This window comes from Grampus griseus, assembly GCF_964374135.1.
Source record: "Grampus griseus genome assembly, chromosome: 3".
Classification (NCBI taxonomy): domain Eukaryota; kingdom Metazoa; phylum Chordata; class Mammalia; order Artiodactyla; family Delphinidae; genus Grampus; species Grampus griseus.
This window is the reverse complement of record NC_139019.1, coordinates 108,060,658-108,204,836: the sequence shown is the minus strand read 5'-3', so window position 1 is coordinate 108,204,836 and position 144,179 is coordinate 108,060,658. Positions and strand designations below refer to the sequence as shown.

General features: G+C 38.7%; 1 protein-coding gene across 5 annotated transcripts; it reads right to left on the bottom strand.

Annotated features, from left to right (window-relative positions):
* Window positions 1-29,301: 29,301 nt before the first annotated feature.
* On the bottom strand, window positions 29,302-141,216 carry CDC42SE2 (CDC42 small effector 2). 5 transcript variants are annotated; one of them, XM_082651799.1, is made up of 7 exons: window positions 141,078-141,216; window positions 124,888-124,986; window positions 106,165-106,328; window positions 75,212-75,551; window positions 48,176-48,277; window positions 30,028-30,144; window positions 29,302-29,440 (listed from the first exon to the last, which is right to left on the bottom strand). In XM_082651799.1, the coding sequence occupies exons 4-6, from the start codon at window positions 75,263-75,265 to the stop codon at window positions 30,046-30,048; spliced, it is 255 nt and encodes an 84-aa protein (XP_082507925.1). In that variant the 5' UTR covers window positions 75,266-75,551; window positions 106,165-106,328; window positions 124,888-124,986; window positions 141,078-141,216; the 3' UTR covers window positions 29,302-29,440; window positions 30,028-30,045. The 5 variants fall into 5 exon arrangements, with proteins under 5 accessions (XP_082507925.1, XP_082507926.1, XP_082507928.1 ...); XM_082651800.1 differs by having other exon boundaries at window positions 106,242-106,328; XM_082651802.1 differs by lacking the exon at window positions 106,165-106,328.
* Between the last annotated feature and the right edge of the window lie 2,963 nt (window positions 141,217-144,179).

Here is a 144,179-nt window from a genome sequence, read left to right as displayed (position 1 = left end):
CTCTGTACCCAGAGAATATTACTCCCCTGCTAGGTAAGGCTTCTACCTCCTCCCAGTTTACGCCCTCCCAACACACACACACCAAGGTTTCCTCAGGGCCACTCCTTCCCCTGATCTCTCCACAGTTACTAGTTTATTCCTTTATTTCGAAAATACTAAACACAAGTGTAGTAGGTTGAATAGTAACTACTTAAAAATATCAAGCTCTAATCCCTGGAACTTTAAAGGTTACTGAAAAGGGTCTTTGCAGATTTAATTAAAGTTAAGCATTCTGAGATGAGGCAATTACTTTGGATTCTCTGGGTGGGCCCTAAATGCTATCACAAGTGTCCTTAGAGAGGCAAAGGACGATAACAGAGGAGAAGGCACTGTGAAGCTGGCAGAGAGTTGTAGCTGTGGGCAGCAGAATACTAACAGCCACCAGGAACTAGAAGATACAAGGAAGAGCTCCTTCCTTAGAGCCTCCAGAGGAAGTGCCACCCTGCCAACATCTTGATTTTGGTCTTCTCACCTGTTGTTTCAACCAACCCATTTTTGGTAATGTATTAATAGCAGCCCTAGGAAACTTAATACACGCTACTGTTTCTGTCTGACTTTGAGGACCCAGAACCTTCAATTAAAGGATATAGTGGTCCATAAGTACACCACAGGAACTGTGAGCCCTGTCTCACTACCTTCAAGAAGAATTTGTTAAACCAAGATGAGAGAGGCCCAGAGGCCTCCTCTCCAGCAGCCTGGTCAGCCTATTGTTTTTCCAAGTGTTCACAGAAGGGACATTGCTATCATCCTTGCCACACACGATATTTTTCATTTTTCTCATTCCAGGCATTCTGGTGAGTATGTACTGGTATCTTTATGTGGTTTTAATTTTAATTTCTATAATTACTAATAATGCTAAGCATCTTTTCAAATGCTTACTGGCCATTTGGATACTGTCTTTTATGAAGTGTGTTTTTAGGTCTTTTGTTTTTTATTTGTTGCTAGAGTATTGAAATACAATTGTTTTATAATGACTTGTATATAACAACCTTGCTCAATTCATTTATTAATCCCAACAGGTTTTAGAATCTTCTGAATTTTCTATATTCTCCTGGAAATTTTCTCCAGGCAGTGAGCTGGGGCCATGGTGTAGGGCTCACCCTTTTGTTTCTTATGCTCTCAAGGATTACTGTCCTTCAGTGCCTGGTGTCCAGGGTATTAAGTGGCCTTGTTTTATACATTTTGTCCAGTTTTTCAGTTGTTTCAGACAGGAGGGTAAAATGGTAGCTTCTCCATCTTGACCAGAAGCAGAAATCCACATATAAAATTTTAATACAACTCTCTCAGTAAATGAGAGCATACACCCACATTCTCCCTGCCCCACCCCCAAATCAGTAAGGATATAGAAGATTGGAACAACACAACCAACACACTTAATCTAATGAACCTGTATAAAACACTGAATTAACAACAACTGCAAGATACACATTACTTCTAGGTGATCATGGAGCATTTATCAAAGTTAACTATATATTGGGCCATAAAGAAACTATTAACAAATTTCAAAGGGTTGGACTCATATAGAGAAGGCTGTCTGCAACAGAATTAAATGAGAAATTAGTAACAAAAATTACAAAATTTGGAAGTTAAAGAATGTACCTCCCAGTAACCTGTTGGAAGGTAGAGATTATTTTGAACTGAATGAAAATAGGAATATCAAAACCTTTTGGATTTGATTAAAAGGAATTGTATAGCCTTAAGTGCATATATTAGAAAAGTAGAAAGGCTAAAAATGAATTAGCTAAACATGCTTCTTGAGAAACCAGAATAATAGCAAATTAAATTCAAATAGATGGAAGAAAATAATAGCAGAAATATGTAACACGTAAAAAAAAGAAGAATTAGCAAAGCAGTATATATTCTTTTAAAAGACTAATGCTAAACTCTTGGTGAGGATGATCAAGGAAAAAGAAAAATGGCAAAACTAACCAATGTTAGAAACATAAAACAGTCATTATTATTATAGTCATTAAAAAGAAAGACACTTTGAATAATTAAAATGTGGATGAAATAAACATAGAAAAACAAAACTTACCAAAACTGTAATAAGAAGGAAAATTTAGTTGTTTTATAACTGTTAAAGAAGTTGAGTCTGTCATTTAAAAACCTTTCCATAAAGAAAACTTGTCCTGGATGGCCTTATCTGTGTTATACCAAAACTTTATAGAAGTAATAACACTAATACTATGTAACAAAATCTCAGCAGTAGTAGAGATTTGTTAAGTAAGATCCTCATAAGAAAACACTAAAAATAAAGGAAATTATTGGTATATTCAACTGTCTTAAAATTAAAAACATGTTCATCCAAAAACTACAGTTTAAAAGAACACAAGCCCATAGAGTTGTAAAATATATTGTAATTTATATACCCTTCAAAGCACAGGTATCCAGAATATACAAAGTACTTCTTTCCATCAAAAGAAAAAGAGCACCTAGGGCTTCCCTGGTGGCGCAGTGGTTAAGAATCTGCCTGCCAATGGAGGGGACATGGGTTCGAGCCCCGGTCTGGGAAGATCCCACATGCCGAGGAGCGATTAAGCCCGTGCGCCACAACTACTGAACCTGCGCTCTAGAGCCCGCAAACCACAACTACTGAGTCCCCGTGCTACAACTACTGAAGCCTGCACGCCTAGAGACGATGCTCTGCAACAAGAGAAGCCACTGCAGTGAGAAGCCTGTTCATTGCCACGAAGCATAGCCCCCCACTCGCTGCAACTAGAGAAAGCCTGCATGCAGCAACAAAGACCCAATGCGCCCAAAAATAAATAAATTAAATAAATTAAAAAAATAAAAAAGGAAAAAGAGCACCCAATAGAAAAATGGGTAAAAGTATTAAAGAAGCACTTCATAAAAGAGGGGAAACTGTCCAATAAACATGAAAAGGTGCCTAATCTCATTATTAAAAACCTCTACATAAGTTCAGATTTGATGATGAGGGATGTGTTAGCTGTGCTGCCTTCTATTTGGAGTGTGGTGGCAGATGATCAAGGGTCAAAAACTATCTTTTGGAAGAAACAAGAACAGGGCTAAATTGGAACTGGAACTGCCAGATGGTGCCACACTACAGTGTGAATTCCTGGGATCTTTGTCTTTTTTTTTTTTTTTTTTAAATCTTTTTTGGAGTATAATTGCTTCACAATACTGTTAGTTTCTGTTGCACAACAAAGTGAATCAGCCATATGCGTACACATGTCTTCATATGCCCTCCCTCTTGAGCCTCCCTCCCATCCTTCCTATCCCACCCCTCTAGGTCACAAAGCACCGAGCCTATCTCCCTGTTGTATGCTGCTGCTACCCACCAGCCAACTATTTTACATTCTGTAGTGTATATATGTCAACAGTTCTCTCACTTTGCCCCAGCTTCCCCCTCCCACCCCATGTCCTCAAGTCCATTCTCTATGTCTGCCTCTTTATTCTTGCCCTGCCTCTAGGTTCATCAGTACCATTTTTTTTTTAAGATTCCATATATATGCGTTAGCATATGGATATGTTTTTGTCTTTCTGACTTCACTCTGCGACAGACTCTAGGTCCATCCACCTCACTACGAATAACTCAGTTTCGTTTCTTTTTATGGCTAATATTTCACTGTATCTATGTGCTACATCTTCTTTATCCATTCATCTGTTGATGGACATTTAGGTTGGTTCTGTGTCCTGGCTATTGTAAATAGTACTGCAGTGAACATTATGGTACATGTCTCTTTTTGAATTATGGTTTTCTCAGGGTATATGCCCAGTAGTGGGATTGCTGGGTCATATGGTAATTCTATTTTTAGTTTTTTTTAAGGAACCTCCATACTGTTGTCCATAGTGGTTGTACCAATCTACATTCCCACCAACAGTGCAAGAGGGTTCCCTTTTCTCCGCACCCTCTACAGCATTTATTGTTTGTAGATTTTTTGATGATAGCCATTCTCACTGGTGTGAGGTGATACCTCAGTGTAGTTTTGATTTGCATTTCTCTAATGATTAGTGATGTTGAGCATCTTTTCATGTGTTTGTTGGTAATCTGTATATCTTTTTTGGAGACATGTCTATTTAGGGCTTCTACCCATTTTTGGATTGGGTTGTTTGTTTTTTTGATATTGAGCTGCATGAGCTGCTTGTATATTTTGGAGATTAATCCTTTGTCAGTTGCTTTGTTTGCAGATATTTTCTCCCATTCTGAGAGTTGTTTTTTCGTCTTGTTTATGGTTTCGTTTGCTGTGCAATTAGGTCCCATTTGTTTATTTTGGTTTTTATTTCTGTTACTCTAGGAGGTGGGTCAGAAAAGATCTTGCTGTGGTTTATGTCAAAGAGTGTTTTTCCAATGTTTTCCTCTAAAAGTTTTTTAGTGTCTAGTCTTACATTTAAGTCTTTTATCCATTTGGATATTTTATTTTTGTGTATTTTTGTATATGGTGTTTGGTAGTGTTCTAATTTCATTCTTTTACATGTAGCTGTCCAGTTTTCCCAGCACCACTTATTGAAGAGGCTGTCTTTTCTCCATTGTATGTTCTTGCCTCCTTTGTCATAAATTAGGTGCCCATATATGTGTGGGTTTATCTCTGGGCATTCTGTCCTGTACCATTGCTCTATATTTCTGTTTTTGTGCCAGTACCATACTGTCTTGATTACTGTAACTTTGTGGTGCAGTTTGAAGTCAGGGAGCCTGATTCCTCCAACTCCGTTTTTCTTTCTCAAGGTTGCTTTGGCTATTCTGGGTCTTTTGTGTTTCCATACGAATTGTAAGATTTTTTTTTTTTTTTTTTTTTTTTTACTAATTCTGTGAAGAATGCCATGGGTAGTTTGATAGGGATTGCATGGAATCTGTAGATTGCTTTGGGTAGTATAGTCATTTTCACAATATTGATTCTTCCAATCTAAGAACATGGTATATTTCGAGTACAAGTCTTTCGCCTTCTTAGGCAGGTTTTTTCCTAGGTATTTTATTCTTTTTGTTACAGTGGTAAATGGGAGTGTTTCCTTAATTTCTCTTTCTGATTTTTCATTGTTGGTGTATAGGAATGCCAGCGATTTCTGTGCATTAATTTTGTATCCTGCAACCTTACCAAATTCATTGATTAGTTCTACTGGTTTTCTGGTGGCATCTTTAGGATTTTCTATATGTAGTATCCTGTCATTGACAAACAGTGACAGTTTTACTTCTTCTTTCCAATTTGTATTCCTTTTCTTTTTCTTCTCTAATTGCTGTGGCTAGGACTTCCAAAACTATGTTGAATAATAGTGGTGAGACTGGACATCCTTGTCTTGTTCCTGATCTTAGTGGAAATGCTTTCAGTTTTTCACCATTGAGTATGATGCTTGCTGTGGATTTGTCATATATGGCCTTTATTATGTTGAGGTAGGTTCCCTCTATGCCCATTTTCTGGAGACTTTTTATCATAAATGGGTGTTGAATTTTGTCAAAAGCTTTTTCTGCATCTATTGAGACGATCATATGGATTTTATTCCTTAATTTGTTAATGTGGTGTATCATATTGTTTGATTTGTGTATATTAAAGAATCTTTGCATACCTGGGATAAATCCCACTTGATCATGGTGTATGATCCTTTTAATGTGCTGTTGGATTCTGTTTGCTAGTATTTTGTTCAGGATTTTTGCATCTATGTTCATCAGTGATATTGGTCTATAATTTTCTTTTTTGATATCTTTTTCTGGTTTTGGTATCAGGGTGACAGTGGCTTCGTAGAATGAATTTGGGAGTGTTTCTCCCTCTGCAATTTTTTGGAGGAGTTTGAGAAGGATCAGTGTTAGCTCTTCTCTAAATGTTTGATGGAATTCGCCTGTGAACTCATCTGGTCCTGGACTTTTGTTTGTTGGAAGATTTTTAATTACCGTTTCAATTTCATTACTTGTGATAGGTCTGTTTATATTTTCTAATTCTTCCTGGTTCAGTCTTAGAAAATGGTACTTTTCCAAGAATTTGTCCATTTCTTCATGGCTGTCCATTTTATTGGCATACAGTATTTGTAGTAGGCTCTTATAATCCTTTGTATTTCTGCAGTGTCAGTTGTGATTTCTCCTTTTTCATTTCTAATTTTATTGATTAGCGTCCTCTCCCTTTTTTTCTTGGTGAGTCTGGGTAAGGGTTTATCAATTTTGTTTATCTTCTCAAAGAAACAGCTTTTAATTTTATTGATCTTTGCTATTGTTTTCTTCATTCCTAGTTCATTTATTTCTGCTCTGATCTTTATGATTTCTTTCTTTCTACTGACTTTGGGTTTTCTTTGCTCTTCTTTCTCTAGTTGTTTTAAGTGTAAGGTTACATTGTTTATTTGAGATTTTTCTTGTTTCTTGAGGTGACATTGAATTGCTATGAACTTCATTCTTAGAACTGCTTTTGCTGCATCCCATAGGTTTTGGTTCATTGTGTTTTCATTGTCATTTGTTTCTGTGTATTTTTTTATTCTTTGATTTCTTCAGTGATATCTTGCTTATTTAGTAGCGCACTGTTTAGCCTCCATGTATTTGTGTTTTTTACAGTTTTTTTCCTGTAATTGATTTCTAATCTCAGCGTTGTGCTCAGTAAAGATGCTAGATATGATTTAAATTTTCTGACACTTGATTTGTAATCAATCGAGGCTTGATTTGTACATCTTGATTTGACCCAAGATGTAATCTATCCTGGAGAATGTTCCGTGTGCACTTGAGAAGAAAGTGTAGTGTATTCTGCCTTTTTGGATGGAATGTTCTATAAATATCAATTAATATCTGATCTATTGTGTCATTTAAAGCTTGTGTTTCCTTATTTATTTTCTGTTTGGATGATCTGTCTGTTGGTGTAAGTGGGGTGTTAAAATCCCCTATATAATTGTGTTACAGTCTGTTTCTCCTTTCATGATTGTTAGCATTTGCCTTATGTTATTGAGGTGCTCCTATGTTGGGTGCATAAACATTTATAATTGTTATATCTTTTTCTTGGATTGATCCTTTGATCATTATGTAGTATCCCTCCTTATCTCTTGTAACAATCTTTATTTTAAAGTCTATTTTATCTGATATAAGATTGCTACTCCAGCTTTCTTTTGATTTCCGTTTGCGTGGAATATCTTTTTCCATCCCTTCACTTTCAGTCTGTATGTGTCCCTAGGTCTGAAGTGGGTCTCCTGTAGACAGCATATATATGGGTCTTGTTTTTGTATCCATTCAGCCAGTCTGTGTCTTTTGGTTGGGACATTTAATCCATTTACATTCAAGGTTATTATCAATATGTATGTTCCTATTACTATTTTCTTAATTGTTTGGGGTTTGTTTTTGTGTGTCTTCTTCTCTTGTGTTTCCCACTTAGAGAAGTTTCTTTAGCATTTGTTGTAAAGCTGGTTTGGTGGTGCTGAATTCTCTTAGCTTTTGCTTGTTTGAAAAGCTTTTGATTTCTCCATTGAATCTGAATGAGATCCTTGCTGGGTAATCTTGGTTGTAGGTTTTTGTCTTTCATCACATTAAGTATTTCCTGACACTCCCTTCTGGCCTGAAGAGTTTCTGCTGAAAAATCAGCTGATAACTTTATGGGAATTCCTTTGTATGTTATCTTTTGTTTTTCCCTTGCTGCTTTTAATATTTTTTCTTTGACTTTAATTTTTGTGTGTTTGATTAATATGTGTTTTGGTTTGTTTTTCCTAGGGTTTATCCTGTATGGGACTCTCTGTGCTTCCTGGACTCAGGTGACTATTTCCTTTCCCATGTTAGGGAATTTTTGACTATAATCTCTTCAGATATTTTCTCAGACCCTTTCTTTTTTTCTTCTTCTTCTGAGACCCCTATAATTCGAAAGTTGGTGTGTTTAGTGTTGTCCCAGAGGTCTCTGAGATTGTCTTCAGTTCTTTTCATTCTTTTTTCTTTATTCTGCTCCTCAGCAATTATTTCCACTATTTTGTCTTCCAGCTCACTTATTCATTCTTCTGCCACAGTTATTCTGTTATTGATTCCTTCTAGTGTATTTTTCATATCAGTTATTGTGTTGTTCATCTCTGTTTGTTCTTTAGTTCTTCTAGATCTTTGTTAAACATTTCTCGTATTTTTTCATTCCGTGCCTCCATTCTATTTCCAAGATTCTGGATCATCTCTACTATCATTACTCTGAATTCTTTTCAGGTAGATTGCCTATTTCCTCTTCATTTATTTGGTCTTGTCGGTTTTTACCTTGCTCCTTCATCTGTGACATATTTTTTTGCTGTCTCTTTTTTTTTTTTTTTTTCTGTATGAGGGGGATTGTGTTCCTGTCTTACTGATGGTTTGGCCTGAGGCTTCCAACACTGGAGTTTGTAGGTTATTCAGTAGAGCTGGGTCTTGGTGCTGAGATGAGGAACTCGGTGAGTCTTCACTCTCATGAAGGTCTGAGGTTCTCTCTTAGTCCAGTGGTTCGGACTCAGAACTCCTACTGCAGCAGCTTCAGCCCAATCCCAGCTCATGACCCAAGATCCTGCAAGCTGCATGGGGCAGCAAAAAAAAAAAAAAAATAACAAAGCAAAAAATAAAACTAGACTAGGAAACTAACAGATACGTTAGAAAGAGTATAAAAATAAAAATATACATGAATCAACAACCGAAAGGTACATCAGTACCACAATAGTAAAAAAAAAGAGGGTAAAGAAGAAAAAAAAAAGCATGGAGGAAAGGCCTTGGCTGTGGAGGGTGGGGCCTAAGTAAGGGCAAGGTTTGGGCAGTGGGTGGGGCAAATGCTCAGGATCCACAGGGCTGGAAAAGGCCTTGGGGGCTCTGGGGGGTGGGGCTTAGGGTCAAGGAACAGAAGGGGCCCAGGCATGCCCCCCATCCCTGGTCTCAGAGGGCAGAAGACTTCACTTGGGAGCCCAGCAGTCTTCCTGGGCTCGAGTGGGTGGGGCAAACGCCCTCCTCTCCTGCTCCTCAGGTCTGGGAGGCCTCCTCCTGCCTGCTTCTCCTGATCTCCTGGCCTCCCTCCTATGCCCCCATGACCAATGCAGCCAGTGGGGGAAAGGGGAGACTTGGAGGGCAGGGGACCAGCCTGGGAGCTCAGCAGGCTCCCGGGGCCCAAGTGGTCAGGGCAATTGCCCTCTGCTCCTCTCCCACTCCTCAGGATGGCTCTTCCCACCTGCCTCACCTGATCTCCCCGGCCTCCGTCTTATGACCCCAGGACCCACGCATCCTGGAGGGGGATTTGGAGTGGGGGTACCAGCCTGGGAGCTCAGCAGTCTCCCTGGTCTAAGTGGGCCAGGCGACGCCCTCCACTCCTCTCCCACTCTTCCCAGAAAGTCCCTCCCGCCTGCCTCTCCTGATCTCTCCGGCCTCAGGAGCACTGATCCTGTCTGGCCTCCGCTTCTCCTCCCTTCTCAGTCTCCCCACGTCCTACCAGTTCACTTTGGGGTTCCTCCCATCTTCTTGGGCATCAGAGTCCCCCACCAGTGGCCGGCAGGTGCCCTAGTTGTGAGGAGACGCTAACTCTGCATCTTCCCACACTGCCATCTTGACTCCACCTCAGGATCTTTGTCTTTAAAAAAGGTGAGAGCAAGACCTACTGCCATATATATATATATATATATATATATATATATAAATTAAATAAAGTTATATATTTTTGGTCACGTTGGGTCTTCATTGCTGTATGCAGTCTTTCTCTAGTTGCAGCAAGCGGGGGCTACTCTTTGTTGCAGTGCGCGGGCGTCTTGTTGCAGTGCCTTCTCTTTGCGGAGCACAGGCTCTAGGCATGTGGGCTCAGTAGTTGTGGCACTTGTGGCACACAGGCTCCTCAGTAGTGGCTCGTGGGTTCTAGATCACAGGCTCAGTAGTTTTGGCACATGGGCTTAGTTGCTCTGTGACATGTGAGATCTTCCTGGACCAGGGATCAAACCCGTTTCCCCTGCATTGGCAGGCGGATTCTTAGCCACTCAGCCACCAGGGAAGTCCCTTTTTTTTTTTATAATTTATTTTAGTTTGTGCAATGTGAGTTGTTAAAGTTTATACTGTGGTAATTTTATATACATACACATTGTGAAATGATAATCACAGTTAATGCACTCATCATTTCACATAGTTACCTTTTTTTGTAGTGAGAACACTTAAGATCTACTCTCTTAACACATTTCAAGTTTACAATTATGGAAAACAGTATGGAAGTTCCTCAAAAAATTAAAAATAGAACTGCCATATGACCAAACAACCCCATCTCTGGGTATATATCCAATGGAAAGGAAATCATTTTTTCAAAGAGATACCTGCCCTCTCATGTTCATTGCAGCATTATTCACAGTAGCAAGATATGCAAACAAGCTAAGTGTCCATTGATGGGTGAATGGATAAAGAAAATGTATGTGTGTGTACATATACATATATTTTTTTAGTTTCTTTTGCAAGCTCACCTTCCTCAAATTTCTTGCTAAATGATGTAATTCCTCAAAAACAAAAAAAAAATGTAGAACAAGGTAATTTCTTAACGATGTTTCCAGATATATCTGCAGCATAGTGAAATATTTCAGAAGACACCTCCTTCACAGAGGTAATGAAATGGAAGCATTTCCAAACAGAAAACATGGAATTTTAGACAGATTCTGTTTGGATAATCTTCAGATGATAATGGTCAGTGTGGATACAGCTATTTCCTAATACAGTGTTTGTACATCTGGACATAGGATTTGGAATACTTGATGAGTGGTGTTTTTTTCCAGGGCTCCCAAAGGAAATCTTCCAGAAAATACAAATGGCCCAACTCTGAACAGGAATGGAAAGCAGGTAATATATATAAAAGCCAATTAAAGCCAATTAAACTTCTACAGTCTACACTGAACAACATACTCCAAAGACTCCTGGCAGCTGCTCATCCTTTCTGACTACTTGGTATTTTTGATCTTCCTAACTTTGACCATTTTCATGGGTATATAATGGTGTTTTTCTGTGGTTTTGGTTTTCATTTCCCTTATTGTTAATGGGGTTGAGCTTTGCAGATTTGTATGAGCCATTGAATTTGCACTGTTATGAAATGTTTTTGAGTTTATTTTTTCTTAGCAATTTGTAAATATTCTCTAATATATTCTAGATATGACTCCTTCATCTATTATATCTATGGCAGATATTCTCTCTCCCTCTGTGGCTTGCTTTGTCATAGCCTTAGTGGTGTCTCTTGATGAAGGGAAGTTCTTAATTTTGAACTAGAGAAATTTATTCTTTTCCTTTATGGTTAGTGCTTTGTTTGTGCTCTATTTAAGAAGTCTTTCTGTACAACAACATATTTATGTTATCTTTTAGATACTTGGATGTTTTGCCTTTTAAATTTAGCTCTGAAGTATATCTGGAATAGGTTTTTGTATATAGTGTGAGGTAGATGTCAGGTTTTACTCTCAGATCTACAGACTGTTCCTGCACCATTTATTGAAAAGATAAGTCCTTTTTCCACTGCACTTCAGTGATATCAGCTGTCCTTATGTTTATAAGTGTATCTGGGGTCTGTGTTCTCTTTTATCAGCCTATTTGTTCTTCCATTCCCCAGTACCGCATTGTCTTAATTACTCTCTTATTATAATACATATTAATATCTGGTAGAGAAAGTTTTTTGACACTGTTCTTTTTCAAAAACATGTTAACTATTCTTATATCATTGCATTTCCAAATGAGTTTTACAACCAGCTTATCAATTTATATGCACACATACAAACACACACGCACACGCAAACAATTGTGGTTTTGAATGGAATTTTCTTACCAACTTGAAGAAAATTAACACCTTCATAAAATTTAGTCTCCCTATCTGTGAACTCAGTATATGCCTCCATTTATTTCGATTTTCTGTTGCTCTCACTATTTTATTGTTGTGTGTTTAAGTGCTTTCATATTTCTCATATAAGGTTTATTTTTAAGTGTTTTAAGTATTTTTTATTTTTTTCTCTTGCTTTATTTTTTAATTAATTAATTTGGCTGCATTGGGTCTTCATTGCTGCTCACGGGCTTTCTCTAGTTGCAGCAAGCAGGGGCTATTCTTGGTTGTGGTGCGTGGGCTTCTCATTGCGGTGGCTTCTCTTGTTGCGGAGCATGGTCTCTAGGTGCACGGACTTCAGTAGTTGTGGCACGTGGGCTCAATAGTTGTGGCTCACGGGCTTAGTTGCTCCATGGCACGTGGGATCTTCCTGGACCAGGGCTTGAACCCGTGTCCCCTGCATTGGCAGGCAGATTCTTAACCACTATGCCACCAGGGAAGTCCCTCTCTTGCTTTACTGAGTTATATACTTGGCAAATAAAAATTGTGTATGTTTTATTTTTATTTATTTAATCCCCTTTCTTTCTCAACCAGATGCATACAGGGGTTATCTCAAGCAGTGACTACATTTTAAAAAAATATTTATTTATTTGGCTGCATCAGGTCTTAGGTGCGGCATGCTGGCTCTTTATTGCGGTGCGCAGCTTCTCTCTAGTTGTGGTGTGTGTGCTCCAAAGCATGCGGGCTCAGTAGTTGCTGCACGTGGGCTACAGAACGCGTGGGCTCAATAGTTGCGGCACACGGGCTTCTCTCTAGTTGTGGGGCTCTCTAGTTGTGGTGCACGGGCTCTCTAATTGTGGCACCCAGGCTCCAGAGCATGCAGGCTCTCTAGTTGTGGTGCACGGGCTTAGTTGCCCCGTGGCATGTGGGATCTTAGTTCCCCGACCAGGGATCGAACCTGTGTCCCCTGCATTGGAAGGTGGAGTCTTAACCACTGGACCACCAGGGAAGTCCCTGTGTATATTTTAGATGTATATCTTAGTTCATTTGGGCTGGTGTAACAAAATGTCGTAGACTGGGTGGCTTATAAACAACAGAAATTTCTTTGTCACAGTTCTGAAGGCTGAGAAGTCCAAGACCAAGATGCTGGCAGGCTTGGTGTCTGGTGAGAACTTTTTTCTTGGTTCATAAATGGTGTGTCCTCACAGAACAGAAGGGGCGAGGGATCTCTCTGGGGCTTCACCCTCATGACCTAATCACCTCCAAAGGCCCTACCTTTTTTTTTTTTTTTTTTTTGCGGTACACGGGCCTCTCACTGTTGTGGCCTCTCCCGTTGCAGAGCACAGGCTCCGGACGCGCAGGCTCAGCGGCCATGGCTCACGGGCCCAGCCGCTCCGCAGCATGTGGGATCCTCCCAGACCGGGGCACGAACCCGTGTCCCCTGCATTGGCAGGCAGACTCTCAACCACTGTGCCACCAGGGAAGCCCAGCCCTACCTTTTAATATCACCTCTAGAGATTAGGATTTCAACATACAGAATTGGGGGTGGGGGTCATAAACATTTAGTGTATAGTGTACACTATACAATGTGATGATTTGATACATGTATACATTGTGAAATGATTACCACAAGTAAGCTAATTAACATATCCATCACCTCACATAGTTACAATTTATGTGTGTGGTGAGAACACTTAAGATCAACTCTTTTAGCAAATTTCAAGTATACAATACAGTATTACTAACTATAGTCACCATGGTATACAATACCACTCCAGAACTTACTCATCCCACATAACTGAATCTTTGTACCCTTTGACCAACATCTCCTCTCTTCCCCCCACCCCATCAAACCCTGGCAACCACCAGATTCCACATGTAAGTGAGATCATGCAATATTTTTCTATGCTTGGCTTATTTCACTCAGCATAAGGTTCATGCATGTTGTCACAAATAGCAGATTTTTTTCTTTTGTAAGGCTGAATAATATTACCCTGTGTGTGCGTGCAGGAAAAGTATGTGTATGTGCACATGCCCCATAGTTTTTATGCGTTCATCTGTCGATGGACACTTAGGTTGTTTTCAGATCTTGGCAGTTTTGTCAGTAATGCTGCAATGAACATGGAGGCGCAGATACCTCTTCAGCCAACAGTCCACAAGAAGCTGGAGTCCTCAGTTCTACAAGTTAATGAATTCTGCCAACAACCTGAATGAGCTTAAGTGGCTTTTTCCCTAGTTAAGCCTCCAGATTCAAGCACAGCCCAGTTGACACCTTGACTACCCAGCCAAGCTGACCCACTGAATTTCAGACTCCTGATGCACTGAAACTGTGCTAGTTTAAGCTGTTGAATTTGTGGTAATTTACTGTATAGCAAAAGATAACTAATATATCGTTTGTTAGCTGTATGACCTTGGGGAGGCTGTGTATATTCCCTGTGCCTTAGTTCTCTCATCCTCAAATCAGGTTAACAACAATAACCTATCCCATAGGCTATGAGGATAAAATGAGTTAATGCAAGCCCAGCCCTCTGGCAATGCCCAGCCCCCTAGTTTTCTCAGTAATTATGAGCTGTTTATCACTGCCTTTCTCTCTCTCCCTCCCTCCCTCTTTTCCCTCTTCATACCTCAATAGTTTTTTACCCTGATTCTTCATCTCATCTCCTTTTCTAGAATTTCATTTCTGTGCCTAATATAGTCTTGGCTGGCCAATACCTCCTTTATCTAATTGTCATTTATCGGACAACCTCAACTATTCTAAATATAATCAAGATACTCCAGGGCTTTCCTCGTGGCGCAGTGGTTGAGAGTCCGCCTGCCGATGTAGGGGACGCGGGTTCGTGCCCCGGTCCGGGAAGGTCCCACATGCTGCGGAGCGGCTGGGCCCGTGAGCCATGGCCGCTGAGCCTGCGCGTCTGGAGCCTGTGCTCCACAACGGGAGAGGCCACAACGGTGAGAGGCCCGCGTACCGCAAAACAAACAAACAAAGATATTCCAAAACCAAAATGATTCCATGTAGAAAACACATTAAATTTATATTCTTGACTTGTTAATGAGACTCAGAGCTTTCTTGTTCCCTAAACTAAAGCACACTGGAAGTCAGAACTTAAAACTGTGAGTGGAAAATTTGAGGGAAGCATATTCATAGAGATAAGAATGTGGTTAAGACAACCTGAGAGGGGAGGAACCTGAAAACTCTAAAAGGCAGAGAACTCACAAAGCAGTTGGGGGCAGCAACAGGCTGCAGCTCAGGGATCGCTGAGGGTTATCACTGAACAAATGCTGGACAAGACACTCATTCTCTCTTAAATTTTGATTTCCAAATTTGTTTATAATGACAGTATTGTCATTAAAAGAGCCTCAGATTCCATTCTACACTAATGAGAACAGAGTGTGAATTTTATATTTTCATGCTTGTGATATGTATAATATTAGAAATATGTAATACTTCAAAAAGATTTAAAGTTGTTAAAAGATATCTTGTTCAACAACAACAAAATGAAAACCCACAATTTTAAAATGCGCAAAGGACTTGAATAGAAATTTTTCAAGGAAGAGAGAAAAATGGCCAGTAAGCACATGAAAAGATGCTCAACATCACTACTCAAGAAGGAAATGCAAAAAACTACAATATACCTCACATCCATTAAGATGGCTATGCTCAAAAACAACACAAAAACTAGAAAATTACAAGTGTTGAGAAGGATGTGGAGAAACTGGAACCCTGTGCACTCTTGGTGGGAATGTAAAATGTGGTTCCATCCCTGATGGAAAACAATATGGAGGTTCCTGAAAAAGTTGATAACAATACAACCTCTAAAAGAACTGAGAGCAGAATCTCAAAGAAAGATTTGTACACATGCATTATTCACAATAGCTAAGAAGTGAAAGCAACCCAAATGTTCGTCGATGGATAAATACATAAAATGTGGTATATATGTAAATGGAATATTATTCAACTTTAAAAAGGAAGGAAATTCTGATACATGCTACGACATAGATGAACCTTGAAAACAGATGTTAGGTTAAGTGAAATAAGCCAGTAACAAAAAGGCAAATAGTGCTATGATTCTGCTTGTGTGAGGTGTCTAGAGTAGTCACATACATAGACACAGAAAATAGAACTGTTATTGCCAAAGGCTGGGGAGAGAAAAATAGGGAGTTGTTCGGTGTTTTACAAGATGAAAATGTTCTGGAAGTTGGTTGCACAATAATGTAAACGTATGTAACACTAATGAAATGTGCACTCAAAAATGGTTACAATGGTAAATTTATGTTTGTGTATTTTACCACAGTTTTTTTTTTAAATGCCCTGCAGAAATCTAACCCAAGAAAGATTAACAAATGAAATAGTTGTGGTGGCTGCAGCTAGAGAGGGAGAGGGAAACTCATAGGCAGTAATAGAGGGTTTCAACTCCTTTGAGACCAGAAGTATGTTGAGGGCAGTTGCACATACCTAATAAACCCAAACTCCAAATGCTCTCTCCTCCTGTGTCTCATCCATAAAACCCCCTAGGGCACTAGAGATCAAGTTGCTAGTCAGCACTGAGATTTACACCAAGGGCAAAAACTCACAGGGAAACTTACCCTTGGGTTTTAACTCCAGCTTGTCAAGCACTCATTTCACTAAAACCCTGGGGCTTCATCATGCTGAGGAGCTAACAAACTTGAAAGCAGTTATTTTTCTGTCATCACCAAGGTTAGATATTTAAATCCTATTTGAGCTCATGGCTTCCTTTGAGAGGCAGAGTAATAAACAAGATGGACCAAAGAACTCTTTCTGTTCCAGGAAGCGCATGCAGGGGACAGATGCTGGGTTGTGGTCTGGAGATCTGCTGAGGACCCGGGTGCTCAGGATGGCAGGAGGTTGGGAATCCTGTGTGGACTCACTGCTTGGAGCTTAACACTGAACCTGCTTTCTGGCTTCTGACCTCCCCAAAGCCCGCAAGCCCACTGCAGCCTGGACCTCAGGGTAGGTTCTGCTGCTAGGCTGTTCCTGGCATTCTGGGTTACTGCTTATTTTCTTTTCAGTATTTTTAATTTTCCAATTTAAAAAATATTTTGTGTTGGGTCATCCTGAACCCTGTCCTGCCGACACCTTTTGGCTTAAAGAGTATGGCGGCTTCCCAGGTCTCCAGGGTCTGGAATGCAGTGTTGGGTCTGGGCTTCTGAGGAGCAGAAGGTTTGAGGCTTCAGAGCCAGTTATTCTCTCTCCATTCAGGTGACAGTGGAAGAGAGCCGGAAGTCCAGCAGAGTGGCTTAGAATCCTCTCTTTTCTGCCCTTTGTCTGTTTTCTCATCTGTAAACCTCATCTCCTTTGAGATAGGCACTGGCAAGCAGCTGAAGGATGCGGACTTAACCCCTGTTCTTAACCCCACTCCTGCATTTTGCCCTACAAGCCTTCCTGACTTTCCTTGTCTTAAAACAACTCTTCATTCCCTTTTTATTTTTTACTTATTTTTTTAAATAATTTATTTTATATTTTATTTTTGGCTATGTGTGGTCTTCGTTGCTGTGCGCGGGCTTCTCATTATGGTGGATTCTCTTGTTGCGGAGCATGGGCTCTAGGCACGTGGGCTCAGTAGTTGTGGCTTGTGGGCTCTAGAGCGCAGGCTCAGTAGTTGTGGCACATGGGCTTAGTTGCTGCACGGCATGTGGGATCTTCCTGGACCAGGGCTTCTTAACCACTGCGCCACCGAGGAATTGCCCCATTCCCTTTTTAAAGGCAACTGTTCCTTTCCCAATCCATGGGGTTTGTGTGGGACTGCAAGTCGCCTCATACACGTGTGTACGTGTTTACATGACTGCACGCGGGCCAGTGTGAGGCATTCCTTGGAATTCCTAGCATGTAGGTCAAGGCCAGCTCCTGTATGACCCCGTGACATTCATCATAAACTGTAAGACTACTATGCCCAGTTACTGGCTATTTGACCTTGAGCAGGTTATTTACCCTCTAATCATCTGTCCCATCATCTATGACATTGGGAGAGTAAAAGCTCTTATTAAATAGGATGGTTTTGAGAATGAGCCAAGCCCACGCCTAGCAGGTGACTGGTGTTTACTAAATGTCTCCTCACCTTCTCCCTCCGGTGTCCCATCTTCTCACGTAGCCCCACAGCCAGGCCCTCCTCCCTCCCATGAGGCAAGGCCTGCAGTGTTTTGGCAATCTGGAACGGAAGTCTAATGAATAAGCCAATAATTGAACCTGTACTGGAAGTTCCATCTTCTGTGTTTCTTAAAATTGGAAAGAAAATAGAGATCATACTTTTGTTAGTATTTTTACCACCTATTTCACCAGAAGCCTATGCTGCTGATTTTCTCTGTACAGTCCTTGTAAGTCCTTCATTTTATGAACCACCAAGGGTGTCGTTGAGCTAGACTGACATACCTGCTGTTCTCTGGTTGTTCATTGTACCTGAGAGCTGCAGACACTGCGAGGCAGGAGAGAGCTCTCCACAGAGGTCCCCACTACTGAGCAGAGAAAGGAGGGTGCCAGAATCAGGGAAGAGTAAGCACAGCCTGCATTCTAAAATCCAAGTCAAGCAGGTCTGTCTAATCCTAGAACACGTTGTGTTTGACACTCACTGATTTCCTAGAGTAACTGGCTGGGCTGCACTGGGGTCTCCCGTTCCTTAGTGCCAGCACGCTAGGAAAGGCCCACGTCCACGTCACAGAAATTTTTTTTGCACATGGTGTTTTTCACATGGGACACTACGTCAACATCTATGTCCAATCCTGTGTGTGGTATGAGGCTTTAATGGAAAACATCAAATGGTTTTTCCGTAGATATGCATGATGCGTTTTTCCATTAAGTCCCTGCTATGTGCCAGGCACGGTGAGGGTGCTCTGTATGAAGCATTAGGCATCACCTTATTAGTGGCATCTAGCAAACAAAGACCTCGTATGTAATGGCTTTTACAACCTGCGTGGAACTCCTACAGCACCTTAGTCCTGAGGTATTGGGCAGTTGCTGACATGGCCTCTTTTGGGGTCTTTGGTTCTTGTGATGGTCATGTTCCCATGAACCTTTTTAGTAAGATGTCAATCCTGAAAGCATCATTTCTGGTGGCACAGCATGTTGGGCACAAGTGATCTCAATTAGAGTTGATCCCAAGTTTGCACTTAGGAGGACTAGAGAAAAGGATGTCAGGTGGTTGATTTGCATTTCTCAGCTGTATGTCCAAGTCTACTTGGAGGCAGTTCTCAGTGGACACTTGATTAAAATGTAAATGTCATACTTTTCTTAATGTTTCCCTTCTCTTTATTTTCCCACTCTGCTGTTGCCTTTGATCAAGTTCACCTAATCTGTTCTTTGACTTTCTAAGAATTTGACTACCCGATACACCTCACAGAAGTGGAATTGTTACCGACCCAGGCCCTTGGACTCTTTAATCAATAGACATTCATAAGAAGCCAGAGAATTTCAGGCAAGGCATTACTGGGGCTCATGTTGCAGCACGAGGGAGTCAAAGCAAGAAACAGACATCCTTGCCCACTCCCCAGGAGGAAATGCTTGGGTCCTTAAATGGGATAACGGGCAGGTCCATGGGTTGGGCAGGAGGCAGAGCTTAGGTGGCCTGTTCCCCTTGGTGGTGCCGTGTGCAGGGATCATGTGCAGTACCCTGCTTTTGCTCCCGGCACCCCCAAAATGGCGGACTTGCTCACTACTGCCTCCCCACAAAGCTCGTATAGTGGTCATGATGCCCCAACTGCTCCTGCATGCAGTTATTTTTAGTCACTTATAGTTTCTTTGTATCCTACTGCTCAAGGAGATGTTTGTCCAGGTGCAAGCACTCCAGTAGAGGATCCCAGGTCCCAGCCTATCTCAGCATCACATCCTCAAAGTTCATTCACATTGTTGGATGTGTCAGAATTTTTTTTTTTTTTTTTTGCGGTATGCAGGCCTCTCACTGTTGTGGCCTCTCCTCTCCCATTGCAGAGCACAGGCTCCGAACGTGCAGGCTCAGTGGCCATGGCTCATGGGCCCAGCCGCTCCACGGCATGTGGGATCTTCCCGGATCGGGGCACGAACCCGTGTCCCCTGCATCGGCATAGTTTCTTTTTTAAGGCTGAATAATACTCCATTGTTAAGTATATACCGCATTTTATTTTTCCATTCAGCTGTCGATGAACACTTGAGTTACCTCTACATCTTGGCTGTTGTGAATAATGTTGCTGTAATCATGTGTACAAATATCTCTTTGAAACTCTGCTCTCAATTCTTTTTGATATATACCCAAAAGTAAGACCATATGGTAGTATTTTCAATTTTTTGAGGACCCTCCATAGTTTTCCATGGTATTTGCACCATTTTACATTCCCACCAACATGCACAGGGTTCCAATTTCTCCATATCCTAACACATTATTTTGTTTCTTTTGTTTTTGTTTTTACCAAAGCCATCTTATTATGAGATGCTATCTCATGGTTTTGATTTGCATTTCCCTCATGATTAGTGACGTTAAGCATCTTTTTATGTGCTGATTGGCCATTTGTCTATCTTCTTTGGAGAAATGTCTATTCAAGTCCTTTGCCCACTTTTTAACTGAGCTGTTTGTTCTCTGTAATTGAGTGGTAGGAGTTCTTTGTATATGCTGGATATAACCTTTTATCAGATATAGGATACATAAATAATGTTCTCCCATTCTATAGGTTTCCTTTTTATTCTGTTGATTGTATTTTTTTGATGCACACAAGTTTTTAATTTTGAAGGAGTCCAGTTTTTCTGTTTACTTTCGTTGCCTCTGCTTTTGGTGTCTTATCCAAAAAAAATGATTGCCATATGCACTGTCATGAAGCTTTTCCTGTTTCATAGTTTTAGGTCTTATGTTTATGTCTTTGATCCAATTTTTGTATATCATTTAAGGTAATGGTCTGCTAGTCTGAATGCCTGTGTCCCCCCAAAATTGATATGTTGAAATCCTAATGCCCTATGTGATGGTGTTAGTAGGTTGGCCTTTGGAAAGTGCTTAGGTCATGGAGGCTCTGCCCTGAATGGAACTGGTGCTCTTATAAAAGAGGCTCCAGAGATATCCCTTGCCTCTTGCACCATGTGAGGACACAGCAAGGTGGCACTGGCTATGAGCTAGGAAGTAGGGCCCTCACCAGAAGGCAACCATGCTGGCACCTTGATCTTTGACTTCCCAGCCTCCAGAATTATAAGAAATAAATTTCTGTTGTTTATAAGATACCCAGTCTGTGGTATTTTGTTGTAGTAGCCTAAATATACTATGACATGGTTCATCTTTATTCTTTTGTATGTGGATATCCAATTTTCCCAGCACTGTTTGTTGAAAAGATTGGCTTTAATCCATTGAGTGGTCTTAGCATCCTTGTTGAAAGTCATTTGACCAGACATAGGAAAGTTTATTTCTGGGCTTCCTATTTTAGTGGTCTACATGTCTCTTTATGACAGTACTACACTGTTTTAATTACTGTAGATTTATATTGTTTTAAAATCAAGTGTGGTACCTCCAACTTTTGTTTCTTCAACATTATTTTGACTCTTCAGGGTCCCTTGAGAGTCCATATGAATGTTAGGATGGATTTTTCTATTTCTGGGGAAAAAATGCCACTGGGATTTTGATAGAGTGCATTAAATCTGTAGATCATTTTGGATACTGCTGACATCTTAACAGTATTAAGTCTTTCAATCCATAATCAGAGGATGTCTTTTATTTGTGTCTAATTTCTTTCACTAATGTTCTGTAGTTTTCAGCACAGAAGTCTTTTGCCTCCTTGGTTAAATTTATTCCTAAGTGTTTTATTCTTCTTGATTCTATTGTAAATGGAATCATTTTCTTAATTTCCTTGATTGTTCATTGTTAGGGTACAAAAACAACTGATTTTTGTGTGTTGATTTTGTATCTTGCCACTTTGTTAATTGTTCTAACAGGTGTGTGTGTGAGCTGTAATTTTTAGGGCTTTCTACATATCAGATCATGTTGTGTGTGAAGCAAGGTAACTGCCTTTTAATTATTTTTCTTGTTTAACTGCTCTGGCTAGGACTTCCAGTTATTTTGTTCAGTCAAAGTGGTGAAAGCAGACATCTGTGTCTTGTTCCTGATCTTAAAAGAAAAGCTTTCAGTCGTTCATCATTGAATATGAATACCATCTGTGGGCTTTTCATATATGGTCTTCATTTTGTTTATTTCCTTCTACTCCTAGGTTGTTCAGTGTTTTTATTGCAAAAGGGTATTGAGTTTTGTCACACTGAGATGATCAAATGGGTTTTTATTCACTGTCACTCTGCAAATGTGGTATATTACATTGATTGACTTTATTATATTGAGCCATTCTTGCATTCCTGGAATAAATCCCACTTGGTCATCATGTGTAATCCTTTTGTCATCATGTATAATCTTTTAATGTGCTGTTGAATTCTGGTTGCTATTATTTTGTTGAGGATTTTTGTATTGCTTTCCTCTTGGTGCTTTTAAGATTGTCTTTGACTTTTGATGGTTTGATTAAATCTTGGTGTGGGCCTCTTTGGATGTATCCCGCTTTGAGTTGTTGATCCTCTTGTGTTTATATTCCCATTTTTCCCCTCAAATTTAGGATGTCTACAGCCACTCACTCCCTGTACCTTTTGTGCTATGTTCTGAATGGTAGTGTGCCCCCTGGAGTTCATGTTGAAATTCTAACTCCCAAAGGTGACGGTATTACAAGGTGCAGCCTTTGGGAAGTGCTTCAGTCACAAGGGTGTAACTAAAGAATGGGATTAGCGCTGGATACAGGAGACTCCAGAGAGCTCCCCAGCACTCCCACCAGGTGAAGATATGAAGTCTGCATCTGGCAGAGGGCCCTCACCTGACTGTTGCTGGCACCCTGATCTCAGAATTTAAGCCTCCAGAACTGTGAGAAGTAACTTTGTTGTTTATAAGCCACCCAAATCTGAGGTATTTTGTCATAACATCCCTAACAGACTAAGCTTTTATTCACTATTTCTGAAAAGTAAAATATTGTGGGTGTTGTTTTTGGTTTTCTTTAAAAACAATATTTCCTGACACTGCCTGAACATGCTGCAGCCAACAAAGTGGTCCATGCACCTCATCAAAGGTGGACGGGCCCTGGGGAGCTCAAAGCACAGAGCTAGGGTCTAGGGTAAAGGATTCAGTCAGCTCAGACATTTGAAAGGCACACAGATTTTTTTTTTTTAACATCTTTATTGGAGTATAATTGCTTTACAATGGTGTGTTAGTTTCTGCTTTATAACAAAGTGAATCAGTTATACATATGTTCCCATATCTCTTCCCTCTTGCGTCTCCCTTCCACCCTCCCTATCCCACCCCTCTAGGTGGTCACAAAGCACAGAGCTGATCTCCCGGTGCTATGCGGTTGCTTCCCACCAGCTATCTATTTTACATTTGGTAGTGTATATATGTCCATGCCACTCTCTCACTTTGCAGCTATCTGTTTTACGTTTGGTAGTGTATATATGTCCATGCCACTCTCTCACTTTGTCACAGCTTACCCTCCCCCCTCCCCATATCCTCAAGTCCATTCTCTAGTAGGTCTGTGTCTTATTCCCGTCTTGCCCCTAGATTCTTCATGACCTTTTTTTCTTTCTTAGATTCCATATATATGTGTTAGCATATGGTATTTTGTTTTTCTCTTTCTGACTTACTTCACTCTGTATGACAGACTCTAGGTCCATCCACCTCACTCCAAATAACTCAATTTCGTTTCTTTTTATGGCTGAGTAATATTCCATTGTATATATGTGCCACATCTTCATTATCCATTCATCTGTTGATGGACACTTAGGTTGCTTCCATGTCCTGGCTATTGTAAATAGAGCTGCAATGAACATTTTGGTACATGACTCTTTGAATTATGGTTTTCTTAGGGTATATGCCCAGTAGTGGGATTGCTAGGTTGTATGGTAGTTCTATTTTTAGTTTTTTAAGGAACCTCCATACTGTTCTCTATAGTGGCTGTATCAATTTACATTCCCACCAGCAGTGCAAGAGTGTTCCCTTTTCTCCACACCCTCTCCAGCATTTATTGTTTCTAGATTTTTTGATGATGGCCATTCTCACTGGTGTGAGGTGATATACCTCACTGTAGTTTTGATTTGCATTTCTCTAATGATTAGTGATGTTGAGCATTCTTTCATGTGTTTGTTGACAATCTGTATATCTTCCTTTGAGAAATGTCTATTTAGGATTTCTGCCCATTTTTGGATTGGGTTGTTTGTTATTTTGATATTGAGCTGCATGAGCTGCTTGTAAATTTTGGAGATTAATCCTTTGTCATTTGCAAATATTTTCTCCCATTCTGAGGGTTGTCTTTTTGTCTTGTTTATGGTTTCCTTTGCTGTACAAAAAGCTTTTAAGTTTCATTAGGTCCCACTTGTTTATTTCCATTTCTCTAGGATTTATGTCAGTGTTCTGCCTATGTTTTCCTCTAAGAGTTTGATAGTGTCTGGCCTTACATCCATTTTGAGTTTATTTTTGTGTGTGGTGTTAGGGAGTGTTCTAATTTCATACTTTTACATATACCTGTCCAGTTTTCCCAGCACCACTTATTGAAGAGGCTGTCTTTTCTCCACTGTATATTCTTGCCTCCTTTATCAAAGATAAGATGACCATATGTGCGTGGGTTTATCTCTGGGCTTTCTATCCTGTGCCATTGATCTATATTTCTGTTTTTGTGCCAGTACCATACTGTCTTGATTACTGTAGCTTTGTACTATTGTCTGAAGTCAGGGAGCCGGATTCCTCCAGCTTCGTTTTTCGTTCTCAAGATTGCTTTGGTTCTTTGGGGTCTTTTGCATTTCCATACAAATTGTGAAATTTTTTGTTCTAGTTCTGTAAAAAATGCCAGTGGTAGTTTGGTAGGGATTGCAGTGAATCTGTAGATTGCCTTGGGGAGTAGAGTCATTTTCACAGTGTTGATTCTTCCTAGCCAAGAACATGGTGTATCTCTCCATCTATTTGTATCATCTTTAATTTCTTTCATCAGTGTCTTACAATTTTCTGCAGGTCTTTTGTCTCCTTAGGTAGGTTTATTCCTAGATATTTTATTCTTTTTGTTGCAATGGTAAATGGGAGTGTTTTCTTGATTTCACTTTCAGATTTTTCATCATTAGTGTATAGGAATGCCAGAGATTTCTGGCACACAAAGATGGATGTGTTTACACGGCTTCAATTAGGAACATTAAGAAAAAGGTAACTAGGGGCTTCCTTAGTGGTTCAGTGGTTAAGAATCCACCTGCCAATGCAGGGGACACAGGTTTGAGCCCTGGTCCAGGAAGATCCCACATGCTGCAGAGCAGCTAAGCCTGTGCACCACAACTACTGAGCCTGTGCTCTAGGGCCCGTGAGCTACAACTACTGAGACTGCATGCTACAACTACTGAAGCCTGTGCACCTAAAGCCCATGCTCTGCAATAAGAGAAGCCACTGTGATAAGAGGCCTGTGCACTGCAACTAGAGAAAGCCCGTGCCCAGCAATGAAGACCGAACACAGCCAAAAATAAAAAAAGAAATAAAAAAGAAAAAGGTAACTAACTAGGTCAAGCTCTGAAGATTTTGAAAGAAGTATCTTACTTGCTGCTGCTGTAAAGGAGCAAAAACAAAAGTAAAAACCAGTGCCTAGGAGTTCAGTGTATTCACCTATCTAAAGCTGGTGAACTGAGGAGGTTTAGTGAGGAGTAAAAGCTCTAGTTGTTAACAACTCTGGAGCTTGGATTTAGAGGAGAAAATTTGGGGTTAGAATTGACACTGTTTTTACTCTCTTGCTTTTATCTTTCAGTGAGACTAAAATCATCCTTTCTTTGGTACCAAAATCACCACTCTTACAGTAATTGTGAAGTCCCAGATCAAACATTTGGATCTTCTTACTTGGGAAGTATCTTTTGGACATCAAAGGCAGATCAGCTAGAACACTATCAAGATGATGCAATTGAGAGGTAAGGGTACGGTCAAAAGGAGCCCAGAGGTTGGTTGTATCTGTTAAAAGCATTTAAAAAACAACAGAAAACCCCACAACAAAACCCTCAACTCAGAAACATCCTGAATACTCAATGTTTAGGTGCTAAAATATTAAAAGATTAATAACATGAGTCATTTAATGGTTTAAGTTCTCTTATTGGACCAGTCTAGATAGAAGACAGTAGTAAGCTGAAGGTAAAAATTTCAATTGCTTTCTTACTAGTCTGCTAAAAGTATCTTTTAAAAGCACAGGGTATATATGAATTTTGTAGACTTTTGCATTTTCACAATTTTAGCAAATTCCAGTCTATGTCTCTGACAGTTTTTTTATAGATTTGTCCTACTTTTTTGTGCATTTTATGCATATCCTTTAAAAACATATACTCGAAATAGAGCTCCTAATTAATATACAACATGAGTTTCTTCACATACTTTCATCTTAACCCAATTTCCCTTTAGAGCCCTTGGCCATGAGCTGAGGACAAAGGTTACTGTAACTTTTTGAGATATTGTTTCCTGATACTTTGCTCATTTATTTTTCTATTTTAGAATACTGTGTGGCAATTCTCATGATACAGCCAAACCTAACTGTGACCTATTCTCAGTACCTGACCAATGCATTAAAGAAGGATTCTCAAACAAGATTTGGTGAGTACATAGATCTTTGTTCTACATCAGTGTTTCCCAGCTGTAGCACTGTGACTGACAGCTCTCTCTTGTGGGGGCTATTTAGTGGCCTCCCAGGGGTGTCAAACAGCACCCCTTCCTTAGTTTCTGACACCAAAAATAGTATCTTCAGACATTTTCAAATGTTCCCTGGGGAACAAAACTGCCCCTGATGGGAACGGAGCAAACTGCCCATACATTCTGTGATGATGGACATAAATTCTTACTTTATTTTTACTTATTTAAAGCCTACATACAGTGTGAGGACAAATTGCTTCAGCATGGAAAATTGAAAACTGAGGGGGTTGGATACCTTTGTTTAAAAAAATGGGGGATATTTGTATTTTTAGTTTCTTCCTACTTTTTTAAATGTTTGTTTGGAAGTAGGAGTTTTTAGGTTAATTCTATTAAATTATATAAGATGATATTACAAGTTTAGAAAATTTCAAAACACATAGTTGCCATAACTCTAAGAAAGGCTAAAAAGGTGATATTTATTAAATATCTCCTTGAAAGAAAAGAATTAACCAAACCAGGATTGAAAAACATTTATTGAAACAAAATCAAATACTTACTTTCTTTTTATTATCTACAAGCCAACACTGAACTTACTTTATTCAAGAATGAACACAATGTACAAAAAAAGTATGCTTATATTATAAAAATATGTCAATTTTATCTCCTGGGTGCTGAGCAGAAGTCATTTTAAACAAAATCAAATCAAGGCAAACTTGCTCTCTATAATAGAACTGCTATAATTTAATAACAAAAGTGAAAGCTAATATATACTCACAAAGTATCTTTAAAGGCCCACTGATAATGCTGCATTGGAAATGCTGAATCCAGTCACCACAGTTCACATTTCCAACCTATGCTCACTGGCACCACTTCAGGCCTACATCACGGGAAAGCACCTCTTTTTTACAGAATGCATGTCATTAGTTAACAGTTGTTAGCATGTATTTCAGCAAAGTATTAACAGTCAATCATATTTAGTTAGCTTCAATTTTCACACATTGTTATGCGGAGCAAATGACCTCCCAAGATTAACAAACCCATTTATCCAGGTGGGACCTGCTAACAACTCCCTAAAAACTCTGTGTCCAAGGTTAGTATCTTAAAATTGTTGGTAATTTTCTTATAATTACTGGCACCTTTCTGGGCATGTGTTCTTGCACACAGTGTGGCTACCTGTGCCTGTCAAGTCAGTGGCAGCTGCAAAACAGAGGCTGAAGAGTGCAGCCTTTGGCTTACCATGGAGACATGCTCCAGTGCTCACTAGAGTATTTGGCCCTTGGAGAATCAGGAAAGTGAGTGAGTGGGAAAAAGAATCAAATCATGAATTGGGGAAAAGGGACCATGCCTCCCTGTATTGTTCTAAGAGTTATAAAATCTGTAAAGTCAAAGTCAGAATAGAAGTAGACTACATAGCATCCAGCACTGACAGGGCCTTAAAGAGCTTTCCCACTGCAGTGCTCTGTCTGGCTGAACAGAATGACAGTGGTACTCAGGCAAAATCCAGAATGCAGTAGCAACACAACTAATGACATAAGATGAATTCAAGTTCAGAAGTTATTTATTAAACTGCAAAATACCTATTTTGACTGCTAAGCATCTAAGCATATATGTTTTTCCTTGACAGAGTCTCTGGGATTGACACCTATGAAGACTCAAAATTGAAGAACTATAAGGACTGAGTATTCTAGTGCCTGCTCTACTGGGTAAATTAAATCCAAAAGAACTGGGGGAAGAAATGCTTCCATGTTTTGCCTATATAAACCCAATATTTAGTTAGTTACTTTGCCTATATAAACCCAATATTTAGTTAGTTACCTGTTTCACAAGAACCTGTGACTAAGGTGAAGAGAAATGATCTCTTCCTTTATACAATTACCTAATTCCTTATAGCTTTCTAAGTCAGTTTTCAATTAAGCACCATTTCCTACATGAACTGTTACTCCTACCAAATGCAACTGTTACATAGGGCTGAACTGGACATAATTTAAACATTTTCATGAAAAAAACCACTAATTGGCTTAGCACTACACCCTTACGGGGAAGGAGAAGCATTTACAGAAATACAATTTGTGAAGAATAAACGTATTTTGGAACCTGAGCCAAAGGTTTCTCACCAATACCTTAATAAGTCACCATGCAGGTTGTTTTCACAGGCAACAACACAGCCAGGTCAACTGTTTGTTGCTCCTGGCAACTTCCATTGTCCCAAAATATGTGGAAGATGGAGAAGCCAATGACTGAAATCCACAGTTAGTTAGGAATACAGGCCAAACCTCAACAAACTGCTACTGGAAGCAACTGGATACCATAATATTAAACATAGACATGTGAAAACAGAATGAGCACACAAAGAAATGAACAGCTGCTAAGATCACAATGCTCAGAGTCAGACCCAATGAGGGTATTACCACACACACACACACAGATACATCTCACCATACCTGTTTACAATCCCAGGCCCTTGCTCTCAAATAAATATATTGAACATTTACAACAGAATGAATGCCTTATGAATGCAAGCTTTTATTATAACTCTAAATAAAAGTCATACTTCTAAAATAAGCTACAAATTGCTTTTTTTTTGTGAAACTGATGTGACTTGGTGCCACAGCTAACCTTTCTCTCATAGCAGCAGTATCATCAGCCCGTGGCAGCAAGGAAATGTTCATTTCTGGCATCCCATGGGCTCCCATACAGGCAACTTCATAAAGCATGCAGATACTACTCTGCTGAAGTTTCAAATGAATAGAAGTGATCATTGTGCTTATGGATCTCATACCTTCCAAAATATACATAAATGGTGACAAATTAAAATAGCAGTTCTTTGCTTACCAATAAAATCATAAGGCAGAGGGGATGGAGGTGGAAAGAGAAATTGTTAAAAATGCGGGAAAAAATGCAAAACAGTGCTAGCATTCACAAAAAAGATCATGCTAAAATCAGATCCATATTCATAAAAATCAATCATTAAGCCACAATCCAAAGAACTCTGTCCGTGAGTCCAAAGGCATGCATGCCAGCTGAAGGAAATGCAGGATTCTTCTGACAATAGTTTCTTCAGAGCAGAATAGTAACGTGTCACTGGAGTAATCACAACAGGGTGAACAAGACGCCATCACACTTTTTTGCAATTGAAAAGGAAAGAAAAGTAATTACAATAAAAAAAATTAAACAACAGTGGAAACAAAACATAGAAATTCACAGTGACCTATAAAACCAAAGCATAATCCAAATGATTTTTACCCTTTAGGGGTTCATGCCTCTTAATAGTTGTCTTTTTAATTTGAAAACTTCTTTATAATGAAAGATTTATCTGTAATGGTATTAAATATAAAATCACTACACACGGGATTTCATGCAGTATTAATACTCAGTAACTTCACTCATGTTTAAAGGACACATAAGAGACATCTTGTCACTAGAATCTCAAAGCCTCCCCCCAAACAAGATGTCTTAAAGCATTTAAAGTTTCTCATAAGGAAAACAACCACCTGAAACTAATATTCAAAATGCAGTAACTGCCTAAGGTCATCACTTGGCCAACTAAAGTATTTTTACCTTTTCTAGGAAGTTCACAGTTTTTAAAAAATAAGAACAAGATATTTATTTTTTAACCCCAAGATTGAACTAAGGCTGTTTATGTCATCAGCTGTTAGTGAGTGGCCATGTATGATCTGAACTTCCAGCCTGTGCTCTGAGGTACTCACTGGAGGAGGGGTCCAGGGCTATCCTGCCTTCATGTCCACGAGCTGCATCTGCACGTTGGCAGCCATGCCACCCCCGTAGCCTCCCTTGGACTGCATCTGGTTCTGAATGGAGCTAACCTGCAACAAGACAAGAACAGAACCAGTCAGGAACTAGGGCCACTGCAAGTAAGCAATTCTTGCCTAATATTTTAGCTGGGCTGCTTTTCCCAAAAGGGTACCTTTTATAGACTTAAACTTGTTCTCATTAAAGGCAAAATGCTGAAGCTAGTGACTGAAGCATTTTTTTTGCCACAACTCCCTCTTCACCCATCCCCCCACTCCTGCAACTTTCTCCACTTGGCAATTACAAAAACGTTTTGTAATTCACAAGGCACATTTCAAAAGCAGTTAAAAAGATACAGATGAACTCAACTTTGTCCCTCAAACACCTTAATTTACAAACACCTCACATATATGATCACCTCAATTACCTGGATTAGAATCAGATTCAAAAATAAATATGAATGAAACTAAACCAGAGGTAAACTTTAAAAGTCCATGTGGGACTTCCCTGGTGGCACAGTGGTTAAGAATCCGCCTGCCAGTGCAGGGGACACAGGTTCGAGCCCTGGTACAGGAAGATCCCACATGTCACGGAGCAACAAAGCCTGTGAGCCACAACTACTGAGCCTGTGTGCCGCAATTACTGGAGCCCACGCGACTAGAGCCCATGCTCTGCAACAAGAGAAGCCACCGCGATGAGAAGCCTGCGCACTGCAATGAAAAGTAGCCCCCGCTCGCCACAACTAGAGAAAGCCCGTGTGCAGCAACGAAGACCCAATGCAGCCAAAAATACATAAATGAATAAATTTTTTAAAGTCCATATGGTAAAATTTACATACTTAATACAGTCTTAGTATAGTCTGATAAAGTGAAAAGGAGTATAAGAATCCAAAGACTTGGAACATTCAAAGCAAGTTTAGCCAGAGGCCACACCCCAGGAGACATATGAGCCCAGGGTGGAATCATCATTCTCTCCAGCTTTTATCACGTGGTTAGAGCCCCTGAACTTTTGACTCATCCTCTGCCTGAGCCTGCAAACAACATCCCCTTAACAGCCCTCAGGGAACAGGCTGGTCTCAGGTTTACAAGGATGGCTTCAAAATATGACATCATGTAACCCTCACAACAACACCAGGAAGAAGCACTAGACAGTGAACCTGTGAAACCCTAGGCATCCTATCCTCAACCCTGATAAAGGCAGAACTCCAGGCCTGTGCACTCATTTTCTCTACCTGCAACCTTGCTGAGTGGCCCCAGGAGTGCCATATACCCTCCAGGACTTCATTAACCAACCTTCTAAAAATAAAAATACAAAAACCATAATTTTATATGTACCAATGAAGTTTCCTTGGAATAGGACATAAAACTGGTGCAGTTAAAAGCAAGCAATTGCCAAACCACCAGCAAGAGAGAAACACAGATCCACCCGTCAGCAGACAGGGTGCCTAAAGTCATACTGAGCTCACAACCACCTATAAACACACCCCTTGACACAGCACTGGCCACCAGAGGGATAAGACCCAGCTCCACCCACCAGCAAGAAGGCACCAGTCCCTCCCACCAGGAAACCTCCAGAAGCCTGAGGACCACTCTCACCCACCAGAGGGCAGACACCAGAAGAGGAGCTATGATACTCCAGCCTGCATAAAGGAGTCCACAAAGAAGGTGAGACAAAATGAGATGGCAGAGAAATATGTTTCAGACGAAACAACAAGATAAAGACCCACAAGAACTAAATGAAGAGGAGATAGGCAACCTACCTGAAAAAGAATTTAGAGTAATGATAGTAAAGATGATACAAAATCGTGGGAAAAGAATGGAGGCACAGATTGAGAAGTTACAAGAAATGTTTAACAAAGAGCTAGAGGATGTAATGAACAAATAAAGATGAACAATAACTGCAATGAAAAATACACTAGAAGGAATCAACAGCAGAATGACTGAGGGAGAAAAATAAGTGAGCTAGAAGACAATGTTGGAAATCACTGCCACAGAACAAAGAAAAAAGAATGAAATGAGGACAGTCTCCGAGACCTCTGGGAAACATTAAAACATACCAACCTTTGCATTTTAAGGGTGCAAGAAGAGAGAAAGGGCCCAAGATAATAATATCTGAAGAGATCATAGCCGAAAACTTCCCTAACATGAGAAAGGAAACACTGAAGTCCAGGAAGCGCAGAGTCCCATAAAACATGACCCCAAGTGGGAACGCACCAACATGCATATTAATCGAACTGATAAAAATTAAAGACAAAGAAAAAAATATTAAAAACACCAAGGGAAAAGCAACAAATAACATACAAGGGAAACCCCATAAGATTTATCAGGTGATTTTTCAGTATAAACTCTGCAGGCCAGAAGGAAGTGGCACAATATATTTAAAGTGATTAAAGGGAAAAACCTACAACCAAGAATACTCTACGCAGCAAGGCTCTCATTTAGATTTGATGGAGAAATCAAAAGCTTTACAGGGGCCTCCCTGGTGGCACAGTTGTTAAGAATCTGCCTGCCAATGCAGGGGTTCGATCCCACATGCCGCGGAGCAACTAAGCCTGTGTGCCACAACTACTGAAGCCCACATGCCTAGAGCCTGTGCTCCACAACAAGAGAAGCCACTGCAACGAGAAGCCCACACTGCATCCAAGAGTAGCCCCTGCTTGCCGCAACTAGAGAAAGCCAGCACGTGGCAACGAAGACCCAACACAGCCAAAAAATAAAAAGGCTTTACACACAAGCAAAAGATAAGAGAATTTAGTACCACCAAACCAGCATTACAACAAATCTGAAAGGAACATCTCTAGGTGGAAAAGAAGAGACCACAACTAGACTCAAGAAAGTACGAATGGGGAAGTTCACTGGCAGAAGCAAACATAAAGTAAAGGTAGGAAATCTTCCACACACAAACAGAATATCAAAACCAGCAATCATGAGGAAAGTACAGATGCAGGATATTGGAAATGCATTTGAAATAAAGATATCAACCATTTAAAACAATCTTGTACATACACAGACTACTATAGCAAAACCTCATGGGAACCACAAACCAAAAATCTAGAATAGCTACACACACAAAAAAGAAAAAAGCAATCCAAACACATCACTAAAGATAAGACATCAAGGGACTTCCCTGGTGGACCAGTGGTTAAGACTCTGCACTTCCATTGCAGGGGCCACAAATTCAATCCCTGATCTGGGAACTAAGATCCTGCATGTCACTCAGCATGCCCCCCCACCCCAAAAAAAAGACAAAAGAGAGAAAGAGAAAAAAGTAGACATTAAATCACAAGAGAATAAAAGAGGAAGGGAAGAAACATGACCTTAAGAAACAAATCCAAAACAATTAAAAAAATAGCAAGTACGTACATATCAATAATTACCTTAATGTTAATGGATTAAATGCTCCAACCAAAAGACATAGACTGGCTGAAACAAAAACAGGACCTATATATATGCTGTCTACAAGAGACACACTTCAGATCAAAGGACACATGCAGACTAAAAGTGAGAGGATGGAAAAAGGTATTCCATACAAATGGAAATCAAAAGAAAACTGCAGTACCAATACTCATATCAGACAAAATAAACTTTAAAATAAAAATAAAGACTGTTACAAGACAAAGAAGGACATTACATAATGGTAAAGGGATCAATCCAAGAAGATATAACGATTACAAATATATATACACCCAACAAAGGAGCACCTCAATACATAAGGAAAATGCTAACAGCTATAAAAGAAGAAATCGACAGTAGCACAACAATAGTGGGGAACTTTAACACCTCACTTACGCCAATGGACAGATCATCTAGACAGAAAATAAGGAAACAAAAGCTTTAAATGACAGAATAGGCCTGATAGATTTCATTGATATTTACAGGACATTCCATCCAAAAACAGCAGATATAGTTTCTTCTCAAAGGCACACAGAGCATTCTACAGGATAGATCACATCTTGAGTCACAAATCAAGCCTTGGTAAATTTCAGAAAATTGAAATCATACCAAGCATCATTTCTGACCACAGCGCTATGGGATTAGAAACTACAGGGAAAAAAAATGTAAAACAAAAACAAAAAAACACATGGAGGCTAAACAATGGTACTAAACAACCAATGGATCATTGAAAAACTCAAAGAAGAAATGAGAAAATACCTCGAGACAAATGTCAATGAAAACACAATGGTCCAAAGTTTTGGGGGTGCAGCAAAAGCAGTTCCAAGAGGAAAGTTTATAGAACTACAATCGTACCTCAGGAAGCAAGAAAAATCTCAAATAAACAACCTAACCTTACACCTAAAACAACTAGAGAAAGAACAACAAACAAAACCCAAGGTTAGTAGAAAGAAAGAAATCATAAAGATCAGAGCAGAAATAAATGAAACAGACAGACAAAACAATAGCAAAGATCAATAAAACTAAAAGCTGGTTCTTGGAAAGATAAACAAAATTAATAAACCTTTAGCCAGACCCACCAAGAAAAAAGGGAAAGGACTCAAATCAATAAAATTAGAAATGAAAAAGGAGAGTTACAACAGACACCACAGAAATACAAAGGACCATAAGTTGACTACAAACAACTATATGCCAATAAAATGGACAAGCCAGAAGAAATGGACAAACTCTTACAAAGATACAATCTTCCAAGACTGAACCAGGAAGAAAAAGAAAATATGAACAGACCAATCACAAGTAGTGAAATTATAGGGCTTCCCTGGTGGCACAGGGGTTGAGAATCCGCCTGCTGATGCAGGGGACACAGGTTCGTGCCCCAGTCCGGGAAGATCCCACATGCCACAGAGCGGCTAGGCCTGTGAACCATGGCCACTGAGCCTGCACGTCCAGAGCCTGTGCTCCGCAAGGGGAGAGGCCACAACAGTGAGAGGCCCGCATACTGCAAAAAAAAAATGTGGAACAAGTACTGAAATTGAAACAGTGATTAAAAAAATTCCAACAAGCAAAAGTCCAGGACCAGATGGCTTCACAGGCAAATGCTATCAAACATTTAGAGAAGAGTTAACACCTACCCTCCTGAAACCCTTCCAAAAGATTACGGAGAAAAGACACTCCCAAGCTCATTCTATGAGGCCAACACTACCCTGATACTGAAACTAGACAAAGACACCACACACAAAAAAGAAAATTACAGGCCAGTATCACCAATGAACGGAGACACAAAAATACTCAAAGTACTAGCAAACTGAATCCAACAATATATTAAAAGGATCGTACATTATGATCAAGTGGGATTTATCCCAGGGATGCAAGAATTCTTCAATATCTTCAAATCAATCAGTGTGCTACATACACCACAGTAATAAACTGAATGAAAACCATGTGATCATCTCAATAGATACAGAAAAAGCTTCTGAGAAAATTCAACACCGATTTATGATAAAAGCTCTTCAGCAAGTGGGAATAGAGGGAACCTACCTCAACATAATAGAGGCCATATATGACACACCCACAGCTAACATCATTCTCAATGATGAAAACCTGAAAGCGTTCCCTCTAAGATCAGGAACAAGACAAGGATGTCCACTGTCACCACTTTCATTCAAAACACTTTTGCAAGTCCTAGACCCAGCAATCAGAGAAGAAAAAGAAATAAAAGGAATACAAACTGGAAAAGAAGAAGTAAAACTGTCACTGTTTGCAGATGACATGATACTATACATAGAGAATCCTAAAGATGCCACCAGAAAACTATAATCAATGAATTTGGTAAAGTAGCAGGGTACGAAATTAATGCATAGAAATATCTTGGATTCCTATATACTAATGATAAAAAATCTGGAAAAGAAATTAAGGAAACACTCCCATTTACCATTGGAACAAAAAGAATAAAATACCTAGGAATAAACCTACCTAGGGAGACAAAAGACCTGTATGCAGAAAAGTATAAGACACTGATGAAAGAAAGTAAAGATGATACAAACAGATGGAGAGATACCATGTGCCTGGATTCGAAGAATCAATATTGTGAAAATGACCATACTACCCAAGGCAATCTACAGATTCTACGCAATCCCTATCAAATTACCAATGACGTTTTCCAGAGAACTAGAACAAAAAATTATTAAAGACACAGAAGACTCCAAGTAATCAAAGCAATCCTGAGAAAGAAAAATGGAGCTGGAGAAATCAGGCTCCCTGACTTGAGACTAACTACAAACTAACAGTAATCAAAATAGTATGGTAAAGGCACAGAAACAGAAATAGAGATCAGTGGAACAGGATAGAAAGCCCAGAAATAAACTCACAAATCTATGGTCACCTAATCTATAACAAAGGAGGCAAGAAAGCTACAGTAATCAAGACAGTATGGTACTGGCACAAAAGCCAGTACAGATCAATGATACAGGATAGAATGCCCAGAAATAAACCCAAGCACATATGGTCACTTAATTTACGACAACAGAGGCAAGAAATACAATGGAGAAAGGACAGCCTCTTCAATAAGTGGTGCTGCGAAAACTGGACAGCTACATGGAAAAGAATGAAATTAGAACACTCCCTAACACCATACACAAAAATAAACTCAAAATGGATTAAAGACCTAAATGTTAGACCAGACACTATAAAACTCTTAGAGGAAAACTAGCAAAAACACTCTTTGATATAAACCACAGCAAGATCTTTTTTGACCCACCTCCTAGAATTAACAGAAATAAAAACCAAAACAAACAAATGGGAGTTAATTAAACTTAAAAGCTTTTGCACAGCAAAGGAAACGATAATCAAGATGAAAAGCCAACCCTCAGAATGGGAGAAAATATTTGCAAATGAAACAACAAAGGATTAATTTCCAAAGTATACAAACAGCTCATAGAGCTCAGTATCAAAAAAACAATCCAGTTAAATAATTGGTGGAAGACCTAAAAAGACATTTCACCAAGGAAGACATACAGATGGCCAAAGAGGAGCATGAAAAGATGCTCAACATCACTAATTATTAGAGAAATGCACATAAAAACTACAATGAGGTATCACCTCACACCAGTCAGAATGGCAATTATGAAATAAGTAAGAAGGAATGGTGGTGAAAAGGGAACCCTCCTGCACTGTTGGTGGGAATGTAAATTGATACAACCACTATGGAAAACAGTACGGAGGTTCCTTAAAAAACTAAAAATAGAACTACCATATGACCCAGGAATCCCACTACTGGGCATATACCCTGAGAAAACCATAATTCAAAAAGAGACATGTACCACAATGTTCACTGAAGCACTATTTACAATAGCCAGGATATGGAAACAACCTAAGTGTCCATCATCAGATGAATGCATAAAGAAGATGTGGCACATATATACAATGGAATATTACTCAGCCATAAAAAGAAACAAAATTGAGCTATTTGTAATGAGGTGGATAGACCTAGAGTCTGTCATACAGAGTGAAGTAAGTCAGAAAGAGAAAGACAAATACCGTATGCTAACACATATATATGGAATTTAAGGAAAAAAAAATGTCATGAAGAACCTAGGGGTAAGACAGGAATAAAGACACAGACCTACTAGAGAACGGACTTGAGGATATGGGGAGGGGGAAGGGTGAGCTGTGAAAAAGCGAGAGAGAGGCATGGACATATATACACTACCAAACGTAAGGTAGATAGCTACTGGGAAGCAGCCGCATAGCACAGGGAGATCAGCTCGGTGCTTTGTAACCGCCTGGAGGGGTGGGATAGGGAGGGTGGGAGGGAGGGAGATGCAAGAGGGAAAAGATACGGGAACATATGTATATGTATAACTGATTCACTTTGTTATAAAGCAGAAACTAACACACCATTCTAAAGCAATTATATCCCAATAAAGATATTAAAAAAAACTGGAATTTTGGAGAAAAAAATAATAAAAAAAAATACACAATGGAGAAAAGACAGTCTCTTCAATAAGCGGTGCTGGGAAAAACAGAGAGCTACACGTAAAAGAAATAAATTAGAACACTCTCTAACACCATACACGAAATTCAACTCAAAATGGATCAAAGACCTAAATGAAAGGCCAGACACTATAAAACTCTTAGAAGAAAACATAGGCAGAACATGCTCTGACATAAATTGCAACAATATCTTTTGGGATCTACCTCCTAGAGTAATGATAATTAAAACAAAAATAAACAAATGGGACCTAATGAAACTTAAAAGCTTCTGCACAGCAAAAGAAACCATAAGCAATACAAAAAGACAACGCACACAATGAGAGAAAATATTTGCAAATGAAGCAACCGACAAGGGATTAATGTACAAAATATACAAATGGCTCATACAGCTGAATATCAAAAAACCAAAAAAACAATTCCAAAAATGGGCAAGGAAGAAGAACTACAATCCTGCAGCCTGTGGAACAAAAAACCACATGCACAGAAAGACAAGATAAAAAGGCAGAGGGCTATGTACCAGATGAAGGAACAAGATACAACCCCAGAAAAACAACTAAATGAAGTGGAGATAGGCAACCTTCTAGAAAAAGATTTCAGAATGATAGTAAAGATGATCCAGGACCTTGGGAAAACGATGGAGGCAAAGATGGAGAAGATGCAAGAAATGTTTAACAAAGACCTAGAAGAATTAAAGAAGAAACAAACAGAGATGAACAATACAATAACTGAAATGAAAACTACACTAGAAGGAATAAATAGCAGAATAACTGAGGCAGAAGAATGGATAAGTGACCTGGAAGACAGAATGGTGGAATTCATTGCTGCGGAACAGAATAAAGAAAAAAGAATGAAAAGAAATGAAGACGGCCTAAGAGATCTCGGGGATAATATTAAATGCAACAACATTCGCATTATAGGAGTCCCGGAAGGAGAAGAGACAGAGAAAGGACCAGAGAAAATATCTGAAGAGATTACAGTCGAAAACTTCCCTAACATGGGAAAGGAAACAGCCACCCAAGTCCAGGAAGTGCAGCGAGTCCCATACAGGATAAAGCCAAGGAGAAACACGCCAAGACACACAGTAATCAAATTGGCAAAAATTAAACACAAAGAAAAATTATTGAAAGCAGCAAGGGAAAAACGACAAATAACATACAAGGGAACTCCCATAAGGTTAACCGGTGATTTCTCAGCAGAAACTCTACAAGCCAGAAGGGAGTGGCATGATATAATTAAAGTGATGAAAGGGAAGAAGCTACAACCAAAATTACTCTACCCTGCAAGGATCTCAATCAGATTCGATGCAAAAATCAAAAGCTCTACAGACAAGCAAAAGCTAAGAGAATTCAGCACCACCAAACCAGCTCTACAACAAATGCTAAAGGAACTTCTCTAAGTGGGAAACACAAGAGAAGAAAAGGATCTACAAAAACAAACCCATAACAATTAAGAAAATGGTCATAGGAACATACATATCAATAATTACCTTAAACGTGAACGGATTAAATGCTCCAACCAAAAGACACAGGCTTCCTGAATGGATACAAAAACAAGACCCATCTATATGATATCTACAAGAGACCCACTTCAGACCTAGGGACACATACAGACTGAAAGTGAGGGGATGGAAAAAGATATTCCATGCAAATGGAAATCAAAAGAAAGCTGGAGTAGCTAGACTCATATCAGATAAAATAGACTTTAAAATAAAGAATGTTACAAGAGACAAGGAAGGACACTACAAAATGATCAAGGGATCAATCCAAGAAGAAGATATAACAGTTATAAATATATACACATCCGACACAGGAGCACCTCAATACATAAGGCAACTGCTAAGAGCTATTAAAAAAAAAAAATCGACAGTAACACAATAATAGTAGGGGATTTTAACACCTCACTTACACCAATGGACAGATCATCCAAAATGAAAATAAATAAGGAAACAGAAGCTTTAAATGACACAATAGACCAGATAGATTTCATTGATATCTATAGGACATTCCGTCCAAAAACAGCAGTTTACACTTTCTTCTCAAGAGCACATGGAACATTCTCCAGGATAGATCACATATTGGGTCACAAATCAAGCCTCAGTAAATTTAAGAAAACTGAAATCATATCAAGCACCTTTTCTGACAACAGTGCTATGAGATTAGAAATGAATTACAGGGAAAAAACCGTAAAAAACACAAACACACGGAGGCTAAACAATACGTTACTAAATAACCAAGAGATCACTGAAGAAATCAAAGAGGAAATCAAAAAATACCTAGAGACAAATGACAATGAAAACACGATGATCCAAAATATATGGGATGCAGCAAAAGGAATTCTAAGAGGGAAGTTTACAGCTATACAAGCCTACCTCAAGAAACAAGAAAAATCTCAAGTAAACAATCTAACCTTACACCTAAAGGAACTAGAGAAAGAACAACAAACAAAACCCAAAGTTAGCAGAAGGAAAGAAATCATAGAGATACGAGCAGAAATAAATGAAATAGAAACAAAGAAAACAATAGCAAAGATCAATAAAACTAAAAACTGATTCTTTGAGAAGATCAACAAAATTGATAAACCATTAGCCAGACTCATCAAGAAAAAGGGAGAGGACTCAAATCAACAGAAGTTACAAAAGACACCACAGAAATACAAAGCATCCTAAGAGACTACTACAAGCAACTCTATGCCAATAAAATGGACAACCTGGAAGAAATGGACAATTCTTAGAAAGGTATAACCTTCCAAGATTGAACCAGGAAGAAACAGAAAATATGAACAGACCAATCACAAGCACTGAAATTGAAAATGTGATTAAAAATCTTCCAGCAAACAAAAGTCCAGGACCAGATGGCTTCACAGATGAATTCTATCAAACATGTAGAGAAGAGCTAACACCTATCCTCAAACTCTTCCAAAAAATTGCAGAGGAAGGAACACTCTTAAACTCATTCTATGAGGCCACCATCACCCTGATACCAAAACCAGACAAAGACACTACAAAAAAGGAAATGACAGACCAATATCACCGATGAAAATAGATGCAAAAATCCTCAACAAAATATTAGCAAACAGAATCCAACAACACATTAAAAGGATCATACACCATGATTAAGTGGGATTTATTCCAGAGATGCAAGGATTCTTCAATATACACCAATCAATCAATGTCATACACCATATCAACAAATTGAAGAGTAAAAACCATATGATCATCTCAATAGATGCAGAAAAAAGCTTTTGACAAAATTCAACACCCATTTATGATAAAAACTCTCCAGAAAGTGGGCATAGAGGGAAGCTACCTCAACATAATAAAGGCCATATATGACAAACCCACAGCAAACATCATTCTCAATGGTAAAAAACTGAAAGAATTTCCTCTAAGATCAGGAATGAGACAAGGATGTCCACTCTCACCACTATTATTCAACATAGTTTTGGAAGTCCTAGCCACGGCAATCAGAGAAGAAAAAGAAATAAAAGGAATACAAATTGGAAAAGAAGAAGTAAAACTGTCAATGTTTGCACATGACACGATACTATACATAGAGAATCCTAAAAATGCCACCAGAAAACTACTAGAGCTAATTTATGAATTTGGTAAAGTTACAGGATACAAAATTAATGCAGAGAAATCTCTTGCATTCCTATACACTAATGATGAAAAATCTGAAAGACAAATTATGGAAACACTCCCATTTACCACTGCAACAAAAAGAATAAAATACCTAGGAATAAACCTACCTAGGGAAACAAAAGACCTGTATGCAGAAAACTATAAGACACTGATGAAAAAGATTAATGATGATACCAACAGATGGAAAGATATACCATGCTCTTGGATTGGAAGAATCAATACTGGGAAAAATGACTATACTACCCAAAGCAATCTACAGATTCAATGAAATCCCTATCAAATTACCAAAGGCGTTTTTTGTTTTTGTTTTTGTTTTGCGGTATGCGGGCCTCTCACTGTTGGGGCCTCTCTCGTTGCGGAGCACAGGCTCCGGACGCGCAGGCTCAGCGGCCATGGCTCATGGGCCCAGCCGCTCCGCGGCATGTGGGATCTTCCCAGACTGGGGCACGAACCGGTGTCCCCTGCATCGGCAGGCAGACTCTCAACCACTGTGCCACCAGGGAAGCCCACCAATGGCATTTTTTATGGAACTAGAACCAATCATCTTAAAATCTGTATGGAGACACAAAAGACCCCGAATAGCCAAAGCAGTCTTGAGGGAAAAAAACGGAGCTGGAGGAATCAGACTCCCTGACTTCAGACTATACTACAGAGCTACAGTAATCAAGACAATATGGTACTGGCACAAAAACAGAAACATAGATCAATGGAACAAGATAGAAAGCCCAGAGATAAACCCACGCACCTATGGTCAACTAATCTAGGACAAAGGAGGCAAGGATGTACAACGGAGAAAAGACAGTCTCTTCAATAAGTGGTGCTGGGAAAAGTGGACAGCTACATATAAAAGAATGAAATTAGAACACTCCCTACCACCATACAGAAAAATAAACTCAAAATGGATTAGGGACCTAAATGTAAGACCGGACACTATAAAACTCTTGGAGGAAAACATAGGAAGAACACTCTTTGACATAAATCACAGCAAGATCTTTTTTGATCCACCTCCTAGAGTAATGGAAATAAAAACAAAAATAAACAAATGGGAACTAATGAAACTTCAAAGCTTTTGTACAGCAAAGGAAACCATAAACAAGACGAAAAGACAACCCTCAGAATGGGAGAAAATATTTGCAAAGGAATCAACGGATAAAGGATTAATCTCCAACATATATAAACAGCCCATCCAGGTCAATATGAAATAAACAAACAACCCAATCCAAAATTGGGCAGAAGACCTAAATAGACATTTCTCCAAAGAAAACATACAGATGGCCAAGAAGCACATGAAAAGCTGCTCAACCTAATTATTAGAGAAATGCAAGTCAAAAGTACAATGAGGTATCACCTCACACCAGTTAGAATGGGCATCATCAGAAAATCTACAAAGAACAAATGCTGGAGAGGATGTGGAGAAAAGGGAACCGTCTTGCACTGTTGGTGGGAATGTAAATTGATACAGCCACTATAGAGAACAGTATGGAGGTTCCTTAAAAAACTACAAATAGAATTACCATATGATCCAGCAATCCCACTACTGGGCATATACCCAGAGAAAACCATAATTCAAAAAGACACATGCACCCCAGTGTTCAGTGCAGCACTATTTACAATAGCCAGGTCATGGAAGCAACCTAAATGCCCACTGACAGACGAATGGATAACGAAGTTGTGGTACGTATATACAATGGAATATTACTCAGCCATAAAAAGGAATGAAATTTGTTGAGACATGGATGGATCTAGAGACTGTCATACAGAGTGAAGTAAGTCAGTAAGAGAAAATCAAGTATCGTATATTAATGCATGTATGTGGAACCTAGAAAAATGGTACAGACACCAAGGGGGAAAACCGCATTGGGGTGGGGATGGTGGTGTGCTGAATTGGGCGACTGGGATTGACATGTATACACTGATGTGTATAAAATTGATGACTAATAAGAACATGCAGTATAAAAAAACAAAAAAAAAACAACTAATACTGAACTTTCTTTGGGTTATTTGTATGGAAATATGTTAATATAAATGTTTCAGACATTACAGGAAACTTCTAAAAATCTTATACGTTCTGGTTTAATGTTGTAAGTCATAATTCTAGTTATTACTTTAAAATGTATATCTTCTCAGAAATAACTAAATTTCCTTGTCAATTGCATTATTATGAACTTTCATCAAATCTTTATCCGTGGTCATTTTTAAGTCTTTTGTCATTTACAGACAGTTCTGGGTGTACTCTGATGCTTTTGCAAAAGTGTTCCTGATAAAAGGGTTTCATCTTCAAGGAATTCATGGAAAAGACTCTGACAAGTACAGGTTTCTGGTAACTGACAATACTGCTGAACTGAATAAGCATTTTCAGAACTCTAATGGAAAACTGATGAATTCGTCAAAGTGCTAACAAAAGATCAAGATGACAAAAAAAATTAATTACATGGGACTGAGTGAACTGATGAGGATGATTATAATTTTTGTGACTTTGTTTGAATTTTAAAAAAAATGGGCAAAAGATCTAAATAGACATTTCTCCAAAGAAGACATACAGATGGCCAAAAAGCAAAAGAAAGATGCTCAACATCACTAATTATCAGAGAAAAGCAAATCAAAATTACAATGAGGTATCACCTCACACTGGTCAGAATGGCCATCATCAAACATTCTACAAACAGTAAATGCTGGACAGGGTGTGGGAAAAAGATACCCTCCTGCACTGTTGGTCGAATGTAAATGGTACAACCACTATGGAGAACAGTATGAGGTTCCTTAAAAAACTAAAAACAGAACTACCATATCCAGCAATCCCACTCCTGGGCATACATCTGAAGAAAACTATAATATTTACGAAAGGATACATGCATCCCTATGTTCATAGTAGCACTATTTACAATAGCCAAGACATGGAAGCAACCTAAATGTCATCCCAAATTATTTACAAAACAGAAAGAGTCACAGATGTAGAAAACAATCTTATGATTACCAGGGAGGATGGGATCTTGGGAGGGATAAATTGGGAGACTGGGCTCGACATATACACTAGTATATATAAAATAGATAACTAATAAGGACCTACTGCATAGCACAGAGAACTCTACTCAATACTCTGTAATGGCCAATACGGGAACAGAAGCTAAAAGAGTGGATATATGTATATATATAACTGATTCATTTTGCTGTACACCTGAAACTAACACCACATTGTAAATCAACTATGTTCCAACAACAACAAAAGAATCCAAAGACTTGGACTGTAATCCAAACTTCTTTATTAATATTTTAACTCTGGGTGAACTATCTATCCTCTGTGCATATCAGGCTTCTTATCTGTAAAATGATTAAAGATGATAACCTTTCCTAACCACATTACAGGGCTACTTTCTAGTAGACTGTGAGATATATAAATGCTCGGGTATTTTCTCTTTTTTCCTGGCCATGATGCACGGCATGTGGAATCTTAGTTCCCGGATCAGGGATCGAACCTGTGACCCCTGTGGTGGAAGCGCCGAGTGTTAACCACTGGACCGCCAGGGAAGTCCCGCTGGGATGTTTTCTTACTTTGCCAAAACAAAGTCACAAAGTTACGTGCGAACTGCAAAGAGTTCTTAGTGTATCCTATCTTAGTTCATAGCAATTAGAAGCATTTTGGAAGCAGAGAACGAGCGAATCAAGCTAGACTTCTAGAAAAAGGGGCAACAGGAAGGTTTGGGATATGACGGCCTAACAGTCAACGGTGAGAGCACTGGCAGTCTGGTCTAATGCACAGAAACAGCTCAAAGGGCCCTTCACATTTCTAGGACCCAGGGAGGTGAGAAGGGGGTGGGAGCACCACCCACTCGTTAATCTACTTATCAAATACTTAATCACAAAAAACATGATGTATCGATACAAGGTGTCTTTTCATTGATGATCCTCAGTCAGTTTGTTTAAAGAAAGTAATAAGACTGTTCTAAGTTATTTTTGGAGTAAGACAGGTTTAAATATATTCTAACTGAAGAGAATAGCAAAATATAAAATGCATGGCTATTTAGGTCCAATATGGTTAAAGTGAGAACATGTGATTGGCTCTTAAATGGGTAAATTTTTACTCATTTACTGAAAAATTCACATATGTGGAACTAACTCCAATGATATCACATAGTGATGTACTGTAACATCTATATTCACATTACTCAAATGACTACTTTAGGTAAGAATATATTAAAAAAAAGAGGGACTTCCCTGGTGGCGCAGTGGTTAAGAATCCGCCTGCCAATGCAGGTGTGCTCCGCAACGAGAAGCCACCGCAATGAGAAGCCTGTGCACCGCAAGGAAGAGTAGCCCCCGCTCGCCACAACTAGAGAAAGCCCTCACGCAGCAACAAACACCCAATGCAGCCAAAAATAAATAAATAAATTTTTTAAATTTTAATAAATAAAATTAAAATCTATAGGTCTATTTAAGTGAACTTGCTCAGTCTGCGAAGCTTATGGCCATAGGCTATCGGTTAATTTTCTGCTCCTCTGTGGTAACACTGTTTTGTGGCACAAACTTGATTTTACCCTAGTACCAAATAATTTCCCACCTAACATGACAAGTTAGGTTTTATAGGTATCTTAGGCCTATTTACAACATCTTTATATTTTTACACGGTACTTTCATAACGCCATGCAAATTCTAAGGAAAAAAAAAATCTGTTTTTCTTCCAGAAGTCAATTCTTCAATTTCAAACAAAAGGACTTGGATTTTCTAGTAAGTAACCCTCAGTATTGAGATGATATGTATTATTGTGACTGTGGCTATGCATTATTTTAACACAATAAAGTTATATTATTAAAAGAGTCATAGAAACCTTTTCTAGCAATAAGTTAGTATGAAAAGTAGTCTTGGGAAGAACAGTGTATTTAGGGGAAAAAAACCAGTCATCTGGCCATTCAATAATCCAGCGTGGCCTGCCTCTTTCATATGCATCGAGCCATGTTCCTATTAGTGTTGCTCAATTCTCAGAATAGATGAACTTAAAAGAAACTATTTCTTTGTAGAGACAACAAACTAATACGTAAACATAGGCAATGAGTACAAACAGCCTTCGGAAGACAGGTTTGGTTCTGAAGAGCTAGAACACCTCATAAGAAATATACTTCAGTAACCAAAGGAGGCTGTCTGGAGACTGCAGGGCAGAACCTCTACAACAGCTGAGGGCCCATCTTGATGCTGCAGCTCAGTCAGCCCTGCAGAGGACAGTCCTCAAACTTTACCTAACTTGATGGCAAGCAAGAATCATGTACATCAATGACAGGCTTTTCATAGAGACAAATTACCAGATAGGAATCTTGAAGGAAATTCTGAAATATGCATAAACGAGATTTTAAAAGTTAACTAAGTACTACGAACTAAGAACTTAATTTGTCCTATACAGTTAAATTTTTAAGAACAGAAGTGGGGAAGAAGACATGTCGATGAGAAAGAAATTAATCAGATATAAAAAATTTGAAACCGTTCATTTTATTTATATATGCCACAATGACCTTAGTATTAACAAAAGTCATAGGGTCCCATTTGGTCTCTTCACTCCACATTAATCCAGGAAACGAAGCTACTGAGTTGTATTTTAACAGCAATCTGACACCTCTTACATTTCCACAAAAGCAGTTCAGTGTACTTTTCCTACAGATTTAAAACAAACAAGCTGTTTCCTTTCCAGGAAGCTACAAATGTCATCCCTTTGCTTACCTAGTAACTGTAGGGACAAACTTGTTTGCTGTATCCAGGATACTCACCTACCTACCTTATAAGTCTCTGTTCTTTTGTTAAGTCTTTTGTTAACGCTATCCAGTAAGTGAGCATACAATGCAGCATAATTTTGTGTTTATAAAAGCCTTATTGACTTTCTGGTTCTAAACACTTGAGGGATCATTTAGACAACTCAGTGTACTTTAGATATGGGGGATAGCAATAGTGGCAGAGCCCTGATAAAAACCCTCTATTGGTTTCTATTATACTGCTCTCTATTTTCCCTTAGATGAAAAATTAAGGAGTAAGAGTTCAGCTGAGTAAATTTAAAGCGTCTTCTGAAATTTACCGAAAACTCTATAAAAGACAGCAAATACATACAAATTCTAATCCTCTGCTAAGTGCATGAGAACTTATGTTACAGTAATAAATAAATAACAAGCATTCTAATATCAGGTAAAGCCTAATATTTTATAAGGGAAATGCAATAAATACGTCTGCAAAAGGCAACTAACTGAACTTAAGAGATTAAATATTACTAAAAAGCTGACCTCCAAGTTGCTTTGGCAGCAGGGGGCATGAGAATCCATGGGAGAGTACCTTCCTTTCTGAATTCAAATCCTTTAAAAGTTTTAAAGTATTTATTCGGAAGAAAGGTAGCTACAAAGAGTTTAGAAAAACAGATGACTTGGCAAACTACGTAAGAGATTAATTTTTCATTGTTCATTTTCTTCTCTTTGATGCTCACATTAAGTATGTATGCTCAATGTCTATAATACACTGGGAACAGTGCCATCATTAAGAATGTATGTACCTGTTACACAGGTACACATGACTATGCCTGGAGGCCCCACCTGTATGTTCCACCCACATACTTACGGAATTCATCCCACTGAACAGGTCTCCTGACCCCACGTGAGCCGTGTGCACAAAGTTTGTGGGCTCTCCAATCATACTTCGGTCAATCCGCCGGCGCCTTTTCTAAAATATAAGGAGTAACGTGTTGAGAAAATGATCTTGTTAACAAAAACTTATTCTGATAGATTTATATACTATGCACAAATGACTTCGTATAATAATATTTTTGCCCAGGACACAAAAATACCTAAATCTTGGTATCACCACAATCACCTCTTATGATGAGATCCCCCAGAGAAATATATGCACAAAAAAATGATTGGTAAAGTAAAATAATAGGTTATTATTTAGAACTTAAAATAGATTATTTGGTCTGACTTTGGCCATCCATATATTTGTATAGCAACCATTTAAGTTTTATTCTTTTAAAAAATGAGACAAATGTAAAATTATCATCTGTAACCATCATTCTTAGCAAAGACGACAGTGTGACTTAAGTGCAGCATTCCGATTTTAAACAAAACATTCTAGCTTGCATCATTAACAGACTGATGCTACTTTGATGGTTGTTACTGAGATTATACCCAACTACCCTTCACCCGGAAGGAATCTGTCAGCTATCTGTGCAGGGGAGGTTTGGCTCTAGCCCATTCACTGATTTCTGGCCTATTCTGGCTGCAAACGAAACCCTGTCCAAGCAGCCACCCAGGCTGCAGCTTACTGCCTCTTCCTCATTTCTGACCCCACTTCCCAGCAGCTTCCCAGGAACTTCAGCCACAGGCTGCAATCCTTGTTCTACCAATGTGCCCTCCGCCTCACAAGACACTTCCCCACCCTGCTGCTGTGTTAAACTGACCATCCGAGATTTTTCCACAGAAGAAGGTTATCATCAGACCCGAGTGTTCCGTGGCTCCTTAGATACTGTGATCAACTGAGAGGGGCCACGGGCACAGCTGGCTTACTGTCCTAATACCATCTCTGCGTATCCCCATTTTCTTCCCTTTCAACAGAATACGTCTCCTGAAAATGCCATCTGCATCAAAACTAAGGCAAGTTACAAAGTTGTTGGATTAGGTTAGGTTGCCTCTGAACATAGTATTTTAAGTCTTCATCTACTGAAATGTTGCTATGCTCTTGATAAATCCTAAAAACTTACCCAGATAGACAGACACAGGTGACAGCTCCTCAGGATTAGAACATAATTTTCTACAAAGCCACAGAAGTGGAGAGTTCATACATTAATCTTAGAAGCTAGTATATATTGTTTTACTGCCCTCTAGCTTTTATTGCCACAGATTAGAATCCCAAAAGCCTGTTGTTTTCCCTTGAAGTTATGTTCATCCTCAGAGTTGAACAGTGACTCTGGACTATCTCCAGGTTTGCTGGTTTTCCCTTCCAGTGTTCTGTATGGCATATGGAAGTCCCTCTCTATCTGAACATGGGTTTTCCTATAGCTTAGTAAAGTTTTCTTGTATTATTTCTTTGATATTGCTCCTTGTGTTCTTTTTTGCTATTTCCAGAGCTTCTGTTATGTGGACATCTGAATGTGTGTTTGTGTGTCTAAGGGGGGGTCGGGGGGAGGAGGGACGGAGGGAGGGAGAGCGTGTGTGTGTATAATCTTCCTAGTTTCTTCCATTATTTGTTTCCTCTTTATAGTTTCACTGCATTAGAAAATAATGCCACTTGATCCTCTTTAGGAATCCACAACTGTTTTCGTACAGTCCAGAGAGAAAAAAAAAATTTTTTAATGATTTAAATTTATTTATTTATGGCTGCGTTGGGTCTTCGTTTCTGTGCGAGGGCCTTCACCAGTTGTGGCAAGCGGGGTCCATTCTTCATCACAGTGCACGGTCCTCTCACTATCGCGGCCTCTCTTGTTGCGGAGCACAGGCTCCAGACGCGCAGGCTCAGTAATTGTGGCTCACGGGTCCAGTTGCTCCGCGGCATGTGGGATATTCCCAGACCAGGGCTCAAACCCGTGTCCCCTGCATTGGCAGGCAGATTCTCAACCACTGCGCCACCAGGGAAGCCCCAGAGAGGAAATATTTTAAGCCTGCAGGTCATACAGTCTCTGTCAAAGCTCTGGCTCTACTCTGTCATCACAGTGTGTAAGCAGCCACAGACAATGTGAGAACAAATGAGTATAGCTGTGTTCCAGTAAACATTTATGCACAAAAAAGGGTGGCAGGTGACATAATGGCCCATAAGTTCTGGCTTGCTGACCCCAGCTCTAGATCAGTAATTTTTTTTCAGTGGTAGATACATTATTATTTTTCTCCAATTATGATTATGTTTTGGAAGCTCTTTGCTATGCAATATTTTTAATCTCTTTGAGAATTTGTATTACATGTTTTCCTTTTTTCCTATCAAAGACGCCTGACTGAATGAATTATAGTCTATAACACCCGGGAGTAAAATATTCATTCCTGTACTTCTCCAAATTTAGTTACTTCAAGCCCCTTTTTGAAGGGTTAAGAAATTCAATCGGTCCTTTGGGGCAGTGTCCCATAGGGCTGTATAAAAATTTCAGGTTAAAATGGTGTCAGTAAGCCAAGGAAGGGTCTAGATCCCTTGTCTATGCTCTTCAATTTTCTGTTTCTTAGCACAGCACACCAATTTCCTGCTCTCTTTTCCTTACATGGTGCTACTTAAGGAGGCTCACACAGATTCCCTGCCCCTAACCACAGACTTGTCACCCGCAGCCATCCTTTGATGTGGGAGGCCAAGTGCCACCAATGCAGGATAGTCTCTTCCACCCTGTTTCCCATTTTTTTCTACAAACTCTTAAGTTTGTCTATTTTTACCCACCCCATTCAACATACTTCCCCTTCATACTATTCTCTTCTGAGATGATACAGCACAAATCCCTAAATGAGCCTTGAGAAGCAATGCTACCTTCTCTTTTCTAGGATTGAGGTAGGGAAAAGACGATGTTAACAGTAGTTTTGTGTCTGTTTTCTTCTTGGTAACATACTGTTACATTACCATTAAATTTGTCTTGTTAGAAAACTATGTTTCTCAAAGCACATCCAAGTGCATCTTCACCAGCAGAGGACATGAGTTTTCTTGATACCTGAGTAGGACAAATTGTTGGGGTTTCTTCCACAGTACGCCCCCTGACGTACTGAAAGAGAAGGAGGCTTCCAGGGTCTCGGCACACCCCAGACTGAGCAGAAAAGGCTAGACGTCTACAGATGAAGACAAAGGATGGCGGTTATGTTCCATGGGCTCATGGCGTCTGCCAGACTGAAGACTTCCCCGAAGGCCTTGTGAGGCTAGCCTGCAGGGGCAACAGCTCCCGAGGTACAGATGGTGCCACCTGGCTCAGCCAGAGGGTCTGCTGAAGCAGGTGATGGGCTGGCCTATTTCAGAGAATAAGATCTCTTCCAGATCGTCCCTTGCCCTGTGAACACATAGGACTTCTAACAGTTCTGAATCCACATCATTTCCTCTGGAAGGGTGTGTCTGGGCCTGAGCAGATGGCTACACCTGGCCCACGAATCCACAATAAGGGATTTATTCTAACAGTCGAATTATTGCAAGAAGATGCTGGGAGAGAGGAGTCACCATGGAGCACTCAGGCCACCAGCCATCTCACCCAGAAATGTTTCTTGAAAGATTAATGAATGGATGTGCTTCTAGGTCGATATGCTTCTGAAAGAGGCATATTAATATACACTTATAAGCATAATATGACACTCTGAATAATGAGGGAGGATGTTCAAAAGGAGACAACTAAACTGGTTCAAAAGAGACTACTCTTGGGGCTTCCCTGGTGGCGCAGTGGTTCAGAGTCCACCTGCCGATGCAGGGGACGTGGGTTCGTGCCCCGGTCCGGGAAGATCCCACATGCCACGGAGCGGCTGGGCCCGTGAGTCATGGCCGCTGAGCCTGCGTGTCCGGAGCCTGTGCTCCACAACAGGAGAGGCCACAACAGAGAGAGGCCTGTGTACCGCAAAAAAAAAAAAAAAAAAAAAAAAAAAGAGACTACTCTCACAGTGAAAAGCAAAGGACAGGAAGACACCGACTTCTTTCTGTCACAGCAATTATGTTAGGTAATTAATTTATAATCTGAAAATAATGACTACTTTTCAACTTGAACTTTACTGAGTTGGGAATGAGACTTTTCCTTTAGTACTGAAAGGGTTCTTCATGCCATCTACTCTAACCTGGATTGTAGGGTTAGAAGTAGAAGTTTTCTGTCTTTCCTTCTTTAAGGCTAGAAGGAGCACAACTTTTAAAGCAGGGGAATAACATGATCAAAATGGTTTTAAAAGGCATAATAGCTACAGATGGAAAGCAGGTTGGAGGGGTCCAAAAGAAAAATTATTAGAGTAATGTTGGTGAAAGGAGATTACTTGCATTCAACTAACAGCAGCATAAATGGAACATGTACAGATTCAAGCTGTGTTCAGTGGGTAAAATCAAAAGCATCTGGTTGTTGACTGGATTTGAGAATTGAGACGTAACAGTTAAGAAAGATGGATAGATTTCAGATCTGAATAGAGTGTACTCGATTTAATGGATTACATAATACTGGAAGAGGGTCAGTCTTTAGGAAGAAGATGAAAGATTCTGTTTAAGACACACCGAATTTGAGACATCTATGAGACATTCAAGTGAGGTTATCAAGAGGGCAAGTTGAATACACAGATATAGGATTCTGAAAAGGGCTAAACTAGAGATAGGAAATTGAGAGTCACCAGAATAAAGCTGTCCAAGTTAATGAGACTTCCTAGGAAGAAAAGTGCACAGAGGAACTCTATATAATGTTGGTCAGGAAAATAAGCCATTAAAGGAGGCCAAAAAGGAACAGCCTAAAAGTTAGGAGGAAAGTCAGATGTGACTTCTTCAAAGTGTGAAGGAGGGGTTAGGCAATACTCTGCAAGCTGGTGGGAGGTCAGGTGAAGAGAAACATGTTTCCAGGATTCAGCAACATGAAGTGAGCACCTTGGTGATGCTGTGCCAGCACAGTGACAGGAGCTCCAGACATCAGCGGGGGAGTGAGGGGCATCCAGGAGGCGGGGAAATGGAGAACTCCAACACAGACAAGTGGACAAAGTCTGGTCTCTGAACAGGAGAAGACAGACAGCTGTAGCTCAAGGGAGAAGAGGTAATGAGGACAGATTGAATTTTTTCCCTTAAATATGAGAAAGACTTGACTATGCTTAATTTCTGATGAGGCAAATCAGAAAAGACAGAGACAGAAGGTAAAGAAAAATAAAGATTATCAATATTACAAGCCTTCCAGAGAAGGTAGGAGGGATAGGATCCAGACACAGGCTGAGGTGTTCTTTAGACTTCTGTTATAACTTTCTTAATCAAAAACCTGGATTCTAAGTATAATTAAATATTTTAAGATACAAAAACATAATATTCTTCAGCCACAAGGTAGACATTTAAAGAACAGCCCACTTTTCTGGTGTGCTATATTGAGAGCACAGGGTACAGACTAGATTTAAATCGTGGGCAAACAAGGGGAATTCCAGAGTCAGGCCTCTGCAGAGAAAAACAGGAAATGGTGCACTCCACTCTGATATGTATTAACTGCTGTCAGTAGCCCAGTCACAGTTTTTCCTGGAAACATACTTTATTCTTCTTGATTCCTTATAGGGAACTTTACTAAAACTTTCGACCATGTGAATAATTCTTGCCATCCTTAAAATATTAACTGTTATTCTGCATAAGGCCAAAGACTAGAGGTACACAAAAACGAGTAGTTGTATTACAGTGAAGGGGATTAGGGAAAATGTCTCTTCCCATTTAATGTATGTCAATTATGCCTCACTGAAGCTGTTTAAATCTTAGAGTTACATACTAAAAACTTGTTCAATGAAATGTGATATCCAGAATTTGCTTTTAATTATCCAGTGGAGGGGGGTTAATAGGTGAAACAAGATGGTCCCCCCATCAATAACTACTGAAGTTGGGGACTACACACACGGGCAGGTGGCGGGCCGAGGTGTAAGGGGGTCCTCTTCTTTCCCTAATAAGTTTTTAAAAATAAGTTTTTTAAAAGATATGCTAATTCATTTATTTTCCTCCTAGTCTTACAACTTTACATAAAAACGTATGCACTGTGTACTAGTAAAAATGCTGTGACACAAGTACGAATAAACATTTACTTTCATGTCTGATTTCTATCAGAACGTAATCTTGTCCTCATTCTTTCAGATGCTTCACAATTCTAAAATTCTCTACCCACTTCCTGTCTTCCTCCCCAAACTATAGAAGATATATGTGAAGTTTTTCAGAAATACACTGCAGAGCTACCTCATCAATATAAGGCTAGCTACAGTATCCATTTAGTTTAACACTGCTCATTATATGCTTCATTCATGCACTCCCATCACATGTTCCTTCTTTGAAAATAAAAATTACTTGGCAAATATTTATTTTAAAAACCTGGAATGTAAAATTTACAGAAAAGATTATTCTGAGATTATTCTACCAAAAGACCCCTCTTCTCTGGTTTCACACTCATATCTGGCTACCACCTCCATCCCTCTCCTTCTGTGTATATCGCGTATGGTGGCCTTCTCCAATACATCCTAGGTCCCCTTTCTTTCCTCTCCCATGTCTTCACCTTATTAGCTCTATGCTGATGACTAGTAAGTCTATTTTCTCTTTTCTGGGCATTAGGCTACACATCCAAGTGCTTACCGGACATGTCCATGTGAACGTTGAGAGGATACTCAAATTTCCTATGTCCACAACTGAACATATATAATCTTATTTCTGTAATCTATTCTTTCTCTTCGTGCCCCATTTTGGTGAACACTTCCACCAGTACTTCAAGCCAGGTGTGAAGACTGTCCCTCACTCCTCCTCCTTCCTCATACTATCACATCACATCAGCATCACATCCTGTGGATTCTACCCTTTCACTCTCTCCATCCCCATGTCACTGCCACAGCCTTACTGCAGTCCATACCGCCTTCCACCTACATCACTATAGTAGCCTCCAAACTAATTTGCTTCAAACTTTACAACATTCCTTCCCCTCCCAATATTCTTTGCGCTGGATTTAGATAGACCTTTCTAAAGTACAAAACTGATGCTACTCACCACTTTAAAATCCCTCAATGGCTTTCCAAAACTTGCAGGCTAAATTCAAAATCCCAAAGCCTATGAAATCCTGTTTCTCTCTCTAGCCTCCTCCTTTTTTTTTTTTTTCGTGGTACGCAGGCCTCTCACTGTTGTGGCCTCTCCCGTTGCGGAGCACAGGCTCCAGACGCACAGGCTCAGCGGCCATGGCTCATGGGCCCAGCCGCTCCGCGGCATGTGGGATCCTCCCGGACCGGGGCACAAACCCGTGTCCCCTGCATCGGCAGCCGGACTCTCAACCACTGTGCCACCAGGGAAGCCCTAGCCTCCTCTTTTAATACTTTCTTGCATTCTAAGCTTTCATCTGCTACTTGAAATTCCCTAAATATGCTATGATCTCGCTCTCTCTCACTTCTCTGCCCTTGACCTGAAAGGATCCTTCCTACTGCTCCTTGACTAACTCAGGCCTCATACCCTCTGCTCTGAGGTTAGATGCTCCTCTCTGCTCCCAGAGAACCTTGTGTTCACCTCCACCAAAGTAAAATTTACATCTCGCACCAAACTGAAACTGTCCACTGGATGGCACATGTGCTCCTATATGGAGAGGGCATATAAAATGTTAGCTCACAAGGACCAGCGCCATACAGAGCACAAAGCAATTCATCAACACACGTTTTTTAAATGAATGCATTTATGAATATATAAACATTACAATCACATTGTTTTTAAGGCTTAACGTTTTAAACATTTTTTGTAGCAATATAAATGTTCCATCTCCCTCACATTTCTACAATATTGATCAAATATAGCTTCTAGGAAAACAGTGATTACTCAATCACTTAAAAGTTGAAACTTCCTCTAAGACTTTCTCTGGGCAGCTTCGTGTGCAAACACATGCCACCGAGGAGCAATTTAAGGCCAGATCCCAGAGGGTAACAGGAGGCCTAAGGTAAAAGCACAGGTGGAACAACCTCAGGTCCTTCTAGAAATGGAGATAAAATGTAAATAAAGAACAAAATGGTCTGCCATCTGGAGCAGGGGAAAAAAGCTAGGGCTTTCGGGCTACAAGATAGCAATCACTTATGCCAATGTGGACTAAATATTTGAAAGGTTGAAAGAGAGTGATATACTACTGACTTAACTCTGCGACCTGGAGAGAGAAAGCTGAGAGAGTATAACCACATCCCCTACCTATGAATATATCAAATAAACCCACGATTCCCAGACTGTGTCAAGTAGCTGGCAAACATCAAGGGACCCCATGTGGTATTTTCAATTTGAGGGAAACACAATGATACTCAACATGAAGCAGCCTGGGACCTGGGCCCCTTTGCTGCAGTGCTTGCACCTGGACACACCTCTCCTCGAGCAACAGAATACAAAGAAACTGTAGGAGACTAAAAATAACTGCCTGCATGCCCAGTTGGGGCAAATTCCGAACAGAAGATAAAAAGAGACCAAAACACCCAAATGCCACCACTTTCGAAGAGCCCAGAGCAAAAGCAGGGGGTCAGGACTTCCCTGGTGGCACAGCCTGCCAATGCAGGGGACACAGGTTTGATCCCCGGTCCAGGAAGATCCCACATGCCACGGAGCAACTAAGCCCGTGCGCCACAATTCCTGAGCCTGCGCTCTAGAGCCCATGAGCCACGACTGCTGAGGCCCACTCGCCTGGAGCCCATGCTCTGCAACGGGAGAGGCCACCACGATGAGAAGCCCACGCACTGCAGTGAATAGTAGCCCCCACTCGCCACAACTAGAGAAAGCCCGTGTGCAGAAACACAGACCCAATGCAGCCACACATACATACATAAGTTAATTAATTTATAAAAAAGCAGGGGGTCAGGAGCAAAAGCAGGGCACTGCACATGCCCCCTGCACACACCACCACAAAGGGGTGGGCAAACCACCTAAGCCGGCCCTCCAGCCCGACTCCTACCTTCATCCCATATAAGGAACAAACTTGCCCTGCCTCAGGGAGTGAGCAAGCAAGGGTAACTGTTGTTTGTTCCCCCTCACCTCCCCACTATAGCAGGGGTTCCAATAAAGCCTTGCCTGAATTTCTTGTCTGGCTTCTGGTCAACTTCCATTGATTAAGAAGGCCAAGAACCCTGGTCGGTAACAAACATACGTACAATACTGTGTGAACTAACTCAAGATAATTCAAAATTTCAATCTTAGAGAACACACTCTTTTCAACAACACATCTTTGCAAAGCACAGTTTTTCAGTGCCTGCTGTGTAAAAAGCCCAAGTATTGTACAAAAGTCAGTATAGAACTGGAAAAGAGGCTGGTGGTGTTCAGTCTGATCCTACAGTTTGAGGAGTTGTGTAAAGCCTAATAGGCACACATATCCCATAGGTAATCAAGGTTATTTGGGAAAGAAATAAAAATTTAGTTTTTCTTTCTATATATGTGTATTATTTTTTCAAATGGTGACTCAGTTTTTAGAACATAAGTACTAAGTTGTTTAGACCAAACTAGTTAATAAATAAATCCATAAAGCATTTCTCTTGGCCTGGGAACACCATGAAAAAAATTACTGATGTGTTAAGGGCAACAAACACAGAAGTTTGGGAGCCTCTGAAATAAGCTAACTTTTTGAAATATTGAGAGTATAACTAGGCACTGGGCATTTCTTAAAAAAACAGTAACTTTTTATACTATTCTACTGACAGTGTTCCCCTAAATACATGAGCTGCTTTCAAATTGCATCCTATTATCCATCCAGTTCATACAACAGTGGGGAAAAAATGACTAACAAAAGCTAAAATAACATAAAAATAGATTTGATTTTTTTTTATAGTAAAGGAAAAGGATTTTCCTAGTGAGTCTTACACAAAAATGAAAGCAATAGTTACGGCTGCAATGTCAACAAACTACGTGAAATGCCCTCACCCAAACCCATTCCCACGTGGCACTGCCTATTCATCCCTTAAGACTCAGCTCAAACATAACCTTCTGAGTTGAGGCTGCTGGGTATTCCTTGGTTTAAGTATTTAGAGTACAAGGCTCATTATTTCAATTATAATACTTAAAAATACTGTATTACAATTTATCTGCCCACAGTTTGATTTTCCTACCGTGCTAAGAGTTCTTCTATGACCACAGCTGTGCCTGATACATTGGAAAATTAATGGCTGCTGAATGAATAAAAGGATTTTAAAGAAACAATGTCAGCTCAGTTCTCTAAAAACTGTTTGTCTTATCCAATATTATGACCAAATATTTCTCAAGGACCTATTACATATGAAGATGTAAAAAAAAAAAGAAAAATATATATATATATATGATGTCAATTCTAATGGATTTCATAGTTCTGCAAAAAAAAAAAATTACTCACCTGTTTTATTTTTCTGCTTTACAGTAATGCTATCTACCATAGAGTAGTTCTACTGTCATCACTGTTCTAGCTTTTATACGGGGTGACACCTCAAGAGCAAGCTTTACTGTATATCAGAATCACTGCAGGGGTTTGTTAGAACACAGGCTGCTGACCTTGCAGAATTTCAAATCCACCAGGTTTGGGGCAGGTCCAGGAACGTTCATGGCTAACAGGACACCAGCTCAATGGTTTAGAAACACTGGTGCTGAAGATTTACAGCTAAATATTTTAAAACAATGGGTAATTCTTAAGAGTCTTACTACATGCCAGGCATATTTCCAATCACTTTAAATACAGGAACGCATTTGATAATACCTTGAAAAGCAGTGTGTGATGTTTTAATATTCCCTTCAAATCCAAGAAACTCTGGCAAACTCTCACTTGGAATCTCTTGACTATTGCTCACATTCCTACCTTATATTCACATTTGTTAATCTCTTGAACTCCCTGAATAATATTTTACAATTTTTGTGTGTGTTTTTAAATTATTTAGAGAGCCATTAGGCTGAATGGTTTTTCTCATTAAGAACAAACAACTCAACAAAACCAAGCCACCAAAGAATGTTTTTTAATCAATAGTTTTCATCAAAAAGAAGAGCCTATTCACTGTAGCAAACAAAGAAATACTTCTCAACCAGCTATCACCCCAGAGCTCGGTGCACAGACAGTAGTCAGACATGCCTATCTCCCCTAGTCTTTCCCTGGAAGAGGTCTATTTGCATATTTTAAAAGCTACTACCTGAGGGTCAAGCTTCTAATTTAGCACACAGAGATAGACTAAGATACTGCCCAGAAAGGAGGCCACTGGGCACCATCTCCACGTTTTTCCTCTTGCCCATTCCAGGTTACCCAGAGTACTGCTTTTGCAGCTGCCTCCCAGGGGTGACACTTTTTGATTGCCTGGCTTTGGTGGCCAGCAGGGCTTCAGGTCACAGGTCCCACAGCACAAAAATAATCAACCAGTTCTTAACTAGCTATCCCCCCAAAGGCTCAGTGCAGAGGGAACAGACATAAATACCTAGCTCCCAGAATTTCCGTGAAAGGGGTCTACTTGCATAGTTTGAAAGATGCTGCCTGAGGGTCTGACTTCCAGTCAGCCTGCATCTAGGTACTAACTGAGATCCTCCCCCTTTGGACACTGAAAGGTTTAGGCACACCCTCAATGACAAAGAGGTGGCTTTGGACAATCACAAGGTTTGAGAGACAACCAAGACCTTGGGCCAGGCTGAATGATAAGGTTCAACTCCTACACATGACCAGTATGTCACACCTGGCAGAGGTGGCTGTTTTATATAATGCACAGAAACCAGCACAGAGAGCCCAGGAAAATGAAGAAACAGAGGAACATGTTCCAAACAAAAGAACAAAATAAAACTCCAAAAATAGACCTTAATAAAATGGAGGACAGATCATATGTTAAGCTACAGTTTAAGTCTTAATAAATTTAAAAAGACTGAGGTCATATCAAGCATCTTTTCTGACCACAATAGTATGAAATGAGAAATCAATTACAAGAAAAAAAGTGGAAAACCCACTTTAAAAACATACTACTAAATAACCAATAGGTAACAGAAGAAATTACAAGGGAAATCAAAAAACATTTTGAGAAAAGTAAAAATAGATATATTACATACCATTCTTATGGGATGCAGCAAAGGCAGTACTAACAGGGAAGTTCATAGCAATAACCAACTATGTTAACAACAACAAAGAGCTCAAATAAATAATGTAACTTTTTACCTCAAGGAATTTAGAAAAAGAGCGAACTAAACCCAAAGTTAGTAGAAGGAAGAAAATAACAAAGATCCAAGTGTAAATAAATGAAAAACAAACTAAAAGACAACAGAAAAGATTAACAAAACAGAGAACTACTTTTTTAAAAGATAAAATAGAAAAACCTTTAGACTTACAAAAAAAAGAGAATTCAAATTAAATTAGAAAAGAGGAGACATTACAACTGATACTACAGAAATACAAAGAATCATAAAGACTACTATGAACAATTACATGCCAAAAAACTGGACAACCTAGAAGAAACAGATAACTTCCTAGGAACATACAAACCTACCAAGACTAAACCATGAAGAAATAGAAAATCTAAACAGACCAATAACAAGTAAGGAGACTGAATCAGTGATCAAAAACCTCTCAACAAACTATAGGACCACATGGCTTCACTGGTGAATTCTACCAAACATTTAAGAAGAATCAATACCAATCCTTCTCACATTCTTCCAAAACAATCAAAGACTACACTTCCAAATTCATTTTATGAGGCCAGCATAACCCTAATACCAGAACCATACAAGGTCAGTAAAGAAATTACAGGCCAATAATCCTGATGAACAAAGATGCAAAAATTCTCAAGAAAATCTAAAGAAATTGAATTCAACAGCACAATGAAAGGATCATACACCATGATCAAGTGGGATTTATTACAGAGATAGAAGGATGGTATACCACATTAACAAAATGAAGGATAAAAGTCACATGATCTCAAAGAAGCAGAAAAAGCATTTGGCAAAATTCAACATCCTCAATAAAGTGGGTATAGGGAGATCATACCTCAACATAAAAAAGACTGCACAGATATGTCTCATTTCATTGCACTTTGCTTTATTGTACCCCACAGATACTGCGTTTTTTTACAAATTGAAGGTTTGTGGCAACTGTGCATTGAGCAAATCCATTGGCACCATTTTGCCAACAATATTTGCTCACTTTGTGTTTCTGTATCATATTTTGGTAATTCTCACAATATTTCATTTTTTTCACTATTATCATACTTGTTATGGTGATCTTTGATATGACTATTGCAAAAACATCATGACTTGCTGAAGGCTCAAATGATGGTTAGCATTTTTTATCAGTAAATCATTTTTTAATTAAGATACATAGTTTTCCTTAGAAATAATGCTATCGCACACTTAACAGACTACAGTATAATATTAATATAACTTTTATATATATTGGGAAACCATAAAATTCACTTGACTCTCTACTGCAATATTTGCTTTAGTGTGGTGGTCTGTAACTTGATCCACAATATCTCCAAGGTATGCCTGTATGTAACAAGTCCACAGCTAACATGAACTCAATGGTGATAAGCTGAAAGCTTTTCCTCAGAAACAAGATCAGAAACAAGACAAACATGGCCACTCTCACCACTTTTTTTCCATATATTGAAAATCCTAGACAGAGCAATCAGGCAAGAAAAAAAAAAAAAAAAAGGCATCCAAACTGGAAAGGAAAAAGTAAAATGGTCTTTATTTGCAGATGACATGATACTACATATAGAAAATCCTAAAGACTCCACCAAAAAACTGTTAGAACTAATAAGCAAATTGAAATTCAAGAATGAAACTGAATGGTGGAACGGAACAATGGAAAAGATAGTCTCTTCAATAAATGGTGTTGGGAAAACTGAATAGCCACATGCAAAAGAATGCAACTGGACCAAAATCTTACACCATACCCCAAAATCAATTCAAAATGGATTAAAGACTTGAATGCAAGACTTGAAGCCATAAAACTCTAGAAGAAAACACAGGGATAAGCTCCTTGATATCACTCTTCGCAATGCTTTTTTGGATTTGATACCAAAAGCAAAGGCACAGCAAAAATCAGTAAGTCGGACTACATGAAATTAAAATTTTTTGCACAGCAAAGAAAACTAATGCAGTGAAAAGGCAACCTACAGCTACAGAATGGGAGAAAATATTTGCAAATAATATATGTGATAAGGAGTTAATGTCCAAAATATATAAAGAACTTGTACAACTCAGCAGTTAAAAGCAAAAACAAAACCAACCCAGTTAAAAATGGGCACAACTGAATATTTTCCCAAAGATGACATACGGATGACCAACAAGTACATGAAAAGATACTCGATATCACTAATTAGCAGAGAAATGTAAAACAAAACCAAAATGAGATACCACCTCAGACCTGTTAGAATGGCTATTATCAAAAAGACAAAAGATAGCAAATGTTGGTGAGAACTGTGGAGAAAAAGAAACCCTTGTGCACTGCTGGTGGGAATATAAATTGGTGCAGTTGTTATGAAAAACAGTACAGAGGTCCCTCAAAAAATTAAAAACAGAACTACCTTATGATCTAGCAATTCCTCTTCTGGGTATACAGTCGAAGGAAATGAAATTGCTATCTCAGAGAAACATGCATCTTCCTGTTCTTGCAGCACATTTACGATAGCCAAGACATGGAAACCACCTAAGTGTCCATCAATGGCTGAATAATGAAAATGTGATGTGTGTGTCCACATAAGTATATATAGACAGCTATATGCATATACGGATAGATATGTGTGTATCTATATACACACAATGGAATTTTATTCAGCCATAAAAAAAAGATGGAAATACTGCCATCCGTGACAACACTGATGAACGTGGAGGGCATTATGCTAAGTGAAATAAGTTAGAAAGAAAAAATAAATACTATACCATCTCACTTTTATCTGAAATCTGAAAAAACTTAACTCACAGAAACAGAGAACAGACTAGTGGCAGCCAGAGGCAGGGGGTGAGGCATAGGGGGTGAAGGTGGTAGAAATGGGTAAAGGGGATCAAAAGGTACATACTTCCAATTATAAGATAAGTAAGTTCTGGGGATATAAGGTACAGCACGGTGACTACAGTTAGCAATACTGTCGTGTATATTTGATTATTGCCAAGAGTAAATCTTAAAAGTTGTCATGAGAAGAAAAAAATTGTTTAATCATATGAGGTGATAAGTTAACTAACTTACTGTGGTAAGCATTTCACAGTATATTCATTTATCAGATCATTACGTTGTACTCCTTAAACTAACACAATGCTATATGTTAATTATATCTCAATAAAACTGAGGTGGGAGGGAAAACCTACTCCTACTTATAGAATGGAGGTAGTGAAATAAATTTCAGGTCCACCATTCCCTCATATGATCTACTTCTCACCATTTTCATTCCTTACCTCTGGGCTCTACCAAGATTTCTATTCAATATAACAAATCACAAGTGTGAGTCATGGTTTTATTCCAATAATGATTGGATAAATCCTAAGCATACCAGGATGATTACAAAGAGGTCATATATCTATTTACAGATTATCAGTGATGATTTGAGCTACTAAATTCACTATCTCCTATCTGTGTCCATGAACTCCTTTACTGCTGAGTCTGACCAACTTTGGAGGTAATATTATATAAATTACATTATCTTATACTCTACAAATAGTAAGCAAAACATTAATAGAGCAACAAAACTTAAAAAAAAACCATTACACATAATAAGGTAACTGTGGGAAAAAGATATTACCATGACTTTATACAAAAATGATTCAGAGGATTTTATGACCTGTTAATATTTAATGAGTTATGATACAGTGCTCAAAATGATACATAGCACTTATAATTTGGGGGTAGGATGAAAACCATATGAATAAACTGCATAATACAGAGGCCTCTACCTTTTGCTCACTATCTTTATACAAAGTTTACTTACTATGGCACAAGTCAAAAGATAACTGAAGCTAACTGCTTATAGACTCTAGCTTCACTGGAATTCTGCTAAAGGTGTATATAACTAGCATTAAGTCTTTAGCCTCCTTTCATTTTTTTCACTTTGGTTATTCTATCAATGCTTACTTCAGCATTTGCTAAAGAGATTCAAGTTTCTGACATTCAAAACTTATCATTTCCCAAAAGGTAAAGCTGTTTGTGTAATTCACATATCCTTAGTTTTCAATTTATTTTTACTGATTTGGATTAACTTTTTTTTTTTAACACCTAAACAGTAGCTTAGGATATTCTAGACCGACAACAAGTAATCTTTTTAAATTGTTCTTAAAGGATTTGAAGCAGCTTTATATAACATTTTTACCAGAGTAGTTAATAGATATTCAGGCTAAGTGACATTTTATTTCTATCCTTCTGTATAAATAGGCATAAATCTTTATTGTGGACATACACCACTTCTTTCTACATACTTTGTTCTAGAAGTAGCAACCCACTTCCTTTCCTTTTGGGAAATCATCGCTTCCTGACCCCAACCATATGATTTTGATAGGTTGCCAACCACAGTAGTCGACAACCCTGACCACGGGGTGTGCACATGACACAAACTGGGCCCAGAATCCTTCCCTGGGAAGGACTAAGGGAGATGTCCTTTCTTCCTCATGGTGGTTAAACTGAGATGATGAACCTGGAGCTGAGGGCAATCATGGAAAAAACACCCATCTCTAGTCAGAAAGTGCAAAGAATCAAGAAAGAGACAGAGTTGAGAATCTTAACAGTGTCCCAGGTCCTGGATACAGATGTTTAAGAAGCCAGATCCAGCTTTCCCATGGGTAGTAATATGAGCTGATAATACGACCTATGGCAGTCTGGTTTCTAAGATCTTAACTAAAAATCGATGATTAATATGTCAAGATTAATATTAATCTTTGATTAGTAAGACAAATGGAAGAGAAACAAGGAGCAGACTGCAAAGATTAAGGAAAAAAAATCTGCCCTTCAATAACTGAGTAGCTTACTTTGGATTCCAAATTCTCATATTTAGGTCAAACTTCAGAAAATAATAAACGTTTTCAGTATGCCAACTTGTACTGTATGAAGATACACTCTGGGAACAATAAGTGATAATTCTACTTCTCTGGTTTCTAGAGTGTGGTGCACTCACTGGAATGCCAGCAGTGGCCCTCAGGTTAAAAGGCTTATATAAGGAGGCAATTCTATAAAAGACGAGAGCCACATCACCACAGAGAAATCCAAACACCCAAGTAGAGTTACAAGCAGGGACTTCGATCTAAGTCAAAGTACAGAAAGGCAAGGCATTTCATACTGGAAATATTTATAAATAGGTGGGTTGCTGGTAACACACTTAAAATTCAATCCTAAGTGCAGTACTGTCTTTACTTTGCCCTTTAGAGTTTAGTAGGTAAGTAGCCTTTTCCCACTTAGTATAAGTTTCAAAGTTGGTAACAGATGAGAAGTTCACAGGAGGCCCCAACATTTGTTTTTTATAAGGAATCTCTAAGCAAGTTTATAGTGATCTTTTCAAGGGCAAAATTGCTAAATGCAAAACTGAAGGAACTAGACGTTCTCCTCTCTCAGTGAGAAACCTGAAGCGAACATAGGGATTCCCTTTTCTCTTTCTATTTAAGGTTAGTATCTTGTTTAAGTCACACATTGCAAGTATGAAAACTGAAATACAAAATAGGCTTAAAACTAACAACCTGAAATAGCTTCTCTAAGTACTAATGATATATTTTTCAATGCTTTTGCATGTTAAACCCTTTACACTAGAGATTTCTGCTACCACAGGGCCACTTGAGATTGTTTCTGTACCCTGTATATACATGCATATGTGTGTGTATAGTAGAGCTAACTTCAGGAAATCACTGTATACTGAACATAGAAAATGTGGTATAATACAATGGTCTACCACTGATATTATTGCAGTGAGACCTAAATTGGACTTCTCACCTCTGGAACTAAAGACAATAAATTTGTGTTGTTTAAGCCACTAAACTTGGATAATCTGTCACTGACAGCCACAGGACACTAATGTACCTAGGGAAAGCATATTACTTGCCAAGATTCCACAGCTAACTAAAGCAGGTCTGGGAGTCTCCCTTGTCCACTGTCTTTCCTTTACACCACCATATATACAGTTATTCTAAAATAAATACCTTTGTGTTTCAAAAAAAGTTATGTAATTCCCCCAAACACTTAATACGTAAAATAGAGAAAAATCAAATGCTTATATTAACTTTTTGTAAATATTGTTCACAATCAAGCCAAGCAATGTTCTACAATTAATTTTTCTTGTACTATGTTTGTGTTGAACTGCTTTTTGTTTGCTTAACTTCCTATGAAACTAACATTAATTGTTGCAATACCATCCACAAATTTCTTGCAGTACAACTGGTTAAACAGCTAAACAACTAATCCATATAGTCTGAAATGTCACTAAATGGAATGGGTATTTTTCATTCAACTGGCCTTCAACCAAAACACTTACACTGTTTTTTAGTTCAGGGAAATGTTCTTGTATTATTATTGGGTTGTCCAAAAAGTTTGTTTGGGTTTTTCTGCAAGATGTTACAAAACCCCCAAACTTTTTGGCAAACACTTTGATAATTTATTCTCCTCCAATGCCCCTTTCTTCTACTTTGTGAAACTAATTAGGCAGATTTTGAACCTTCAGGATTGATCATCTAATTTTCTTAGCTTTTCCCTTCTACTTTCCATCTCTCTTTGTTTTACTTTGTTTTTACTCTCTATTTCTTTGTTTTATTTTGTTTACAGATTCCTTTATCTTCCAGCCCTTCCACTGGACCTCTTTATCTCAGCTATATCATTTCCAAACACTATTTCTTCTCAATTTGTTCTTTCTGTCCCCATTCCTGTGTAGGCACACTGTTCTTATTTAATGGGTCCAATATCCTAATCATCTGAGGAATATTCACAGTTTTTATTGCTTTATTTTAGTTCTTTTCTATTCCCTGTATCATCTATTTCCTCTGAGTTCTTTCATTCGGTTAATTTCTTTTAACTTTCCTCATGCCTGATGATCACCGACCGTCCAAATGAGGCTTAGTACACATGGGTCAGGCATGCTGAATGGTGGGTTCAAGGACAGGTGAGAAGATGGTGAAACTGGCTTTTTCCTTGGGGAGCCCACAACCACAGAAATCACCAGGTCTCTGCAGAGCCGGTCAGTTATCTAAAGAACGATCTGCTGCAGGCCAGCCTGAGCAGTTCAAGCCTAGTTGCAGGCCTTCCAAGAGCAAGGCAGTTAAGACTCTGGTTTGCTTCTGGTCAGTATCCCCCTGTGCAGGCAACTGGGTGTGGCTATGTTCTGCAAATTCCAAATCTATCATCTGTGTTTTATTATCTTTCATCCATGCTTATGTTTTGTCTGCATTCTTTTCCTTTGTGGGTTTTACCCCTTTTTGTTTTTTAAACTCCTTTAATGTCATGCAAAGTGGGGTTTCAGGAGAGAGGAGACTGTACGTGTGTGTTCAGTCCAACATCCTCTCTATGTTACACACCTGGATCTCTCTTCCTGGTAATTGAAAACCAAACCAAACCAAAATACTTCTGGTAAGAGACCAATTTTTCAAGCTTTAAAGGTCCAGTTCATTTCAAATAGAATGTGCTTGAAAATAACCAACAGAGATTTAAAACACAACAAAACAAAATAAAATCAACCATTATTTAAAATGAGAGGAGGGCTTCCCTGGTGGCGCAGTGGTTGGGAGTCCGCCTGCCGATGCAGGGGACACGGGTTTGTGCCCCGGTCCAGGAAGATCCCACATGCCGTGGAGCAGCTGGGCCCGTGAGCCATGGCCACTGAGCCTGCGCGTCTGGAGCCTGTGCTCCGCAGCGGAAGAGGCCACAGCCCTGAGAGGCCCGCGTACCGCAAAAAATAAATAAATAAAATAAAATGAGAGGAAACTGCAATTTGTCAACTAAACATTCATAAGAGCGCTTACTGCATGCCAGGCACTATGCTAAGCGCTTAACATAAATTACCTTATTTAATATACTTTATTATCTACTTTAATATATTTAAGACTATTAGATAGGTGTCATTATTCCTATTTGCAGAGGTCACACAGTATTCCTATCTGCTCAAGGTCACACAGTAAATAAGCATTGGGATTGCAATTCAAACCCTTATTTGAACAACTCTTAAGCTCATAGAAAACCAGATCTCCTATGAAGAGGGTAGAAAAAAGGGAAAAACTTGTTTGGTTTTTCATAACTACCCATAACTTTGGGGCTCATAAAAATGAGATCAATTTCTGACAGCTAAGCACTACTGAAAGCACACTTGTCTTATGTTTCTTAGTAACTATATCTGCTATTTTTTTTAACATCTTTATTGGAGTATAATTGCTTTACAATGGTGTGCTAGTTTCTGCTTTATAACAAAGTGAATCAGCTATACATACTTTATCTGTTCTTAAGGTCAGTGAGAAATGACATCTAGTAACTCCTTTATTTAATGTATGGAAGATTCTGTTTATCCTATATGCATGACTGACAGCTAATACTATTTCCAGTATCTTAATGATTTTTGAATCCATGCATATGTGCATAACGGAGACATGCAGAAGGATTTGTGCATGTTAAGACTCCAGTGAGGACATCACCCAACTGCTACTCAGGTAGACACTCAGGTAGACACTCAGGTAGACACTCCAAGAACAAATAAAACAAAATCAAAACCACAAAAAACAGAGTGATGGGTGTGTGTGTGTGTGTTAGAATGGCAGGCACTTATATCATTAAGTTAATATGTATGAAAGCATCATTAAGTTAATATGTATGAAAGCATTCAAACTAAGATCTGTAAAAATGGCAGATAATAATTAACATTTACTGGCAAGAATTTTTTTTTTTTTTTTTTAATTTGGCTGTGCCTCACAGCTTGTAGGATCTTAGTTCCCTGAGCAGTGAAGGCGCCAAGTTCTAACCACTGGACCGCCAGGGAATTCCCAAGAACCTTTTAAAATGTTGAAACACTGCTGGTTTCACCATAACTTATCAAAACTAGTGATGTATTTTTGCAGAGTCTTATAATTCAATTGCATATCCAATGTGTGTATACATGTCCATTTGGGTAAAATTTATTGAAACACATACTAGAGAAAACTAGTTTTAAAATGCCAAGGCTTTGCCATTAACTCACTAGGCTTAACTTAGTTTACTAGTTCACTTAATAGTTTCCAAATTTGTGTGTGAGTGATGCATCTGACTAGATGTTTGCTTAGATGCCTTTAAGACTATAATTTTATGATTGTATGAAAATTATTTTCAATTCACAAATGAAAACAGCTAACAAATGACAAACCAAAACGAAAAAGAACAAATGATGTCTCACCTGCTAAAACAGAGGAGTATAAGCATAAAAAGTAGCTCTTCAAGGAACTAAAAGAAAGGTCAATCTACAAAAGTAATTGGAACATGAGCACTAGAAATATCTAAAAAATTAGAAGAATTTTTACTATGTACAGAGATGATAAGAGACCAACCTTTACTCAGTACTTAAAGGAGATAGAGCTGAGCTCTTAGAAGCTGTCTTGCATATGCGAGCTACCAAAATTGATCTGTAATATGTTCTACCCATTATAAGCATGTTTAAGGCAGAGAAAGATGGAAGAACAGAATGGTTTTTATCATGTGTTTATATCACAGATGAACAGATTCTGAAGTGCTTCTAAAAATGTCCTATATAGTACTGACTTCATAATTATCAAAATACTATTATAGTATTAGGCCCCAGATATTATCTAAATTCTAACTGCCCTTTAATCACAAATTACATCAAGTTTACATAAACATTTTATTCTTCTACAACCGTGAATAGTTTATTAACTAGACTTTACCTGCCTGGTACTGATTTCCTTTCTTTCTTTTGCCTTTTGATTTTTAAAATAATAAAATTGAGATCCTTAACTTTCCCTCCTATTTGTATATACCAAGGCCATGTGAGAATCAGGACCCAAACCACTAACTCTGGACAAATAAAGGCTTAATCCTCTGTATCCTTGCTGTTTCTATGTTTATAAAACCCAAGAATCGTAAAACAAAACAATGCAAAGGTTCATGCTATTGGTATTTCAGAAGCACCTTAATTTTAGCCATTTTAAGAATTCAATGCCTTATGAAAAGATGCAGACTTTCACATCATTTACACAAATAACAGAACATGTAAATGAAGAAAGTGTTTTCTAAATAAACATGACAATCTCCCAGATGCGGTAGGTGAGATGACTTGAAAACAATAGCTCTTTTAAGAGATGTTTCAGGATTCATGTAAGCTGTCAGTTAATAGGAGCTCACACTGGCTACTTAACATGACCTCATAAATAAAAAACATTTTCTTTATGAAGATATAGATAGTATTTTCTAATGAGCATATAGAAAAAAATTAGGACTTATTTGCCATATAAATATATATTTTTAAAAACTATTTGACCACAATGTTTCTTTCTCTTCCTGTTCATCAAAAACAATTTTCCCTGCGTTTCTTTCCCTTTTTTTTTTCCAGTGGTAATTATTTTTATCACAGTGAAGATAAGATAATCCTGTTTCTCAACTCTAGAGCTCCATGCTCTGACTTGTTCTGTATTCAATGGTCTCCAATGTGGGAAATGCTCACCTGGGGGGTGTTCAAAATGATCTGCTGCAATGTGAGAGGAAAATACTAGACCTTCTATTTTTACTTTTCATCTTTTCTTAAATTAAGTTCTAATATTTTGTGTATAGGATGACATAGATGCCTGGTGGCTTCTGAAAGCATTTATTTCTGTAATAGTTACTAGAAACAGAGTAAACAAAAAGCACTGAATTAGATTAATGCTTCATCATACTTGAAACTAAATACAAGAATGAAAGCTGCTATAGTATAATGTCTTTAACTTCATGGACTTCAATTTATCTAAATGCGTTTTTCTGTACTCTCAAAGAACTCGTCTTATGGTATAATACAAACGGAATGAGCTGATGAACAAAAGTGTGGAGGAGCTGAATTGGAGAATTTTATTTCAAGAAATCTCTGATTTGCGTACAGTCCTGAAGCTCACAACCTAGAAGTTTAAAAAAATCAGGTTACTTTTCACTCTCATTAAATTAAAATGCAAGATAATGCAAGGGTTAAACATTTCCTCTCGGACTGATAAAAAATGAGTCGGAAAACATCATGCTGGTAGGAACACAAATTGATAACACCAAATTTAAAACAATGTTGTCTTGCATGGTAAAAGCTAACTAATGTCCTTAGACTTCAGAACCAATAATTTCACTCCTAGGTATATACCGTAGAGAACCTCAAGCACGTGTTCACCGGGCAACACATACACAAAGGCACAAAAGAGCATCATTCGTAACAGTCCCATACTGTGAACAACTCAGAATTTCAAAAGGACTATATGGATGTACATGGTGTAGTCATACAACAAAACGTTCAAGAAAAGTGGAAATGAAGTTCAGTTACCTGCCTCAATACGGATTAATCTTATAAATTTAGCATTGAATTAAAGAAGAAAACACAATTATATCCACTGGAACTCCACTCAAAGTTAAAACAGGTAAATTAACCTATACTGCTCAGGGCATATACAAATGGTAAAATCATAAAACACAATAAGGAAGTGATCACCATAAAAAAAGCAGCAGGGCAGTGGCTCCTCCAGGTGTTGGAGCAGGGATGTAAATGAAAAGAACACTAGGGGGCTTCTGGGGTGTTGGCAATGCTCCATGTCTTAACTTGGGTAATATGTGCTTCATATTATGTTTCATAACTATTTATTATATATATATTTATATATAAAACAAACTTTTAAAGTACTTTTTTGGTATGATAATGGTATTGTGGTTATGTTAAATATGAATCATCTCTTAGAGATAAATACTGCCATATTTATGTATAAAGTGAAATAATGCTTGGAATTTGGCTTCAAAATAATACAGAAAAGAGCAAAGTAGATGCACTGAGACGAACAACATCAGATAAGAACTGATATTGTTGAAGCTGAGTGTATGAGGTTCGGTATACAACTGTCTACTTTTGAATTATTATTTTTGCTGATGTCACTTTTTAAATAACTATAAATGGCAGCCACCACATGGCTTGCTAAGAAATAGCTTGTTTTACCTTGACGTATATATTTAAAAAACTCCAATCTAAACTGAATAAAGATCAATTTAATAAAAGCATTAAAGAAAACCATTTCCTCTCTGACATTTACAAACTTACAAAAGCATTCTAGTTTCTGAAGATAAATGGCTTTCTACTACCATCTCACCCCCTCTCCCAGCTTGAACTCATCCGGAATGCTATGGACACTAACTTACCAGCACTTCTCGACTGTGCTATCAGCACAAAACAGGGTAGGAACACCAAAATCCTTATGCCAAGAGCCTTTCTAGTTTGTCTTCAAGCTCATGTATACAAATTGAAACTTTCTCCTCAGGTATAAGCAGCTTATTGTCTCTATGAAGAAATCCAGTAGCCACTCCTGAGGCAGGACAGGCAGTTCCAGTGAATAAGATAATCTTGGTAATTTCTAGGTTTAGCAATACAGTTAAGACATTTGAATCAGTCCTCTACACTGCCTTTCTACAAAGTAGGGATATTTTTCACTTCTCCACTGATAAGTGTAATTTTCCATTTCTATTACATAAATTCATCTACTAAATGTTTTGAGATGATTGTGGTTACATAATGTGATTTTCTGTGTAATTAAACAAATCAAGAGCATGCACATTTACGTTTCCAGAAAAAGGAAAAATGACAACGTATCTATCATACTCATACCTCATTTAGGGTGTTTGGAAATGTGATTCCTAAAAAAGGAAGTTCTACATGAATCTATGCCATCTCAGGTCCTTATCTCATAGTACTGGTGGAAATGCACCACACTTGAGCAAACACTCTTGTTTGACATAAATCCCCTGAAATTATAGAATGCCTTCACCTAGAGTTTCCTCTAGCCACCTTTCATAGAACTGTTGGTTCATACTCTCAGGCTGCAGTAACAGCTTTCATGCTTTTCATGTCTAAGGTCTAAGGTTTTCTAGCAACCCCTGTCTACTGACCCATTCCATCCCCTTCCAATTCTTCACCCATTTCCCTCGAAGAAACCTTAGACTCTCTAAAATATGGAGCACAGTGCCCTTCCTTTGTTTTTTTTTATATGGCAGTTACCACATCATCACTTAAAGACACACACCCCTACTATTATGGATTAGAACTGCACATCAGAACAACAACAAAAATGAAGAAAAGTCACTGTAGGAAATGAATCTTATTGCAGAACACACTACACACATGATTGCAGACTGCTGAGGAGGACTCACTGGCTGGGAGTACAGGAAGGAGAAGGTAACTCACTGGCCTACAGGATGCAGTCTGGTCAGGCAGTGCTAACTCTCCATCTGGACATACAGTAACATTAAACATTCAAACTACTGGGAAAAGGATATGTTCTTCACTTGAAAGAACAAAACCATTCAATGATTTCCTATTTCACAAAGTGTAAAAATCAGTCTTTCCCCAGCCTGGAAGGCCATACATGACCCGGCCCTTAACTATCTCTGACCTCATTTCCCACCACTGCAGCCCTGGCTCACAGCCACTCTGCCCTCTTTGACATTCCTCGTACACATACAACCCTTGCACTTCCAGAACTCTTGTACTCGCAAGTCCTTCTACATAAGCATGTGCCTTACTGCCTTAACCTTAGCTTAAATATCACTTCATCAGAGAGGCGTTTCCTGTACACTCTTAATATCCCCATTTCTCCTCCTCTTTTTTCTACTTTCTTTTTCCTTAGAGCAGTTACCATCACCTGGTATCACAGACACCTATTTATTCACTAAATATCTCCTCCACTAGAATGAGAGCCACGAAGCAGAAACTGTCTGTTTTGCTCTCTGTTATTTCATCAGTACCTGGCTCACTGTGGAAATACCAGAGTATTAATACATGACAACTGGGCATAGGTGTCTAATTAAAATAACACATTTCAGAGACAAAGAGCATTACAAAACATCAGTACCATGTGGGGAAACACTATATGGGGAAAGTATGTAATATGACTAGAAAAGGGGGAGGTTGTAAATCAATATGCATTGTTTTTGAGGATACCTTAGAAGATTATTACCTTAATTGTGGTGATGGCAATGAGTGTATATGTATGTCCAAACTCACCAGTTTGTATACATTAATTATGTGCAATTTTTTGGTATACCAATTATAACTCAATAAAGCTGGGGGGAAAAAAGTCCACCAGCATGCCAATGCACAACAGTAAGTAGGTAAAGAATTCACTACAGTCCTGTAAACAGCTGACATGGTGGGAAACACTATAGAACAGTTAAGTTACTATGCAAGAAGTTCCATCCTACCATAGAAAAATGAACTAAAAGAGCTGGTGGAAATACACGAGGTATTATCTAAGTCAGGGGAAAGCTGGCAAAGATTTCATAGCGTTGACATTAGATCTAGGCATCTTAAAGGATGAAGAGAAAATTGGACGTGGATGGCAGAATTTCCGTAGAGGTAATAAAATGTGCACAGGTTAGAAGGGATAAAAGTGGGGCAGGTACCAAGAAGAAGTCAGCCAAGACTACTTACTATCCACATGACTTTGCGCAAAAAACTGAACCTATTTCAACTGAAAAATAAGGATAATGGTATCTTCCTCAGAGAGCTGCTGTGAGGAAAATGAGATGATAAATCAAGAAGGATGTGAGGCAACCTAGCTATGACATCTTCCACCACTGATTTCCAAAGCCGACTTGGCTGTTCTATCTCAGATTGTCTCCCTTTCCTCTCATGGCTCCTCCAGAAGCTGGTCTACTTGGTAGAAGAGCATAACCTTCTCAATCATATACAATGGTCTAGCACAGTTCCTCACACATGGCATTTACTCAAAACACATTTACTTTTTTTTTTTCTCCTTTCTTTAACCAGATGTTCAGAATTCCACTGACAGGCCTTAGAACTGCCCTGCAATCACTGCTGGGGTCCTAATTCTCAACTTGAGAACCAGCATTAGTTTAATAAGCACCCCACCCAATCTGTACATGTATTACTTCATACTTACAGGTTGAGGCTGTTCTGCAATACAGCAGTTGAAACACAACCAGAATTCACTCATGCTTACAGTCCAAGTTATAAATGAGCACCAATGAAGTTTCCAAATCTCAATTCAGGAAGCTTCACAAAGCAGGCTTCTCAATATGGTAGATGTCCAAAGATGCCAAAATAATTTTATTACTTCTCTGTGTTTTTGTTCCTGGAAGTCAAGTATCTTATATAGTCAATCTAACAAACAAAAGGTCAGATTGTTTCCTTTCTTTGCTTTTGATTCTACAGGGACTTGTTTCTGAACCACAGGAAAGGTATAAAAATTGTTGTCTTGACTCAGGGCCTTAACAGGTAGTCTACAAAAAAAGAAGAAAAGAAAAGAAGTTACTTTACTTATCTTACTCTTAGAAGCTTTTATTTCTTAAATCTGTGATAAAATTAAGACTATTTCCCCAAAAAGTAAACATTGAAAAAAAATCAAGATTTTAATAAACTGATATTCATTCAATAAAAAAATATTTGAGTACTTTTTCAGTGTCAGGTATTAGGAATATAGCAGTTGAAACGAGAGAGTAATCCTTGCCTTCATAGAGCATTCTATTTTATGACTGTAAACGCTTTCCCCAAAGCCATGACTCTAAACCTTGTAAGACATAAATGACAGTTATTTTTATATTTGTATAGAAGATCTTCAATGAAGATTAATGCATATATGTTCAATGTCACAAATATGGGTAATAAGGCATGAATTTAGGACCCTGATTCTACACAGTCCAGAGGACATGTCCTCCAACATACTAGAGGACAATGACATGTTAAGATCTAAACATATGTTCAAAGAGAAAGATAAGAAGGAAGAAAATGTACATTCTTGCCACAGTAAAATTCAGAACCTGGAATGCTTATTTTCAAGGAGAGGTGAACATTCCTTATGTCACCCAAACTCCTAAACAAAGAAGTAGCAGTCTTGCAACTGGCTCTGTCCAATAAAGTGGGTAAATACTATGAAGGTTTATAAGCTCAAAAGAATTGTATGTTTCATTTACTTCCTTAGCGAGAATGTAAGAGCAAAGGGTTAAATTCACAACATCATGAATATTATTTCAGGGCTATTTACTTAACAAGCTTAATTCCTCCCTGAATCAAAGACCATGGCCATTAAAATATCATTGTGAAATCTCTTTTAACCAATTTTATGAAAACAAATATGCCTTTGTTTGAAACTGAAAATTCCTTATGCTCATCACTGCTGATGTAGCACATACAAACATGAATTACTGTTTCAAATCTACTGGATTTGAAATCTGAGGTTTTAAAATCTATTGTTTGATTTATTCCATCATCATATTTTCTCATCTACATATAGAACTACACAATTTCCTTTTTATTTGTAATTTACCTTTGCCAGAAACCACCTTCAAATACTAATTTTACATTGCACGGTGTTTTATTTTCTTCTATTTTTAACTGAGTATACATTCCTTTTGTTTAACACTTAAAAGTAATAGATGACTTCCGAATTTACAATCAACATTTTAGCAAATTCAGATTTCCTTCCTATTTAGAGTAAAGCTGTTCCTTATTTTGCAAATTTCAAAATATACATTTTCCCATTCCCATGTACTACTTTGAAAATGACATTCACAATATTTCCTCTTTCTTAATATTTAGTTGAAGAATGACTGTTTAAAGTACAATAATTTGTGCTTCTATTTTTGGAGATTAGACAGAAAGGATACTTAAGAATAATGACCTAGATAACAGATATGATGAAATACATTTTCAAACCAAGGGGATGTTTGCAACTCCACAGGTTTTTATTTGTTAAGTAAACATATAAATCTAAAAATGTTTCAAACATGCCTTGGAATATCATACCAATACACTTTTTCCATTTTCTTGCTTTTCTAAACAAAATTCCTTTTTAGAATCTTTTTCAAATGTATATATACTTTAAGCACATTTATACATAAACACCTTGTAGAGAAGTAGTGAATCTGTCACAAAAAATTTCAACATTACCACTAATAATAAATATATTAACAGGTACTTTCACTTCTTGAGCTCAAAGTTGCTTAAATCATGTCCATTTTGAAAACCTTACTTTAAAAAAAAATCTTAAGATAACAAAAGAAGAGTCACTTTGCAACAACATCAACAACTAAACTTGGCTCTAAACACAGCTCAGCACATTCCACACATAAATGAAGGGTCAAACTGGGCTACAGCACCAGAGAGTATTTCACAAACTCATAATTTCATTAGACATAAGATTTTAGAAAAGCTTCAGTGAACTGTCAGGCCACTTAGTGACTGGCAGAGATTTCTTGCATTAAAAGTTCAGTCTCTTGACTTTTAAAGAGATTGGCATGAGTAAAAAAGTGTAGTAGTATTCTCTGGTCAAAAATATAACCTCCTCCATCCCCTCCCCACCTCCTCACTTTCCACACCTACAAATGCTGCAGATATAAGCTTTATACTTGTAGGAACAGTTTCGCTGCTGACAATATGAAAAATTTATGTCCCAACATCGTACCCACAAATTAATAAAATTGTTTAGGTCAACTTCCAAAGAAACGACAATAAAGCCATGATTTGAAAAACAAGGCAATGAGGCATACCTTTTAAGACAAACAATTTATTCCCTTTTTTTTTAATGTGGAATACTTTAACTCAGTTGAGGTATTGAGCATGCTCAGTTTGTGTGAAACAGAATCAGATGTTTAGAATTTAGACTTTGATATAAGAGATGTGTGGCAGTTGTTAGTACTACACTAATTTTTAGCAATGTTAACTTGGGCAAGTGACAAGCTCTATCATTAGCTATAAAAAATGGAATGCTTCACTGCCAATGTCACAGGTCTGAAATGAGGGCTAAATTACGATGTACATAAGGGCACTGCATATATCATAAAGAGCTATACTGATACAAGATGCTCTGTTATTTGTTATCAAAATTAAAATAGCTAATAGCAGAATGAAGTAGTAAAAATAATTAATTTGTAATAGCTGTAAATTTTTAGGAAACAGCCTAAAAGTCTATTCAAAAAAAAAAAGAATAAAAATTTTTTTAAATGAACTGAGAGACAATCTACGGAATGGGAGAAAATATTTGCAAACACTGCAACCCACAAGGGCTTAACTGCCAAAATATACAAACAGCTCATACAACGAAAAAAAAATCAAACAACCCAATTGAAAAAAGGGCAGAAGACCTAAAGAGACATTTCTCCAAAGAAGAAATACAGGTGGTCAATAAGCACATGAAAAGATGCTCAACATCGCTCATTATTAGAGAAATGCAAATCAAAACTACAATGAGATACCACCTCACACCGGTCAGAATGGTCTACAAAGAACTAAAAAGTTTACAAAGAACGAATGCTGGAGAGGGTGTGGAGAAAAGGGAACCCTCCTATACTGTGGGTGGGAATGTAAACTGGTACAGCCGCTATGGAAAACAGTATGGAGGGTCCTCAGAAAACTAAAAATACAATTACCATATGATCCAGCAATCCCACTCCTGGGCATATACCCAGACAAAACTATAATTCAAAAAGATACATGCACCCTTATGTTCACAGCAGCACTATTTACAATAGCCAACACTTGGAAACAACCTAAATGTCCATCAACAAATGAATGGATAAAGTAGATGTGGTATATACATACAATGGAATACTACTCAGCCATAAAAAAGAACAAAATAATGCCATCTGCAACAACATGGATGCAATTAAAGATTATTATACTAAGTGAAGTCAGAAAGAGCAAGACAGGGGCTTCCCTGGTGGCGCAGTGGTTGAGAATCTGCCTGCCAACGCAGGGGACATAGGTTCGAGCCCTGGTCTGGGAATATCTCACATGCCGCGGAGCGGCTGGGCCCGTGAGCCATGGCCGCTGAGCCTGCACGTCTGGAGCCTGTGCTCCGCAACAAGAGAAGGCCACAACAGTGAGAGGTCCGCACACCGCGATGAAGAGTGGCCCCCGCTCGCCGCAACTAGAGAAAGCCCTTGCACAGAAACGAAGACCCAACACAGCCATAAATAAATAAATTTAAAAAAAAAAAAAAGAAAGAGCAAGACAAATACCATATGATATCATTTATATGTGGAATCTAACATATGACACAAATGAACTTACCTATGAAACAGAAACAGAATCATGGACATAGAGAATAGACTGTGGTTGCCAAGGGGGTGGGGGGTGGGAGAGGGATGAACTGGGAGTTTGGGGTTAGTAGATGCAAACTATTACATATAGAATGGATAAACAACAAGGTCCTAATGTACAGCACAGAGAACTATATTCAATATCCTATGATAAGTCATAATGGAAAAGAATATAAAAAAGAATGTATATATCTGTAACTGAGTCACTTTGCTATACAGCAGAAATTAACACAACATTATAAATCAACCATACTTCCATTAAAAATTTTTTTTAAAAAAAGAATAATCGAATAGGGACTTCCCTGGTGGTGCAGTGGTTAAGACTCCGCACTCCCAATGCAGGGGTTCCCTGGTCAGGGAACTAGATCCCACATGCATGTTGCAACTAAGAGTTCGCAGGCCACAACTAAGGAACACACATGCCCGAACTAAGACCCGGCACAACCAAATAAATAAATATATATTAAAAAAAAGAATAAACAGATAGCATTTTAAACTGAAAAGAAATGAATGGTGCTCCATTCGTACAAAAGAACACTATACAAAATGAAAATGAATGGTAGTTTCATCCAACACACTGGACAATTCTCAGTGCCATGTTATTGAGGGAAAGAAGGCACAAAACAATATACATGGAATGATTTCCTTTATATGAATTTCAAAAACAAGTTCAACTAAACTATTTTGTTTAGAGATGCATATAGAAGTATAAAAGTAAAGCAAGAAAATTATAACAGAAGTCAGGAAAGTGGTTAGGGCTGAGGGCAGGAATTAAGAATTAGGAAGAGATGCATAAGAGCTCCTGGAACACTGACAATATTCTACCTCTTGACTTAAGTGGTAGTTACACAGGTACTTGCTTTATAATTTTGTATTAAATAGTACATTTATGGTCTATGCAATTTTTTATATATTATATCTTTAAATAATAACAATTTAAATAATACATAAGTAAAAGAAGCAAATACTAACAATTTCAAGTTGTTTGTAATAGAGTGATGGAAATGCAAAATACAATGTCAAGTAAAAATGAACACACTTTGCTAGAAACTTCGAAGGAACTGGTAAAATTTGGGAAGTTTGAGTGGCGAAAGGGGTGATGAGGTCTGAAGTTCTACCAGATGCCAAAGAGATTTCCACCAGAAATGCAAAAATTACTAATCAATGACCAAGTCTGAATTCTCAGTAAAGCTTATTTATAGCTGTACCAGCACTAAATCTGTCCCAACCTAGTTAAAATCATTCTTTGATATTGACTTGTGGTACAAGACCCTATTGGGAAAGAAAAAACAAAAATACAAAAACCAACCCATTCTGAAAAGAGCTTTCAAACTACATACTTATCACAGACCTACTTTTCTGTGGCTAATCAAAGTTCAGTCAAGCCACTGTTCCCTGAACTCAGTTATAAAAGGCACAGACAGGGGTGCACGTAACTACCAAAAATAAGAGGGTTAGTTTTTTTTTCTTAGAATGACTGCTTATAGGTTAGTCTTTCCCACAGTTTCGTATTAATGTAATCACATGGTACTTTCTTTAATATCTGGCTTTTTTAATTCAGCACGTTTTTGAGATTTACCATGATGCTTCTATTAGCTAATTCACATAGATTTCCATTGTGTAGACACAGCACAATTTAACTTCATATTTAGTATTTCCAGTTTTTGGCTGTTAAAAATAATGCTGCTATGAATTAGTGTATACAAATATCCATATAAACAGAAATTTTCATTTCTCCTGAGTAAATATTTAGAAAGAGAATTGCTGAGTCATATTTTAAGTATAATTTTAACTTTATAAGAAACTGTGTACCAGTTTTCCAAATCAGTTGTACCATTTTGCATTTGTAGCAGCAAAGTATGAGAGTTCCAGTTGTTCAACATCCTACCAACACTTTGTATCGTCAATCTTGTTATTTTTAGTCATTCTAGTGGGTATAAAGTACTACACCTTGCTGTGGTTTTAATTTGTACTTTCCTGATATCTAATGGTATTTAGTCTTTTCATGTGCTTGCTAGCCATTCATATTATCTTCTTTGGTTAGGTATATTCAGATCTTTTGCCCATTTTTTAATTTAGTTGCCTTATTCAGTTGTGTTCTTTACATATTCTAGATCAAGCCCTTTGTCTGATAAGTGTATTGTGAAGATTTTTTCCTGGTCTTTGTCTTTCCATTTTTAAAAAAAAATAGCACCTTTCGGGACTTCCCTGGTGGTCCAGTGGTAGAGAATCCGCCTGTCAATGAAGGGGATGTGGGTTCGATCCCTGGTCAGGGAACTAAGACCCCACATGCCGCGGGGCAACTAAGCCCACGCACTACAACTACAGAGCCCACAAACTACAGAGCCCACACGCCCTGGAGCCTGCGCGTCACAACTAGAGAGAAAACCTGCGTGCCACAACTAGAAAGATGCCTGTGCACTGGAACAAAAGATCCCACATGCCTCAACGAAGATCCTTCATGCAGCAACTAGACCCGACACAGCCAAGTAAATAAATATTTAAAAAAACAGCATCTTTCAAAGAGTTTAAGTTTTTTAATTTAACAAAATCTAGTTTCTCTATTTCATCTTCTATGATTTGTGTTTTGTGTTCTAAGAAATTTCTGCATATCCCCCAAACATAGCTTTCCTTGTATTATTTTTTCTTCTAAAATTTTAGTTTTTACTTTTCAGTCTATATCAATTTTTAGTTATTTCTGGTGGTATAAAGTAAAGGTCAAAGATTCCTTTTTTACATGGATATAGCCCATTGTTCCAGCTCATCTGCTGAAGGATATCTCTTTGCCTATTGACTTGATTTGGCACTTTTCACTGAAAATCATATAACTGTAGGTTTGTGTCCATTTCTGGGTTGATTATTACACTGGTTTATGCCTATACTAGAACCAGACTGTCTTGACTGATATACTTTTTTTATTATTACTAGTTTACTTTTTTTTTTGGCTGTGTTGGGTCTTAGTTGTGGCATGCGGGATCTTTGTTGCAGCATGCGGGATCTTTCATTGGGGTGCACGGGCTCTTCGTTGTGGCATGCAGGCTTCTCTCTAGTTGTGGCGCACGGGCTCCAGAGCGTGCAGGTTCAGTAGTTGCGGCGTGCGGGCTTAGCTGCCCCGCACAGCATGTGGGATCTTAGTTCCCAGACAAGGGATCAAACCCGCGTCTCCTACACTGGAAGGCAGATTCTTAACCACTGGACCACCAGGGAAGTCCCTTGACTGCTATACTTTTATACTAAGACTTGAAGTCAGGTAGTGATAAGTCTTCCAGATTATTCTTTTCCAAGGTTACTTTGGATTGTCTAGATGCTTTGCATTTCCATATGCATTTGAGAATCAATTTGTCAGTTTCTACAAAAAAAAAGCCTCCTCCGAATCTGATTAGGATTGCATTTATTTTGACAATTATTTGGAGATTTCAATTTAACAACAGAGTATCTAACCCATTAACATGGCACATCCAATAGTCTGTAGTTCTAAGTGTACAGGTTTTCTATGTGTTTTGTTCCATCGTTTTTGTTTTTTAACTTTGTTTACAGCTTTCATACGAAAGCTTTTCTTTTTTTTGGCTGTGCTGCGTGGCTTGCGGGATCTCAGTTCCCCGACCAGGGATGGAACCTGGGGCTACGGCAGTGAAAGCGCCAAGTCCTAAACACTAGACTGCCAGGGAACTTCCCATATGAAAGCTTTAAAGACTTACGTAGTCAAACATCAATTTCCATCACAGATTAGGTGGTTTATCTTACTTTGGACAAATTTTCATCATGGACGGGGGGGGGTCTCTTTTACTTATCCCAGGATTATAAACCTATCATCCCACATAGTTTCATTTAGGTTTACTTTATAAATTAACTTGGACATTAATATTTTATGGGTATAGTTAGATAACATTTTCAGTCTACTCAGGCTTTTTCTTTCTAACATCTTCCTTTTCGCCTTAATTAAAAACTCAAGTACTTAATGCCAAATATATACATATGTAGGGGGAGAGATTCTTATACTGGCTCAAACCTGAAAGAGTTTGCAACACAGAGCAAAGTAATAACATGAGAAAACTACTGTCGCCTTCTCTAATGCCCACACTTCTCCCCCCCTGTATGAGACTGAATACCATGCTTCCTCTCTTTAACAATAAATCCTCCTTTTCCTTTCCTGCTACTTTCCTTTCTTTTTTCCAGTTTCTCTCTCTCCCTTTTTCTTTCTCCCTTTTCCATGTCTTCATCCACTCTCCTTAAACCCTTTGTTAGCTATGTAGAGTTAGAAATAACAATTTTGTGACACACAATAGATTCTCAATTTATTAGTTCACGGATTGAAAGCTATCTTAATACTCTGAACTTTTCTCCCGCGTCTAGGTAGATATTTACACCCACCTGCTAATGAACATCTCATGTGGTCTCCTTGTTCATTTAAAAACATTATTTTTAACACTAAATTCACATATCTGTGTCTGCGTTACCTTTCTCGGCGGGCGGCACCACCATGCAAAGTTTACCAAGCAACACATACTCAAAGTCTATCCCACTACCTGCAGTTCTGTGAATAAAAAAACCATACTGTAAAATGTTTTCTTATATGTAAACAAGTCTTTACTGTTATTCAAAAATTAATACAAGCACAAAGATTTTTTAAAATCGATACATAATAAAAAGCTATTGAAAATGGCAAATCAGACCTATCCCGAGGGAACCTACCTCAACATAATAAAGGCCATATACGACAAACCCACAGCAAACATCGTCCTCAATGGTGAAAAACTGAAATCTTTCCTCTCAGATCAGGAACAAGACAAGGATGTCCACTCTCACCATTATTATTCAACATTGTTTTGGAAGTCCTAGCCACGGCAATCAGAGAAGAAAAAGAAATAAAAGGAATACAAACTGGAAAAGAAGAAGTAAAACTGTCACTGTTTGCACATGAAATGATACTATACACAGAGAATGCTAAAAATGCCACCAGAAAACTACTAGAGCTAATCAATGAATTTGGTAAAGTTGCAGGATACAAAATTAATGCACAGAAGTCTCCTGCATTCCTATACACTAATGATGAAAAATCAGAAAGAGAAATTATGGAAACACTCCCATTTACCACTGCAACAAAAAGAATAAAATACCTAGGAATAAAGCTACCTAGGGAAACAAAAGACCTGTATGCAGAAAACTATAAGACACTGATGAAAGAAATTAAAGATGATACCAACAGATGGAGAGGTATACCATGCTCTTGGATTGGAAGACTCAATATTGTGGAAATGACTATACTACCCAAAGCGATCTACAGATTCAATGCAATCCCTATCAAATTACCAATGGCATTTTTTTACAGAACCAGAACAAAAAATCTTAAAATTTGTATGGATACACAAAAGACCCCGAATAGCCAATGCAGTCTTGAGGGAAGAAAACGGAGCTGGAGGAATCAGACTCCCTGACTTCAGACTATACTACAGAGCTACAGTAATCAAGACAATATGATACTGGCACAAAAACAGAAACATAGATCAATGGAACAATATAGAAAGCCCAGAGATAAACCCACGCACCTATGGTCAACTAATCTATGACAAAGGATGCAAAGATATACAATGGAGAAAAGACAGTCTCTTCAATAAGTGGCGCTGGGAAAACTGGACACAGCTACATGTAAAAGAATGAAATTAGAACACTCGCTAAAACCATACACAAAAATAAACTCAAAATGGATTAGGGACTTAAATGTAAGACCAGACACTATAAAACTCTTAGAGGAAAACACTGGAAGAACACTCTTACATAAATCACAGCAAGATCTTTTTTGATCCACCTCCTAGAGTAATGGAAATAAAAACAAAAATAAACAAATGGGAACTAATGAAACTTCAAAGCTTTTGCACAGCAAAGGAAACCATAAACAAGACGAAAAGACAACCCTCAGAATGGGAGAAAATATTTGCAAAGGAATCAACGGACAAAGGATTAATCTCCAACATATATAAACAGCCCATCCAGGTCAATATGAAAGAAACAAACAACCCAATCCAAAATTGGGCAGAAGACCTAAATAGACATTTCTCCAAAGAAGACATACAGATGGCCAAGAACCACATGAAAAGCTGCTCAACCTCACTAATTATTAGAGAAATGCAAGTCAAAAGTACAATGAGGTATCACCTCACACCAGTTAGAATGGGCATCATCAGAAAATCGACAAACAGCAAATGCTGGAGAGGCTGTGGAGGAAAGGCAACCCTCATGCACTGTTGGTGGATATGTAAATTGTTACAGCCACTATGGAGGTTCCTTAAAAAACTAAAAATAGAATTACCATATGATCTAGCAATCCCACTACTGGGCATATACCCAGAGAAAACCGTAATTCAAAAAGACACATGCACCCCCACGTTCATTGCAGCAGTATTTACAATAGCCAGATCATGGAAGCAACCTAAATGCCCATCGACACACGAATGGATAAAGAAGTTGTGGTACATATATACAATGAAAGATTACTCAGTCATAAAAAGGAACAAAATTGAGTCATTTGTTGAGACGTGGATGGATCCAGAGACTGTCATACAGAGTGAAGTAAGTCAGAAAAAGAAAATAAAATATCGTATATTAACGCATGTATGTGGAACCTAGAAAAATGGTACAGATGAACCGGTTTGCAGGGCAGAAGTTGAGACACAGATGTAGAGAACAAACGTATGGACACCAAGGGGGAAAACCACGGTGGGGTGGAGATGGTGGTGTGAATTGGGCGACTGGGATTGACATGTATACACTGATGTGTATAAAACTGATGACTAATAAGAACCTGCAGTATAAAAAAACAAAAAAAACAACTAATACTAAACTTTCTTTAGGTTATTTGTATGGAAATATGTTAATATAAATGTTTCAGACATTACAGGAAATTTCTAAAAATCTTACATGTTCTGGTATAATGTTCTAAGTCATAATTCTAGTCATTACTTTAAAATGTATATCTCAGAAATAACTAAATTTCCTTGTCAACTGCATTATTATGAACTTTCATCAAATCTTTAACCGTGGTCATTTTTAAGTCTTTTGTCATTTACAGACAGTTCTGGGTGTACTGTGATGTTTTTGCAAAAATGTTCCTATAAAAGGGTTCCATCTTCAAGGAATTCATGGAAAAGACTCTGACAAGTACAGGTTTCTGGTAACTGACTATACTGCTGAACTGAACAAATAAGCATTTTCAGAACTCTAATGGAAAACTGATTAATTCATAAAAGTGTTAACAAAAGATCAAGATGAAAAAAAATTAATTACATGGGACTGAGTCAACTGATGAGGATGATTATAATCTCGGTGACTTTCTCTTTGAATAAAAAAACAAAAACCCCCACAAGGACTCAGAGGCAAAAATATACAAATCAATTTTCACTGCAAAGTAAAGGACCTGTTACAGTAGAGGATTATTGGACTGAATGTCAATATTATGACATAGTATGAGTGTGTTCCGTGTTTGGTAATTGCGATCATTGTTGCTTTTGTTGTGGTCAGCCATTTACAATGCTTGGTGTCATTTTATTTATCTCTTGTAAAAATAAAATACAGTGTGTGTGGAAAAAAAAAATCTTCCAACAAACAACAGTCCAAGACCAGTTGGCTTCACAGGTGAATTCTATAAAACATTTAGAAAAGAGCTAACACCAATCCTTCTCAACTCTTCCAAAAATCTGCAGAGGGAGAAACACTCCCAAATTCATTCTACAAAGCCACCATCACCCTGATACCAAAACCAGAAAAAGATATCACAAAAAAGAAAATTATAGACCAATATCACTGCTGAACACAGAAGCAAAAATCCTGAACAAAATACTAGCAAACAGAATCTAACAACACATTAAAAGGGTCATACACCATGATCAAGTGGGATTTACCCGAGGGATGCAACGATTCTTCAATATACATATACACAAATCAATCAATGTGATACACAACATTAACAAATTATGGAATAAAAACCATATGATCATCTCAATAGATGCAGGAAAAGCTTTTGATAAAATTCAAAATCCATTTATGATAAAAACTCTCCAGAAAATGGGCACACTCAATGGTGAAAAACTGAAAGCATTTCCAGTAGGGTCAGGAACAAGACAAGGATGTCCACTCTCGCCACTCTTATTCAACATGGTTTTGGAAGTCCTAGCCACAGCAGAGAATAAAAAGAAATAAAAGGAATACAAATTGGAAAAGAAGAAGTAAAACTGTCACTATTTGCCAATGACATGATACTATCCTAAAGATGCCACCAGAAAACTACTAGAACTAATCAATGAATTTGGTAAGGTTTCAGGATACAAAATTAATACACTGAAATCTCTGGCATTCCTATACACCAACAATGAAAAATCAGAAAGAGATATTAAGGAAACACTCCCACTTACCACTGCAACTAAAAGAATAAAATACCTAGGAATAAACCTGCCTAAGGAGGTGAAAAACTCGTACTCAGAAAACTATAAACACTGATGAAAGAAATCAAAGATAACACAAACAGATGGAGAAACATACCATGTTCTTGGATTGGAAGAATCAATATTGTGAAAATGACTATACTACCTAAAGCAATCTAGAGATACGATGCAATCCCTATCAAACTACCAGTGGCATTCTTCACAGAATTAGAACAAAATATCTTACAACTCATATGGAAACACAAAAGACTCTAAATAGCCAAAACAATCTTGAGAAAGAAAAATGGAGTTGGAGGAATCAGCCTCCCTGACTTCAAACTATTTCACCACAAAGCTACAGTAATCAAGACAGTATCGTACTGGCACAAAAAAAGAAATATAAATCAATGGTTCAGGATACAATGCAGAGAGATAAACCGACACACATACGGGCACCTAATGTGCGACAAAGGAGGCAAGAACATACAATGGAGAAAGACAGCCTCTCCAATAAGTGCTGCTGGGAAAACTGGACAGCTATATGTGAAAGAATGAAATTACAACACTCCCTAACACCATACACAAAAGTAAACTCCAAATGGATTAAAGACTTAAATGTAAGACCAGACACTATAAAACTTTTAGAGGAAAACATAGGAAAAGCACTCCTTGACATAAACCACAGCAAGCTCTTTTTTGACCCACCTCCTAGAGTAACAGAAATAAAAACAAAAATAAACAAATGGGACTTAAACTTTAAAGCTTTTGACAGCAAAGGAAACCATAAACAAGACAAAAAGACAAGCCTCAGAATGGGAAAAAATACTTGCAAATGAAACAACAGACAAAGGATTAATCTCTAAAATATACAAACAGCTCATGGAGCTCAATATCAAAAAAACAAACAATCCAGTTAAAAAATGGGCAGAAGACCTAAATAGACATTTCACCAAGGAAGACATACAGATGGCCAAGAGGCACATGAAAAGATGCTCAACATCACTAAATGCAAATCAAAACCACAATGAGGTATCCCCTCACACCACTCAGAATGGCCATTATCAAAAAAGCTAGAAACAATAAATGCTAGAGAGCGAGTGGCGAAAAGGGAACCCTCCAGCACTGCTGGTGGGAATGTAAATTGATACAACCACTATGGAAAACAGTATGGAGGTTCCTTAAAAAACTAAAAATAGAACTACCATATGACCCAGCAATCCCACTACTGGGCATATACCCTGAGCAAACCATAATTCAAAAGGAGACATGCACTACAATGTTCACTGCAGCACTATTTACAATAGCCAGGACATGGAACTAACCTAAATGTCCATCGACAGATGAATGGATAAAGAAGATGTGGCACATATATACAATGGAATATTACTCAGCCATAATAAGAAACGAAACTGAGTTATTTGTAGTGAGGTAGACGGACCTAGAGTCTGTCATACAGAGTGAAGTAAGTCAGTAAAAGAAAAAAAAATACCGTATGCTAATGCATATATATGGAATGTAAAAAAAAAAACGAAAACAAATGGTACTGACGAACCTACCTGCAGGGCAGAGATAAAGAGGTAGACATAGAGAATGGACTTGATGAAATGGGGTGGGAGGGCGAAGCTGGGGAGAAGCGAGAGTAACATCCGACATATATACACTACTGAATGTAAAATAGTTGGCTGGTGGGAAGCAGCGGCATAGCAAAGGGAGATCGGTTCAGTGCTTTGCGATGACCTAGAGGGGTGGGATAGGGAGGAGGGGTGGGAGGCTCAAGAGGGAGGGGATATGGGGACGTACGTATGCATATGGCTGATTCGCTTTGTTGTGCAACAGAAACTAACATGGTATCGTGAAGTAATTATACTCCAACAAAGATCTATTTAAAAATTAAAAAATAGAATAAAATAAGGTAGTTTCATATTTTAAATGATCTTCAAAATATCCTGAAAAACTTATTTAAATAAATCTGCAATTCTCCTTGCTTAGCCCACACGTAAACTTTTAAAGAATAAGATGCATTTTTAACTAAAATTTTAAAAATTGACTTAGAATTTAAATGAACCAATACAGAGTATCCAGATTATATAAAAAAGACTTGAAAGGCCTTGAAAGCATTCACAGACTTGACTATGGACCAGTTAGTGCTGTGACAACTGTTGAAGAAAAAGTTAAAAATATATCTACGTGGGATTCCAGTTGGTGGTTTAAATAGCTTTTTTGGTTGCTTAGAGAAAATAATGTAAGGAAAAAATACTTCTCTATCATCTTTTATCTTCCAGCTCCAGAATGAAATTTAATGTATTTCTATAAAAAGTGTTAACAATTTACATGTAAACATCAATATAGGAATGTTTTAAAATAGCTTATCTTATAGTATGCTAATCTCAAAGGTAACAAATAAGTTCAACTTGGGGACAACACAACACAAAGAAAATATATAATACTTGTGTCTTAGCTATTGAAAAAGAGTCTTCTATTGCTATATTAAACTTTAAGTGCAGTGTATCAGTTAGGAAATTAAAAAGTACACATACATTTAGCTTCCTTTTTGGTATTTCTTTCCTCAAATTAAATCAGGAAATCAATAATCCTTTCTGATGCCACCTCTTAACTGGGTAACAGAAACAAACTTCAGCATATATCTGAATGCAGGATTTCACCATACATGGATACATGTATTATATACAGCTGACCACTGAACAGTGCAGCGGGTTAGGGGGTTGAGATCCTTCCTATGGTAGAATATCCAGGTATAACCTTAGAGTCAGCCCTCTGTATACATAGTTCCACATTTACAGATTCAGTCAACCATGGATCGTGTAGGACATATTTACTGGGAAAAAATATCCACATATAAGTGGACCCAAGCTATTCAAACCCATGATGTTCAAGGGTCAATTGTACACATGCATGTATTTGACAGATATTGTTGAGCAATCCCTATGTACTAGCCCTTGTGAATATGACAATGATCGAGAGAGTGGTTCAAACAAAACTGAACACTTTAAAAAAATTATTACTCACTAACTAGGCTAAATATAAATATGTAATAAGCACCAAAATGCAGGGTCACCTTCTACTTCAAGAGGTAATTCACTTTCGGATTTCATTCAGTTAAGTCCCAGGACTCTGACAAGGAGAGCTAGGTATCCAAGTAGTCCACAGTTGGGGCATATTCACTAAGGTCTTGATGTAGAAATCTTACTATTCCCGTATGTTTCAGCCCCTGATGGAATCAGATAAGATAAAAAAAAATCTCAAGGGCTTCCCTGGTGGCGCAGTGGTTGAGAGTCCGCCTGCCGATGCAGGGGACACGGGTTCGTGCCCTGGTCCGGGAAGATCCCACATGCCACGGAGTGGCTGCGCCCGTGAGCCATGGCCGCTGAGCCTGCGCGTCAGGAGACTGGGCTCCGCAACGGGAAAGGCCACCGCAGTGAGAGGCCCACGTACCGCAAAAACAAACAAACAAACAAAAATCTTAGTTATATAGATGATAACTGTAGGTTGCTCAAGGTTCAATGAGAAGACTAAGCTCTATTTAAGAGGAAAAGTGAATCACCAGAATGCCTGCATATGTGGCAATGAAAGCAAATAGAATGCAACTGAACATATGAGGAATTCACCAAAAAGTTAGAATTTTTGTGCTGTATCACACATTGGGTTTTCAATAATTCTTTACAGAGAGAAATACAGTGACAAAAATCTCCTATTTGGACATTCTGATGGAACATTTTTTCCTACAACTGTGTAAGTCTCCACAACTTCATCTTCCAACGGGCTGGGGCTCTGCCTCACTTCTATCACACAGTCCAGACGCTCTTTAATGAATACCCATCACCATGCTAGACAGGCCATTATGGTCCAAAATTTGGACTGCCTCTGAAATAGTAGCCACTCAAATCACAATTATTATACCACACTATTTTTAGCGGGGATATGTAAAAAGAAAACTAGAGTTGGGACCACATATTCCTTACAGACTTGAGGAACTTAAGGCATTCAACCTGGTTACCATTTCAACCATCCAAGATTGTGTGCCACCTACAAAACGCCTGAGATGAATCAGACCATAAGATAGCCATGTGCTGTATTACACAGGAGGTACCTACCGAGCATTACAGAAATAACTATGGTTGTTCCTTAATACAAATGTGACTACTTGTTTAGGTATAATGTAGGTAACTAAATAACAGATTTTTTAAATATTCAAACCTTTCTGAATCACCTTATAAAATAACAACCTTAAACAATAATGGGGGAAAAAGTTTTGGGTTTTTTTGGGTTTTTGTTTTGTTTTGTTTTGTTTTTTGTTTTGCGGTACGCGGGCCTTTCACTGTTGTGGCCTCTCCCGTTGCGGAGCACAGGCTCCGGACGCACAGGCTCAGCGGCCATGGCTCACGGGCCCAGCCGCTCCGCGGCATGTGGGATCTTCCCGGACCGGGGCACGAACCCGTGTCCCCTGCATCGGCAGGCGGACTCTCAACCACCGCGCCACCAGAGAAGCCCGGAAAAAAGTTTTTAAATACGGTTTAAAACAAGATCTTCATTTTCATATTCAAAGGAAAGCTTGTAATAATGGAAAATTTTAATAATGATGTTATGATGATGAAAATACTAACAGAAACAGAAAATACTAACCACTCAACAAAGAACGTGAACTAGACAAGCAACAAGGATATACTGTACAGCACAGGGAAATACAACTTTATTTCGTAATAACTTTAAATGAAGTATAAGCTATAAAAAAAAAAAATCACTATTTTGTACACCTGAAACTAATATTGTTAATTAAGAGGGAGTTCCCTGGTGCCCTAGTGGATACGATTCCGGGCTTTCACTGCCATGGCCCAGGTTTAATCCCTCGTCAGGGAACTAAGATCCCACAAGCTGTGCGGCTCAGCCAAAAAAAAAGATCGTCAATCAACTATACTTCAATTCTTTAAAAAATAAAAGAACATGGACTATTTCTGGTGCATAAACTGAAATCATAGCAGGTCACATGAGAAATTCAATATTTTGGATTTTTCCAGTCTATTTTTGTTTTATATAAAAAAAAAATCAGTGATGACAGAAAATTTCCCTAAATTATAAAGAAAGGTTCAACTAAATTGTAAACCCCTGATAAGGGAAAAAAAAAATTGAGCACTAGTCACATATTACTCTACATACTTTGACAAATACTATCTGATTTCTACAATCCAAAGAGGTAAGCATTATCCTTACTTTGGAAATAAAGAAACCACAGCTCAGACATATTAATAACTTAATGGCAGACCATTTTCCCTATATTCTTTTTTTAAGGTCTAGTTCAATGCTACCTTAAATTACAATTATTTATGACATACTGATTCTTGTAAGCTCCATCAAGGCAGACTCCAACCAAATTATTATACTCTTATAGCACTTAACATGGTAACTTGTCCCAGTATTTGCAAAAATAAAAAAGAAAGAAAAAAATGAATTAAAACAAGATTCTACCATTTATTAGCTAAGTGGCATTAGTCTATAACCTTTCTGAATTAAAGTTTTCTCTTATAAGGATTATACCAACATTGCAGGATTACTGTAAGGAAGGGTTGGTTTCTCTACCTCCACACTACTGCCTTTTTGGGCCAGGTAATTTTTGGGGGGGCGGGGGGCGGGGGGGGACGGATACTGTCCTGTGCACTGTAGGATATTTAGCAACATCTCTAGCCGCTATCAAGTAAATGCCAGTAGCATCCCTCCCCACCAGTTGTGACCACCAGAAGTGTCTCCTGTCAAAATGATGTGTCAAATACTCCTGGAGATTGGGGTATACAAGAACCACTGCTCTAGGTAAGAGCATTATAAGAATGAATTGAAAAAGAAGTATGTGATTTCCTCTAGTCTAGAAAATCCCCTTGAGATGGGAGAAGATAAGGGCAAGATTTCCTGAGCCAAGCCTCTAATGATAATACTCCTAAAAGCAACAATCAGCAGCACAAAATTCTAATAACCTTACGTGGTCTAGTAAAGATGGCCACAAATTCTTTGTTATTCCTCCAAATGAGAAAGAAACCCTCTACCTTAAATTCAGACGGCCTTTGATGACTTCTTTAACCAAAAGAATGAAGCTGAAGTCATGATCTGGAACTGATGAGGTGACAAAAAACCCTGTACTGGGGCTTCCCAGGTGGCGCAGTGGTTGAGAGTCTGCCTGCCGATGCAGGGAACACGAGTTTGTGCCCCGGTCTGGGAAAATCCCACATGCCGCGGAGCGGCTGGGCCCGTGAGCCATAGCCGCTGAGCCTGCGTGTCCGGAGCCTGTGCTCCGCAACGGGAGAGGCCACAACAGTGAGAGGCCCGCGTACCGCCAAAAAAAAAGAAAAAAAAGAAAAATAACCCTGTATCCTGTGCTCAGAAGTCCAACTACCCAAGACTGCCATGCTGGAAAGACCACAAGTATAGGCACACAGGTTAACAGTCCCAGCTGAGCATGGCCTTCCAGCCTTCTTAACCAGAGTGACAGACATGCGAATAAAGCTGCCTAGGATTCTCCAGTCCAGACCACCTGCTAGCTAAGACTAACCAATGATCTTTGTCGATGCCTCATATAAGAGAAGACTTGCCAAGACCTGCTCAAATTCCTGATCCTCAAAATTGAGAGATTTAGGGCTTCCCTGGTGGCGCAGTGGTTGAGAGTCCGCCTGCCGATGCAGGGGACATGAGTTTGTGCCCGGGTCCGGGAAGATCCCACATGCAGCGTAGCGGCTGGGCCCGTGAGCCATGGCCGCTTAGCCTGCGCATCCGGAGCCTGTGCTCCACAACGGGAGAGGCCACAACAGTGGGAGGCCCGCGTACAGCAAAAAAAAAAAAAAAAAAAATTGAGAGATTTAATAAAATAGTTGTCATTTTAAACCACTAAGGTTTTAGGTAATTTGTTTTCACATAATTTGTATGTATACACTTTTCGATTAAAGATTTTCATGTGTTTTAATGAAAATCTTTGTGTACCTCTATTGGCTCAAATGAGGTCATCTAATTCCTATCAAGTGATAAACTATCATGGGCTACTGGTCCCATCCTCCAAAATAAAGCCCTGAAGAAAAAAGAAGTAAGTCTGGATTCCAGGAACAACAAAAAGAAACAAACAAAAACTGATGGGGATAAATCTGCACTGAATTTGTGTGAATAGACATTGGTAACCTTCATTCAGGAGCAAAGGGCAGCAGGAGTCAAAAGACAGATTGCCTAAATGCTTTTCTTAGTCTGCCCTTATCTTTCCCTTGACTGCCCCTTTATCAGAAATTAGCAGAACAGCTCAGATCTTTGTCAGCAGGATAAAATCAGGACAGCACAAAAGGCCTGGGAGGGGAAAGTTCATGAAAACAGGTACAAACTGACTACCCTGTGGTTATTTACTCTTCCCAGTCCTTCTCCCCTCAAAATAAACCTACAGAGTTGGTGGTAAATTATAATACAAGGAAACTACCTCTTAAAATTAGTATTACTTATTTCTAAGAGTTTCAAAAAACAAACCCTGATCAGAAGCTGCCTGATGCAGTAGAAGGCAACAGAAGAACATAACAGCAATTCAGTGCCAGGGAGCTGTCTGACCTGAGACTCAAGCCCTCCCTCTCTTAAACTCACCTGGACCAACACAAACTAAGATCTGGCTGTTGGCCATTCCCTAATTCACATTATTAGACTAAGTGGATTAATACCCCCTCTCAAAGAATCATTAGCTCACTAGCTAAAATAAAGAAACATATGGAGCACAAAACTACTATAAAAGACAGGCAACACATCAAACAACCCACGCCATCTGATACAGAATTAGTGAATTAGATGATCCAAGAATGAACACCTAGGGACCAAGGGGAGATATTAGTACTACAAACTCACAACAAGAAACTGTGGAAAAGAATCAAATGGAAATAGTATAAAAAGAAGAGGGGAAAAAATAAAACATTTCAAGAAAAAATAAACATATTAAGAAATAATGAGAATAAAATTCCCAGAATAACAGAGGGAAGAAATCAAGATTTAAGTGTTCCAAGAGTGAAACATATAAGAAAAAAACCTCATTCCTAGAAATATTAAGAATAGTGTGTAAATTGATAGTACTTTTAGAAAGTTTTCAAAATTTTTACATGTAATGCAGTAGTATCACTTTTGGAAATCAAAAGTAATCCTGAGTAATCCAGAAGAAAACAAAATACCTATATGCGCAAAAATGTTTTACTGCAATACTTATTATGGTAAGAGGGAAAACCCCAGACACAACCTAAATATCTAACAACCAAGTAATAATTAATGGTTTAATATTATTATTATATAGCCACTGACATAGTGTTGAAACGAGAGTATGTTTAACAAATTTTATGATTTGAGGGGATCTAAAAAAATCCAACCAACGTGAGAAATTTACACTAAAACTACTATGAGCATTTAATTTTTTAATTATTAAAACTTAAAAGTTTGTTTTTAAAAATCTGACAAACTCGGTAGCTTGTGTTTTTGTTAAGTCTAGACTTCATCAAGAAATAGCCAACAACAATTATATTTTAGATATAATTTACAGAAACGTTAGCTTCCAAGAGTATTTACGGTATTTTTATACTAAAGGAAAATATAATGTAGCTACTCTTTACTGAGTGAGCAGCTTATGGCAGCTTTCGGACTTTATAAATAATGAAATATGGTATGGAAAATTTCAGCATCCACTATGCCAAAGAAAGTACTGGTCTTATTTCTACTAAGTGCTTTATATTTTTATCATTTTCATTAGCTCAGCTCCACATGAGACCACTGTCTGCCTTGATTTCTGGAAGGCTGCCCCAATTCTTCTCTCCCAGGCCCTGTTGCCAGGGTTGCAGCTGCACAACCAATTCTTATTAAAATGTAAGTCTTTGAAATGCAGGTCTATGGAAAGGGACATAAAGGATTTCATTATCTTTTCTCAAAACTCACAATAAGGATTATACCCCCACCCTTCCCCAGGCACACCACCAGTCAGAACCCTTCTTCATCAACTCACACACCACATATAATAAATGCAGCAGCTCCATCTTAAATACTCAAATAACAAGTCATAAAGGAGTAAAACTGCATGATAACCACCGTAATGTCTAGCAAAAATTATTTTAGAATGACTTCTAATACATATGATGTAATTATTTCAAAATGACTTCTAGTGCATATGATGTAATCATAGGCGGACACTCATACAATGAGAGTAATAACACTTCTAAACACTACTACCAAATACTTCTAAAGAATAAACATTTGCAAGACAGAATACACACTTATGTGATAATTTCAGAAATTTCAAGTTAAGAAAAAAACTGCAAGATAATTTACTCAAAATGTAAAATACTTTACAAGCTATTAATTTTGTTGTACAACTACTCATGCCTCTAAAATTTTCTTGTAAAAGGAGAAAAAAACTGAAGGACAGTTTACACTCCTTTTCCGTTTCTTACTAGAAGCTCATGTACTTTCGTTCTCTGGATAAAATCCCCTGCTTAAACATTGCTTGACTGTACTCTATGACTGAATTCATCTTATGAGAAAAGTTAACACAAAACTGTCAAGATCATGAAGGTAAAACTACTTTCAATTAAAAGAATAAAGAGTGGTCAAATAGTCTGTTGTAAAGTAAAAATGACAAGTTTCTTTTTTATTAAAACATATAATATTTTTAATGCTGATACACCACTGGAATTCTTGTAACGTGCAGAATCTTCAAATTTTAACTATGTTAGAGAAAAGAATTAAAGTTAGTAAAATTCACTGGGGTTAACTAAGTATAGCCTAGTCTGTTCCCTGGGTGATTCATTCATGGTTAAATAGAAGAAAAAAATAGGTGAGGCAGAGTGAAGGATACTAACCCTTGAGGATCTCATACAACACACACCTGAAGTTATAGCAACAAATCATACAGATAAATAGTTCTAAAAAGTGACCACTTGTTGCATTTTTAATGATTGAACTGAAATAATTAAGTTAAATGTACCAGATAAACTTTTTTAAGTATACAAGAAGTACATTATAATGATTATAAAGCTTGATAAAAATGTCGATTGAGATCACCTCACATCTGTTATCATAGCTACTATCAAAAAAATAAAACAGACAGTAACAATGTTGATGAGGATGTGAAGAAACTGGAACCCTTGTGCACTGTTGGTAAAACTGTAAAATGGTGCAACACCTATGGTAAACAACATGGAGGTTCTTCAAAAATTTAAAAATAATTCTATCATATGATCTAGCACTCCCACTTCTGGCCATATATCCAGTAGAACTGAAGACAGGGTCTGGAAGAATATTTGTACACCCACGTTGGTAGCAGCACTAATCTCATAAGCCGAGAGGTAGATCAAGCCAAATGTCCATGAGCCAATGAGCAGATAAACAAAATGTGATATACACAAAGTAGTATTATTGTGGTATATATATATACACGATGGAGTCTCTAAAAGGAAGGAAATCCTATCACATGCTATTAACATGGATGAACCTTGAGGACATTATGCTAGGTAAAATAAACTTGTCACAGAAAGACATATACTGTATGATTCCACTTATAAGAGGTGTAAAGTAGTCAGTCTTTTTTTTTTTTTTTTTTTTTTTGGGCCACACCACGTGGTTTGCAGGATCTTATAGTTCTCAGACCAGGAATTGAACCCCGGCCCTCAGCAGTGAAAGCGTGGAGTCCCAACCTAAAGTAGTCAAATTTACAGAAAACAAAGTAGAATGGTAGTTACCAGCGGCTGGCAATAGGAGAAAAAAGGGAGTTGTTGTTTAATGGGTATAGAGTTTTCAGTTTTGCAAGATGAAAAAGTTACAGAGATCTGTTTCACAACAATGTGAATATACTTAGCACTACTGAACTACATACTTAAAACTGGTTAAGATGGCAAATTTTATGTTACATGTTTACTACAATAAAAAAAATTTTTAATGTAATTAGAGGTCTCATCCTTAGAGATTCCATGAGTTAGTAAAGATGATAAACAGAATGAATCTGTTTTTGTTTTTTTTTAAACCAAGTACCACATATTAATTTGGGTTTTTTATTTGTTTGTTTTGCTCAGATAGGTAGGTAATAATACCACCATGGTGTAAAACTCAAAAGAAACAACAGTAAATCACAACAAGTAAATCTTCTTGTCATCATTATCCCTAGCCACCCAATTCTCCTCCAAAGACACACACACCAATATTAGCTTCTGGTATAGCCTTTCACAGGAATTCTAATAATATACGAGAATGTAAGTATGTATTTTTTTTTAAATATTTTCACGTGACCACATACATGACTTGGCACCTTGCTTTTTCACTTATTAACACTTTACCTTGGAAATCAGGCACTATCAGTAACTTTTTAAAAACTACCTCCCTCAATTTGAAAGGCTGTATTTTATCATATGGATATAACTCATCACCAATAAGTGGGAAGTTGGGTTGCTTGTAATCTTTTACTACTACCAACATGCTACAAGGAATAATCTTATAAATTCACAAATGTGGGATATGATGAAGCAGGATTTATCTGTAGGATAAATTCCAAGAAGTGAAACTGATGGATCAAAGCGTTTATACATTTTAATTTTGGGTAGGCATTTTAAGTTTTGACAGATATTTTTCAAATCTTCTTCTAAGAGAATGTATACATTTACACTCCCACTAACAATGCACTAGAATATCTGTATTATCAATCCTAAAAAGCTTCCCTAACTCCAGAAGTTTAAAGGGAAAAAAAACTATCTTCCTTCCCTGAAGTGGAGCATTAAAAAAAACCCCACCATTTCAGGTAAATATACTGAGTTGCATAAAATTAAAACCTACGAGTTTGAGTAAGTCCCAGCTGCAAGAAATGAACTGTAGCCTAAGAAAAGCACTCATCCTAGCAATGGCCAGCTCAGTCTTGGCAGGCGCACTATGGACCTAGGCCTCTACCAGTCTCAAATTTCTTTGCCTAGAAACCCATTCTTACTCTATAGTTTTTGACCCAAATAGCTTTACTCATATCAGCACCACAGTTACAGTTTTTAACCAAATTACCTTAACTGGCCTAAAACAGTAATTGTTTCCATTTAGGTGGATAAATCTCTTAATTCTGGGAAAGTATAGAAATCAATCAGTATTAATACTTATGTGTTATTTAATATATTTATAATAACATTATGATACTCTATGCTCTATCTACTAAGATACTTGAAAGACAAGAAAATTTAATATACTAAATTTATAAGTTTAATTTATTAAACTTTTAAGAATTATTGAAGTTTTAGAAAGATTTGTTTGCTCTACTGGTAATCTGCCTTGTTAACTGCTTGAAGTATTTGCAGGAATCAGAGAAAAGTAACTTTAAGTTAGAATGTCTAAGGATGTTAAATAATTAGGCATGAAAGTGTTGGTCGATATTTAAGAAGTAGTATTTACTCTTGCCTATCGGGCATTAAAACCCAATGACAATATAGACAGCACTGAACTTTTTTAGTGAGGTTTACAGATCAACTTTTTTTTTTTACATCAACCGTTTTTTAAGAGAACTACAGAAATAGAGAACCACAGGAATATGGTCTTGGACAGAAAATGTCTATATCTACCTTAAGATCAACACATTTCATTTAATTTAATATCATTTCCTATAAGCATTTTTCAGCGAACATGTGTACTAAAGGCATTCACAGATATTAACAGACAGTAATAATAAATGAAAATAGGCATCCTGCATATGACTTCTTTTCAAAGAAGAAATGGCTTCTTTTATAAAAGGATGTCTTCTGTTCATAAAGCACAAAACAAATAGTGCATTTTCCCATGCTGCCAGAAAATACTTCTTAATCAAAACCAAAGGAGGGCTGATTTTATAATTTCCTCATGGAAATCATGGCCTTTATAGTAAGGACACAGAGCAACAGCTACAATAAATTCCAGCTGCTGTGGCAAGACTTATTATACCATACTAGCTGCTAAATGGCCCAACATTAAGGCCACCAGCAACCAAAAAACTGGAGATTTAATAACAAGTTCCATTCCCTTACACTAAAAAAATTAATCAGACTTGCAACAATATTTTCTAACTATCGATAAAGACAAATTTTTTGGATCCTATTGCCAAAACTGAAGAGTTAATGCTATTAATCTAATCCCTCAAAATCACCCAAGCTCCTTCTTTATCAATATTTACAAGTTAGAATAGGAGAAACTCAGAGCCATTCAGGGTCATCGTTTAAATGAATATCCCATTCAACCTCTGCAGTTTAATAATTTTCTATAATGTGCACATTTCCTCTTTCTTTCACATCTGATGAACAAATTATTCCTCGTGAGTGTGTTTGTGTGTGTGTGTGTGTGTGTGTGTGTGTGTGTGTGTGTGTATGTGTTTAATACCTAAACCCACCTGACAGTTTTAAGTAGGCTGGTACCTACAGCAAGATGCTATCAAATCAGAATGAAAATGGTAGGATTAGAAATCAGCCACATGAACAAAAAATCAGGAAACTACAACTTTTTAATTCTGAACATATATTTTCTGGGTTTTTTTCCCTCCATAAAATTGATATAACATTTTCCTATCACTAGTCAAAACAAATGCTATCAAGATGCCTCACTAATCATATAATCATAAAAATTAACTTATTCAACATATATTCATTGAGCTCCTATTATATGCTACGCCCACATAAATTAAACATTTAAAAAATAGTATACAAATATACGTCAGCAAATTATAAAGTAAAATAAACATATTTTTAAATGTATAAAAATGAATTTAGGGCTTCCCTGGTGGCGCAGTGGTTGAGAATCCGCCTGCCAATGCAGGCGACATGGGTTCGTGCCCCGGTCTGGGAAGATCACGCATGCCGCGGAGCGGCTGGGCCCGTGAGCCATGGCCGCTGAGCCTGCGCATCCAGAGCCTGTACTCCGCAACGGGAGAGGCCACAACAGTGAGAGGCCCGCGTACCGCAAAAAAAAAAAAAAGAAAAAAAAAATGAATTTACCAAAGATGTAAGAAGTTTAAAGACTACCAGAGATTAAAATTGAAATACAGGGACTTCCCTGGTGGTCCAGTGGTTAAGAATCCATCTTGCAATGCAGGGGATACCAGTTCGATCCCTGCTCGGGGAACTAAGATCCCACATGCTGTGGGGAAACTAAGCCCAAGCGCCACAACTAGAGAGCCTGCGTGCCACAGCTACAGAGCCCATGTGCTCTGGAGCCCGCACACCACAACTAAAGAGAAGCCTGCACACCTCAACGAAGATCCTGCGTGCCACAACTAAGACCCAACGCAGCCAATAAATAAATAAATTTTTTTTAATTGTAATACAGTATAAGTAGATAGAACTAATTAAATGATTTTTAATTTTGAGCAGTTATGACTTGGCAACAATTAACACTTTAAAATCTGGTCCTCACATGTTAAAACAGAATTTTAAAAAATTCTTAATAAAACAAGTAAATTGATCTCTTTTATTTTTTTTTAGTGAGCTTGCCTTTTGTTTTTTTTGGCTGCGTTGGGTCGTTGCTGCGTGCGGGCTTCCTCTAGTTGTGGCATGTGGAGGCTACTCTTCGTTGTGGTGCGTGGGCTTCTAATTGTGGTGGCTTGCTCTAGGTAGTTGCGGTGCACAGCCTTCAGTAGTTGCCGCACACAGGCTCAGTAGTTGCCGCACACAGGCTCGGTAGTTGCAGCACGCGGGCCCTAGAGCGTGTGGGATTCAGTAGTTGTGTCATGAGGGCTCAGTAGCTGTGGCTCACGGGCTTTAGAGCGCAGGCTCAGTAGTTCTGGCGCATGGGCTTAGTTGCTCTGCAACATGTCGGATCTTCCCGGACTAGGGATCGAACCTGTTCCTGTGCACTGGCAGGCAGATTCTTAACCAGTGCGTCACCAGGGAAGTGCTAATCTCTTTTACATTTGATTTTAAGGAAAACCAAAAGGTTGGCTTCATGCTCAGTGGTAAAACATTATACCCACTCCAATTATGTAAGCATTTTGTGAAACATTAGAGGCATTAAATTATGAACAAGACAAGATGCTCATTGTAATCACAATGTTCTACAAGCACTAGCCAATGCAGCTGGTAAGTGAACCAATACAAGGTATAAAATCTGGAAAGGATAAAGCAAAATTACGTTTAGTTACAAATAAGGACTGCATTCCCAGAAAAGTTAAGTGAATCAAATGCAAGACTATAAGAAATACTAAGTGAATTTAATTAACTGATTAAACTTAACAGAAAGAAATAACCTTCCTAATGTTAGCAATAAACAGGAGTTTAAGCTGTAAGAGCATAATGAAGAGGCAGCAGAGCAGTGGTTAAGGGCACTGACATCAGATTCAAACAGATATGGGTTGAAATCACAATTCTACTACTTCCTAGCTGTATAAACCTTGATAAAGTCACCTAATGTCTTTAATTTTCTCAGGTGTAAAAATGAATATAATTTATTAAACAGTTAAGATGATGCTGAGCAGTATACAGAACCTGCCATTTAGTAATTGAACTAATATAAGGCATTTTTATTTGCATTATTAATAATAGAAAGCCTCTTGTCCCTTCCCTAAGAGAGGTATTACGTTAAGCATACATATACCATGTAAACCTTTCTGAAATCCAGAGAAGGGTGAAATTCCAAAATATATCTGGCCCTAAGATTTGGAACAAGGAATTGTGGTCCTGTACCTTTCTAATGGCTTCTTACGGAAAAAACAATAATAACTTATACTACTTCTAAAAAAAGCCAGAACCCAGGTTCCGCACAACTATTTGTTTTACAGTTCCAGGGTGCCAAGGGTTCAGTAGGCATCTCCACCAAAGAGTCAAATCAGTATAGATGACAGATACTCCTTTTCTTCTAGAACCAAACCTCAGTTAATACGAACCTATTCATTAGGAGGGTTGTTCACGTACTGTTAGCCTCTTCCAGTCAACATTAAGCTCCATTAGTGATGGCACAGACTACGTATTTGTTTACCACCTTAACTCTTGTACTTAATACCTGAACCTTAAATAAATCAATGAAAGGACTGCATCATCTGTCACCTTGCACACCTGTATCAGAGACATACTTGCCTAATTCACAATTCTAGTCTTAGCAAGTCCCTTCAGTTATCATTACATGGTATAGAATGGGTGATGATAAGGATGTATCAGTTGTGATGTTTTGGAATTTACTGGCTCAGGTAACTGAAAAGTCCAGGTATACTATATTCAGGGAAGACGTGATCCAGCATCTCAAGAGGTGATCAGGGTGTGTGTTTTGCTCTGCTCTACTCCTTCCCTGTTGGCTTCTTACTCAACTGACTTTCCTTTCATGGTCGGAAGATGGCTGCCAGGTTGAAATTCAGCAGGAAAAAAAAGTACCTTTATCCTGGCATTTCTAGTATATGTCCTAAGATCATTCTGATTGATTTGGCTTAGATCATATGCCTGCCATGTCTGCCTTAGGTTAAGACACATGCTTCATTCCTACAAACTCTTCATAATATACATGAAATAAAATACATTAAAGCTGACCTTGGTGATTTGAACTTCTTAATAAGTATACTAAATAACGGCATTATTGAATTAAAACTAATGGATCAAGCACATCATACAACTTTCCCTATCTTCTTAAAAAGTTATTCCCCCCATTTAATCACAACCCAACACGAAAAAATAAAAAAGTAAATTCTTCCCTGAATATAAGTCATTTTGAAGGATTCAGAATGTATTACCAGATTACAATAAAGGTTTATGATATTCCTTAACAAAACTGAAAGCAACATTATAAATTTTCAGGAAGAAAACAAGGTTCTTATCCCACTTTTTCAAGATTATAATAGCAGAATCTAAAGAAAAGATGGACAAGTACATGGATATCTTGAGTTGGGGGGGGTGGGGAAGGGTGGTGTTACAGAGCTTTTAAAATAGAATCAACTAAATAATCCATCCTGCCACTCAAGACTCCTCAAAGACATTAGATTCATCACCAACCCTCTCTCCCCTACACAAACCTACACAAAACTAGGTCCTAAGAACAAAACAGAGATGCACACTTTAGGGAGTCTTTTTGACAGCGTGCATTCCAAAGCCAAATACAAATTATTTCTCAATTATTATGTTTCTACTATCATGTCCCTCATTCCTGTAACTAGCACAAAAAATAGAAGGTAAATGATTCCATTTTTATAACAGAGAAGACAACAAAATCTATGAGATTAAAAGCCAATACTCAAATATACAGGAGAGGAGCTGATTTTCATGGTAAAGTTGAATAAAAACAAATAGCAAATCGTAGAACCAACCAATTGAAAGTGTGTTACACACAAGTCATCTTAAATCAAAAGCCAAACTTCATTCATAATCCTAGAGGAAAGCAGTGTGGTCAAAGAAAGGAATGTGCATTAAAAGAATCTCTATAATTTTTCAAATCTATGAATTGATTTTTCAAATCCTCTACTGTTCAAATAATTTAATTCAGCAAATGTGCAATGATGGCTTTTTAAGAAGACAGAACTAGTAGACATAGCAGGGATATAAACATAGCCCTTGACATCACAAAGTTTATAATGTGCTACAAAGGCAATATACACAAACATTACTGGACAGCTCAGAAGAGAATGAAGTACAAATGCCAGTGGGTAATCAGAAAGAGGAGGATCAAGTGAACTGGGATGATATCCACAACAAGTAACAGAAAATCTAAAGGCAAAACTGCCCAAACAATAAGAAAATTTATTATCTCACATAATAAGGAATCTACAGTGAAGGTGGTTCTAGGAATAGTGAACGTGGCTCCAGTTCTACTTCTCTGGAATTCTCTTCCCTCTGCCCACCTTTAAGTAAGGGAATCACCTTCAGGCAAGATAGCTATAGCAGTTCCAGATGTCACATCCAGATAAAACAAGCTCTACAGGAAGGACAATCTCTTTTCTTCTTTCTCAAAAGCAAGAAAACTTCTCCCAAGAGCCTCTTGCAGACTTTCCTTTTATTTCCCATTGGCCAAAACTGGATCTCATGCCCATTCCTAAAACAATCACTTCCAATGGCAATGAGACCTACCATAACCAAGATTAGCATGGATGCTATTAACTATCATGACCATCACTTTAGTGATGGCTGAATATATCAAGGAAGACAGGCCTTGGAGGGTGGTATTATTTCGACTGGGGGAAAAAAAAAGATAGAAACACATAGGCAAAGGAAGGGATGTGTCTAACTGAAGAAAGTCAAACTGCAATCACACATTAAACACACTTTTAGGGATAAAGAATTCTCTTAAACTGTGCTGGAGTCATCTTCTGTTAACACAAAAATTAACTTACTATTCAACAGTCGGTAAATGCTAAGCATGCAGGAGTTGTCTTCTCTTTAAGAGAAGGATTTAGGTTAATTACCAGTGGGGATAGTCAGACTCACCACTCACTCCTTGTCAAGAGAGCTATCTCTGGGTTGAGAACATTCCATAATATGCATACAGATGACTGTAAACTCACTGTCAGTATAAGTTGTTTCTTGAAGGTTTCTTCTCATTTGGGTTCGAGGTTTTACTCAAAAATCCACACACTCACAACTGGCCCTATCTGCAAATGAAAGCATGCAATTAGGAGGCAAAATGCTGCAGGGAGCAATTCCTTCCTCCCCCACCCACCTATAATTAACTGATCCACATGAAAACTGAGCTTAAACACCAGAGTCACCAAGCCCCATGTTCAAACTAAGCAACCTGCATTCCAAAGGTTGTAATGTGCTTATTACACAGTTACCACCCTTTTCCCAGCATGTAAATTTATTGTTGTGTCCACAGTATACCAGGTGCAACTCTTCCCCCCCCCCCGTACGCGGGCCTCTCCCGTTGCAGAGCACAGGCTCCGGAAGTGCAGGCTCAGCGGCCATGGTTCACGGGCCTAGCTGCTCCGCGACATGTGGGATCTTCCTGGACCCGGGCACAAACCCGTGTCCCCTGCATCGGCAGGTGGACTCTCAACCACTGCGCCACCAGGGAAGCCCCTACCAGGTGCAACTCTTAATGCACCAAGCAAAATCCAACACACATTTATGTTTGGTGGCAGCACACAGGACTGGTCTGCACAGCGTGTTAAAGGAGAGCTGCCTACAGCTCTTTATCTAGTTATAAATTAGAAGACTGCATCTAAGCTTGCAAACTCTGCTATATATTTATAATAGCTCATGGGAAACATTTATTATTGTCAAAGCCAAGCCTGTTTTTCTGCCTTATGGATATAATATAGCATAGGAATAACCACACTGGCTTTGGAGTCAGAGGGCCCTAGGTTTGAGATCTAATTCTGCAAATAACTAGTTGTATGATCTTAGGCCTATTTTTAACCTAAGATATATTTCTTCATTTACGGTCCTTCGAATAAACTTATAAGCACTTAACAAAGCCAACAAACAACAGGCCTAAAACCCAACATGTCAAGGCTGAAATGATGATCCCAAATGCACTGCTTTCTCAGTCTTCCTCATTTCAGTAAACTGGACTGGGATCCATGCAGTTTGTGCTGAAACCTCTAAGTCCTTATCATACACGCTCCCTCATCCTCCCAAAAACATCACCAAAGTGGTTGATTCTTTAAATATATAATGTGAACTGATTCTTAGAATCCCATAAAAACCATAAAAATAAACAGCAATTCCTCCCTCAGAATTACTTTCCTGAAACTGCCTATAAATTCAACTATTTAAATAATGACAGTTTGAAATTTCAAAGTTCCATATTAGAAGGAATACTAGTATTTCATAAAGAGAAAACACTGGGGATGCCACATATCAAAGTGATGCATTACATTTTGTAAGCTTACACATTTCTTCACATCTAAGCTGACAATGAACTAGGACATTATGCTTAATCCGAAAATGTAATTAAGAAAACTGAAAGATGACCAAAACTAATGAGTGAGTTTAGGAAGGTTGCAGGATACAAAAATCAATACTCAAAAATCAATTCTTTTTCTATAGAACACTTGTTCACTTACCCTACAACCCAGCCATTCCATTCCTAGGTGTTTACCTAAGAAAAATGAAAGTTTATGTCCACAAAAGCAGCTTTATTTGTAAGAGCCAAAAACTAGAAACAAATTAACTGTCCACCAACAGATGAGTGGATACACAAAATGCATTACTTCCTGAGCTGAACTTAACCATTAAATTTCAGACAGCATCAAAACTGCATACTCCCATCTCCACCCAGAGATTTCTATTCTCCAAGTTAACCAGTCTCAGTTCCACTGTATTGCTATGGAAAAAAGGCTGAATTTTCAAAGAAATGAGTTAACAGTGCTACCTTTCAATACCTTTAACGGCTGTCACAGAGAAAAATCATATTAGTTCTGCATCATCCCAAATGGCAGAACTAGAGTGAATGAGTAGGGGATATATGTTCTATCTGAGGCACTGCTGCCTAAAGGTGGAATGTCCTGCCTTGGGATACCTATCATCAGAGGCTGAGATATTAAGACAGTGATTCAAAATTCCCAAACACAATAAAATAAATTAAATTAAATTAAGTTTTAAACGCTTAAAAAAAAAAGTCCCACAGACAGTTGCTTTAGTTCAAGTTTATGATTTCTTCCAATCCTCAGATCATCTTATGAACTTAAAAATAAAATCTATTCTTAAATGCCCAAATTCACTGCAATTCGAAAGTCTGCAGTTTAAGCTGATCAAACTACAAGAAGCTAAAGTCCTAAGTCTTACAGTAACATTTTTGTTTACTTTCCACTTTTCCACAATGGATAGTGGCTTACATCATCATTCCTTGACCCTATAAAATTACTCTGATTTTGAAAGGAAAATGTGCTAAATACATGTCCCATTTCCTTGCTCATTTAATGTCAAATGCCAATTCCTTTTTCTTCCCAAAGAAATATACATCTAACAGGGAAAAAGATCTGTAAGAAATCTAGTTCAATGCCCTCATTTTACAGACTCAGAAAGGTAAAGAAATTTGCCCCAAATCTCATAACTATCACTATAATGCCTATTAGCACTGCAATAAATCACTGCCATTTATTTCCTCCGTAAGTACACTGTAAACAAATGCATATGACCATTCACTTAGGTTAAGTGAAGGAAGGAAGCAAGCAAGCAAGCAAGCAAGCAAGAAAGCAAGAAAGAAAACAGGCCCTGGAATCAAACTGTCAAAGTTTGAATACTGGCTCTGCCACTTGTTAGATGTGTTGACTTTAGGCAACTTATTCACCATGCTTCACTTTCCTAAACTGTAAAATGGGTATAATTCATAAGGCTATTTTGAGGTTTAAATTAGGTTAATACATGTAAAATGCTTGAAACATGGTCTGGCACAGAGTAAGCCATCAGGAGTGTGAACATCAGAAGGGGAATGGGTTTAAAATGTGATATAACATTATGAGAGTAATTTTCTCAGCAAGTCAGAGGACATTTTAAAATACGTATACAGGGACTTCCCTGATGGTCCAGTGGTAAAGAATCCGCCTTACAATGCAGGGGATGTGGGTTCAATCCCTGGTCAGGGAACTAAGATCCCACATGCCACAGGGCAACTAAGCCCACATGCCACAACTACTGAGCTCGCGCACCTCAACTAGAGAGCTCAAGTGCCACCAACTACAGAGCCCACGTGCCTCAACTACAGAGTCCACGTGCCCTGGAGCCTGTGCACCACAACTAGAGAAGAGAAAACCCGTGCGCCACAACTAGAGAAGAGAAAACCCACATGCCACAACTAAAGAGAAGCCTGCGCGCTGCAACGAAAAAGTTTAGGATATAATAACTTTTAAAACGACTTTGAAGACTAATAAATATTTGGTTTCTGATTTATACATGAGGAAAAGGGAAAGGCAAGGGAGAATTTTAAAGATTTAAGTTTCCTAATGTTTCACAGAATTGTAATGGCTATGAGTACAAGAAGAAAAACTACTGAGAAGAATGGGGTGAAAAATAGAAGACTTTGTCCTCTCTGCTGTACCTTGAGGTTAAACTGATCTGGAAAGGAAGCTATTTCCTCAGGAGTGAGAATAAAAATGCAAAAAGAGAATATAAGGTATTCTTATTTTTTAAAAAGCACATAAAATGTCTAAATTAGTAACTCACTATCATGTTTAACTCATTTCTACTTACAATGCCCATACTCTCCTTTCACAATATTTAGAGAGAAAAAAAATTATTTTCACTAAAACATCAGCTTTAATAAATATGTTGCACTCTTCAGTATGATTTTATTCAGGGAGGTGGGATGGTTTTTTCTCCCCATAAGAAAAACTTTTATAGTAAGAGTTTTTAAAAATAAACTAAACTTGTATCTTTCTATACAACTTTCCAAAACACTTCTACATATATGAAAGGCTGTAATAGGGAAGCAATTTAAACTGGAAAGCCTGTTATGGGTTGAACTGTGTCCCATTCTCTCTCCCACCCCTCAAAAAAAGATATGTTGAAGTCCTAACCCCCCAGGACATCTGAATGTGACCTTATTTGGAAATAGGGTTGTTGCAGATATTAGTTAAAATGAGGTCATACTGGAGTAGGGTGGGCCTCTAAATCCAATATGATCAGTGTCGTTATGAGAAGCTGGCATTGTGAAGAAGACAGAGAGACAAACAGAGAAAACCACGTGATGACAAATCAGAGATTGGATTATGCACCTGCAAGCCTAGGAATGCCAAGGATTGCCAGCAAACCACCAGAACCTAGGGAGAGGCAAGGAAGGATTCTGCTACAGGTTTCAGGAGGAACATGGCCCTGATGACACCCTGATTTTGGACTTCTAGCCTCCAGAACTATGAGGCAAGTTTCTGGGGTACTTCATTGTAGAAGCCCTACGAAATGAATACAGCTTCCATTTGATTAGAAGAGTGAAAAAAGTCAGACAAATCTAAATGTTACAGTCATGATCACTACAACCCACTACGCAAACAAAACAGGATTTTGGCCTTGCTCTGGAACAGTTACTGTCAACAAGGTCTCCAGCTCATCAGAAGTGAGTCCATGTTTCTATTAACTATCCCATTTATTCACTACCTAGGCTAGACAGCTATCTAGGCCACTAGGTTTTATGAATGTATGTGCTTTTCCATCATTTTCTAATTTGACAATTTTCCATGTTCTTATTTTACATCTTACTTACTTATTCTGACGTCGTAACACATAGTAAAATGAGATATAAAGTTTCATCCTCACTCCCTGTCCACAAATCACCCTTCACTCCAAAGACAACCATTATTAACAGTTTTTTTATATATCTTTCCACTGAGATTCCATGCATTTAGGAAAATATATCATGTATGTGATAGACATCAATGGTAACATATTCTGTGTATCATTCTGCACCTTGTTTCTATCACTTCACTAATTTTTGGAGATCATTCTGTATATGTAGGACTTATTATTGTACAGCATTTCACTATATAGATGCATAATATATTCAACCAATCTCATAGAGATGGATATCTGGGTTGCTGCCAGTATTTATCTTTATCACAAATGATGCTGTAATGGCTTTTTATTGTCTTTTCATTGAGTCCTTTCTTTGCCATCCTATTTAAAACTGCAATACCCTGTTCCCTAGCCTGGCAGTCCCCATCTTGCTCCCATGCTTTATTTTTCCTCACAGTGCTTTAAATTTTTTTGGCATTCTGTATATACATTACTCACTTATTATTTTTCTTCACCAGTAAGAACATAGGGTTTTATGAAGAGACAGATTTTTGTTTTCGTTTGCAGCCAAACGCCTAATACCTGAGTGCTGGCACATAGTGAGAGCAGTTAAGTATTTATTGAATAACTCAATGCCTTTATTTAATCCCACAAAAGAAAAATATACATAACTAAAAAGTATAATACATCTTCCCTTCAAGGCAACATAAGCCATAGTTCTCAAACTGATCAGTAATTTGTCCTTTTTATTTTGTATTAATTTTCTATATTGTGTCAAATGAGACTGTTACATTTTAGTTTGATCCAGATTTGATATACCCTGTGAACCCTCCAGTGTCTCAATTTAATTTAGCCTATTTGACCAAGGATAATGTTTCCTGGTCCTTCTGAATATTAACCCAAAGAGCAGGTACTTAACTGAGTCTCTGCTTCCTTATATGTAGTGGCCCTCCTACACTAACAACATCATTAACATGCAACTTCTCCTACCAGCTGTGCTTTTTCAGTCATGAGAGTGTGACTCAGTATGGTATTATTTCTGATAAATACAGAGAGGGCTGAAATTTCAACTTATCTTGAGAAAGTACATGTTTCATTTGTCCCAACTACCTTCATAAGGAATTAAGATGTGGTAAATTGTGTCATTCTCTTGCAGAGAAATCACTCTGCATTTCAATTGGGCCCTGGCACACTAGGGCCAGAAGTAAAACAGTCACTGACAAATTGTTCATTGGGGATGGGCAGGGGGGAATACTTTAAAGAAAAATAAGAACAAAAGGAAAATAGGTTCTTACTCATTTTTAGATTATTAAAATCTGACAAGTCTGGGGACTTCCCTGGTGGTCCAGTGGTTAAGGATCTGCCTTCCGATGTGGGAGACGTGGGTTCAATCCCTGGTCAGGGAACTGGGATTCCATGTACCGCAGGGCAACTAAGCCCGCATGCCGCAACTACAGAGCCCACGTACTCTGGAGCCCACGTACCGCAACTACAGAGCCCACATGCTCTGGAGCCCACACCACAACTACAGAGAAGCCCGCATGCCACAACAAGGAGCCCGCACACAGCAACGAAAGATCCTGCGTGCCGCAACTGAGACCCAATACAGCCCAAAAAATAAGTAAATACTTTAAAAAAAAATCTGTCAAGTCTGCAACTTGTACTATAAAAATCTCTATGTGTTCAACTATTCAACATTCAAATTTTTAAGTATACATATTATTATTATTCAGTATGAAGATCTCCATTTTAAAGAAGCTTGGTAGTCAATAGTTTGTTCCAAGAGAACATGGCAGACTGATTTCCTAACAACTTTAATTCTACCCATTTCTGCACAAGTACAACCAACCATGTCTGCGACCAAAAGCCAAATAACCCCTAAACTTAGCAAAGGAATCATTAGGAAGGTTCATGGGTACTAGGTCATATTTATTACAAGAGCACTTTGTAGGGTTCTTTGTGCTGAAGAGCAGAAGGGAAAAGATGATATATGAAACTGCAAGATGGGACTTCCCTGGTGGTCCAGTGGCTAAGACTCTGCACTCCCAATGCAGGGCACCCAGGTTCAATCCCTGGTCAGGGAACTAGATCCCACATGTCCCAACTAAGGGTTTGCGTGCCGTAACTAAAACATGCCACAACTAAAACATGCCACAACTAAAGATCCCACACACAGCAACGAAGATCCTGCGTGCCACAAATAAGACCCGGCATAGGTAGACAGATACACAGATACACAGATAGATACCTAAAAAAATAATCTTAAAAAATGTTAAAACCTGTTAAAAAAAAGAAACTGCAAGATAACTTAGATGTAAATGTTAATCTTACATGCATTTCAAAATTGGATTACTGAAAAAGATAATACTTCACATTTTTTTAAAACACAGGTATATAACAATAATTTGGAGACTTCTTTTATTTTTTTTAATTTATTTATTTATTTTTGGCTGTGTTGGGTCTTCATTGCTGTGCGTGGGCTTTCTCTAGTTGCGGTGAGCAGGGACTACTCTTCGTTGCGGTGCGCGGGCTTCCCATTGCGGTTGGCTTGGCTTGTTGCAGAGCACGGGCTTTAGGCGAGCAGGCTTCAGTAGTTGTGGCGCACGGGCTTAGTTGCTCCGCGGCATGTCGGATCTTCCTGCACCAGAGCTCGAACCCGTGTCCCCTACATTGGCAGGCAGATTCTTAACCACTGTGCCACGAGGAAAGCCTTGGAGACTTTATAAATGAAAAAATAATTGTGTTGGACTGCTTATGAAGGCTTTCCCCACACCCAAGAGTCTTTATATTGATCCATGTTTCCTTCTAATGTGTTTAAGGTTTTCTCTTTTATACTCAACTCTGGAAAACCAAATATTTATCTTGGTGTCAAGTGTGAGGTAAAGATCATTTCCCTTTTTTCTAATTCTTCTATTTTAATAATCACTTCCAAGAGGTTCTGACTACTATGTTCATTGGTTCATGGACTCCTGTAAAAACCACTCTATTTCATCAAAAAGGTCAGTTATAAATCTGTCAAACAAAGCTTTCAAGGCAAAATTTAAAAGTAAATGAGATAATTTACTTAGAAGGATTAATGCACAATACCAATTAAAGCAGAAGATATGCTGTTCCCCTAACTCAAGGGTCTTCAAACCAGTGTAAGGTTTGATATTTTGCAGCAGGTACCTGGGTCTGGACAGTTTCAGGAAATCAAATTCCAGATCTCCAACTTCCTCCTGTACTCTTTTCTAAAACTGATGGGCATCATTCATTCCCTTTTTCTACCTTCCCTTTCACAATAGCTCTTATATGTTATAGAAGAAAGTCATACTTCTAACTCATCTCAAAGCTTAGTAAGGTACTTTGCTTCAAGAAATCTCCAGTGCACCAAAGGGATAACTGGGAGGATGAGGAGGAGTCTCATGTAAGCAAAGCACGAAATACTGAAACTAACTCATGGCAAGACTCCTTACCTAATGAACCAATTAATGTTTGAATTCAGAAGTGAAAGTAGTTAGTCCAATGGTTGTTCAATGCAGATGCTGTCATTTTAGAATTGAAAAAGAAGGGACTTCCCTGGTGGTGCGGTGATTAAGAATCCGCCTACCAATGCGGGGGATATGGGTTTGATCCCTGGTCCGGGAAGATCCCACATGCCTCAGAGCAACTACATCCGTGCGCCACAACTACTGAGCCTGTGCACCAAAACTACTAAAGCCTATGCTCTGCAACAAGAGAAGTCACGAGAAGCCCACGCACCACAAAAAGAGTAGCCACCCCCCCCCACAGCTAGAGAAAGCCCACGCGCAGCAACAATGGCCCAACGCAGCCACAAAAAAAGAAAAAGAAAAACCCGAAAAAGAAGAAAGATCATTTCTGACAGGAAAACATACCGAGTCTAGCTGGTTGACAATGAGAACTAACAAGTTCTATAGCAACATTTTCCTTTAACGTGAATAAGCACAACCCACAGGGTCAGGATTTTTGGCAAGCAGTGTTTATTTTTTGCAATGAACTCTGACACAGTATTTCAAGTTCAAAATATGCACTGCCTAATTTCATCAAAGAATTGGAACAAAAATTTTTACAATTTGTATGGAAACACAAAAGACCCCAAATAGCCAAAGCAATCTTGAGAAAGAAAAACAGCGCTGGACGAATCAGGCTCCCTGACATCAGACTATACTACAAAGCTACACAAATCAAAACAGTATGGTACCAGTACAAAGACAAATATATAGATCAGTAGAACAGGATAGAAACTCCAGAAATAAACCCAAGCACCTAGGGTCACCTAATCTATGACAAAGGAGGCAAGAATATACAATGGAGAAAAGACAGTCTCTTCAATAAGTGGTACTGGGAAAACTGGACAGCTACATGTAAAAGAATGAAATTACAACACTCCCTAATACCGGACACAAAAATAAACTCGGGGCTTCCCTGGTGGCGCAGTGGTTGAGAGTCTGCCTGCCGATGCAGGGGACACGGGTTCATGCCCCGGTCCAGGAAGATCCCACGTGCCACGGAGCAGCTAGGCCCGTGAGCCATGGCCGCTGAGCCTGTGCGTCCGGAGCCTGTGCTCCGCAACGGGAGAGGCCACAACAGTGAGAGGCCCGTGTACCGCAAAAAATAAAAAACTAAATTTGAAGTAGATTAAAGACCTAAATGTAAGGCCGGATAACATGAACCAGTTAAGAGAAAAAAATACACAGAATACTCTCTGACATAAACCACAGCAAGATCTTTTTTGACCTGTCTCCTAGAGTAATGAAAATAAAAACAAACAAATGGGACCTAATTAAACTTAAAAGCTTTTACACAGCAAAGGAAACCATAAACAAAACAAAAAGACAACCCACAGAATGGGAGAAAATATTTGCAAATGAAGTAACCGATAAGGGATTAATCTCCAAAATATACAAAAAGCTCATGCAGCTCAATATGAAAAAAACAAACAACCCAATGAAAAAATGTGCAGAAATGTCCATAGATAACTGCATAAAGAAGATGTGGCACATACATATAACAGAATAATACTCAACCATAAAAAGCAACAAAATTGAGCTATTTGCAGTGAGGTGGATGGACCTAGAGTCTGTCATACAGAGTGAAGTGAGTCAGAAACAGAAAAACAAATACCGTACAATAACACAAATATATGGAAACTAAAAAAGCAGTACTGATATACCTAGTGGGAAGGCAGGAATAAAGATGCAGATGTAGACCACAGACTTGAGAAAACAGTGGGGGAAAGGGAAGTTGGGACGAACTGAGAGAGTAGCATTCACATACATAACTACCAGATGTAAAATGGATGGCTAGTGGGAAGTTGCTGCATAGCACAGGGAGATAAGCTCAGTGCTTTGTGACCACCCAGAGGGGTGGGATAAGGAGGATGGGAGGAAGGCTCAAGAGGGAGGGGGCGACTTCCCTGGTGGCGCAGTGGTTAAGAATCCACCTGCCAATGCAGGGGACATGGGTTCAAGCCCTGGTCCAGGAAGATCCCACATGCCACGGAGCAACTAAGCCCATGCGCCACAACTACTGAGACTGTGCTCTAGAGCCCGTGAGCTGCAACTACTGAGAGCCCACATGCCATAACCACTGAAGCTCGTGCACCTAGAGCCCATGCTCCACAACAAGAGAAGCCGCCGCAACGAAAAGCCCGCACACCGCAGCGAAGAGAGGCCCCTGCTCACTGCAACTAGAGAAAGCCCGCGCACAGCAACAAAGACCCAACACTGCCATAAGTAAATAAATAAATAAATATCTTAAAAAAAAAAACAGAGAGGATATGGGGATACATGTATACTTATACTGATTCACTGTGCTGTACAACAGAAACTAACACAACATTGTAAAGCAATTATACTCCAAAAAATATTTTAAAAAAAGAAGGATGGGATGCAGGGAAAGCTTTGAAAATAAACAAAAAACACGGCAGAAGATCTAAACAGACATTCCTCCGAAGAAAACACACAGATGGCCAAAAAGTACATGAAAAGATGCTTAACATCACTAATTATTAAAGTAATGCAAATTAAAACTACAATGAGGTACCATCTCACACGGGTCAGAATGGCCCTCATCAAAATATCTACAAACAACAAGTGCTGGAGAGGGTATGGAGAAAAGGGAACCCTCCTACACTGCTGGTGGGAATGTAAATTAGTATAGCCACTATGGAGAACAGTACGGAGGTTCCTTAAAAAACTAAAAATACAAGGTGGAAGAGTAAGACGCGGAGATCACCTTCCTCCCCACAGATACACCAGAAATACATCTACGCGTGAAACAACTCCTACGGATCACCTACTGAACGCTGGCAGAAGACGTCAGACCTCCCAAAAGGCAAGGAACCCCCCACGTACCTGGTTAGGGCAAAAGAAAAAAATAAACAGAGACAAAAGGATAGGGCCAGGTCCTGCACCAGCGGGAGGGAGCTGTGAAGGAGGAAAAGTGTCCACACACTAGGAAGCCCCTTCGCGGGCAGAGACTGCGGGTGGTGGAGTGGGGGAGCTTCGGGGCCGCGGAGGAGAGCACAGCAACAGGGGTACAGAGGACAAAGCGGAGAGATTCCAGCGCAGAGGATCGGGGCTGACGGGCACTCACCAGCCGAGAGGCTTGTCTGCTCGCCGGCCAGGGCAGGCGGGGCTGGGAGCCTCAGCTCCGGCTTCTATCGGAGTGCCGGGAGAGGACTGAGGTTGGTGGCGTGAACACAGCCTGCAGGGCGTTAGTGCACCAAGGCTAGCCGGGAGGGAGTCCGGGGAAAGTCTGGACCTGCCGAAGAAGCAAGAGACTTTTTCTTCCCTCTTTGTTTCCTGGTGCGCCAGGAGAGGGGATTAAGAACGCTTCTTAAGGGAGCTCCAGAGATGGGCGCGAGCCGCGGGTAAAACTGCGGACCCCAGAGACAGACATGAGACGCTAAGGCCGCTGCTGCAACCACCAAGAAGCCTGTGTGCAAACACAGGTCACTATCCACACCCCCTTCCGGGGAGCCTGTGCAGCCCGCCACTGCCAGGGTCCTGGGATCCAGGGACAACTCCCCCGGGAGAACGCGCACGGCGCGCCTCAGGCTAGCAACGTCACACGGGCCTCTGCTGCCCCACACTCCGTGACCCTCCCTACCCCCCCGCCTGAGTGAGCCAGAGCCTCCGAATCGGCGGCTCCTTTAGCCCCGTCCTGTCTGAGCAAAGAACAGACGCCCTCCAGCGACCTACACGCACAGCTGGGGCCAAATCCAAAGCTGAGCCCCTGGGAACTGTGAGAACAAAGAAGAGAAAGGGAAATCTCTCCCAGCAGCCTCAGAAGCAGCGGATTAAAGCTCCACAATCAACTTGATGTACCCTGCATCTGTGGAATACATGAATAGACAACGAATCATCCCAAATTAAGGAGCGGTGTGGATGAAAGGCTCTTGATGCTGCAGCCAGGAGTTAGTGCTGTGCCTCTGAGGTGGGAGAGCCAACTTCAGGACACTGGTCCACAAGAGACCTCCCAGCTCCTCATAATATCAAACAGCGAAAATCTCCCAGAGATGTCCATCTCAACGCCAGCACCCAGCTTCACTCAACGACCAGCAAGCTACAGTGCTGGACATCCTATGCCAAACAACTAGCAAGACAGGAACACAACCCCACCCATTAGCAGAGAGGCTGCCCAAAATCATAGGTCTACTGACACCCCAAAACACACCACCAGATGTGGACCTGCCCACCAGAAAGACAAGATCCAGCCTCATCCACCAGCACACAGGCACTAGTCCCCTCCACCAGGAAGCCTACACAACCCACTGAACCAACCTTAGCCACTGGGGACAGACACAAAAAACAACAGGAACTACGAACCTTCAGCCTGCAAAAAGGAGACCCCAAACACAGTAAGATAAGCAAAATGAAAAGACAGAAAAACACACAGCAGATGAAGGAGCAAGATAAAAACCCACCAGACCTCACAAATGAAGAGGAAATAGGCAGTCTACCTGAAAAAGAATTCAGAATAATGATAGTAAAGATGATCCACAACTTGGAAATACAATAGACAAAATGCAAGAAACAGTTAACAAGGACCTAGAAGAACTAAAGATGAAACAAACAATGATGAACAACACAATAAATGAAATGAAAAATACTCTACATGGGATCAATAGCAGAATAACTGAGGCAGAAGAACGGATAAGTGACCTGGAAGATAAAATAGTGGAAATAACTAACGCAGAGCAGAATAAAGAAAAAAGAATGAAAAGAACTGAGGACAGTCTCAGAGACCTCTGGGACAACATTAAATGCACCAACATTCGAATTATAGGGGTTCCAGAAGAAGAAGAGAAAAAGAAAGGGACTGAGAAAATATTTGAAGAGATTATAGTTGAAAACTTCCCTAATATGGGAAAGGAAATAGTTAATCAAGTCCAGGAAGCACAGAGAGTCCCATACAGGATAAATCCAAGGAGAAATATGCCAAGACACATATTAATCAAACTGTCAAAAATTAAATACAAAGAAAACATATTAAAAGCAGCAACGGAAAAACAACACACAAGGGAATCCCCATAAGGTTAACAGCTGATCTTTCAGCAGAAACTCTGTTAAGCCAGAAGGGAGTGGCAGGACATATTGAAAGTGTTGAAGGAGAAAAACCTGCAACCAAGATTACTCTACCCAGCAAGGATCTCATTCAGATTTGATGGAGAAATTAAAACCTTTACCGACAAGCAAAAGCTGAGAGAGTTCAGCACCAACAAACCAGCTCTACAACAACTGCTAAAGGAATTTCTCTAGGCAAGAAACACAAAAGAACGAAAAGACCTACAATCACAAACCCCAAACAATTAAGAAAATGGGAATGAGAACACACATAAATAATTACCTTAAATGTAAATGGACCAAATGCTCCCACCTAAAGACACAGATTGGCTGAATGGATACAAAAACAAGACCCATATATTTGCTGTCTACAAGAGACCCACTTCAGACCTAGAGACACATACACACTGAAAGTAAGGGGATGGAAAAAGGTATTTCATGCAAATGGAAACCAAAAGAAAGCTGGAGTAGCAATTCTCATATCAGACAAAATAGACTTTAAAAGAAAGACTTTTAGAAGAGACAAAGAAGGACACTACATAATGATTAAGGGATCGATCCAAGAAGAAGATATAACAATTGTAAATATTTATGCACCCAACACAGGAGCACCTCAATACATAAGGCAAATACTGACAGCCATAAAAGGGGAAATCGACAGTAACACATTCATAGTAGGGGACTTTAACACCCCACTTTCACCAATGGACAGATCATCCAAAATGAATATAAATAAGGAAACACAAGCTTTAAATGATACATTAAACAAGATGCACTTAATTGATATTTATAGGACATTCCATCCAAAAACAACAGAATACACATTTTTCTCAAGTGCTCATGGAACACTCTCCAGGATAGATCATATCTTGGGTCACAAATCAAGCCTTGGTAAATTTAAGAAAATTGACATTGTATCAAGTATCTTTTCCGACCACAACGCTATGAGACTAGATATCAATTACAGGAAAAGATCTGTAAAAAATACAAACACATGGAGGCTAAACAATACACTACTTAATAACGAAGTGATCACTGAAGAAATCAAAGAGGAAATCAAAAAATACCTAGAAACAAATGACAATGGAGACACGACGACCCAAAACCTATGGATGCAGCAAAAGCAGTTCTAAGAGGGAAGATTATAGCAATACAATCCTACCTTAAGAAACAGGAAACATCTCGAATAAACAACCTAACCTTGCACCTAAAGCAATTAAGAGAAAGAAGAACAAAAAAACCCCAAAGTTAGCAGAAGGAAAGAAATCATAAAAATCAGATCAGAAATAAATGAAAAAGAAATGAAGGAAACGATAGCAAAGATCAATAAAACTAAAAGCTGGTTCTTTGAAAGGATAAACAAAATTGATAAACCATTAGCCAGACTCATCAAGAAAAAAAGGGAGAAGACTCAAATCAATACAATTAGAAATGAAAAAGGAGTAGTAACAACTAACACTGCAGAAATACAAAAGATCATGAGAGATTACTACAAGCAACTCTATGCCAATAAAATGGACAACCTGGAAGAAATGGACAAATTCTTAGAAATGCACAACCTGCCAAGACTGAATCAGGAAGAAATAGAAAATATGAACAGACCAATCACAAGCACTGAAATTGAAACTGTGATTAAAAATCTTCCAAGAAGCAAAAGCCCAGGACCAGATGGCTTCACAGGCGAATTCTATCAAACATTTAGAGAAGAGCTATCACCTATCCTTCTCAAACTCTTCCAAAATATAGCAGAGGGAGGAACACTCCCAAACTCATTCTATGAGGCCACCATCAATCCTGATACCAAAACCAGACAAGGATGTCACAAAGAAAGAAAACTACAGGCCAATATCACTGATGAACATAGATGCAAAAATCCTCAACAAAATACTAGCAAACAGAATCCAACAGCACATTAAACATATCATACACCATGATCAAGTGGGGTTTATTCCAGGAATGCAAGGATTCTTCAATATACGCAAATCAATCAACGTGATACACCATATTAACAAATTGAAGGAGAAAAACCATATGATCATCTCAATAGATGCAGAAAAAGCTTTTGACAAAATTCAACACCCATTTATGATAAAAACCCTGCAGAAAGTAGGCAAAGAGCGAACTTTCCTCAACATAATAGAGGGCATATATGCCAAACCCACAACCAACATCGTCCTCAATGGTGAAAAACTGCAAGCATTTCCACTAAGATCAGGAACAAGACAAGGTTGCCCACTCTCACCACTCTTATTCAACATAGTTTTGGAAGTTTTAGCCACAGCTATCAGAGAAGAAAAGGAAATAAAAGGAATCCAAATCGGAAAAGAAGAAGTAAAGCTGTCACTGTTTGCAGATGACATGATACTATACATAGAGAATCCTAAAGATGCTACCAGAAAACTACTAGAGTTAATCAATGAATTTGGTAAAGTAGCAGGATACAAAATTAATGCACAGAAATCTCTGGCATTCCTATACACTAATGATGAAAAATCTGAAAGTGAAATCAAGAAAACACTCCCATTTACCACTGCAACAAAAAGAATAAAATATTTAGGAATAAACCTACCTAAGGAGACAAAAGACCTATATGCAGAAAATTATAAGACACTGATGAAAGAAATTAAAGATGATACAAATAGATGGAGAGATATACCATGTTCTTGGATTGGAAGAATCAACATTGTGAAAATGACTCTACTACCCAAAGCAATCTACAGATTCAATGCAATCCCTATCAAACTACCACTGGCATTTTTCACAGAACTAGAACAAAAAATTTCACAATTTGTATGGAAACACAAAAGACCCCGAATAGCCAAAGCAATCTTGAGAACAAAAAACGGAGCTGGAGGAATCAGGCTTCCTGACTTCAGACTATACTACAAAGCTACAGTAATCAAGACAGTATGGTACTGGCACAAAAACAGAAATATAAATCAATGGAACAGGATAGAAAGCCCAGAGATAAACCCACGCACATATGGACACCTTATCTTTGATAAAGAAGGCAGGAATGTACAGTGGAGAAAGGACAGCCTCTTCAATAAGTGGTGCTGGGAAAACTGGACAGCTACATGTAAAAGTATGAGATTAGATCACTCTCTAACACCATACACAAAAAGAAGCTCAAAGTGGATTAAAGACCTAAATGTAAGGCCAGAAACTATAAAACTCTTAGAGGAAAACATAGGTAGGACACTCTATGACATAAATCACAGCAAGGTCCTTTTTGACCCACCTCCTAGAGAAATGGAAATAAAAACAAAAGTAAACAAATGGGACCTAATAAAACTTAAAAGCTTTTGCGCAGCAATGGAAACCATAAAGAAGACCAAAAGACAACCCTCAGAATGGGAGAAAATATTTGCAAATGAAGCAACTGACAAAGGATTAATCTCCAAAATTTATAAGCAGCTCATGCAGCTTAATAACAAAAAAACAAACAACCCAATCCAAAAATGGGCAGAAGACCTAAATAGACATTTCTCCAAAGATGGTATACAGACTGCCAACAAACACATGAAAGAATGCTCAACATCACTAATCATTAGAGAAATGCAAACCAAAACTACAATGAGATATCATGTCACACCAGTCAGAATGGCCATCATCAAAAAATCTAGAAACAATAAATGCTGGAGAGTGTGTGGAGAAAAGGCAACCCTCGTACACTGTTGGTGGGAATGTAAATGGATACAGCCACTGTGGAGAACAGTATGGAGGTTCCTTAAAAAACTACAAATAGAACTACCATATGACCCAGCAATCCCACTACTGGGCATATACCCTGAGAAAACCATAATTCAAAAAGAGTCATGTACCGAAATGTTCATTGCAGCTCTATTTACAATAGCCCAGAGATGGAAACAACCTAAATGTCCATCATCAGATGAATGGATAAAGAAAATGTGGCACATATATACAAAGGAATATTACTCAGCCATAAAAAGAAACGAAATTGAGCTATTTGTAATGAGGTGGATAGACCTAGAGTCTGTCATACAGAGTGAAGTAAGTCAGAAAGAGAGAGACAAATACCGTATGCTAACACATATATATGGAATTTAAGAAAAAAAAATGTCATGAAAAACCTAGGGGTTAAACAGGAATAAAGACACAGACTTACTAGAGAATGGACTTGAGGCTATGGGGAGGGGGAAGGGTAAACGGTGACAAAGCGAGAGAGAGGCATGGACATACATACACTACCAAACGTAAGGTAGATAGCTAGTGGGAAGCAGCCGCATAGCACAGGGAGATCAGCTCCATGCTTTGTGACCGCCTGGAGGGGTGGGATAGGGAGGGTGGGAGGGAGGGAGACGCAAGCGGGAAGAGATATGGGAACATATGTATATATATATAACTGATTCATTTTGTTGTGAAGCTGAAACTAACATACCATTGTAAAGCAATTATACTCCAATAAAGATGTTAAAATAAAAAAAAATAAAAATAAAAAATAAAAAAAATAAAAATACAGAACAGACAGCAGAAGAAGAACTACAACCCTGCAGGCTGTGGAACAAAAACCACATTCAGACAGACAAGATGAAAAGGCAGAGAACTATGTACCAGATGAAGGAACAAGATAAAACCCCAGAAAAACAACTAAATGAAGTGGAGACAGGCAACCCTCCAGAAAAAGAATTCAGAATAATGATAGTGAAGATGATCCAGGACCTCGGAAAAAGAATGGAGGTAAACATCAAGAAGATGCAAGACACGTTTAACAAAGATCTAGAAGAATAAAAGAACAAACAAACGGAGATGGGGACTTCCCTGGTGGGGCAGTGCTTAAGAACCCGCCTGCCAACGCAGGGGACACGGGTTGAAGCCCTAGTCTGGGAAGATCCCACATGCTGCAGAGCAACTAAGCCCGTGTGCCACAACTACTGAGCCTGAGGTCTAGATCCCATGAGCCACAATGACTGAGCCCTCATGACACAACTACTGAAGCCTGCGCGCCTAGAGCCCGTACTCCACAACAAAGAGAAGCCACCGCAATGAGAAGCCCATGCACCGCAATGAAGAATAGCCCCCACTCGCCACAACTAGAGAAAGCCCGCACTCAGCAACAAAGACCCGACACAGACAAAAATAAATAAATAAATTTATAAAAAAAAAAAAAACACAGAGATGAACAATAACTGAAATGAAAACTACACTAGAAGGAAACAACAGCAGAATAACTCAGGCAGAAGAGTGGATAAGTGACCTGGAAGACAGAATGATGGAATTCACTGCCGCGGAACAGAATAAAAAAAAAAGAATGAAAAGAAATGAAGACAGGCTAACAGACCTCTGGGACAACGTTAAATGCAACAACATTCACATTACAGGGGTCCCAGAAGGAGAAGAGGGAGAAAAAGGACCTGAGAAAATATTTGAATAGATTGCAGTCAAAACTTACCTAACATGGGAAAGGAAATAGCCACCAAAGTCCAGGAAGTGCAGAGTCCCAGGCAGGAGAAACCAAAGGAGAAACACGTCGAGACACAAGGTAATCAAACTGACAAAAATAAACACAAAGAAAAATTACTGAAAGCAACCAGGCAAAAATGACAAATAACATACAAGGGAACTCCCATAAGGTTAACAGATGATTTCTCAGCAGAATCTCTACAAGGCAGAAGGGAGTGGCCCGATATATTTAAAGTGATGAAAGGGAAGAACCTACAACCAAGATTACTCTACCCTGCAAGGATCTCATTCAGATTCGATGGAGAAATCAAAAGCTTTACAGACAAGCAAAAGCTAAGAGAATTCAGCACCACCAAACCAGCTCTACAACAAATGCTAAAAGAACTTCTCCAAATGGGAAACACAAGAGAAGAAAAGGACCAACAAAAATAAACCCAAAACAATTAAGAAAACGGTAAAAGGAACACACATATCGATAATTACCTTAACTGTGAATGGATTAAATGCTCCAACCAAAAGACACAGGCTCGCTGAATGGATACAAAAACAAGACCCATATATATGCTATCTACAAGAAACCCACTTCACACCTAGGGACACATACACACTGAAAGTGAGTGGATGGAAAAAGATATTCCATGCAAATGGAAATCAAAAGAAAGCTGGAGTAGCTATACTCATATCAGATAAAATAGACTTTAAAATAAAGAATGCTAAAAGAGACAAGGGAGGACACTACATAATGATCAAGGGATCAATCCAAGAAGAAAATATAACAATTATAAATACATATGCACCCAACATAGGAGCACCTCAATACATAAGGCAACTGCTAACAGCTATAAAAGAGAAAATTGACAATAACACAATAATAGTGGGGGACTTTAACACCTCACTTACACCAATGGACAGATCCTCCAAAATGAAAATAAATAAGGAAACAAAAGCTTAAAATGACACAACAGACCAGACAGATTTAGCTGATATTTATAGGACGTTCCATCCAAAAACATCAGATTACACTTTCTTCTCAAGTGCGAATGGAACATTCTCCAGGACAGATCGTATCTTGGGTGACAAATCAAGCCTTAGTAAATTTAAGAAAATTAAAATCGTATCAAGCATTTTTTCTGACCACAACACTATGAAATTAGAAATGAACTGCAGGGAAAAAAAACGTAAAAAACACAAACACATGGAGGCTAAACAATACATTACTAAATAACCAAGAGATCACTGAAGAAATCAAAGAGGAAATCAAAAAATACCTAGAGACAAATGACAATGAAAACAAGAAGATCCAAAACCTATGGAATGCAGCAAAAGCAGTTCTAAGAGGGAAGTTTATAGCTATACAAGCCTACCTCAAGAAACAAGAAAAATCTCAAATAAACAATCTAACCTTACACCTAAAGGAATTAGAGAAAGAAGAACAAACAAAACCCAAAATTAGCAGAAGGAAAGAAATCATAAAGATCATAGCAGAAATAAATGAAATAGAAACAAAGGAAACAATAGCAAAGATCAATAAAACTAAAAGCTGGTTCTTTGAGAAGATAAACAAAATTAATAAAACCATTAGCCAGACTCATCAAGAGGGAGAGGACTCAAATCAATAAAATTGGAAATGAAAAAGGAGAAGTTACACCAGACATTGCAGAAATACAAAGCATCCTAAGAGACTACTACAGGCAACTCTATGCCAATAAAATGGACAACCTGGAAGAAATGGACAAATTCTTAGAAAGGTATCACCTTCCAAGACTGAACCAGGAAGAAACAGAAAATATGAACAGACCAATCATAAGTAATGAAATTAAAACTGTGCTTAAAAATCTGCCAACATGGGCTTCCCTGCTGGTGCAGGGGTTGAGAGTCCACCTGCCGATGCAGGGGACACGGGTTCGTGCCCTGGTCCAGGAGGATCCCACATGCCGTGGAACAGCTGGTCCCGTAGGCCACGGCGGCTGAGCCTGCCCGTCCGGAGCCTGTGCTCCACAACAAGAGAGGCCGCGACAGTGAGAGGCCTGCGCGTTGTGAGAAAAGTGGCCCCTGCTCGCTGCAACTGGAGAAAGCCCTTGCACAGAAACGAAGACCCAACACAGCCAAAAATAAATATTAATTAATTTTTTAAAGAAATGGTCCACATCAAAAAAATCTTTAAAAAAAAAAGGACACTACAATATGAGTCCACCTGGGTTACATATATTTCCAGTTGCCTGACTGCAATTCACTTTTAAGCTAATTGTCCCAAATGACTTGCAGAGATATTTTCAAACAATATGGCACAGTAAAAAGGAAAAACAGTTATTAACACCTTCTACAGGCCAAGTACTTAATGTGTGCTTCATAACAAACCTATTACCCTCAGTTAATCTAAAAAGAAAATAAAAGTCACCAAGGGTAAGATCCTGCCATACAGCAGATACACAGCAAAATTAGGGATCAATTAAGGTGCACCTAATTCTAAAGTCCACATTCTTTCTACCACTTTACAGTGCTTCCGAAGCTCACTGACTCTGAATGTCAGACAAGACTCTGAATGTCAGACAAGACTCTGAATACCAGTTCTGCCATTTACAATGTGACTATTTCTAAGCTTCTTTAGTGTGTATGTACCATTTTTACAAAAACAGAGTCATTATTCAAAAAATAAATATAAAACTGGGAAGCTTAAAAATTCACTGTAGGGCTTCCCTGGTGGCGCAGTGGTTGAGAGTCCGCCTGCCGATGCAGGGGACACGGGTTTGTGCCCCGGTCTGGGAAGATCCCACATGCCGCAGAGCAGCTGGGCCTATGAGCCATGGCCACTGAGCCTGCGCGTCCGGAGCCTGTGCTCCACAATGGGAGAGGCCACAACGGTGAGAGGCCCGCGTATCGCAAAAAAAAAAAAAAATTCACTGTAAAATTAAACTGTTCTTAAAAATACCAGTTCTTTAAAGAGCAAGATGTATGGAATAATTCTAAACACTTTTCTTGAATTTATATCAAGATTCACTACACCTTCCAACAAGCAGAAGCTCTTGCATATCCATTTACAAACATGTGATCACTCGGTGAAAAACATTTTTTAGGGGCTGACTGCCAGTCTCCACTTTAGCCAAACGAATGCATCATTTCTCAGTAGAAAAAAGCCACATCAACTACATTGCTTTTTATTCTCCTGTACCACATAAGAAATGTTTTCAGCAATATATGCATCAGCCAGGAAGTAGCCCTGCGGGTAACAGAAATGGCTACTTTAGCTACCTACCTAAGAGATGACTGCAGGACCTGGTGAGCAAGCAGTAATACACAGAACAGGACAAGGTCAAGAATAAAAACAAAGCAAGAAATCGTTTACCCTAGGTAACGGATACCACTGTGGTCAAGGAAAAGTCAGTTAAATTACACATCTGTTACAGGACCCTTGATTAGCTTAAAAAACTGCTACTTTAAGACCCAAACATCTGCTTGACAAGATTAGGACTGATTTCCAAAGGATACTAAACACCAGTAACAATTCCACAAGGATTTTCAAATTCATGAAACAAAAATCAACTCAAATATTAAAACAAGAATTCTTATACTAAAATTTTCTTTTTCCAAGAACTCCCACACTCTTCATATAAAAAGGGCAGCATTATCTAATAAAACTAACTAACATAATTTAGATAGATGGAGCCGTTCAATAAAATACATTTTTCTTTTAAAATTATTTTAATATTAAAGCATCAATAGGACTTGGGGCAGACCAAAAAATAGGAACTTACCTACAGCCCCCTAATTTACTCTAGGGCTATTATTAAAATAATTCTACTGTACACAGAATCATGTACTGTTTTCCTTAGCGGGTATAATACAATCAGGCTATTGTACAATAGTAAGAGTGTTCTTAAGAAAAAAATTACTGCTGAAGTTAATTCTTGTCGAGGTAACTTTCCACATTCTACTCTCCATAAACACCACTGTTTTTAATCACAACTTTACTTACAGCTTTACCGTGTTATCAACAAAATTTCCACTTTGTAAGATCCTTTCAAACTGAAATAATAAAAAGTAATGCTTTTATGATCACAGTATTTGGTAAAGTGAGATGTTGTAGAATAGTATGTGTACTAAGATCTTGCTTTTGTGGAAAAAATATTCACTGATTTATCTGGAAGGGCACATCAAAAATTACTAGTGGTTATCTTAGGATTATGGAAGTGCTTTTCTTCTTTAGTTTATATGTGTATTCTGATGTTCTGCATTAAACACAACTTATTTTTTAGTGCTTGTGCATAAGACACAGGACAATCTGAGTTAAAGAAACCTGTGTGCCATATTTTATTCAATATTACCAATTCAAATTCACATACTCAGAGTTAACATGATGCAAATGTTGCTCAAGAAATGTTAGTGAAATCTCCTCAGCCAACAAGGTTCAGTTTTTAAACAATAAATTCCCTCAGACAGGAAAATAGTGCTTCTAAGAAAGAAGTAACTTCATGTCTGTTTTTAAAACTGAGTTGTAAGGGTGGAAAATGGCTTGGAATGCCCAGGTGACCATAGATAGGGAAGCCCATAGGGAAAAACTAATGACACTAACACTTGAGAAATAAGACAAATCATTTCATTGATTTGGAGATACTGATTCACAGAAGAAATCACTGAGCAGCCAGTAAATAATCAGATAATAAGTAAACACTTAAAGAATGATAATGGCCAAAGGAAAAAAAGAAAAAGCCAAGAAAAAACTGAACACACATGTATCTAGGTAAATCATTCTGAAAGGCATATTTTAAAAAATTATCTAACAATTTATAACTCAAATTGAATCAGCTCTGGTTTCTTCACCAGAAAAAGAACATCTGTCAATGGGCTTAGCACTTAATTGCAGAGCCAAGAACACCCCTAAAGATGTCTCAAGCAGATGTGTCTGCTTTGAAATGAACTAGTTAAAAATTTGATATATCGCTAAGCAATTAATATACAAACATATAAACAGACAATCTTTACATATTAAATCAATATAGAAAAATTAGGTAAAGCACTGAGGTAATTTTATTGACTCCTACGAAGAAATTATCTTTAAACCGAAATAAGTAACTCCACTAAGTTAAACCATAAGAAATTGCCAATATTCAAGCATTTTTTAATCTGTAAAAGCAGCAATTTTATATGGTCCCACTCTGTGGTCTGGTGATCAATATTTAACCATCACCTCTCTGGGAAAAAGGCCCTGGTTTGTAGCTTTTGCCAATTCCCATGTTGTAAACAGTCCCATTGTAGCCAGTTTCAAGCTGTCAACATGCCATCAACTGAATGTGGAGCTGGAGAGATGCACACAATCAATTCACCAGCTCCAACACACCACTGGTTCCACCTAACAGTCTGATCTCATCCTTTCTATAACAAGCTTTCGCCCGAATTATCCAGTTTCCTACTTACGCTGTTAAGAAAGCAAAACAGCAGTGGGGGGCAGGGGCTATTTTAAACTGAGTGGTAAAGAAATGAGTCGATATTTAAGCTGAGATCTGAAAGATAAGAGGCCAACCTTCCTAAGATCTGGGGAAGACTCTTTCAGACAGAGGAAACGACAAGTGTAAAAGCCTTAATAGGGCAAGAACAAGCATGGCATGTTTGAGAAAATGAATGATAATGTGGCTAGAACTTAGTGAGCAAAGATGAAATACTCCTGAGAGGCTGTCAGGGCCATATCGTATACACAGAGTGTGAGACTGTATTTTCTGGATGAGTATAGTTTGTATTTTACTGAGTGGATTTAGTTTGTATTTTACCCTGAGTGGATTGGAAACAATTTCATATAGTAGTCTGATAAATGTTAAATGAATGTTAAAGCATTATTTTAATGACCCTTTATGAGACTTAAGTCAAAGCCTATTAATTTTATTAACTTTTCTCAATATAATCACTCTGGTTACTTCACAATCTATGTAGAACATTATGAAATTAAGGAAGTGTAAGTATGATAGGCCTCAAACTATGAATATAGCTGAAATAAGTGTAGTGGCAGGACCACACATCAGTTCAGAAATATTATCTTATTAATCCAAGATGGTTATTTCATACGTGAAATGCTAACATATGAATTCAGGTAGGTCAATATCAAATTCTAATGAAGATGACCTAATTAGTCTACAAAGTGTAGAACGATAAATTCAATACTGTAGGAAAGCATTTGCTTGCATGTCAGCTGAAACGACACTACACAGTATGCAAGTAAACTTTTAAAAAGCTATAATAGGGGCTTCCCTGGTGGCGCAGTGGTTGAGAGTCCGCCTGCCGATGCAGGGGACACGGGTTAATGCCCTGGTCCAGGAGGATCCCGCATGCCGTGGAGCGGCTGGGCCCGTGAGCCATGGCCGCTGAGCCTGCACGTCTGGAGCCTGTGCTCCACAACGGGAGAGGCCACAACAGTGAGAGGCCCGCGTACCGCAAAAAAAAAAAAATATATATATATAATAGCCGTAAGTTTTCATATTAAAAACTATATTTTAATTTCATATTTTAACGTGAAAGAAAAATAAAATATCAAGTCTGATTTATAGATGTTATTGTTTAGGAGTTATAGTAACAAGCATATACATTAACTTATATTTGCATATTATAAAAACTGTGAAGATACAAACAAATACATACATGTCCACACCTCTGTGATTGTGAAAATTAAGTCCACATTATGGCCACATAAAAGTCCATCAGACAAGACGATCAAGATATAAATTACTACATATTATACAAAAACAGGGAAGGGACTTCCCTGGTGGTCCAGTGGTGAAGAATCCGCCTTCCAACGCAGGGGATGCGGGTTTGATCCCTGGTTGGGGAACTAAGATCCCACACGCCATGGCACAACTAAGCCCACGTGCCACAACTACTGAGCTTGCACACCTCAACAGGAGAGCCAGCGTGCCTACACGAGCACACACACTCTGGAGCCTGCACCACAGCTATAGAGAGAAAAATCGACACGCCACAACTAGAGAGAAGCCTGCTTGCCACAATGACGATCCCAAGCCACAATGAAAGATCCTGCATGCTGCAACTAAGACCTGATGCAGCCCAAAAAAAAAAAAAAAAGAAAAAAAAATTTAAATGTCATTTAAAAAAAAACAGGGAAATGTTTAGACTGGTTTATGGAGAATAATTTATGCTTGCACATAAAAAATTATTCATTCAGGAACCTCTAAGCCACCTATTTCAATAATTTATTTAAAGGATAACTTTCAAACAACACGAAATGAGACCTATAACTCAGAAAAAAAAAGAATTAAAAAATCTTGTCTCAGCAGAATGAAATACTTGAAGTCTACATATTATTAATTTCTCTTGCACTTGCATTTCCTACCTAAATACCAGTTAAGCTTAAGTTTAAATATATTCCATTTTTTTCATTTAAGAGCACAAATATGCATACAATAAATATTACTCAATAGACTTGTATACATTAATGTAGCTAACTGCTACTTTACCACAGAACTACAATAATTGTGCTGATATAGGCCCCCCTCTCTTTTGAGGGGGGAATAAACAGGCAGTGCAGTACTGAAAGGACAAGGTACAGTAACAAATTTTTGTACCCCGAACAACCCTCCCTCAAACTATGAGATTTCTGTTTGAGCGTTCTACAAAAAAACAAGAAATGCTAAGAATATCACCAGGTAAACTACTTTCTTGGTAATGGCAACTGCTTTTCTTTTTTTTTTTTTTTTTTTTTTGCAGTACGCAGGCCTCTCACTGTTGTAGCCTCTCCCATTGCGGAGCACAGGCTCTGGACGCGCAGGCTCAGCGGCCATGGCTCACAGGCCCAGCCGCTCCACGGCATGCGGGATCTTCCCGGACCGGGGCACGAACCCGTGTCCCCTGCATCGGCAGGCGGACTCTCAACCACTGCGCCACCAGGGAAGCCCAACTGCTTTTCTTTAATGAAAGGAGTTTGGCAATTGAAAAGCAATTAAGTTTTGGTTTTAAATCTCATTTGAACCCATACCCCTGATAAAAAAAAATGTAAGTGCAGTCCAACTTGTAGTGTCTACACCCATGTAAATCAACAAGACTTAGAATTCAAGAAACAAAGCCTAAAGAGAAATGTGGGGCAAGCCAAAAAAAAAAAATTTTTTTAAGTGGCACCCTACTTCCAAATCAGGCTTTCCTTTTCTTTATTCCATTTACCTTACCTCTCTTCATTCCTTTCTCACCTCCGCTGTCCTTTACCATTTTTCTGTGTATTCTCACTTTCTATACACAAAAATTGATCTCAAACTTACCATTTTCTCTTGTATCTAAATTTGTTTTTACTTCTTATGGGACTATATGGTTTTAGGTGAAATACTTTTAACTGAAATACTTTTAGTTAGAAAAACATACACATAAGCTGTTATCAAAGACATGAATAACAAGCAGACATTCATTTGGCAAATGTGAGCAACCACCATGTGCAGAATACTGGGGATTTTGAAGTGAAAACAACAAAGCTCTTTCCCTAAGGACATTAAAGCAAGACTGCACCCAGCAGGTCCAAGGTACATGCCTGGTATGGGATAAGCCAAGGAGAAACGAGTAGGACATGTAATCAGAGAGGCCAGCCACACAGATGATGGAGGGCCTCCTGGTAGGCACTGTTATATTCTGGCATTTACTCGAAATGATACGAAAAACCACCAAAGAGTTTTGAACACAGGAGTAAAATAATCAGACTTTCATTTCAAAACGACTGTCCTGGTTGCTGTGTTGAGAACAGAGAAGAGCAGAAGCAAGACGGAGACCAGAAAGGAGATGACTAAAATAACAACAGGCAAGAGAGGATGGCTGCACAGCGGGGTGGGGGGGGTGGGCCGTTGAAGACAGCAGGCTGTGGTCATATTTATTCTTAAAGTAGATTTTAAGGTAAATAAAAGACATACTTTCATGATACATTTTTTTGAATTACATGTGAATGTGTGAGAAACAGGAATCAAGAGTGTCTATAAGGTTACAGTCAGAGAAATAAAGATGGAGTTGACATTTAATAAAATGAGGCAAACTGGAATAGGAACAATCCCTGGGGTGGGGGAAGGAGGAAGGAGGATGAGGAGTTCAGTGCTGACAGGTTAAATTTGGGATGTCTAATTGAAAATGTTGACTAGGCAGCTGGGTATATAAGTCTGAAGGTTAGGAAAGAGATCCAGGAGAGAGATAACATTTTTAGTTTGAAATATATGATAATTCTAGCTAGAGGATAGGATGAGCTCACAGGAGACTATGTATAAATACAGAAGAGGTCTAAACATAGAGCTCAGGACACTGTCTTATTTTTCAGAAGTTGGGACAACAAAAAGGAACCAGCAAAAGAAACTGAAAATAAGCAGAAGTGCCCCAGAAACAAAGGAAAGAAAGGTTTCAAAGAAAAGAAAATTACCAACCACTTCAAATGCTTCTGCTGCTACATCCAGTGAGATTAGGATTGAGAACTGGCTGGGGAATTTGTCACCAAGGAGGTCACTAGTAAGCAATCTCACAAGAGCTGTTAATGTAGCATGGAGGAGAAAAAAAACAACTGCAGTGGATCCAAGACAGAGAGGGAGTACTGGTGACCACAAATAACAACTCTTGAAGAACAGTAGCTGAAGAAAGATGTGCTATTGGGATAGGTTTGCTTGTTTTGAAAGATGGGAGGGACTTCCCTGATGGTGCAATGGTAAAGAACCCACCTTCCAATGCAGGGGATGCAGGTTCAACCCCTGGTCAGGGAACTAAGATCCCACCTGCCAGGGGGCAACTAAGCCCACGCACCACAACTACTGAGCTCATGCGCCTCAACTAGAGCCCTCTTGCCACAAACTACACCCACTAGAGCCCACACCCTGGAACCTGCACATCACGACTAAAGAAGAGAAAACCCGCACGCCACAACTAGAGAGAAGCCCACATGTCACGATGAGCCCATGCGCCACAACAAAAGATCCCGCATGCCACAACTAAGACCTGATGCAGCCAATAAATAAATAAATATTTTAAAAAATAAAGATGGGAGATATTTCAGCATATCTATATGCTGATAGGAATAATCCAATACAAATGGGAAACACTGATGAGACAGCTCATTGGCAGGCAGGAGAATGGGATAAATCCTGAGGCAAAGCAAAGTCCCTGACAGGAGGGGGACAGAACCAGGGGTGAGAGAGGTGATGGTCACAGCACAGTAGGAAATGCATAGAGTCTGCGTACAGATGCGAGGAAACATACAAAAGTTTTCTCCTGATTGCTTTCATTTTTAATATACAGGAAACAAGGTCATCAGCAGAAAATGAAGAAAAGAGGCACTAGAGGTTTGAGGAGAGGTGTAAAATTGTCAGGGGACTGGCAGAGTGATTCAACCAGGGACTGATTGATACTATGATTAAAGGACTGTGGACAGCACGAAGGACACTCCTTGGCCAACACGAAAGGAGAACAGGTCAGCACAGGTATGTCTTCCTCAATTCACGCTCAACTGCCAGGTATCGGCTGGACTAGATGGAGAACTGGATTCGGGGGGTTGGTGGTTACCAAGTAAGTACATGAAGGGAGAGGTGCTAAAAGAGAACTGAGGCTTTATAAAAGGAAGAAATTTTAACAGTGGACTATGGATTCAAAGCAGGATAAATAATTAAGTGAGGAAATGGAGGAAGGAGGGGTTGGGATGCTAAAAAAGGGAGTAGCAGCAACGGACTGTACAACAGGTCCCAGACACAGAAGTAGAGTTCAAGTGGGGGTGCTTGACATTAGGAACTGGAAAGATAGGAAACTGAAACCCCGATGGAACGCTTGAAACTGTGTTCTGTGAAATAATCTTAATAAAGTACAGGCAGGTCTGGTTTAAATGTAACAGAACTACCTTAAAGAGTAAAGCAAAACCTCTCCCAGGCACAGTGAGCCTGCAAATGAGTGCAACTAGAAGCCTAAAGGACTGGAGAAGAAGAATTATATCACAGGAATTATAGCTGGAGGTTCCCAGACATGGAATCCCCAAGAAAACCATTTCCAGCACTCCTCCAGAGTCAGCTTTAAACAACCTGTCCAACTCAGAAGGCACAGCTGCCAGATCACAATAGGAGGAGCCACATTAAAACCATACCTTTTCCCCCAATCCTCTTTCCCCACTGAACTGGACCGTGGACAGGTGAATCTGACAGCATACTAAAGAGGAGCTGGCAAAGTAAAAAAGAGAAGCCTCTCAGGACTCTTCCTCCAAAGCAGGCTTCTTGCTCTGAAGCAGTTCTGAACTACCAAAAAAAAGTTCTATATTGTATAAGAGTTTGAACACATTATTATTCTGAACTGCACCTTCTAATGACTAAAATAAGCCTATTACTAACAAATGAGCATTAGACTTTTTACCCCTAAAATTAACTAGAAAAGTTATCTGGTCTTCCTAAGAGCTGGAAAGTCAGGGAAAGACAATGTACAGGGAGGCTTTGAAGGTACACTGAGAGAAAGAAAGCTGTTTTCTGCTTAAACCCTTATCAAATCCCATCCATTTCAGTTCCACAAATATCCATGGGCTCCCACTATCTATTAGGTGCTAAATATACACAATGCTGAATATACAAAAAATTCATTTTTGCTTTATTGAGCAAAAAAGTGAAAGTAGATTAAGTCGAATGAAACAAAATGATTTTGGTTTAGTACGAGATGCTTACAAAAATTCAATCCTAAAGATTTAATAAGAAATCTTAGTTTTCTCCTTTTCTTGGAATTGTTTTCATATTTTTCTAACTTTGTGAATTACAAGCTTAAACACATTTAAAATCAATACTTATTTGTTAATAAATTATAATAGACTAAAAAAAAGTCTTACCATGAATTTCTAAGTGAGTAAGCCACAAGATGGAAATAGTGCTCATCATTCAGTCATTTTCAAACACACCTAAATTTAACATGGAGTTATCTAATGCTTTCTAGGAAAAAGAGGGAGTTTGTTTTACTATAATCCATTTTGACTAAAATAGGTTTGCAGGTATTTAATGGTGTCATGATAAAGACAACTCATTACCAAATTTTTTGGCTTTCAGTTCAAAAACTCCCTTTGGATGGGGTCCCAGAGCAGTTTCAGCTAAGTCTTCCTCTGTTCATTATTTGTTAGTATTATAGAAAGGTTCAAGTATACTTAAGCTTTGAACTGAGGCAGAATGCATAAAGTTAATAATTAATAAGTTAAATTCCAAGTTTTTCCAGGTAGTATGAAAAAAAATCAGAATAAATGCCCTCACCTAACTATTAAGGGTAAGTACATGTGTCCCTCTAAGACAGATCTAAAACTTTATTTATTAACATTTAACATTCAATAAATGTTAAAATATTACTTTCATGAGAACTGAGATTAAGAACACTGAAACAGATGAAAACTAATATGCATCTGCAACTGAGAGAAAAGTCTTAGGAAGCCTTAACAAAATAACCCAGACTCATCCTAAAGCAGATGAGAAATCTAAACACTTTCATGATAAAGAGAGATAACTGGGACATAAAAACATAATAGAAACCTATCTTACTGAATAAATGTGAGAAGTCAGTTTAAAGCATTTTACAACTGTTAATTAATAGTCTTTCACAATCTATACAGACAATATGGGCACAGCTACAATATGTCAGACCAGTATCATTCTTAATCACTTTATTAATTACATCTGATAAAGGTCACGCTTTCTAAATTATTCTAAAGGATATTACAACAAAAAAAGACAACCAGCCCCAACAATAAACACACATACCCTGATGAAGAAAGCATAAACACACTTTGAATATTCCAACAATTATAAAATGGAATGATCCTCGAATTTATTCAGCCTTAAAACATTATGAACTACTCCAAGGTAGGAATAATGCCTTGAAAACACGGTATTTTTTTTAAAGTACAAAAAATAAAGAAGTCAAAAAAATAAATAAAGAAGTCATTACAGGTTCTAATTTCTTGGAAAAATTACTTTAACATGTGTTGACGCTGCTGACTGTCAAAAACCCTGATGAAATTCTTACCCAAATAAAATATGCCAAGCACTTTTTATTCAACATAAGGCTTACACTGTTCTAATCATCACTATTACATTTGTTATTAGGTTTCTCATCAACAGACTACAAGGAACACACAGGTGTACGCTATCAAGTCACTCTTCCTACAAGAAATATATATTTAAAGAAAAACTATCACAACTCTCTACCACTAAGATTTAAGGGATTACTTTCCTTATTCATAGGAACCATAAAAAACTATTAGTAAGTGTAAAAATCTTTTTTTTTAATGACATTTTGCAGTTTATTTTTATTTTATTTATCTTTGGCTGTATTGGGTCTTCGTTGCTGCACGCAGGCTTTCTCTAGTTTCGAGGAGCGGGGGGCTACTCTTCGTTGTGGTGTGTGGGCTTCTCATTGCAGCGGCTTCTTTTGCTGCGGAGCCCGGTCTCTAGGGCGCAGGCTTCAGTAGCTGTGGTATGTGGGCTCCGTAGTTGTGGCTCCCGGGCTCTAGAGTGCAGGCTCAGTAGTTGTGGCGCACAGGCTTAGTTGCTCCGCAGCATGTGGGATCTTCCCGGACCATGGCTCAAACCCATGTGCCCTGAATTGGCAGGCAGATTCTTAACCACTGCACCACCCAGGAAGCCCTAAAAATTTTAAAGTTCTATTTGAATGCACATATCATCTTCAACAATGCATAAGCAGTTAACAGGTCAAAAGTGTCCACCTAAATTCAAAAGTTAGGGGCTTCCCTGGTGACGCAGTGGTTAGGAATCCACCTGCCAATGCAGGGGACACAGGTTCAAGCCCTGGTCTGGGAAGATCCCACATGCCGTGGAGCAACTAAGCCTGTGCGCCACAACTACTGAGGCCGCGTGCCACAACTACTGAAGCCCACGTGCCTAGAGCCTGTGCTCCGCAACAAGAGAAGCCATGACAACGAGAAGCCCGTGCACTGCAATGAAGAGTAGCCCCCACTTGCCACAACTAGAGAAAGCCCGTGAGCAGCAACAAAGACCCAACACAGGCAAAAATAAATAAATAAATTTATATATTCAAAAGTTATCTGTAAAAATATTATTAATCTATCAATACATTTTTCTGTAATGATCAAGACTGACTTTGGAGCGCATTAATTTGGACTTCTGAAGAATTCAAATAAGTACTTTTTATCATATGTAAATAAGATAAAAACAGACAACACAACCTTACGTTCAGAATTAATAAGTGCAATACTACAAATCATCCTTTTACTGTTTACTAAAACAGTTTTACCAGTTTTAATACTAGAGGTAAAATTCAGATATAGAACTACAAATCACTACTAACAGTTCTTCACTTCTCAGTACTATCAAGTCAATACTCCATTTGTAAATGATGAATAAAAGGTCAAAATAAAATTTCTGAAAAGGTGCTTTATTTAAAAACACTTCTTATAGAAAAGGAATCCACTGTTAGGAGATTTTTAACAACAGAACATGTTGTACAGCAAAGATTATTTACAGAAAACAGAACATTACTTTTCAATAAATACACTGTACCAAAAACATCTAATACGGGAGAGAGAATAAAAATACTAGTTTGTTAAACTTCTTCCTCTTCATTTAAAAAAACAGATTTTATTAAACTGACAATATGAAAACGTAACCCAATGATCTTAGCCCTATAAAGTTACTTATTAACCTTTAAATAGACTTATGGATCTACACTTCCTGCTGTTCACCTGCCATCTTTCCCAATTTTAAATAGGCACTAGGGGTATAAGACAGTCTGTCCTTGCAACATCCATAATGAGGAACGAACTTCACGCTCAGGCTAAGAAAAAGATAATTGTGGGTTTTGTTTGCCCCTAGGAAATCAGCAGCCAGCACAGGTGCCAGCATATAATAGGTGCTTAATGAATATCTGCTGAGTAAGTGGTGAGGTTTAATTATATTACTGCAACATTAGCTTTCCTTTTTCCCTTAAAGTTCCCCCTTGCTCAAAAAGCAACTCAAGACCATGCCAGAGTCCCTCAAAAGCACATAAACTTCTTTATTCATAATGAAATGGAAAGCAGGGTCTCAACCAAACAGAATAGAAGCACCTCTTCTTTATCTTCTCCATTCTTTCAAAAGAAAATTAGATCAATATGGTTGATTTTTAGGAAACATCAAAATGTCTACCAACTTTCCTCAAAATGATTAATTTCAAATGCATTTTCTATGCTCCTAATATTGAAAATAACTGATTTTTCAACAGTATGTGTATGTTGCGTGAAAACAAAAAACAAGCATATAAGCCAAAATAACGTGTTTGCCAATTTTTTCCTTTAACTTGAATCAAGAGAGTATGTGCCTAAATTGTACTAGATATGAGATCAGCTTTCTCTGACGTTTCAAGATTCATTTTTTCATTCAAGTATTTTATTAAGCATCTACTTACTATACGTCAGGCCCTTTAACAAAACGTTAATTTTGTAAACTGAACATTAGCATCAAATTCCCCTTCAAAAGCTTATCACTCAAAATAAGAGCAGCTAAAGAGGAATCTCAGTGTTGTTTCATGTACACATTAAGTCAGCCCATCGAGGCTCCTCTTCACCTATTAATGCGGCATCACCGAGCCGCTAACTACCACACCCGTTACCAAAAATCACAACTAAAGCAGCAAGCGCTGGGTAAAACAACCTGTAAGAGTAGGACGAGTTCCTCCTCCGAGGTGGTCAGGGCTTTCTCTCCGGGGCCCAAAGTACCGCGGCGAGACCCGCGTGCGGAACGCGCCGGACGCCCCAGGCAAGAGTCCGGCTCCCGAGCCGGCGGTCCCCGCCCCTCCGAAACTCACCTGGAGGACCCGGGCCCTCTCCGCCTGCCCCTCGCGCCACCCTCCCGACTTTCAGACCTGCAAAGTTGGGGGGGAGGGGGCTCTTCATTTCCATTTTACAACGGGGGGGCGGTTGGCTCTCTCAGCCGCCCGCCTGTCTTGAATCCGGAACAGAGTATGTAACCATTTCCCAGAAGGAATGGAAGGAAAACCAAAGGCAGGGTCCGCATGAGGACCTCGCCCAGACCTGAAAATGGAGCCGCAGGCTCAGCCCACAGCCCGCAGCGCGCAGCGGGCAGGGCAGGGCCGCACTCGCCCTGAAGCCCTAGGTGGCGGGGGTTAGGGGCTTCGGGCCCCCGCCCAAGGGGCCCCGAGAGCAAGGTGGGAGGCCCAGAGCGCGACCCCGGCGGGAGATGCACTCACCGTAGCCTTTGTCTCCGCCGCTCGCTCCTGCCGCGGCCGCTCTCGGGGCCGGCTCCGCGGCTGCTGTCCCCCCACGCCCGCAGCTGCGCTCCCCAGCGCGCTCGCCGCTTCCTGGCCCCTCCCTCCACGCCCTGGCTCGCGCGCAGGCGGGGCAAGAGGCGGCGCGCGCTCCGGGAGCTGCGGGAGGGCCGCGCCGCCGCACAGCTGCCGCCACGCCGGCCCCGCCCCGTACCCTGCCTTGGGGGTGGACTCTGTTCCGCACCTCAGCGACGCGCACTGCCCGCGAGCTCCGCGGGCTAGAAACCCCTTCCCCGGCGAGAAGAGGGCAGAGAGCTGGGGTTGGAGTCCGCGCGGGAAAGAACGCGCCGGAAGATGGCGATCGGGGCTGGGTGGGAACGTTCGGGAGCCCCTCCCCACTCTCAGCCCGGCAGCCGGCAGCAAGACCTCGCGCCCCCTCCCCAGACGGCGCCTGCGCTGGAAGTGGGAACGCTCCCAGGCGGGCTAGGGTCGTGGCTGAGCCTTAGGACCAGCTGTCTCTCAGTAGTAGTTGAGAGATAGATGCCCTGAAATCACCAAACCACCCTCCCCCGTTTTTTAAATGGAAACGTCAGAATTGTTGAATCCGTCATTACCTGGCTTAAGGCCGAGAACACCCACATGGCATTTGAAATGTGTGAAATTACTCGTCTACTGGATCTCTGAGCCCTTACCTGTATATTTTATATATCCCAGAAATCAGAAACACTTAAGAGTGCGCTTATCTAGCAGTAGACCCTCCACCAAAATACCTACCATACTTGGAATATAATATAGTACGTCTTCCCCGTCTTGATTGATTATATGAGTGCAACATTAGTTTTCTTTTCCCGCTAAATTTAGAGTTAGGTCTCCCTTGCTCAAAAAGCAACTCAAAACCATGCCACAGTCCTTCTAGTTAGTTACTCAGGTCAAAAACTTGGAGTCATCCTTGGCTCCTCTCATTCTCTCCTCTTCACCTCCATTCTGTCAAGCATGTCTGTTGGTTGCGCCCTCAAAATAAACCAGAATCAGACCACTTCTCCCCTGAATCACTTTTCATCTGCTCTGGCCTCGAGTATACTTCGGTGGCCTACTAAATGGTCTACCTGCCCACCATTAACGCAGTCTATTATCAAAACAACAATCAGAATATCCTCCTACAAAAAAAGTCAGCTCCTGTCTCATCTGGTCAAAATCTTCCATTGCCTCCCCATTTCCTAAACTGTAAAAGTTAAGGTCCTTAGAGTCTGTCATACGGAATGAAGTAAGTCAGAAAGAGAAAAACAAATACCTTACGCTAACACATATACATGGAATCTAAAAAAAAAAAAAATGGTTCTGAGGAACGTAGGGGCAGGACAGGAATAAAGATGCAGACATAGAGAATGGACTTGAGGACACGGGGAGGGGGAAGGGTAAGCTGGGACAAAGTGAGAGAGTGGCATTAACATATATACACTACCAAATGTAAAATAGATAGCTAGTGGGAAGCAGCCGCATAGCACAGGGAGATCAGCTCGGTGCTTTGTGACCACCTAGAAGGGTGGGATAGGGAGACGCAAGAGGGAGGGGATATGGGGATATATGTATATGTATAGCTGATTCACTTTGTTGTACAGCAGCAACTAACACACCCTTGTAAAGCAATTATACTCCAGTAAAGATGTTAAAAAAAAAAAAAAAAAAAGGTCTTCACGGTTTCTACAAAGCCCTTGGATTTGCCTTTTGCTTTACTCCCTGACTCCAGTTGCTTGTATATTCCAGACAGGGACTTTGTGAGAGTTTTTTCTCTGCCGGTAACATTCTTCCCTGGTGTCCACCTTCACCTCTTTTAACTCCTTGATCCAATCTTACCTTAACAATGATACTCAGCCTGACCACGCTATTTAAAACTGTAACCACCCCAAACCCAACTCTCAGTCCTTCCTAACTTGCTTCTTCTTTTCTTCCCATGACACTTAAAACCTTGCAAAAATCTTTACAATTTATCTGTTGTATATTTATGTTTTAATGTCTGTCTTCCCCAGTAGAAGATGGGATTTTGTGTTTTGTTCAGCTGATGTATCCCAAGTGCCTAGAGTAAATGAAAACAATTTTAAGTCTCCTAGGTAATAAAAAGTGCAAAGCAACAAAAAATGACCAATTTTTTATTTTAAACTTCCTCTTGGTTCCAATTTCTATCAGTTAACCATAAGATCCCTATCTACATCATAACATAAGCATTTTGATTTTCTGGTTACTCTGAGTACAGTGATAACTTGACATTCAATGCAGTTTTTCTAACCATTGCTATCATGGTATTCTATTTCACTGAAGAAGACAAACATGATAAATTAGAGAAAACTTTCTGGTGTAAAACTCAAAGGCATTTTAATGCTAAAAATGTCCGTATGCTGTGATAAACCATAATGGAAGAATATAAAAAAAAGAATGTCTCTATGTCTATAACTGAGTCACTTTGTTGCACAGCCAAGACTGGCACAGCATTGTAAATCAACTCTACTTCAATAAAAAGAAAAAAAAATATTTTTTAAGTCCTATGACAAAAAAAACCCAGAAAATTTCTGAACTTGGTATATATATTTGTAATCCTTCCTTTGAATTACAAATGTAGTCATCTTGTGTGAATGCCTTAAGTAATAACATTTCCTATCATTTATTCATAAAAGTTAGTATTCATTACGTAAACATTTCCAGATTTTTCATATTTTGTTTATAACATATCACATATGATTGAATACCTTAATAATATCTAATTTCAGTTGCTATAGCTATTCCTACATACCTCTTGCCAGTAGAAAAAAAAAGTCAATTAAGAAGACAATTCCATTCAAAGGATACGTTTTGTATGAAAGTCTGTGCATATAGTTATTTGTTCAGTATAATACTTATAGCATAGTCTCTTTACATACTTAATTTATCCTTTCTGATTTAAAACTATTTAAGGTTACAGATGATCCCTTACAATCTGGATTATTTTTATATAAAATTCAATAGACTGCTTTTATTTAATTTTATATATAATTATTTTTATATAAAATTCAATAGCCTGCTTTTATTTTTAAAAGCTATTGACTATATATT

Coding starts and splice junctions, on each gene's coding strand:
- CDC42SE2 (XM_082651799.1), bottom strand. CDS start 75,265: ATGAGTGAATTCTGGTTGTGTTTCAACTGCTGTATTGCAGAACAGCCT. Junction 48,278..75,211: donor TTGCAGAACAGCCTCAACCT/GTAAGTATGAAG, acceptor CTTATATTTTAG/AAAAGGCGCCGGCGGATTGA. Junction 30,145..48,175: donor TGTTCAGTGGGATGAATTCC/GTAAGTATGTGG, acceptor GTCTTGTTGCAG/GTTAGCTCCATTCAGAACCA.